This window comes from Dicentrarchus labrax, unplaced genomic scaffold (assembly GCF_905237075.1).
Source record: "Dicentrarchus labrax unplaced genomic scaffold, dlabrax2021, whole genome shotgun sequence".
NCBI classification, from domain to species: Eukaryota; Metazoa; Chordata; class Actinopteri; family Moronidae; genus Dicentrarchus; species Dicentrarchus labrax.
Genome location: NW_026136715.1, coordinates 11,642,831 through 11,765,806, shown reverse-complemented (window position 1 = coordinate 11,765,806; position 122,976 = coordinate 11,642,831). Strand labels below are relative to the sequence as shown.

At 40.2% G+C, this 122,976-nt stretch overlaps 3 protein-coding genes across 6 annotated transcripts; 1 reads left to right on the top strand and 2 right to left on the bottom strand.

The window, feature by feature from the left end:
* Positions 1-9,521: 9,521 nt before the first annotated feature.
* Positions 9,522-20,742, bottom strand: LOC127377500 (dystroglycan 1). 2 transcript variants are annotated; one of them, XM_051425417.1, is made up of 3 exons: positions 20,435-20,742; positions 14,518-15,084; positions 9,522-13,445 (listed from the first exon to the last, which is right to left on the bottom strand). In XM_051425417.1, the coding sequence occupies exons 2-3, from the start codon at positions 14,938-14,940 to the stop codon at positions 11,136-11,138; spliced, it is 2,733 nt and encodes a 910-aa protein (XP_051281377.1). In that variant the 5' UTR covers positions 14,941-15,084; positions 20,435-20,742; the 3' UTR covers positions 9,522-11,135. The 2 variants fall into 2 exon arrangements, with proteins under 2 accessions (XP_051281377.1, XP_051281378.1); XM_051425418.1 differs by lacking the exon at positions 20,435-20,742 and adding an exon at positions 20,308-20,408.
* A 16,047-nt stretch (positions 20,743-36,789) lies between these two features.
* Positions 36,790-70,942, top strand: LOC127377673 (poly(rC)-binding protein 4-like). Of its 2 annotated transcripts, none has more exons than XM_051425778.1 (14): positions 36,790-37,282; positions 50,250-50,434; positions 50,646-50,669; positions 52,017-52,049; positions 53,973-54,089; positions 57,504-57,635; positions 59,530-59,658; positions 60,911-60,985; positions 62,137-62,208; positions 64,177-64,218; positions 64,313-64,388; positions 64,916-64,965; positions 68,185-68,354; positions 69,967-70,942. In XM_051425778.1, exons 2-14 carry the CDS (start codon positions 50,327-50,329, stop codon positions 70,310-70,312), a joined length of 1,374 nt encoding a protein of 457 aa, XP_051281738.1. In that variant the 5' UTR covers positions 36,790-37,282; positions 50,250-50,326; the 3' UTR covers positions 70,313-70,942. The 2 variants fall into 2 exon arrangements, with proteins under 2 accessions (XP_051281738.1, XP_051281737.1); XM_051425777.1 differs by having other exon boundaries at positions 36,791-37,282; positions 50,245-50,434.
* A 2,322-nt stretch (positions 70,943-73,264) lies between these two features.
* On the bottom strand, positions 73,265-122,582 carry LOC127377574 (dedicator of cytokinesis protein 3-like). Of its 2 annotated transcripts, none has more exons than XM_051425596.1 (54): positions 121,733-122,582; positions 115,124-115,207; positions 114,128-114,168; positions 111,746-111,801; positions 107,846-107,942; positions 106,177-106,325; positions 104,293-104,377; positions 102,953-102,994; positions 101,453-101,607; positions 101,166-101,247; positions 101,017-101,077; positions 100,777-100,924; positions 99,624-99,712; positions 98,100-98,225; positions 95,977-96,101; positions 95,651-95,813; positions 95,400-95,506; positions 94,263-94,434; positions 94,080-94,177; positions 93,560-93,643; positions 93,329-93,429; positions 93,165-93,246; positions 92,410-92,580; positions 91,554-91,746; positions 91,291-91,418; positions 90,937-91,083; positions 90,722-90,820; positions 90,539-90,633; positions 90,266-90,341; positions 90,002-90,102; positions 89,843-89,901; positions 89,582-89,730; positions 89,344-89,429; positions 89,213-89,239; positions 89,009-89,104; positions 88,855-88,915; positions 88,653-88,746; positions 86,002-86,150; positions 83,634-83,720; positions 83,270-83,374; positions 82,219-82,360; positions 81,728-81,894; positions 80,871-80,957; positions 80,481-80,660; positions 80,316-80,399; positions 80,091-80,207; positions 79,843-79,964; positions 79,075-79,210; positions 78,689-78,770; positions 78,370-78,485; positions 78,101-78,185; positions 77,898-78,020; positions 77,143-77,225; positions 73,265-76,186 (listed from the first exon to the last, which is right to left on the bottom strand). In XM_051425596.1, the coding sequence occupies exons 1-54, from the start codon at positions 121,767-121,769 to the stop codon at positions 75,578-75,580; spliced, it is 6,240 nt and encodes a 2,079-aa protein (XP_051281556.1). In that variant the 5' UTR covers positions 121,770-122,582; the 3' UTR covers positions 73,265-75,577. The 2 variants fall into 2 exon arrangements, with proteins under 2 accessions (XP_051281556.1, XP_051281555.1); XM_051425595.1 differs by having other exon boundaries at positions 79,843-79,985; positions 121,733-122,472.
* Positions 122,583-122,976: the final 394 nt, after the last annotated feature.

Here is a 122,976-nt window from a genome sequence, read left to right as displayed (position 1 = left end):
TGCTCTCTCTGTCTCATCCGTTGTTTCTCTCTCGCTGTTGCTCCCTTCAAGTCTCACCACCAATCCCCTACATGAATAATATAACATGTCAGATCAATTTGTCCTGCTGATGACCGAGCCTTTACGAGCTAACCGCTCTTTATTCCTGCGCCTGCCTGCAAGCATAATGTTACTATTTTCAATATTGATTATTATATAAAAACATGAATAGGCCACGCATGAGAGACTTCTGTTTCTTCTCCGGTATGCATCTCCCTCTAGGCTGTTAGATAGGCAAATGATATATGACCACGGGATGCTGATTCCTCTTTTGTGTGTGTGTTTGTCTGTGTGTGTGTGTGTGTGTGTGTGTGTGTGTGTGTGTGTGTGTGTGTGTGTGTGTGTGTGACAAAGAGAGAGGGAGGGAAAGAGATGGGATGAGATCCTTACCCACACAGGTTTTCTGTTGTTTCTCTTTCCATTTGTCTGGCATCTCTCTCAGCTCCTGTGGGACCAGATGGTCTTTACTTCTCATACGCACAGTCTGTCATTTTCTGTTGCACACAGCCAAGAAAAATCCCACTTATGCCCAATTAAGACTAGCCTCTCCCCCACTAAATTAATTGCGTGTGTCAGTGTCTGTGTGCAAGTAATCAGTAGGGGCTGAACAGAGTTTAGATTTGAAGCTCAGCAAAAATAAACGCAGTACTAGAACAGCTTAAGCAACAGCATTATGGATCTCAACTTTGTGAGCCTGATCTTTGATATGTAGAAAATATTGAAAAATCTAAACTTGGGGTGCTCAGGAGTGGTTTTAACCCATATAAAATAGTGTGAGGTAAGGTTAACTCCAGCTCCAAACTCTCAAGGCTCCTACATAAGGGCCCACCTGCTCGGTATGCACCTGTTCTGTAGGCAGCAGTTTCAAGTGGGGAAAACATCAAAGGGAGGAAACTAATCACGGTGGACTGTGAGCAAGGCAAGCAGGCACCAGGAGGACTTAAATGTTTCAAACTCTAAGGACCGTCAGTCGCACGTTCTCATGTGTGGAACATTTGAAGTTGAACAATAGATTTTTATAAACTCTTTAACATGTACACAGTATCGGCTTGCCAAGAGTTCTAACTCTTAAGAGCTGTCTATTTACAAAGTTGTCAAAAATTTCTTGAAAATTGTAGAAGAATTCCAAGTTTGCATGACCCAATTTGGATGACAAGGTGACACTGCTGCTATAACGAAATGTACATTTCAGTGTGTGCCTCATGTGACATGAAGAAGTCCCAGCAGCAAAAACACAGGCTTTCTTCTATCTTGAGTTTTCATGTCACTTTGGTCCAGCTCTGCCTTTGAAGAAAGCCTTCCTTATCTTGTCAGAACTCCTGATGCGCTCTTTCACAGACAATTTACTGATGCTGAGTCTAGATTAGCTCTGTTTCATGGCTCCTGGGCCCTGGGCTCTCCTATCTCTCCATAAATGTCCAATTATCCAACTCCAGCCAGAGTGAAACCTTATCTGCTTCCCGTCAGTAACCAACTGAGGCCTGATATAACGTGGGGTGTATAAAGACACTCTTCACAATTCTGATTCTTTCCCCCGCTGCATCTTGTACTCAAAACCTCCTTATGATGCTTTTTGTTTACCAGCATGTTTCTTCTTCCTTTGACTTCCGTTCTCCAGAAATCAGGCCAGCACATAGTGACACAAAGATTTTATAATTAGTGGTACAGTAAGATAGCCATTGGTTAGACATGAATCATAACATCCTCATCTCCTCATAGGCCCTAATTATAATCTACTTTAAAAGAAAGACGACGACTAAATTTTATGAACAGGCTCCGCAGCCGAAATGCTGTGTTTGTTTTACTACGAGCGATCCAAGAAAAAGATACAGTGCCTCTTTTTCTAAGTGAATAAATTAGTTTGGGGTCACTGGGTGCCATTTCATATCTGTGGGTCCAGAGAACCACTCCTTGCCTTGCTTAGGCTGCTGTGTGTGTGTGTGTGTGTGTGTGTGTGTGTGTGTGTGTGTGTGTGTGTGTGCGCGATTGTGTGTGTTTGCCACAGCGTTATTGCATTTTTAATCAGCGGAAGAGACCAGGCATCATTCTCATCACATTAGTGTCTCCTGGTATTTATTCCTCTCTCTCTCTGCCTCTCTCGCTCACCACTTTTGCTCCTGGGGGGAGTTGGGTGGGTGGAGAGAATACATATGAAATTTGCTCATTTGACAGTCGTTAGAGATATGGATTCTGACAGTACACAATTAGCTCAGTCACCTCCTTTATCTTCACTCATCTTTGGCTGGGGGATTTAGTACATGTTGCCTTCACTGTAATAACTGTTATGCCTCTCTTGCTGTCTTCCCCTCCCATCTCTCCAATATCCAAACTTCTAATTCCATCTTTCCCCCAGTTAATGATTATTTGAAAATTACATATCTGACTTCATGGATTTAATTGACTGCTGTGTTATTAAGATGCCTGAGTGAGACGAATGCTCTTCAGAATTTGCAGCTGAGTAGGTTGCACTAATCTGCTGCTTTCCCCCAATTTCCCCTGTCAGAAAAATGCATTCATGGAGAAAAGAAGTACAGAGTGCTGGCATACATCTCGTGAATATGTTGCATATTTGTCATGGTTTCGCTGCATGAAAGATGCAACTCACTTTTAAAGGGCTGTATAAAATAAAGTAGTGCATTTTTTAAACATTGAATCACAGCTCAGGTTCACGGCACAAACAACAGCCAATAGCATTTAAACCAAGGCAGATCATCTGCGGCTTAAACAGGAGTTGACAGAGATAAGTGCTGGCTGGCTGTGAAATTTAACTAGAGAGCTAAGCCCTTGATTTCAAGGAGCATGGCATAAACAATGCATTTCCACATCCCACACAGATCACTGTTATTTCAAAGAAAAGTAAATGCCTAAAGAGAAACAAAATACTGAAATGGAAATGGATAGTTGAGGGTGAGTGATAGAAATCCACATCAAACAAAGATGAAATGAAAAACCCAAAAGGTACAAAGAATAAATCACAAACCACACTCCTTGCTTGTTTGGGAGTAGATTAGTAGAAACAGTTGTATGCTTTTATTTAGTCTTTCTTCTTAAAACTGATCCCAATTCAGGCACATAAATCCTTCACATGAATCCACCTTTCAAAACTTAAAAGCTATGAGTTTTGCTTTGGGCATTGTGCAGGAAAGTGTGCAGTCAAATGATTATAAATCAATTCAAAGTGTGAATTATAGTCTTACCACACAAACTACATCGCTGAGGATTGCGTGTCTCATTTTTCAGTTGGCGGTGGAGTGTGGAGCACTCTCCATTTGATTAAACTCTACCCAAAGGCTGCATCAATTATGTATCTTCACAATGGAGTTAATGGACTGCAATAACAGTTGAAGATGACTTGACTAAATTTCCACATGACATGGCGAGAAAAATCTTACTTTAGTAATGTAACCCTCCTGAACAGCTTGTCTGAAGTGATAAAAGATCAGGTCTGCTTCTAGCTTATTAAATAAAATTACATTTCCTTTGTTAATTTCTCTGTTAATCGGTAAAACATTATTCCCTCTGAAAGATTTCTCCTCCAGGTGAATGTAAAAGATACACACGCGTTATCGTGTGTGCACATACACTCTCCTCCCCACAAGAGGTAAAGCAGTGTATATTCCTCAATATACCTGTGTGTGCACTGAATGCCTATGTGTGTGAATGTCTCAGCTCAGCTTGCAATCCCATCTACCTTGTGATCCGGCTTCTATAATTCTGGTCTCTGGGGTTTTGAGCCCATGAGTGGACCCACACAGTGAACAGAAGGGGCCCGCCAAGGCCCCGACTACACATTCACTGACCCATCTGCTCATCGGGCCAGCAGGGAGCACGCAGGATGCAGAGACCAAAGCTCTGCACAAACATCCTGTGCTAACATGAGACTGGCAGATCACACACAATGCCTGTAAAAGGTAGAAACAGTGTACAGCCACCAGATAATGAGCAACCCTCATGTTTTATCTGAGATGTTGTGTGTTGTTGGCCTGCATATAATGACAGGGGGCAAAGAGTTTCCAGCTAAATGCTTGCCACTGAGAAGAATATGCTGTATGGTGCATAAAGTGCCAGTGATCCTGCTGCTGCGTTGTGTATAATTTAGAGCAAAAACAACATGTTGATTCAGCTGTGATCTTTGTAAGTCAGGCGGAGGTTGATTCAACATGACATTACAGAGCGGGGGGTTTTTAACCTGACCTCCGTGTTGTCGTTTTTTCCTCTACACTCAAATGCACAGTCATGTAAATGTTTCTAATAACCTCTCATATGTCAAGTGTCTGTGCGTTGCCCTCAGCCCCTGCAGCAAGCCGCAGCTTAAAATGCTTCTCACACCATTAACTCCAGTGCAAGGAGCCAGTACAAGGCAGCATCTGTCATGTTTTCTCTCGCTATAGTTGGTTATGAAACCCCTCCCCAACTTTTTAGCTTTGTCACGCCTCTGAAAATCCACAGCATCCACACAAATGGGCTCCTTCCATGACTGAAGACGGGGATTTCCATCCCAGCTCTGGGATGGATCCAATTTATAAGATAAGAAGCAAAATGCAATTAGTCTACACTTTCTAAATCTGTGACTGAATTATGGCGTCTCACAGTTGTTATAACTTATCTCACTTTCAAATAATGAGTGTGACTTAAGAGAGAGCCGACACATTTTATTATCAGGGGGAATTAACTGAGGATCGTTTTTTTGCTGATGCGCTGTTTAATAAATAGCAAACATAAGTGATACACTCACTGATTCACATTCAGCGTTACGCTAACCCTCCTGGAAGGTAATGAATTTAAATAAACTCAAATGTCTTATAATAGTGTCTCGTTGCCTATACACACAGTATCTGATAAATGATAATTGCAGTTTTGTATTTTGTTTACCACAGCTTAAGGCTACTTGTTATTTGTCTACAAAAGATATTATGATCTCATGCAAAGGTTATTAATCAGTACCTTTGCCATGGTGGGATGCTACTGCCATCTACTGATACTGCAGAGATCTCTGTCTTCCTCTCTGTTCCTTCCTGCCTCAGAGCCCTGCATTCTTGCTACCCTGTCTCAAAATACAAGATCTGTACAACCAGTACTGACAGATGACAAAATGTACTTCTGAATAGACTTTTTGTTCTGCGCTCAGGGCAAGCGAGCTCTTTGTGTGAGCATTACAAAGCATTCAAATGAACTTACTTCATTCTTTCACAAGATGGCGCTGCAGCCATTGTAGCTGGGAGGACAAGACCGCAGCCTGGCATCAGGTGAGGAGGACTCCACTTCATCATGATCATTTCCTGTATGCTGCAAGAGAATATAAACACACACAGACAGACATACACACACAGACATACACACACACACACACACACACACACACACACACACACACACACTTGTTTTTGTCACCTAAGAGGACAATGCATTGATTTATGTTAATTCCCTGGATACTAAATCTAAATTCACCCATAAGCACTACATTCCTGACCCTAATTTATCCTAATTACCTAAATTACCTTGTTGGGATCAGCTTTTTAGCCCTGTGTGAAAAGGTTATTGTCCTAACAGTGTGATTAGTATAAGTACAGTAACGCACAGTATGCTAAAGAAAAAAAAAAACCAAGCAACAACCACACCTACCAAACCTCCTGTATAAAACCAGTGTGACGTGATGTGTTATTATTACTTACAATTACTCCACGATGAAATGTGGCACTGGGTTAATTTGCCAAAGGTTTAATCATGGATGTATGGTTTTAATCCATGTCCGTTCTGGGCTACTGTAGGAACATGGCGGTTCAACATGGCGGACTCCATTGGAAGGTGACCCACGGTGTAGATAAAAATGTCTCAGTCTAAGGTCACTAAAACACAACGATTCTTGTATTCAGGTGATTATACACGAAGGAAACAACAATTATAAATGTTATATTCCATTTCTGCCAATTGATCCTCGTAAATGTTACAGAACAGAGCTTTAAGCAGTATTTTGTATTTTAAAATGTGGGTATTTATTCAAATATCTGATATATATAACCTTAATAAGGATTATTACAAAAACATAATAAAATTGATATAGGCACTGTTGCTACATTTCAGGATCATGCAAATGAAACTCTACTATACTAACAGTATGTCTAACATGGGTAAAGTCTGTCTGTCTGTATCGCAAATAAAGTCTCCTCCACGAGCACACTCTGTATGATCTAATATGTACACTATTATGCAAAATATTTTTATGGATTGCTCATAATAAAATATGAAATATATACCCCCTTGCTTTCCTGACAATTATCCTTTATCATTACGATGGGTTTTTTTTTATCATTGTGCTTTCAGCCTAATGGGAAACAGAGTGCCACATTTCTTGGGCTTTGGGCATCTAATGAGGCCTATTACTGAGTTGTCCATATTATGTGGGTCTGCCCACCATCAAAGCCTTTCTGCTATTTCCACAGCTAAGTAGGAGATCACCTTACCGCCTCCTCAAGCACCATGGTGCATACAAAGACTGATTAGTTTTTCTTTTTTTAATCAAAAGAAAAGTTTGTGTCAATAATACTGTGCAGTGGAAATAATTACCCTCCTGTTTGCAATGAGAGCTGGGCCTGGCATGGCTACAGGCCTAATTAGAATTTGTTATGACCCCAGGAATTATAAACACGCTTACAAAACACCCGTTTTGATTAGTGCTCTGCCAGCGTCTGAAATAACAAAGGTAAAGCAGGTGTTCTGTAAACACCAAATGTGGAAATGCAGAAATCTGTGAAGCAATTTTAAACAATTATAAAGCAAATTCATTTGTATTCATCTATATTTTATCTGGTATACTATTATTTCAGAAATGAAAACTTACGAAACGGATCAGACGAGTGGTTTTGTGCGCAGAACTGCAAAGCATCCACGACAGCAGCAGCACATCACACAACTAAAGGTCAGTTCTTCCTATAGGTTTTCATTGGGTTATACATTTTTCATCACATACATTAACTTTCATTCCCAATGCATTATTAATGAGTGCTTAAGGGAGGCTGATGAAGAGAGAGATTGGCAGGGCATAAAATAGCCTCAACTCCACATTTTTGATACAACCTTATTACCTACTACTGGCTGCCATTATCGATTAGCTCAACTCCATTTGTAGATTCAAACCACTCAACTGCTGTTGAAGCAGTTGGATTATCCTTTACGGAAAGTATTATTAGAAAACATATACAAACAGTCAATATGTTTTAGGACACAACAGTAGATTGTGTACTTGAAAGTTGAAAGTCCTATGTAACCTGTCCTGAGACATTAAAACTAGGAAAAAAAAGTATGATTTGGTACATTTTACCAGTTTGAACAATGCTTTAAAACCCCCTTTTTTAAAAACTTATAATAGGTCACTGTCCTTGGTAATATTGGTGCACAGCCTTCTCCCAACCTCAACCTTACAGAGCAGCTGTAGGTTGCCTGAATTTCAGAATCAGCAGATGTGACTCCATCTGTCACTACTGAAATATAATCCTACAACTGCATATTCTGTTTGTGGTCCCCTATGTGCCAGAGGTGACCATTCCTGCAGCTATATTATACTGTATGATCTTTGTAATGACAACTGCCCACGGTAAAGTGGAGCACATTTATTTTAGTGTAAGAACTCAAGCATAATGAATCATACAGTACAGAAAAGTACAGCCGCCTGTTTTAGGGGCTGCAATTAATGATGTTGATTATTGATTTAACTGCTGATTATTGTCTCAATTAACTGATTGTTTGGTCAATAAAACATCAGTTTATAACAGTTTATATATATCAGCTAAAATGTCCATCACAATTTCTAGGAGCCCACCATGACATCATCACTTGAAGAGTTAAATATATTCAATGTACTAGCATGTAATCAAGGAAGGCATTTGTGTTTGAAAATTACAATAATTCAGTGTAATGTTACTGATTACGTATGTCAATCAACTAATCAACTAATTAATTATTGCAGCTCTTTCAAAATTAAATTTGTTTGTACAGCTGGATAGACCAAACGTAAATTGTAAATTAGGGGCCTTCTTGATGCATGTTCTACATCTGTTTGTAATTTATGTCGCACTAGCCAGGTGCCATTATGTTGTCATTATTGCAATGTATTGACTGTACAACACAACACGTAACCATGTCAATAAAAACCTGAAATCATGTTATTTATGCAACAAGAGGTGACATGTCAGCGTTTCAGTCTGTATATTTACAAACAGTATAAGCTGTATTTAATCACAGTCAGTGTACGAAACAGAGTCTTCAAGTCCAGTGTCACATATCTCCTGTAAATGAATCAGTCGCCCACAGTTAGATGGATGTTGGCTAATTGATAAATTATTATTACATTCAATTTGCAATATAAGCCACCTCATAATTACCAATTATGTGTTATAATAACCAAGAATGGGGAGACTGAGCAAATGAGAGCAGGGCAGATAATGTAATTACAGCACTGACATTGAAGAAATGTAGCTTCACAGCCACTTCAATACACATTCTATATACACATACAGCCAGTGCAGACACATGACTGATCTGTATGAAGTAATGGGTAGATGTCAGTGCTAAAAAGAAGAGAGATCTTCCATGGTCTAGAATATAAGTCTAGAGATCATCAGTGATTTAGTATGAGTTTATAGGACAAGTTAACATTAGCACTCTTATGTTTCAGGGTTTAAATGCTAAAAAAGGTACAAAAGGAGGAATATTCAGTAAGCAAGAACAAATGTCTGGTTGCAATTTGTACTAATGATGTACGTTTGTCAATGCAGCATGGGTCTGCAACTTACCACCAACCAATGAAACTGTTTTTGACCTCTCTTGAATAAGCCATCATTACACAAGCTCTATACTAAAATAATTTGAGAGCAGATATTAGTCACAGTTATTGATATTTCTCCAAGAGATGTAGGAGCACAGAGCCAAAAAAAGAAAAACTGCCCACCTAAATGCCATAGAAAGGGAGCACTCCTCTTAAAATATCACACTGTCTCACAGGGGCTGCCTGCTGCGTATTTGGTTTATTACAACAAAGAGTGTGTAGCTCATGTTATAGCCAAAACCAGCCAACCATTGGATTGTACTGTAGCCTGCTTCTATAAACTCTGTCAAGAATGTGACAACATACTGTAAAACATGGCGACAAAAAGGTCACAGGCTAGTATGTACTGCAGAATATGTGTTTGATGGAAAAATAAATCTGGAAATCAAACTGGGGATATTTCAAACTTACTTACTAACCTTAACATATCTCACAGCTTGCACTTAATTCTCCTGCTTGAAATGAAGGCCATTCTCTTTACATTGCTTTTACATCTGCTTATGTAAATACAATATAATGTACTGTATAGTATGGACACAGTGATTTTACTGCATATTGCGTTCCAACTTATCTGGTCAACCGCGCTCATCAGCGCTTTAATACACAGAAAATATAGTTTAATCCGGTTCCATTTTCTCAAATAAAGGGACTATACACCATCTTTGAGGCTTTACAAATAGTATTACATTTTATTAATATATTTTCATAAAACAAGTTTAAGACTGTATCAAAAACTCAGTAAAAACATTAGATTTTTAACCATTTTTTCTTATGGTGATATCAGATATGAAATGTACATAATTCACATGTTGTAGTTTCTTTGTTCCCCATCATATTGAGATAATGCATTACTTTTTGTGATGGGCAGGTAAACGTTCTTTTGTACCCTCACAAACTATAAAGTCATTTTTTTTTTTCATGATTGTGATCATAAATCTAGACATACAATTAAAAAATAAAATTATTTCCCACTCTGGCCCTCCCTTTCCCAACTAGGTTTACTGATAAAACACTAACATTATGGAGTTGTTTAATTTCACAGGCACACAATTATGTACATCCCCTTGTCCCCATGCCTCATCTGAACTGACACCAGGCAGCGCACTAAACACAATAGTGCAACACCTTGAGGCAGAGCAGTGATAATACATTACTCTAAGCCCACCCACCCCTCATACCAACAAAACCAACTGAATATAAGACAGTGGATCCACCTCATTGACTATGTCACCAAGTCTCAGCCTGCTGTGAACCACAGCATTCCATTGGCCCCTTCATTATTGTTGTAGCAACCCCACAAGGTTTGCCTTGTGACCACAGACATCACCTTGGCAACAGCAAAACCAGTCATCTCACAGGCAGGTTCAGTGGCACACACACATTACAAAAAAAAAAAAAAAGTCATTTGTTTTGTAACTTAATGAGGCTACATCTACAACAGGCGTGATCATTGTAATGTCCTTTGTGATCAAATACCAGAGGAATCTCAGTCATGTGGTGAGTTCAAGGATACCAAAAGAAATTGTTTCTCCTTATTGGACTACCACTTACTGCATTCAATTCTGCGCAAGACACATAGTGCAAGGTTTAACAAGAATTTGCATAAGTGCAAGGTTCGCATGTTATTGTCAAGAGGGAGCAAAGCATAGGAGAGAACAGGGAAAGATCAAAGTCTAAGAAACAAACTGATTTTTGTGTAAATAAAGTATTTCATGCTTTCAGTTTGGCTTTTTGTATTTCATTCCCCTCTAGAAATAACAGGTGCAAAATCTTAGTAAACCTAGCTGAAGGACAGATAAGTGATATAGAACTCATAAAGATTAACATTGTGAGGGAGAGCCTCAAGTCTGTTGTCATGGTGACATCTGCTCAAAAGGCCCTGTGGGCTTCAGTCTTTCCTGCTTCTTTATTATTTTCTATACAATAGAAATAGAACATCGTTGAAGATAAAATTGACTCTTCTTGGCAAAAACAGACAAAAGAGAATATGCAAGAAGTCAAAAGCAGATCTGAAGAACAAAACAAAACAAAACAAAAATAAAAAAAAAAAAAAGTGCTGGAATTACAAACTGTTCCCCATCCATTTGCCCTGTGCCAGAAGTAGAATTGTACGATAGTGTCTTATCCATGATGGTCAAATATATGGGTATGGTTGCCTGCTCCTCTACAAAGTCAAAGCCATTTCATTGAACACATGTAAAATTACTCCTGTAGCAGTTTTCAACAAGCATCCCTACATTGCACCTGCTTTCCAAACTGAAAGCTCTAGTGTGCGTTAGGGAGGCACATAGGGAGGTGGTGACCTGTATGAGGTCATGTTCTTGGGACGAGAGCCTTTGCCCTCTATGGGGACAGTAAATGGTGGTGGGGGCTGGTAAGGAGGGGCATTCGGATCATCATCTTGATAAACAGAATACTCTTCCAGCAGATCCTGGTTAAGCAGGGTACTGTGGGGGCCAGCCATGTTGGGGTACTCTGGAGGGGGGAGTGGGGGCTTTTCCTCCTGAAGGATAAGAGGAATGCTGGAGGACGGGGGCGATTTGGAATCATCTAACTCATCTGCAAATATTATAGGGACTCCTTTCTTGATGAAAGTGGCCTGCTCCTCTATGGTCATCTTCCCCTTGCGCTTCTTGCGGTAGCAGACCATAGCAATGATACCGGCTATAAGCAACAGGGCTGCTACCACCACAGCGGGAATGACAGTGTGTAGGTAAACATCATCGCTGCTCCTACGACCTGTCCCTGGTGAAGGTGTGGCTGTGGGTAGAACAGGCATCGGCACCTCTCCTGGTGGGATGAACGTGTAGCTCTGACATTTATTGGTGCCACGAATGGAGATGTTAATGGGTTTGAATTCAGGCTCCATGGCTTTAATGAAGGCCAGTTTAGGTGTCCCTTGGGGATCAGAGATCCTGTTGCTGAGAACTGTTATCTGGTCCTTTGGACAAGAACTCTGCTGGAGACTGTTGTTGGTCCATTCCACCACGATGGAGCCACTAGTGATGTTTCTCAGGGTTACTGTGCTGCTGTTGCGATCCCCGAGGGCATAAGCCAACTTTTTGGTCAAAAGAATCTTTTTATGGACATCATTGCTTAAAGTTTTGGGGTCACCATGGAAACGAGCAGCAAAGACAACTGATGGTTTGTCATTATTAGACCAACGGTTTACTCTAACCTCAAACGCATCCATGATGCTTTTCCCACCTTTATCAGTAGCCAACATGAAGTACTCGTGTTTTCCCTCATGCTGCTCCTCTGGAAGACCATACAAAAGCTGGATAGTGCTGTTGAATTGGATCCAGGATGTTTCAGTCACTGCTTCTTTTGGGGTCTTCTTCAAAGTCAAACGCAGCTTATCGGTAGTACCATCCTCCCTGTCAAAGAATGTATCAGGAGGAATCTTTACCTCAAAGTATGTCCCAACCCATGCATTCACCTGATCAATGGCATTGCGGATCTGTGGGTTTTGATTCAAGTCTGGAGCCAAAGAGAGAGTAGTGGTGCGTCTGGGCGGTTTAGCTGTGGTAGACTTGGGTTCCCGGGGAGCTGGGGTGGAGGTTTTGGGTTTCTTGGGTTTCCTTGTGGCAGAGGGTTTGGGTCTTTTGGTAGTGCTTGGCGGTGTTGGCAAAGCAGTGGCCTCCACAAACGTGGGCCGGGTCATGGTAGGCTGAATAGGGATGGTGCTTGTAGTTCCTAGTACTCTGGTGGGTTGGGGAGGTCCAAAGACAGGTGTGTGGGCTATCTGATCTCGGACCCTCATAGTGGGCTTCACCGGAAGAGGCAAAGGGCCTCGGACAGGGGGAGCAGAGTTGTCTGTTGCTGGGGCAATAGAGGGCGAAGTTGGGGTGGGAATAACACGTACAGGGGGCTCTGGGTGAGTAGTTGGAGGAAGCAGGGAGGGTACTGGAGTAGGAGTATTGTACAACTGCCGTCTGACCCGTTTCACTCCATGGGGCTTTTTGTTGACAATGTGCCAGCCAACCACTGGATATCCCAGCCTGGCTGACATGGTCCCATCCTTTGCTGAGGACTGGACACTGCTAATGTCAGGTATACTGCCTTGGTCAAGGGCGCATCCAAGTTTCCATGACAGTAGGGCCCCATTCTCCACCACCTTCTTGGCATTCCCTGGTCCAGCCATGAAAGCAGACATGTCAAATAAGCGGTTGTTGACAACAGGGACCACCCTCATGTGCTCCATGGGCACATGTGAGAATTTTCTCATAATGGCCAGTAAGTTGACCCTCTGTTCAGCGACCATCTTTGTCAAGTCAGCATCCAAGATGACAGTGAGGACAGTGACAGGCTCCTCAGAGCCACAGGTGAAAGGCTGGATGCCACTGATATCAGACTGTAGAGTGAGCAGGGCTGGCTCAGTGTCTGCCCGTTCTTCTGGGTATACTTCAATAGAGAAGACGGTACTTGGGAACGCTTGGTTGCCTGTCTTCTCAATTATCTCCTCTCCAGACACCAAGATATGATACACACCTTTGTCCTGCTCCAGGGCCAAGCCTTTCAGAATACAACTTTCTTTGTCCCAATATAGCCAGGAGGGTAAAGTCTCCTTTCCCATCTCAGTGAGCTACAGGTGAAAAAAGAGAGAAATAGGTAAGTTTTTTTTTTTTTTTTTTACTATAGGGATACTTCTAAGATGTTAAGTTAACTCTGGAATGGAAAAACTATTTATTTCATTAAGTGATAATTCACCATAACAAATGACCATTAAAAATTTTTTTTAAAAAAGGGTACCAGGACCAAAGAGATTTCCTAACATGACTTACTTAGTTTGGCTTGGGTTTAAATTTTATAATAACACGAAACACAGAAAAGCATGTTAGATTGGCAATTGTGAAGTTCTAAGTAGGAAATGTTGGGTAATGATGGTGAATTATGTAATTATATGTTTGATATTGACCAAGTTGCCAGTGAAACAGGAACTAGGAAAAAACACAAAATAAAGATGAATGCAAATCTTTCAAATATCTGGAGTGAAAGCAGAAAAAAAAGCATTCACCATCTCCCTGAGACCCGCCCCATCCGTGTTCTATTCAGTCTATCAAATCTCGCCAAATATGAACAGGAAGCAGAGTGAGCTTCTATTCATAATAACTATGCGAGTCATCACTATTCATTTTGAGTTATTACTGTGACAGACATCATTTTGCATCACCACTTGGGCCAATAATAATCTAATTTCATTCATAAGTCAGACTGGAGCAAATTGCACCACAGTCGACTTCAATCAGCAGTAATACAGTGATCAAAAATGAAGAGATATTATATATAATGCGTTTCTACAGTGCCAGAAAAAGAAAAAAAAACGTTGGCCTACGTGGCCATTGTTCCATAAGGACAATGGAACAATAAAAACAAGGTAGTAAATGCTCTTAGTTTAGACGACTGCACATATCTTTTATTTTTTGTTTTTCTGAATCTCCCACCACCCCGCCAACACAAATACTGTTCTCACTGATTCCTAATACCAATCTCAGTATATTAATGTTAAATCATTCACATGCAGTTATTTGTAAATACCAACACAGTGACGTTTGTGTTGATTCAATATTACATGCCAAATATTTCCCACATCAAATCAACACTATTTATCTCAATATATAATTTTTTCTGATACGTCTGATCTTCAGTGCACTTACATGGACATTACAGGTTGCATTGGCAGGTCCTGGTGGAACCTTCAACTGGAACGCCTGGCCCACGATTGCAGAGGAGTCAGGGATACCAGTGTGCACTCCCCCGTTCTTTGCAGAGGAATCTTGGATAGCTGTAGGCGGCCCCTCACCAACCGAAGATGCTGCAGCCTGGAGCTCAGAGAGCACAGAGGACTGCATAGAAGCCTCTAGTTCCACAGATATCATCTCCACCAGTGTCTCTTGCTGTTCTGGCACAGCGCCCTGGGCCATGGCCACTAGAAGCCCTATTACCAGAGGGATAGTCCTGCACGAAAGAAGCCTGCTCCTCCCAGCATCCCCACAGCTCATGTCTCTCCGTTTATAGTGCATAGCAATAGGCCTTTGGGCTGCCCAACAGATGTCTGTGAACAACTTGAGAGGCCACATGCACTGAAGTCAGTCTGATGATATGCTTGTGGGTCAGATTCCCTAATTATTGGCTATGCTCACAGATGCAGTGATTTCTCTTTGTTGTCCTCTGTGATCCATGAAGATATCTTTGGCAGCCTGCTAGACAGCCATGTCAGCCAGCTGCATGAGAAAACAAAAAAAACAAACATGAGTGTGACAAAGTGACAAAACTGACAACTGAAAAGAAAACACCAGTGAAAACATACATTGCAATCGAGCAACACTATACCTGCCAGTAATGACACAAAATAACTGTCTCTGAAATCTCTACGTACTGCTCACTATAGAATTAAGCGGCAACACTTCATATGAAAAGGTACACATTCACTATTAACTAGTTGCTTATTAGCATGCATATCAATAGCATATTGGCTCTTTATTGGTCCCCATAAACATGTTTGTATTAATGCCTTATTTTGCATGACAATACTCTTCAACTATTATCTAAGTTTTCTCACTTACTCACTGCTTATTGGGAGTAAGTAAGGAAGCAATCTATTATGCTTTACTGAGTTTGAGCCTCATATGGTGGTAGTATCACAAGAATTCTCAGTCTCCCTTAATAACACTTAATAATTATGGTCAAATCTTGTAACAAAAAATGTCAATAATGTCTATGTATAATAGTGACTATGATTATAACAACATAATTGGGGCAGAAAGATCTTCAACATAATTATCTAAATCTACTGAAATCAAACTTAACCAAAGAGTACAGTTTGTGCAAATAGCATTAAATATATTTATATTAATTTCCTATTTAGACAATACACTTGTAGTTTCAAGGTCATAAACATTATTATAAAAAGGACATGTTGATCTCCTACTGATCTTCACTTCTCTGTTATGGCATTTTCAGGAATAGTGATTCTCACGAGATGCATGAGTGTCGAAGGTTGTTTGTCTTGGTTGTAAGTTTTAATTAGGTGCCCTGGGGGTTGGAATAAGAGTCTCCATTGTGCTGACCCAGCCAACCCCAATCCTGTAGCACTCAGGAACGGACAGAGGAGGGTCATCAAGTTGCCTGGAATCCTAATGCCTGACTGGCACAAGGCTGTGACGTCAACTTGTACACTTCAAAATACTGGCTGTTCCAAATTGTTCCAAAACAGAGGCTCTTAGTAAATACTGGCTAATAAACATTTTGGTCCACATCATGAGATCAGTGTGGTCAATTTGTACAGAAGCCATCCCTCCAAGAATGTTTTATACTTTTAGAACTGACCCCCGCAATCACGAAATATACATGTATTTACCCTAATATAGACCAGAAGCTAAGCCTCATTGGTTTGGGATAAGCTATAAAATTTAATGAACATAATGAGAGGTAGTCATTATTGAAATCAACCGTGCATGCAAATGCATGGTAAACTGTATACCACCAAATGCAGCAGCAATTAAAGACAAGCTCGCTCGCTCACTCACTCTGTCTCTCTCTCATATCAGACAATCGATCATATACATTTTTAAAACCTGAACATTAAAATACCCTCTCCAACAACATTATCCCTGCTGCTCTGTCGACTGATATGCAAACATCTGGTTTGTATCGGTTCCTGTGGGAAATGACATCAACTTTCTAAAAAACTAGGGCAAAATGACATTTTATTCAGCTTTACTTCCCTAGCAGCTGTTTTTTTTTTTTTTTACCTTTACAACCCATTTAATAAGGCTTGTTTGCAATTCATGTATTCTAAAAGGGCGCTTATTAAACAGTTGAGTGACTATTTTCCCTGCCGAATGGGGCAGAAAGATTTTCAATAGAATACATTGTTGCAGGTGGGAGTGATCAGAATTTCTGTGGGAATTGGCAGTAATGGTCGGAAATCCTGCAGATTATGTACAGACCTCAATCTAGTAGCTGAGATTTGTCACAAATTAAACAAAAAAATAGATCAGAACATCCCTTTTAGGGTTTTCAGAGCCTTTAACTATAATACCAAAGCCTCAGTGCAAAGGACAAGACTGAAAGGAAAGGATAACGTTTTGAAAGACTTAATGAGTAGCAAGGAGTTTTTCTTAACATAGCCTTCTGTAAGCATGTGTTGACTGTATAATTTAAGTTATGCCAAAACAAATTGAATGTTTGGTCACTTATTTCTATTTTAACCAAAGATAACCTAGCACTGCCACTATTAAAATATAGACTACGTTATACGTGACAAATCAATATTCACCTGTTAACCTGCCAAATTCGTACCACTAACAGCTACTCTTTCAACTCTGATTTCTGTGGATGTATAGTATAGCACCACTCCTTCACTCCCTTTTACAATGACTGCCCACATTGTTCTGATCTGGTCAGATCTGTAAGGAGCCAGCATCTCTATGGTGGTGTACAGCAAGACAAAACAAATTATATTGTGTAATCTATGTATTCTACCTCCAGTGTAAATGATTAATGTCTACTGCAAGTATATAGTGTGGTGTTTCTGGCACAGAATTGGGCTGTTATTACTAGACTACCAGGTGGGAAAACTATAACATACAATCAGTTCACATCCACAGGGCTCCTATACCCTCCACCATGCTGCAGTTTGAAAAGCTGGATGGACATATCAAAGAAATAACATTTCAAATATGACCCAAGATATATATGCAGAAAGAAAAAATGAAAAAATTCTGAAAAAGTTGCGACACACCAGTAATCTGTTTTGCTAATTTCACATTTTGCCACCTACTTACAAATACAGGGAGAGTACCGAGTCACCAAACCCATTAACCAGGTCCTGACATGCACCTTATCTGGCATCTTAATCTACTGAGTTAGTTCAGTGGGATTTATATCACATGCCCTTCTCCCCATGTGCAATCCTCTTGTGGAGATCCTAGAAAGACGAAAAACAAAAAAACACTAAGCAGTCTCTTTAAGACACAAGGTCCTGCAAGAGTAATTAAGGGCTGAATCTTAAATGGCTTACAATGTGCCAGCTGTGTAAAAACAAAACATATTGCTTGATTCATCTATCCATATACATAAAACACAAACATTAACATGAAAATAGGTTTACCCATAAGCTTATTTTAATTCAGAATGAGCCACTACACCTTACCTCAGGCTGTTGCCACACACGTTGGAAAAAAGCAAAATCTGAGCATCAAAGTAAGCTCTCCACAATGTGGCCTAGATTGAATCACGTTCTCATTTCACAGTGTGTGAGTAATTCAGAATCCAATTAAAACAACATCCCATTAAGAAATATGAAACTTTAAATGTGTCGATTTGCAGTGTTTCAACATGCAGTTTAAATGAACAATATTATTATACAAATAACAGAATGTTACGAGATGAGTAAACCTCAAAAGTAATTAGGATATGTCATTTGAGGATAAGGCTGACAGCTAAAACAAGGCTTCACAAAAGAGTAAACATGAAGCCATAGTGCCTATAGAGTGGTATACAAATAGAGCACATGTTCAAGGTCTAATTCTTGAAAAACAAAACAAAATGCAATCCACATTGCCAACAGTGGAGACAACTGTGCCCTTTTTTTATCATTTCATTATTATTATCATGATCATTTCTCTACGATGGCACCGGGGCTGAGCTATATGGCACTCTTGCTAAAATATTTAAGAAATGTAGTTTCAAAAAACCCAAGTGCTAAGACAAAGGCTAACATAAAAGTGTAATTTTACATATTTATTTGGGAGTTGAGTATAATACAACTTCTATCATTTTCAACTGAGCAGTTATTAAAACCCCTCTATTTCTTTACTCTTTTTTTTAATGTATGGTAAATAGTACAACGATACAGGCTTTAGTGAGGGTGATTTCTGCCCAATTCACACTGAGGCCTGCACTGCTGCAGGGACGAAACCGTTTACAACCATGGTATCCATGCCGTCTGCAGTTCAACAGTAGTTAAAACTTGAAAAACATCAAAAATAATTAGGGCTCCGATGCACAGTGGCACTCAGGGCCAATTGAATTGACGTACCACATCCAGCAGCCTCTAGATAGTGCATGAGCTGAATAACAAACATATCCACAAGACAAGCTTGCTTTGCAATTGGATGTTTCCCTTGTGTTGCCCTCTACACTCTTCGACAAAGTAATGAAATATGTGGGGAGAAAACACAAAATCGGCCTTGGCTGAGTCAAAGTCTAACCCGGCATGTCGACCTGAGAGCAAGTCGTTTAACGCTACTGGAGAACTACTGTATGCTGTCAAAACCCAGTGTTACAAGTCAACCATTCAACTACTGTGTATTTTGATAAATTCGTGGAGGTATCCAAAGCATGAAGCAAGAGTAAAGTTTCGAGTGTAAAACAAAAGCAACGCTAAACCACTGCTCTGTAAAGCTCACCAACAAGTGACATTTTCTGAACTCGTGTAATCTTCATTTAGTTACAGGTTCAACTGCTAATGATTGTGAGGTTACTAATTTAGCTACAAATATTCGTTATATTATACAGACAACACAACATTAAAGCAAAGCTAACGTTAGTGGATCTGCTGTAACGTTGAACACGTTGAAGGGGGAAGAAAAAGAAAAAAAAAAAAAAAACCGCTAACACAATAGTAAGTTAAAGCTAAAACCAGCCCTTCCCAAATGTAACATCATCCACGACAATAGACCCTGTGGTTCCTGACAACAGATGTATAGTTTATAATGTGCGGTTAAACAAAACACTGCTATCATAAGTCAAATGTTTTTAGGATTTGCCGGCAGTTAGTGTCTCAGTAGTCAGTTGGTAGTCAGTTGCTGTCACACAGCTAACGGTAGCTAACGGTAGCTAACTAACTAAAACGTTAGCTACCGGGCCCGTTTCAACTGCCCCCGTTTCTACTGGAGTCGGCAGACGAGGCCTTTGTAAATGATAACGCCACCTTCGCCGTTCAACCTTGATAAATCATTTAAGAACCCACACTGAGTAAACTGTGTCTTTATGAAAATATGAATCCCTAAAAATGCTACCCCCCCCAAAACAATGACAAACTGTTAATCCAGAACCAGCGTTAACTATAAGTGCTATCCTACATCTGGCCATCGCTAGCGCAGGGATGCACCTGTTTTATTCTAGGCGGACACAAGCGGCGAGCTGCTGCTGCTGGGTACATCCACCACACTAATGCATTAGCCCTCTTTTAATAAAACATCCAGCTAACATTTGCTCTGTCAAGGCTGCACTGTCGATGCAGTTCCTAACAAAACGCTCGCTCCTTGACAATAACCTCCATTAGGCGATGTTAACGTGAGCCATCACTTTCAAAAACGTCGAGCACCAAAGTCGAATGAGAGCGAACGGACTGAGGCGATGATAGCCACCGAGTGAGGCTAACCAACAAGCTAACCGACAAGAGTGTATGACAAAAAAAAATAAATAGCCGGTTATACCTGCACTGACAGCCGACAGGAGTCCCAGCTAATTATGTACATGAGCCGAGTTAGCGTGGATGACGACGGTGGCATTTTAAACGATGCCAGTGCTGAAAAAGAGACACAACCCAAAATTCAAACTGACCTTGTTGGCGAGCTAACGTTAGCTAACTCGCGCCGTAATGTCTCCTCTTCTACCCGGAGAGCGCCGCGGAGACTTCCAAAATGCCATTAAACATGCGCTTTCCCCTCAACGCCGCAGACAGATATCTAGCATCTGGTAAGTAAGGGTTTCAGAGCACAGTCGAGGGAAGATATATCTCTCTGTTTTTTTTTTTTTTGGTGGTTTGTCTACAGATAGTTCACTGCTCTATATTGTAATTATGTCGGCAGCAACCCCTCCCTTGCTGCCTCTGTCCTCTTCGCAGACAGGTCTACAGGTTGAGGCCAATCGAGTGTACCAGCATGACTCCGCCTCCCTTTTATTTGGAGACATGCAGGTGAAAAGAGATCAACGAGGGGATAGGTGGTATGGTTGTGGTGAATGGTTTGAGTGTGCCTCTCTTTGTCTTTACTCTGGAGTTAACCACGGACTGAATAAAACTTTTTGATGTTGGGGAGAAGAAGTGGGGGGTAGGGCAAGAAGGAAGATAATGGCGGATCAGAGAGTGTTGGATCTGAAGAGGGGTGGGGGGTTGTGTCATTGAATGAAGTTGTGAGGCTTGAAGGAGGAGGAGGAGTTTGAAAAAGTTGACAAAAATGACCATTAGCCAGGTGGGGGAAGTATGCTTTAGCAGGGTGCAAACATGCTAATAGGGTGTAAGAGTGAGGCTGAGGTTGAAAAAGCATTGAAGATGAACAAGGTTGACAAAATCAAAGTAACTAAAGTAGTGAAAGTTGGGGGGGAGGGAGGACAACAGGGTGTAAGAAGGTGATCTGTGGAAATCCTCTCAAAGTAAAGTATGAAGGAGCTAAGTGAAAACCTAAGGATCTGTTGTGACTTAAGTTAAGATGAGCACAGGGGTATAACAGGCTGTAGTTTAATATGTACCAAAGGCAGTGAGGTGTTTCAAATGTCAAATTTGCGCATGTGATGTCTAAGACCAGAGGGAAAGGAAGCATGCAAGGTGCATTGGGGGAGTCACGAGTATGGTAATTGTGCAGAGGGGGTGAAACCAAAGTGCTGTAGTTGAAGTGAAGTAATGAAACATGAGGTTAAACTCCAACACGTGATAATAGTGAAAGAGAAGGTCTCGTATGGAGAGGCAGTAAAGAGGGCTTGTCCAAGCGAGCAGGTGAGTGAAGGGAGAGTCAGGAGGGAGCAAGATGCAATGGAGATAACAAAGGAAAAGTATATACGGAAAGAAGATAAACCAGGTTACTTTTATAATAGAGAATGCAAGAGCTGAAGTGAAATCCAAAACAGAAAAGAATCAAATCATTGTAAAAGAAGCAGTGCACTACTTAGACATGATGTGTCTGAAAGTGGAAGAAATATAAGATTGTTTCAGTAGCCAAAAGTTGTCAGGTGTGGGATAATACTACTGATAATGCTAATCCTTTAAAGAAGTTTGCGATGGGCACCACTTCATAGACAGTATCCAGGAAAATTGGTTTGCGCCACTTAGGAACACTATTATTGTAGAGGTGTGGTTTGTGATTAAGGTGCTAGTGGTGATAAACTATTACAATCAATGGGAACAATTAGAGTTAAGTATACTAGAGAAATCAGATGGCCAGAACAGAACTAATGTTATTTGGTGTGGAGACTTTAATGTACACAACACACATAATGGGGCAGTGGAAAGTCAGACAACAATGGGCAAGTAGTGGAGGAGGTATTAAATGGAGGTAATCAGGTGTGTTTGAGTGGGAAGATTTTAGAGCAAGAAATTAGTCTGTGTTGGACCTTACACTTTATATAAATTCTTGGGCTTTTTATGCTTTCATTTGATGGAACAGGTGAAGATTTACAAGAAAGGGGGCAGAGAGAGAGGGGACAACCTGCAGCAATGCGCCACAGGCTGTAATTGAACCAGGACCACTGTGATAGAGACCCAAACTACATGGGGTATGCGTTCTACCAGGTCAGCTACTGTGTGTCCCCTTGTTTCTAATAGCATTGTCCCAAAGTGCAGAGGTATATGAAGGGGTTCCCATAACATGTGACCATCAACCTGATATGCAAAATAATGTTAATACAATTCTGGTCAACGACAACAGAAGTTTACATTGGGTTTTTAAAAAGGAAATTTAATGAAGAAAATGAGAGCCATGTAGGACACATTTAGGAGGAGACAAACTTGAAAATGAAATGACAGAAGGTATTAGAAGAGCAGTGTTAATTGCCATAACAAAAACTAAAGGTAGATCTGTGCAAAGAGGTGGTGAAGAATAGGAAACAGAGCATTCAGAATGATAAAGATAACTCATACAAGCACATTAATAAGCTCACAAGCAAGCTCAGATCAAACGGCATTCTTGGATGAAAAGGTTGAGAACAAGAGTGGAGAATGCTGAGGCCTTACAGAGGAAAGATAACACAAAGGATGAGTATTATGTCCCATTTACCCTGGAGCTCTGACAGAATGAAAGAACTCAGCCCCAAGTAAGGATAAAATATATGTTGTATATATGTGTGTGTATGTGTATATATATATATATATATATATATGTGTGTGTGTGTGTGTGTGTGTGTATAGATTTAGCCTTGCAGTACGTATTTGTAAGTTATTGGAAACCCTAGTAGATTAAAAACTGATGCACCATTTGAAGAAAAAAGTTTAGTTATTTACCAAAGTGGCTTTAGAAAAGGAAAATGTACTAATGATCCAGTACTATGTGTGAAGGGTGAAATAAAGAACGTTAAAAAAGATTCTGTGGTTGCCATATTCTTTGATGTAGGGAAGGCACACAAAATGTTGTGGAGAGTTGTCTTCTAATTAAGTCCTATTTAATGGAAGTCGGAGGAAATATATTTAACTGGGTAATGGATTTTCTGAATGGTAGAAGTATCCAGATTAAAAGAGGATCAGAAATTTCCAGTAAAAGCAAAGTGATGGAGAATGGAACTCCCCAGGGGAGGCAATAAGCCCTATTTTATTCTCAGTCATGATCAATGGTATATTTGTAATCATTCAGCCAGCAATTGGACAGTTGCTCTTTGCGGATGATGGCAGTCTATAGAAAAGAGGGAGAAGTATATTTTATTGTTAAGAAAGTATAACAAGGGTGTGGAGGTAAATGTGACTTTAAATTTTCAATGGAGAAGACAAAGACTATTTTACTCTTTTACTCGAAAGTTGGGGCAGACGTCCAGTTTAAACGATTATGGCAATAATTTGGAGTTAAAGATTTTTGGTTCCTGGGGTTCAATTTGATTCCAGAAGATGGAGGGTGCACATTAAAAAAAGTCAAATGGATGGAGGATTAGAGTGGGGAGCAGACACAACATCACTGAAACATATTTATTTATTTTTCTCTGATCAGAGAAATCAGAATCCAAATCAATGCTGTCTGAGTTGCACAAAGTTCAAGCTGAAGCGCCAGTACTATGGCTGCTAGGGACCCCAAAAGTTAATCTTAAGCTACTCAAAGCCAGAGTGAGGAATAAAAAGGTAAAGTTATATGAATGAATACTATTGCCAAACAAAAAATGGATACAAGGATCATATTCTAATCTACATAGACGGGTTGAAGGATCCAGTAGCAGATGGAACAGGAGCTGCTTTGGTAGTCCTGGGGTTGAATGATGACTGTAGCTGTATGCTATTTTGGTGGCAGTCCAGGATTGAACAGCTTCAAATAAAATACTGGTATGTAGTGACTCATTGTTGGCAATTTACCGTACTGGGTCTGGCTCATCACTGAGTCGGCCTGACCTCGTCCATGAAACCCTGTTAGCACTCAATAGAGTAACACGGAAGGACAGTGAGGTTACTTTCTCATGGGTCCCAGCACATATTGGCTTTCCGAGCAACTAAAAGGTGAACAAATTGCCGAAGGAAGCTGTTAAAAAGAGAGACATAGAGGTAAAGATAAAACTGTGGCAACAGTACTGGGAGCAGGAGACAGCCTTTATTACAGAGAGTACTGCATGTACTTGTATCATGTAAGAGGTATGGGGAAGAAAGAGAAGTGATGTTAACTGAATTGAGAAAAATGGTATTAACAGAAATATCACTCAGAAGTATTCTAGAGTATGCTGGTAAGGGGAGATGAGTAAGATGGCTGACTTCTTGAGAGATAAAAAGATGGTACAGTAAGAGAGTAGTTCCTGGAGTTGAATCACTTTACAGTTATATAGCACCATACTTGATGACGATGATGATCATGCATCAATACACATTTAATATTTTAACCTTAGAGTAAGGAAAGGTAACGGCTGGATAACCATTTGTCTGCACAGCTACTCACTGGTAAACAGTGCATTTGTCTTTGGTGGAAATTCCAGCTTCCTGACTATCTCCCTCCTCTTTAACAGCTTCATGATATTTCTCTGAATTTTAGTATGGGCCCTGTGTAAGTTTAAACTTTCAGGGCCTTGGAGTAATTGGTATAACTCATTCATTCATTTTATGGTTGTAAAAATGTAATATAAAACTCCAGACCGTGAGAAAGATTTATTTTGTTTCATGTAGGGCACAGTGTTCATTCATTCATTTTAAAAGGACAAGACAAGCTGTATGATTCTGAAACACAGCAAGATGAGCAAATATAGAAATCAGCAAATGGAATGGCTACAGGATGACCCCAATGAAGAGCAGAATTCAAAACAAAACTACCTCAATAGAAGGCAATACAATACACAGATAAAATCATCGCTTGTCACATTTGACAACTTAAAGCCATTAGATGTTTCTTAAGCACCTGTTTTTCTCAAAGGACGTTTTAATAAAATCCATTGTATCTGATTTAAAAGTCACTCTTTTTATTGAGCCCTTCACAAGTATATCTGAAAAAGCCTTTACAGAGAATGAGCCTACTTTGATCTAAGAAAAAAACCAGCACAGGATAAAATGACGCAGGATAGTATCCAACAAAGGGAATTAAACAAAGCACAAGATACACAATAGCAAGTTTGAAAGACGTAAATTGCCTGTAGATATTCTGTAACCTAACCTCATAGCCGTCCTTGCGATGCAAACGTACAAACTTAGAAAATCACTGAAGACAAGTGTCTGCAGAGCTTGTTCTGTTCGTAGAAAAGTGTGACTCTATAATTATGATTTAAAAACAAGTGGCTGTGGCCCCTGAAGAGATCCCTCTGATGCTGTATCTGTGCTTTATAGTGTCTTCCGTTTTGTTTATTGTAACATACTTAGATTGGCAAAATGTACAAGTTGTGATTGAACAGGTTTCCTAAAGTCAAAAACTAAAATTACACCGTTGAGCTGAGGAGGGCTCATGTTCCAAAGGTTATATTTGTTCAAAGAACTGTGAAAGGATTAACAACAGTGACTCATTTTCTGTTTGTGCAGGTGTAAAATTAGGTCAGTATTATATCTTATCTTCAAATAATTTCTACATCACCCCAAAAAAACTTATTTCTAAATTGTCTTTGTCAATACAAATATTGGTTTATTGATAATGTCAAGGGTGAAAATCCAACTTCAGGAAGGAAACAAGCATCAGCTGGATGAGGGATATTGTAGGACTTTATTGACGAGGTGTAAGGTGTCTTAGCACAGAAGGCTTATCATACAACCATGTTGCACACAGTTTGCAATAATGTGCATTTGCATCAGTGCACATACACTAGACTGCTGAGTGAAGGCAACTGTGATATTAGTCACAAGGTTCAAGCATGTGATTGTTTAAGAGTTCAAACAGTCAAGGATGCAGTGTTGTCCGGTGAAATTATTACAGTTAAACTATACCTACTCTATGTCCAGTCAGTGCTTTAATACCTTTTGTGTCTGTTACCTCAATTAATGTTATAGCAATCCTGAAAATGATAAGATATGAATTATGAAACTTTTAGTTTATTATATGACGTGTGCTACAGATAGTATTGGTTTGTGGATTTGTGTAGCAGACATTAGATCCACTTCCTGCTCTCAGGCAACACTGCAAAAGATTCCTTAAGGTTACTTTTCTTCACCTTGACGACTTCCTACCTTCCCCTTCTAAGGTGGAACAGATACACACAAAGAAGGTGACACTTCTTTGTTGCCATCTCTTTGAGCTTATATGAATGACTGGTTATATTAGCCTGCATTATTATGGTTTTAAATAGGGCATGAGCTCTATTGGGAACAATACTTGAAAGAGGAAGGAAAAGTTTAAAGAAGGGAAAACATCTCGCAGCTTGACAGCCAGCGTTGAAGCAGCACGGAAAAAAATGAAAAAAAATGAAACAGCAATCACAAATGTCATTAAACTGCCAAATAAAACAGTGGAAATGGGCATTCTCATAATTCGCTTTGCCAACGAATGATTAGATGTCTTTCACTCCACAGAAAGTATTTGCGTGAAATATGTGTTGTCATTTATGTGATGGCATCATCATACATTATCATAACCTATAAACTGTGAATATTGTGGGGCACAAATTGACTCAATGTTCATGGCAACAAAAAAGGGCCATCATATTCTAATAAAACCCTTGGCAAGCATGATTAGGATTTTAAGATAGAGAAACAGAGCCTGTCTGTAATAGTTCACAGACCTGTCAATCATCTGAATCCCACTGACTCCTGGTTCACCCCTGTAAGGCAACAGTATGAAAAAAGAGCTTGCATTTGGACTTGAGAGAATAGATTGGAAACCAAGTTTCTAAATTAATGTGAACATGCACAGGTGAAGAAATCCCATTTAAAATGCGTTTCCAAATACATGTAAAGAATTTATTATCTCATAGATTGGATGGATTCTATTATAATCCCAGATTGCATTCTCACATTACGTAACACATTATGTGCAATGATAATCTTTTCTGTAATTGTGTTATGCCTCTCAATTGTCTCCAAATCTAATGAATGCACCATCAGCACAGGCCTAATATGTAAATTTTGTCAATGTCAGCTGGGCAGGATACATGCATTTCCTAGCACTTGCTGTTCTCTCATGCTGTTGTTTACACTTGAGACATATTATGGATGAGGGATTTCCATTGCAAATGCATCACCCAGCTCTCATTTTGCCAAAACACACATACACAAAAACACCTGCAGGTCTACTAGACCATGATCGCCCCACCGCAGAGGGGCTTTCATGTGATTGCACATATCAATCTGATTCTTGATGTGTGAGCATAGACCGAGAAAGAGAGCGGATTACGAATCAGCTGACTCCCCACATTTTCTTCCAAGTGACTTATTAGAAGGGTTATTCTGAGAGGACTGTTGGACTGCTGAGGGGGGTTGGCTGAGTAGTGAGACCCTCAATGGAGCCAATCTCCCCTCTCTCACAATGGTAGATTACTTTAGACAGCCCTTCTCGGCTTCACTCAATAACAAACGGAAAGACCCTTTTTTTTATATGTTGTGCTCACACACTCAATTCTTCTGCCCTACACTATTTTTCTGGTTCTCACATGAAAAGGCACAGGGCTACAGTCATTTGAAACACTTTAAAGAATGTTTCAGGAACACATAATTTACCTGTTAGAAGTTTTGTTTTTCGCCTGCAGTGGGTGTCTGATTACTCCATCACTTGTTATGTTGAGCTGATAATAGAACAAGAACAAGGAGGATTTCCTTTCAGCACAGCGCCTAGACCAGAGTACTATTCCTGTTTATGCCTGCCCCCTGTTATCTGTTCTCGCTGCTCCGCACAAATACAGTTTTCCATGAGGTACCATCATCACTTGTGCATGTTTACACCTAAACTGATTATTAGCGAGCTACTGCTCTGTGAAAACGTCCTCTTTGTGTAAAAAAAATATATATATAATTATTTACCAAATACTTAAGCAAATTGGGCCTTGTAGTTTCATCTTGTCATATTTACATGTGTCTCAGTTTTGCTGAGGCAAGTTAACTGATAATTTGCAAATTACACTGCATAATTAATCCGCCATCAGAGACCCCAAAGGCAATTACAGGGGATTGGTCATTAGCAGTTCTGTACGTTCGACCAGTGGCAGATCAGGCCACTCTATTACAGGGTAAACACACTGCTCTTCAGAAGACCTCATGCTAAATGGAAGTCTGCGGAAAGGCCCTTAATGGCCTCTGTGACTTGGGTAATAGTTATCAGAGACAAACAGGCGTAATGATTCTGAAACACATCAAGACGACATCAGCAAATATAGAAATCAGCAAATGGAGTGGCCACAGGATGACCCCAATGAAGAGCAGGAATCAAATCAAAACTCCCTCAATATCACCTAAATGTGTACTGCAGCTCTTTAGCAGTTGCTCGAAATACCCTAAACCCAATCCATCAGTGCAGTAATGTGATTACACAGCAGTAAGTTTTACTCCCTTTAAACCCTTTGCAAATTTTGGCAATGACACCATATTTGCCTGGCACATTAATTCAGCTTGTACAATTATTGGATTGATTGTCATAAAACCTTTGGATGAACTGTAATGATTTTGATGATCCATTAACATTAAAAATGTAACCTTATCTAATATGTTGGTTTAGGATTAAGCACTTGCCAAACTAATGTAATTCCCATTAGCTAATGTTAGTATGCTAATATGCAATAATAAGACAGTGGACATGGTAAACATTATACTGAACTTGTAAAGTTAGTATTGTCATTATGGGCATGTTAGCATTTAGCTCTAAGCACTACTGTGCAGAACAAACTCACATAGACAGAGCTGCAAGCATGGCTGTAGTCTTCCAGGTAACCTTATGACGAACTTACCCTCAGTATGTGGCCTACATATCAGGGAAAGTCAAGTCCCTGCGCAGAGTGACAAGCCTCTTCAGTGTAACCTGACTCTGTGTCCTCTCCTGTTACCTCTCTGGTCGAGATAATCATCACCTTCCTGTGTTTTTTTTGTCCTCGGTGGGCTAAGAGATTTATTAACTAGCAAGCAACATGTAAGGTCTCAGGAATGCGCTCCAGTTTTGTCCATTGGACCTGACGGTGACTGGCACCCACGCCTAACGTGGCAGGCAGCTCTGTCTCAGTAAGTCTGCATGGGCTGCCACAGAGTAGCGCTCCTGCTTAATGTCTGGCTGACGCTCTGGGCTTAGGGACGATGGAAATGGGGAGAAAGCTCAGAGGCCCAGTTTTGGGTCCCAGGTGTACACTTAACGCTACCTATCAATTCTGGCCCAGGGTGAGGGAGACTACAAGCCATATCAAATCATGAGTCAGAGCTACAGGATGCATTTCAGCCTGCCTTATTGCCTGGATAGTCACATGGCAACAGCACAGACTGAGATGGAATGAGTCAACGACTACGGGAATCACAACCACACATCCATCCAGGTGATGTGTGGGAGAGTGTGAATTGAATCTAGATTCTCGGGTGTGTCACTCACAATCCCATGTTACCGTCATATCTATGATAAGAGACGACTAGGACCAAAAAAAATCATCAGCTGCATTCAAGGAGATGGAATGGCAGCATCTGAAGCTGCCTATTATGTGGCTCTCTATATCCACCTACTGCTTGGTCCAAGGCTGTCTGTGCTGCTTAGCTCTGGCACAGGGACTCTCTGTGATACAGCAGAGCTTTCAGTGCAGGGAGCCTGGTGCTGATGCCAAAGTCCTGTTATCCAAATCCGTCGGCACTGTCTCATTTAACAGATAAGAGGCTAATCTACAGGGTGGGCAGGAGATAGACCTACAAACACAAGGCCTCTCTTGTCGCTCGCTCGCCATTCTCCACATTCCTGGAATGTGTATAGGCATGTGCAGACAAACAAAACCTTGAGGCTCTTTTTTCTTTTGTCCCTTCAGGCTCAGATGTGTGTTATAGAATATGAATCACAATGTATTTGTTCTATTTATCTGCCTGAATTGTTTTTATTCTTACGGATGTAAATTACAGTTGTTGCTTGCTTTTTTAAAGTCTGAAATATAATACTATGAAAAGAATGATAGTTCCAAGCAGTGCGGCAATGCTGTTGCAAAGGCTTTTGTGTTTGTATAGATAATCAGCATCCAACACAAAAATATTTGTCTTTACAATATGGGTGGATGAATACTGCAAGGACTTCTGATGGAAAATGGAAAATAATCTATGCATCTCGGCTGGTGTCCTAAACATCAGCTCAGTGGGGCTTGTGAGAAGGGGGTCATCAATCAATCTTTCCTCCATTATCAACACAGTCAATTGATAAATGGGTATGGATATTGTTTGAAAAGTTTTGATACTTGTGCCAGTGCAATACCAGAGTTTCAGTGCCAATGCCAAACAATAACAAAAAGAAATAATAACTAACCCTTTTTTTGAAGCCCCAAAGAAGTTAAAAAATGTTAAACGCTGGCAGACAAACAAGAATGTTAGATAAAATTGTCTAAAAATTCAGATTTATATCATGGACTATCTGATCAAAGAACAACAACCACCTGACTGTACTTGTAAATTTTCTATACTCACTGCTACTGAGACATTTCAGTTGTTACCAAAAAGAATGTTGAGGTTTATACCAAACCATAATCTGCAGTTCAGCTGTTCAGTAGAATATTGTTATCTTCTACTTGAATGCATGTAAGTGAATGTGTGCTCAGCAAACTATTTCCTGGTTCAAGAAAGGGTTAAAAACCGATGAATAAACAATGGTTTCAATAATTAAAGCCTAGGGCACAGAAACAGTCTACCAGAAACAAACTGGCACGCTAACCAGCTCTCTAACGGAGTGTTTCTTGGTAATTATTTTTGTCCTTTTGTTGGCTGCATAGTTACAAACATTCAGCCTTTATCCTTTATGTCAGACCTTTTTTCACTGCAAATCATCTGCACTGATGAAGGCCTGACATGGGACAAAATGTTTGTCCTTTGCTCTCAATAAATATGACACAAACATGTCCTTTCAAATATTTCCTTTCAATGTTCTTTTCAATGCCAATGTCAGCAAATACAGGCTCTCCGTTGGTTCAGCTGCTAACTTTCAGGACTTGCCAAAGATGGTGTTGCCACACTATTGCGGTATTGTGTAAAAGTAGAATATTGTGCTCCAGCACAGATCTCATTACCTGTTTCCCCACCTCAGTGCACTTTCAAGATCAAATGCTGTTTGAAGGTACTCATCATACCTGATACATGAGACTCAACAGATAGCCCTGTCTCTGAAGTTCCAGTCAAGAGCTTTGATGGGTTCCTGGGATAGGAAGTTATTAGTATGTGAAAAAAAGAAAAAAAAAAATCACACTTTTCTTGATGCAAATGCAAAGTGAATATTTAAGAGTTACAATATTAAATCTGCTCCATATTTTGCGATATTTAGCGATCAAACAAAGAGGGACTTTAATAATGCCTCATGTTCTGTTTCCATTTCTATTTATGTAGTTTTAATTTCTTGTTCCTTCTTTTGTACATCTTTGCAATGAATGCCAGAACTTCCCACACTTTACACCATGCTTATCAGATCAAGTTCCTGCCCACAGGCTGTTTCCAACCACAACACTAGAAACCATACCGTCATAATGTTGCCTGTATTGCATATTTGTGCACCTGCGGATGACACAGTATCCTTTGGCCTGTTCGAGACATAGCCTGGAGGAGCACTTTACTCTCACATCTGCCATGATCTCATTCTTAGCTTTTTTTCTTCTTTTTTTTTTACAGACACTAAATTAAGTCATCTACGACCCAGGGCCATGGCTGTGGCCTTGTTATTGAGACATTAAACAGTTACACGTTCGTTTTTGCTGCATGATCATAAAAATGGAGGAGTGGACCTGCATGAAATCTCATTTTTTAAGTGGTTCAATTAAATCTGGAACACGGTTTTGAACAAAGCTTCATTTATCTGAGTGCAGGAGGAGACTTTTTATTATTAAACGAAAGAGAAATGCAGAAATGATCTGTCTCTTCTATAAAACTATATGGAGGAGCCTTACAGGAAGTCTTGCATCCACAAGGCTCTAAAACAGTGCTTTTAAATCCCTCTCTTTAGGTTTAAATAAAGGATTTTTTATTTTTTTTGGAACAGAGTGGGGTCAGAGTGAGAGGTTCAGTTCAGATTCCTGTTTTAAATCTGAGGGTAAGGATGTCTTCGTGGGTGCATAAAACAATGTCATCTAGATCTGGAGACACAGTTTTTAATTAATTAAGATATAATTGTATGGCGCTGTGACATATCACACTAAAAACGTCACATTTACCATAGTAAAGGTGTACTGGTATGTAACTTTCTGCACGTTTACCATGGTAAATGTGGCGTATGAAATTTTTATTTGTCAGGTCACACCTCTTTTGTTGCAGGCGCCATCTAGCTTTGTAATTTTAGTAAATAATATGTTTACTGTGCACACAGTTATAGATACACCATTAAGCTGTGTTCATGCAATGTTGAGCAAGCAAGCTTTGTTCAAGGACACATCGATGACAGCTGAGAGGAGAGAACATTCATAATTCACTTTCTTACACACATTTTACTGGCAATTGCAAAAATTTGACCTTTGCATCTGTAACTAGCAGGCCATCACTGCTCCATAATATAAGGACTTAAGTAGAGCACAGTGACTTATTGATATATTCAATCTTCTGATATTTTTTATCATGTCAGATACCATTAAATTACTTGTTTTTGGCCACCAATTTTGGACATGGAGATATTTAGTAAGGAAGTGAATATATTTTTGGCAAATAGTTGTCACTTCTGTCAAATTCCTTAGGAATACAACATTAGTGTTTTTTTGCCACTTGAGGACAGAAGAAACAAGTTGTGTCAGCAAACAGTTGCCAGTTTAGCCCACACACACAGCATTTACCCAGCAACATTATCATTCACTCTCTTTTAGCTCTGTTTTTGTTCTCTACCAACTCCTGAGGGAAATATCTGGCTCTTTAGCTGCTAGATGCTCCACTATCTTCACCAGCCAGTTGCTAATTGTGTCTGTCTGCTGGTTGTTTCTGAGCAGTGGATTTCTTTTTAGAGAGCTTCTCTCTCTAAAAACAGCTATGGGAGCGATGAGAGTGAACCAAAGCAGTAAAGTTGCAGCCAGACAGCTAAACAATGAGCTGAAACTCACTATACAAAGCCCTGTAAAGCTGAAAGGAGATATAGGTTTGGGTGATTATTCTTTCGAGGCTTATTACTACCAGTGACCCCTTTCACATTGTCGATAGTGATCTTAGCTTTGATACAAATATCAAATATACTACTAAAAGTGCCTTTAATCGCCTGGAATAGCCCCCCCACTGTGGATCTAAGGGAAGCTCATCAGTAGACTTCTTTCAAAGCTGCTCTGTATCTGCTTTAACATGTCATTTTCTCTCATTTCATATTTGTTCTTCACTTTGTTGCTTTTTTTTCTCTGTCTCTACAGTAAATGTATCATTTTACTGTATTTGTATGTAATGCATTAATGAAGGGTCTTCGATTGAAAAAGAAGCTATGAATGAAATGTGATTATGTCACACTTCATGACATTTATAGAAAATAAATGGAAATATGGTATCACATGGTAGTGTGTTGCCCTCAGTGCCTGTTCTGCATGAGATTTTTCCTTTAATTACATACAAAACAGAAAAACACTCGCAGAGCATGGCAAACATAATCTTTGTTCTGTAAGCTATTTAATACTAAATCTCTTATTAGTATTCCAACTCCAGTCTTTTCCGTCCAATGTCTCAGTCGCCTCCATTGTTCAAAATAATGTATTCGCTTCAAAGCAAAGCCATTTATACATCTTCAAAGAAAGATATATGGAAATGTGGTTTCTAATATAAATCAACATACTGCATCTAAATGCACAGTGGTAAACACTGTGTGTGTCCTTGTATACATTTTATTTGTATGTCTTTTTTATTCTTTTAGCAGGTACAGTGGACATCACAACACCTGTAGCTTCTGTAGCATTACCATGTAAATTATAAAATGACTTACTGTTTAAAAGAAATCACTTTCATGTTTGATAAGTAAACATCAAAAAAACAAATGTCAAACCACTGATCCTTGCTTGAGAGGGAATCAAAGACGACTGCCGCTTTCTGGAAGAACAAGCTACTGCAGAAGTTACTTTAATGAAAGGCAAATCTATTGTGTGCTCTGGCATGTGGAAGTAGACAAAAGCAGAATATGTCTTCAATCACCATTTGTCAGGACCAAGTTAAAAAATGCTGTGAAATTAAATGCAGAGGATGTCAAGCCATGTTTGTTTGTGCATGAGAGGATCGGAGAAGGGAAGAGAGACGTTCCACGGCTGAGTAATTGTAGTTGTTGCCCTTGTGTCATCTCTTGTTGTTTCAGTGCCATTTAGTATGAGAGGTATTTGTTAAGCTTGAATGCTCGCAGACAAGCAGGAATGATATACATTGTGTTTGCCAAAGCAAATGGGGGTCTGTATACCATAACTGATTTCAGTGCATGCAAGGCTTTTGTGAATTTGACATCACTGTATAATTTTCAGCTCAGTTTGAGTTTAGAAATTATGATGTTACGATGAAAGCACATGCAAGCAGTTCAGGCTTAATCAAACTAAATTATAAATTATCCAAATGTTGTTTTAGTCACTAAAAAGTGAATCCAAACCATAAAATTAAACCCAAAATTAACATGGAATTCTCTCTTTTCTTCCATCACACCTTACACTCTGGCAGAAATAATACACACATACGCACGCATAACAGGAAGGAAATCTGAATAAATGCCACACCTAGTGCGGCTCTCTCAGCTTGTTCAACCGTGATTCAGCGCATTAATTATACGTGGCAAGTGTATTATTGCAATCACAATTCCTTCTCCCAGTTGATGGCTGTGTCATATCCGACAGTGCACCTTAGCTGTTTTAAAGCCACATCACCATGACTGATGTTCTGGCAGTGGTCTGACCCACACACCCCTAGTGGTAGTTGCATTTTTCCTTTTTCTTTTTTCTCTTTAACAAAGCTGTCTCTGCAAGATGGATTTGAAATCACACAGCACCTCCTACTGTTTGAAAAAACAATGTCACTGAATCCACAGCAAGTTATTCAGTAAAGCTTTTCTATGGCTAAGTGCTTGATTCATGGAGCGCTATTATGTAGAAACTCCCATAAAATTGCCTTTGCATGGGTGGCAGAGTAAAACAATAATAGGCCATATTATTCTTCTATAGCTCGCTTTAGAGTTATGTGTCCCTGTCACAAGATTAAAGACTGTAATGTGTCTTCCCTCAAGGTTGGGGACTAATATGGCTTTATCCACTCACTGCCACTGTACTCTACTCTTTCTTTCGTCTCAATAAGTGACCCTGTAAGTGCTTAAAATGTGCTGGAACGCAGCGGCTGCTTAAGTCATAATTCTCGTCATACATTTGGGAAATAAACGGCTAATAACAATAACAAACTGTGTGACTATATCTGCAATAAATATCTACTCATTTGCCCACCCCTGGTTTTATTTACTTTATGTAGCCTCTCTTTGACTCCCAGCCAAGAGAAAATGCCACCACCAGACAGACAAAACAACAAAATGCAGCAGCCTACAGAGACAGCAGTAAAAATGTCAAGCAGTGATGAATAAAGGTCTTTTATTTAGAAACATAAATATGAGTTTACATCCATCCTCTTCTCATTTCTTTTGCCGTGAATGAGAGGCACCTGAGAGACAAGTGAAATAATTTGTGAAATAGATGGAGATGTCATGCTCAAATTACCCAGACGTTCCCTCCATCACAAAGGAGCAGTGGGAGCTGTCATGCTACAGTGTCTTTAAATTAATGAGCCGTTTGTCAAGTGAATATTTATTATCATGGACGCGTTTTACTGATTCATGTCATTCACTCCTTTTAATGTTGTTTGTTTTACAGCAAAGAATGTCAGCCACTTGGACTTTATATTATTACTGTATAATTTACAAGAATATTACAATCCAGACCCTGTGCGGAATAAGAAGGGGGACAAACTGAGGATGAATAAAACACCCCCCTTACAGTACTGTAATGTGTTTTGATGGAACAGTTGCAATATCAAGAGAATCACACTAGATGGCGCTGTGCGAGAGAAAGTTGCAGATCTCATAGGCACCACAAACTTCAAAAGAAAATGCCAAGAGCTTCAATTTTACATTTGCGCCACCAACTTTGATTAAGCCAATTAATTTTGTCTTGTATATTTTTTACATTTGGCTTAAGATTTTAAATACACCTGAGTGAAGCCCGCGACAATTTCTCAAAGCCGTAGACTATTTGACTTGTAATTAACTGGAGTTTATGTATATAGAGTAAATTAAGTGTGGAGTAAAAGCAGCATGGTGTTTTGTAATAGACTCTTCGGTAGGGCCTTGTCAATTTCTCCACTAGAACACTCGCTATAATTGAGACAAGGTTCAGCCGCACATTTCTTAACAGTTTTGATTGATTCAGCAAATGTAATTTCCTCGGCCTTGCTATGATTTCACACCGCACAGAGTCTCAGTGATCCTGCGTGCGTCCCTATCTGCGGTGCGGCGCGCAGGGAGAAGCGCGCTGCGCTCCCAGTAGAGGTCCTGGGGGGACAGGATCACACCGCACCGGCCGAGGCGGGGATAAAAACACACTGGTGCTCGACGGCAACTGAGCCAAAGGACTTTTACCCAGAGAGCACTCGTCTCCCTCTCTCTCTCTCTCTCTCTCTCTCTCTCTCTCTCTCTCACGGGCTGCCTCGGTTAATTGCGATCAGGGTGAGCGGGGTGGTCGTCGCCTGCATCTTTCTCTCTGTCTGTGTGTGCGTGTGAGTGTGTGAGTGAGTGCGTGTGTGTGCGTGCGTGTGTGTGTGTCTCCCTTCCTCAGCGCACAGGCGCCCTGCAATCCAGTCTGCTGACACACCGGGAGGACAGTCCGCACTACACGTCCGTGTCATTGGACTCTATGTGGATACAAAACCCGGTCAACACAGATCCATGGGGATACTTTAGTGGGAACTGCAGCCTGCGACCTTTTACATGAAAACAGGTAAGCGACTTCTATTTATAAAAGGCACATTTTTGGACAGCATGTTCCCAATTATCCAACTTGAAACAGCTCTCATCCAAACGGTGACATTTATAGTCGCTGTTCACTGTCAGATTTGGCGTCTTATTCCTCAAATTGGCCCAAACAGAGAGACAGGGATTTTTAATTTAGGCTACAAACTCTTCTAAATTGGCTATCAGCAAATAATCAAATTTGTCCTTCTAAATTACAACAGTGTCCTGTTGTTTTTCTAGGGCGCACTCATGTAAACTGAAATCCTATAAGCCATAAACTGGCTGGGCTGTTAAATCCAGCATATGGCACAAAGTGGCCAGATGAGCAGGGGGGCACAGTAAGACCGAGGAGACAATTGGTCTCTTCTTGTGTGTGGACGGTTTTATGATAATGAAAGTGGACCTCGTTGGCCTGGCCAGTCCTGAACACAAAGATCATTCTCAACAAGTCTGGTACTGTGGGCGCCTGCCTGGTGCTGAGGCAGCGAGTGTGTGTGACAGCACCATTATTCACGAAGATGCCTAATTGCATTAGTCTTACACTGGATAGAAAAACTGTCCTGATAAGCTGACCCAAATGAAAACCAAAACTCGGTGCAGATGCTATTTGGCTGCACATGTTTTACCCAATTCTAGCATTAAATTTCAGAATTTTCGAGTCACATTTGGCAAACTAAAAGTGCTGTTTACTTGTGGTATAAATACTATTTAACACTCCTGTTTTTTGTCTACACAGTTTCCGGATATTTCCAGTGTTTTGTTTGCTAGACACAATCCACATCCTGTACATATGATTCACTTTTAAGGATAACTTTAATTTAGCATTGAGGGTACAAACAGGCTTGTCAGCATCTTAATTAACCTTGAATAGAAGTTTGTTCTGTTTCCACTTCCAGTGTTTTTTGCATATTTTGCCCCACATTTATCCACAACAGACCCTTGTGAAATACAAAAGACTGGTTGTCTTTAAACTCTTCAGTACAATAGAATCAATAAAACAGTATCTAATTGTGGACCAGCTGATTGATTCAGGAAATCATGGTCCTGGCTGCCCGGAGATGCTCATGAATCTTGCATGTGCACCTCCTCCAGTGTGTTTACGCTCAGACAAAAGTGGAGAGAAATAGGACACAATTGGAGAATTGCACATCACTTAGGGTGTAAGCTGTTTGTGGAGGAATTCATTTGGATGTAATGCATTGTATGACTATTTTACTGGAAGAAGTAGGAGAACATGATTCAGATTTATCCTCCCAAGCACATAACGGAGATCAATAAAGAATAAAATGTTCCTCTGTGAGTGTGTGGTAAAGGGGTCGTCTGCTTGAGTGCAAATACACTATTTATTTCTTGCAGGGGAAAAGGGAACAGGACATACAATTTGGCTGGTCTGAGAGGTGCACATATCTTTTAGAGAGGGACTCCAGGGGGCACAAAGACAGACCATCCTGTGTTGCTGACTCTCTGTCCAAATGCAATTCCTTAATGCACTCTGAGAGTCAGAGATCTAATAAGAAGTGGAAGAGCATCTTCAATAATGAAACCCCACCTGCATCTCTGCTGCAGAGAGAGTGAGGGCTGGGGCCGAGAGGCTTCATAAATAACAGAAACCAGACCTGACACGTGCTGCTCCAACGTCTGGGAACTGCCAATAATCCCTCTCATCTACTAAGATGCTGTTCTTGCAAACTGAATGGGGGGAGGAAAGAAACAAACACAATGCTTAGTTTGAGATTGCAGTCATCAAGTAAATGCAGCCCAGTGCAGAAGCTTTACTCTATTAAACAGTCCTGCAGAGAGAGATCATGGATATCCAGTCACCTTTTACAAGAAAAGCTTCCCTGGATGATTTAGCCATCAACATCACAGGGGAGCAGAACTGTTTCCATTTACAAAACATATTGAATTATTTGGAAAGTTTTTATTATATTCTCTTGATTTTTTAAGTAGACTTAAACTGTTTCCACGTAGCCTGATCACCTGTTATAACTTCTAGTGCTTTTGGATGTTATGAAGCGAATCAGTATCATCAACTTCACTCAGGCATTAATTTAGTTGCTGTTGTCACAGGAGCGTTGTTGTGATACAAATTAATTTCCTCTCCAATATTTGAGATAAATCCCCTGTAGCAATTAACCTGCATTTTAGCAATTAACCTGTGCTTGTCGCTACCTAATAACTACAGACTCTTGAGGCTCAGCTCCCTGTTATCCGGCTTTTAATGGTTGAAACAGATTTCTGCTACGAGTTCATTATCCTTATGTTTTACCATGAAGTCGGCTATGTTACACAAGGAAAGCATAAAACAAAAATCACATGAATACTTATTTGTGATCTGGCAGCTTCCATGCAAATAAACAGTGTAGATCTCTTTGTTTTAGAGCTTCTTGTTCAGCAATGAAGAGAGCCTTTCTTCTGAAACAGAATGTGACCCTCGCTGCTGTTCTTAAGACTGACCCTGTGGCTGACAGAGCCACAGGCTGTCCCTGCTATGAAAAGATAGCACTGTGTTGAGCTCCAAAGATTGACCCAGCAGGCCCCATGACTCTCCTGTCGTGTCTCTCAAAGAGTCTCATGAGCGTGATTTATTTAGTTCAGAAGTCACCCTCAAAGAGCAGCTTTCATGCTGTCTATACTGTACAGAAAGTGATTCAAGAAATAGGTGTATGCTAAGTAAGTACCCAACTCCAGTGAGTAAGTGCTGTATATCAAGTGAATGAGCTAAAAGACTGCCTTCGTGACAGTAATCCGCTTTGCTCTACAGTACACTAAATGGAGGTTTTCTTTCAATTGGCCATCTGCATCAGTGTGTGTGTGTGTGTGTGTGTGTGTGTGTGTGTGTGTGTGTGTGTGTGTGTGTGTGTGTGTGTGTGTGTGTTTTTGTATTGCAACCAAGAAGGAGAGAAGCTTTTTATCCCCCCCTTCAGCTGCCGAGTGCCTGAAATATTTAACAGGGACTGCACTATTTTTGGGTTTGTGCTCAGTTTGTTGAGGGGCTTATGTAATATGTAGTTTCAGTTCAGCGTGCATGATACTGTTGTGTACCAGCTAGTCGGCTAACTTAAGTACTGTAAACAATATGATCTTGCAGCCATGCCGTATGGCAGTATGAAGATACTGTACAGCAGAGCAGAGAAAGGACTCCGGCACCATCTGTGCTTTGATGAATTTAATTGCCATTTTTAAGACAGTGTCTTGTACGTCAGGGGAGCAGGGCCGGGCCACATCTTCTCATGTTTCTCTGAGATATTGATCAACTCGTCTTTCTCCTTCCAACTGTCCCCATCTCTCCCTCTCTTTCCTTCTCGATTTGTCTCCTTTCCCTCTCTACTGGTCTCCTCCCTCTCCTCTCTCCTCTGAGGTGTCAGATTCTCTGACTCATGCCCTGGTGTGGAGGATGGGAGGAAAGCAGGGATGAAAGAGAAGAGAGGAAAGTCATTTTGCAGATAGAGAGAGTGACCTTCATCCAGTAAGAGGGATGGGATAAAAGCTAGAGTTAATACCCTGCCAAAGTGTATTCTCCAGCATGCCAAAGAACCATTCAGAATGATATACGGCTCTAATAGAAGCTCTCTAATAATAAGAACCGTGCCATTGTAAGTCAAGGGAAGGCAAATGAACTGAAAATTTCAGTGTTGAATCCAGAGGGATAAACACTCTGGAGAAGTCAAACTTTAAAATTGAATGAAAACAGCACTGACATACAAAGCTAGTTTTTCCAATGTTTACTGTGAAAGCTCTATAACAGTGGCTCCCAAACTGGGGGTCGGAACCCCCAGTGGGGGTCTCCAAAGCTTCACAAGGAGGGCGCAAGGCCTTCTTAATTTTAAGCTGTGTAAGAAAAACTTTAAAAATATACACAGTAGGCTGTGTCATTTCATTTATTTCTGTGAAGAAAACTAAATGAAATTGTTATTTTTAAAGTTTAGATGATTATTTAATATTTAAACTTTTGAAGAGCTGAATAAAAGCTATATTCACAGGACTTTCACTCTGATAAACAGCATCGTCCTGCATTCGAAAACAATCAAACAACCAAAGAGCTAATAGAACAATGAGAAGAAAACACTGAATCTGTCAAAAAAAGAAGTATGTGTATAAGTATGTATGATTGTTAAAAAATATTTTTTAAAAATACCTAATACAGACAGAGAATTTTATTAAAAAATTATCAGGAAAACCCATCTCTGATCAATATTCACACAAAATAATTTGCTCAAAATTCATCCAAATCTCTCATTTTACACTTCTTGCAGTTATTGTGTTCAATGACAAAAACAGGTCCCTTCAGGAAAATCTTAATCTCTCTGGTTTTAGTTTATTCAATTTGATGATTTGCTGCTTATCTTTGTCATATATGACATTATTTTAATATCTTTGGTTTTTGGACTGATTCTTAAATAAAACAAGGAATTTGAAGATGTCACCTGCTTTAAGATTTAAATATGTTATTTATATATATAATACATTTGATATATATAAAGTTTTTTTTTTACAGACAAAACGATAAATTCAAACAATAATCAGCAGATTACAGATATTATTTGCAGTCCTAAACTGATATAAGGAAAGCTAAATGACAAGTGTACAGTATATGAGCTTGGGCCACACTGCCCCCATGCTAACTAAAGCCAGTGTAAATACAGGCTCAGACAGTGTCACTGTGTGTCTGGAACCAGCAGCCGCTTGGGAGATAACAATTGACAGCCCAGAAGCACGGCCCTGTACGGTTCATTATCTGCATGTTTGTGTTGTTTTATCCCTCCTGGCAATAATGAGAAAGAGAAAGGAACTCGGGTTTGCCTAATGAGGAGACGGAATCCTTTGTGAAAATAACTGCATCAACATTTGATCAATATATGTTTCTCGCCGAGTGGCCATGTTCTTTCAGGGGTATACGCTTATTAATAACCATTGAGCCAGAACTAACTAAATACTCCTCCAGCCTGACAGTCACAGAAACTGATGGCTTAGGATAGACGGCAATAATGGAGTGTCAATTATGCTGCTGTTCATTAGCTTTTGGATTCACTCGTAATTATGCAGATACTGCAGCCAGATTGACATGATTGTAAGTTGCAATGACAAGAAGAAGCCCTGAAAGTATTGATTCACGCCACTTTGAGATATGACAGACTTTTGCAAATGCAACCGTTAATAACGTGTATATACTGGAGCTCCTGAGCTGTCATCTCATTGCTGAACGTGGAATGACTGTTGGTATAATGGTGAGAAATAATCTTCTTTTGCATTTGATGAGAGACCTTTAGTTCTAATATAGTCAAAAATATGTTTGGGGCATGAGAGAGATATTACAGTTCGTTATAAATTAGGACCTCATTTAATAACCATCTTGATAGTGCTGCAAATTCGTTATGTCAGCCGGATGCTTATAAATTCCTATATCGGTAATTTTCAGCAAATTAGAAGCTTTCATTGTGACTTTTCAGCAGATTTGTTAATACAAACTGGAGAAAATTTTGTAGTTTTATTCCCCCTCTAAAACACTACAGATTGTGGATTACAAACATACTGCTTTAGGGTAATCTTATCAGTGTCCGCCCACATTTAGGTGTAGTGGCTGCAGTGAAGGTGGCTGTTGGCCTCGTCTCTGCTGCAGGGAAGCCGATCCGGCTCCAAGAGCAGCAGGCAGCCCAGGGGTCTGATAACCCTCTCTGGGGTCTTGTGGTTGACAGGCGGCTCAAACTGCAGGCTGACACAGTTATGCTTTAACACCAGATGATGCCTGGGGCTGATAGGAGAGGACAGTCCCCTCTGTGCCGAGGGCTGACCCCTCCCATTATATGTGACAGAGCTGAGACAGACACGCTGAGAGATGAAACACTGCTCTTTAATTTCAAGCCTCTCCTGTTTCACAACTAAAGCCCTCTCCTCCTGTCTCTTATTTTTTTTCTTTTCCTCTCATCACAGTGGAGAGATTGTGGAAGGGCGACCATGGTGGCGAAACCTTTTCATACTTACATAAAGTGCTTTTGTGAGCTTTCCCTGTCAAAGTGTCACATAATATAGCTATAGGATGCATGTATATTGAACTTAAAGGCTCGGAAATCAATGTTTTCTCTATCAACTTCTTACTATTAGCAACTGGGTCCTTCATAAAAATACATTTTCTGCCAAAGTTGGACCAGTTTTGGTTATTTTACCCTAAGAGATGTATGTATGTATATAGTGGGCGGGTTTCTCTTGTCTGTGGATTAAATCAAATGAACCCTGTCGTTTTGGAAATCAGAAGCAGAATTTGGCAGTATCTGAATGAAAATGAACTTGATCAACTCTCTGAATGAAAAACAGTCATGGGGTTGTTTGCTTAAGTTGCAAGCACTCACATTAACTTTATGAGTTTTTGAGTATTAAACACAAAGGATTTTTTAAACTTCATTTGATGTAATGGAACTTGGAACCCAGGCTTTCAGCCTAGTTTACTGTAGCTACAGCTGATAGAGCACAAGATATGATTTCTGAAAGTCTGAAAGGGGATTTAAAGTATGCTTCATTTGTACAAGACATTTAGGATGCATATACAGTCTTCTCTTAGTGGCATTAAAATCACTCTATGGCTCGGCTCATAAAGCAATATCACTGATGAAACCCAGCATAACGCGGGTGGCTATGATGTGGTTAAGGCTAATCCAAACATGCAGTCCTCTGAATATTTCATTTATATGGAATTTAGTTCATTTAATCAAGAAGCCTCTGCATGAAGTCATATTTTTTTTTTCTTAATGTGCAGTCATTAGCCATGTTAGTCCAATACCATCCACACTGTCTAGAGCTTTACACATACTCTTGAGTACAGTATTCATAGACAGAAAGTCTAAATGGTTTGTTTACATGTGTTTGTGTGTTTTTGTGTGGATGTGTGCAGACATGTTTCTTCCCTGAGGATCTCATTTAACTATCTGGCTGACCACTGGTGAAAAGGAGCCTTAAGAGGACTCTGTTTCTTTCCCCTCTTGCCCTCTTGTACTATATGTGATTTTTTTTCCTCCGTAATAATCGCCTCAGGAGATGACGCTCCCATTGTGTCATCCCATGTACTCAATCATGGCAGCACTTTGAGTTTGTTTATGACAGATAGCTGCAGAAAGTCTTCTTGTGGAACTTCTCAGCAGATCAAAGCCTGTCCACTCTTGTGTTTCAACACAACTTTATGTGTGTGTGTGTGTGTGTGTGTGTGTGTGTGTGTGTGTGTGTGTGTGTGTGTGTGTGTGTGTGTGTGTGTGTGTGAATTGTTGGCTCCTTTCATCCCAGCAGCTGTATGTTGGTATACAGACCTGTGATCATGGCTGTCTCCATGTGTGTTTGGGGGTTTGTGCAAGCACGAGTGTGAATGGTCTCTCACCTCTTGCCCTTACTGTGCGCGTGTGCACACGTTGACACCCTCTCACTTACTGCTCTATATGTGCCCACTCTGGGGACACCCTATCCTCTCTGCCTCTGTTTGTTTGTCGAGCAGACACTGAATACCCACGACCCCCTGTATATCTATATGCATATCTATATGCTGATGGAAACCTTGTTTCTATCTTTCACCATGGAGACCAGGCATGTCCTCATTCCTATTTCATTTCCTCTAAGCCAGCCCAGAGCCGTCTGTTTGCTGGGTGTGTGAGGGACATGGTTGCCTCAGAACAGGTGTCCAGTCCTCTAGACAAGTTGTACAACATCCTTTTCATCTCGACAGTCTCTCTGGCACGGATGCTCCTGAAAACATTGCAAGGGAAAAAAAAACAATTGCTGGCGGCTGTCAAGGGATGTATGCTGGTTGCTTTTATCCGTGACTTCTTTGATGTATGCTTCATGGAAGTAAAAAAAATAAAAATACACCTCTCAATATCTTAAAGGGATAATTTCAGTATATAGCATCTTTTGATATTAAATTGGGTCTTATTTTTGTAGTTTTTGCCATCTGTAATTATAACATTATAGGAGCCTGTAAAGAATATATTTATGTCTGGCAAATTTTTCATGTCATCACATTTTATATACATCAATATCTTCTGGTATCAGTGAGGTTCATACAATAGTTTGATGTATATTTGAACAGTGTATCACAGGTGGACTATACTTATGATAGTATTAGGTATTACTACTTTCTAGGGCTGCAACTAATGATTATTTACATCATCTAATCTTATCTAATCTAATCAATTAATCATTAAAGCTAGTTGAAAAACACATATCCCAGTTTCCGAGAATCCATGAGAATGTCTTCAGATGTCTTATATGTCTAACAGCCCAAAACCGAAATGTATTTTTATTTTACTTTATATGTGACAAAAGCAATAAATCTTCATGTTTTAGAAGCTGGAACCAGCAAATGTGGGATATGGTAAAACTGCCACTACAGTTCTGGGAACATTAAACACAAATATGTTTTGAAATAGATGTCATTAGTTTGCAGGTATTTGGTCATAAACCAAACTAATGTACAAAATGTTGACCTAAGTAATTACAATTCATCCTGGGGCATGAATGTCTGTACAAAACTTAACTTCAATCCATCGAATAGTTGTTGAGATATTTCACTCTGGACTGTGCTGGTGGACTGACTGATTGATAGAAAAACATTGCCATCCCTAGAGCCTCACTCCCAGCATGGCCAACACACAAAGATAAATTGTAAAATGATTGCCCAAACCTCTCGTTGTAAATATCCATTACAGTTTACAGACCAACTATGTTCAGCTTTGACCTTCTCATGGTTGCTATGTTTTTGTGTTATAGAGTTTTTCAGGGGTCCCTCCAAATAAAGTGGTTTGGATTATTTAGCTTAACCGTTGGCTTGTTTACAACCTATTTTATTGTCTGGCTGCTGGTGTTTCTTGCCACATAAGACTTCAGTGTAGCGACAAATATAAGACAATTTGCAATAAGCTGTAATTCCCCTTTAATATTTAATACTCAATTGCTATTTTGAATTGGTCAACAGTAGACTTAAGACTTGCCTCTTATGGTATTTTGTTTTTGTGTAAGTCATTTGGTTTCACAAGGCTTAATTCAGTGTATACAAAGATGAATACTTGCAGTGACTCATAACAAGGAGCTCCGGCATACTGGATTCAGCCAGGCAGAGCAGAGCCAAGGTTACGCAGTCGGTGACAGAGGAGCAGGACAGTGGATCGGATCTGCCTCTCTCTCCTGGTCTGACTGTATTTTGGCAGGCTGGCGCTGCAGTCTGCACTTTGCTAATTCCCTGTTCTGAGTTACCAGGTCTAATTTAGAACAGAGGAGCTCTGTTCATCCTGGAACGCTGCTGCTTGGGATTCTGGAAATGAGGAGTTCAGAGGCTCACCGCCCTCGCACAGACAGAGCACATGCCTTGTTATCAACCCACAGAGCAGCACATAATGATCCCTCCAACCATTAGCTCCTAATGCAATAAAGTGCTAACATTTTAGCCATGCCCTTCAGTGCCTAAACATAATGAAGTTAGCCCACGGGTTGAACAAATGTGCTCTGTGATAACACATGTGTTCAGGATGCATCGATCAAGCTTAAAATCATGATTACTCTGCCTTATATCCGTAGCTGACAGCAAGCAAAATGTTCCATTTTTTTGTTTATCTCCAGTCAAACCCCAAGGGGTTTTGTTTGATATTTATGGAAATTGTATGGAGATGAGCTTCTAACACATAGTTTTGTAAGTCAATCCAATGAGCATCTCTCAAAAAAGCAGAGGAAGTTTAATTTAGTGCAATCTAATCCAGTAAAATGACACTTTGCTACCCTTACTACCACATTTTGACGGGCTGGCATGTCAGATTGTGCCGTGGCCATGGAGGGAATGTTAAACCCACACAGACAGTCAAGCTCTGTGACATCTTAAGAAGGATGTGTGTGAGCATTTGAACGTGTCTTTGCAAGCATCCAGTGCATAAATAAATCAGCGAAGCAGCGATGGCCTTGCACTAAGCAAATGCAATAAACCTGCCTACAACAAAGTCTCTCAGGAATTGTATCTCATCTAAAATAACACCCATTTATTAAACATGATCTCCTCACATAGCTCACCAAATCTATCGACAGCATGCAGATTTAAAAAACACACACATATGTCAGGCGGTGTCAGTAGGATTGCAGCAGTAGGCTGGTATACAGTGGCACTGTGGGCTGTTTGGAATGCACTTGCCAGACAAAGAAGTGGCCTTGATAAGTGAGAAGGGAGAGGATAGTTTGTTACTGTGTGTACTGAATGTGAGTGCTTGACATAACAATACAGGATTTCTTTTTATATCTAACCCTTTATAAACAGATAAAATAAAAACACAGTTAGGTTTAAAATAATTTAGTTTGGTGCAAAATAGTGGCAGAGACCAGATTTGGGGCCTTCATTTGTTGTTTGGCTGTAAGCAATAAAGATAAAAATTATGATATAGAAATGCATAGAAACTACTGTTAAAATTGTTTCTGTTAATGTAAGCAATGCAAACAGAATATTGCACTTCCCTGTGGTACTTGGCCCTATGAGATGACAACACCAGCCTTGGCCCCAAGCCAATCTGAGTTTTAGACCCCTGTGATAAATTATTTAAGTAATTTTCAGTTACGTTAGCAGGGTGACTCTATAGATGGCAATGTCAGTCAGTTGGTTGGTCCACCTCATTGGTCCAGACTGAAATGTCTCAACATTTACTGGATGGACTGGCACAGAAATGTTGTCCAGCTTTTCATGGTTCCCAGGTGATGCATCTATATTACCAAGTATGTTAGCATGCTGACGTTAGCATTTTTAAGCTCAAAGTCAAGACAAGTCAATTTTATTTATTTACTCCAATATCACAAATCACAAATTTGCCTCAAGGGGCTTTACAGCATACAACATCCTCGATTCAGATAAGGAAAACCTTAAAGCTGTATTTTGGCCTTCAGGGCTGAGTTAAACTTGATCAACTCTTTCAACATACACATTGGAAATATAGTGTTTATAGTAGTTCTGAATGGCTACACTCAAAGGCGGGTTGATAAGCTGGCTGTTATACAGTATTGTTTAAATACGGGGATAATGTCGCACATTTTCAGACATTCGTAGTGTTGCACTCAGACGTTCATGAAAAATGTTAAGAATGACTTTCTCACCTCCACACAGCTGGTCAATGACAGCGTGAAGTGAAGTTAAGTGGCTGTGAATGTTGGATTGTTAAATGTTACAGAAATAGTTGGACACGGCCCCTCCTGATCTGACAGGATCCCTGGGGGGAGCAGGTTTCCCAAGCTATTGACTATCCAAAAAGCTGGGTATACTGGCAGCTTTAGTCTTGTTTAAGCACAAACGTCGAACTCTCGCTGGATCCAGCTTCTCCAGAGTGAGGATTTGCTGCTTTGATTTATGTGACAATAAACTGAACTGAACAGTAAACTCTGGGTTTTGGACCATTGATCCAATCCAATCCAACTTTATTTGTTAAGCACTTTAAAAACAACCAAAGTTGACCAAAGTGCTGTACAGGAGAATAAATAGGACATCATAAATGTAAACAGTGATGGTGATGATGAAGACCACTCTGAGGAATAAGACAGTGATGGCGACAACACTGGAAAGTTCCCGTGGCAGACAACACGGACGAAGTCCGACGGCGATGAGCTTGATGTCCGGGCTGCAGACGCTCTTTCACACAGACGTGCCCGGCATTACACCACCTGTTGTTTATGAGCACAGACAGTCCCCCTCCTTTCTTCATGCCGGTCGCGGTGGTGTCCCTGTCGGCTCGAATGGGATTATGATGATGAGACAAGACAAGGCATTTATTTACTGACATTTAATGGGCCAAGTGATGAATCAATTAATTGAGAAAATAATCAGCTGAAATAATCGTTAGTTACAGCCTTTATAAGCAGTTATCATGTCCTCTGAAAAAGATAAGGAATCCTTTAAGTTCTGCTAATTACACAGCATCTACAGTGTAGCTATATTTATGTACGGCATATTAATTGATCTTCTTCTCCTGTCCATGCTGACAAATGTAAGCAAATATAAATCAAGAGGAAACACAAATGATTCCATGAACTAATTATACACATCATGCTGAAACTGTGAGCCGCCAGGTGACCCACTCATTAATCATCATACTGTATGCCACATAACTGACATGCACGTAGCTGCTGTAGCCACATTGTCATTCTGGGATCAGGTCAGATGCTTCTCATTTGCTGTCTGTGTATAAATTCTGCTCTGGCTCCCCATATCAGTGGTGGGTTTTTTTTGTCTCTCTGAGTGACTGTGATGGAGTAAATAAAACTAGGTTCCCAAAGAAACTCCAAACATTTTCAGTTTTATGAAAACTTTTTGAATTTGCATGAATCTAATGCTTGTCTGAAATTACATTTTTTTTCACTCCGCTCACTGTGAGAGAAACTGGTGGTCAGTTGATGAAAATAATGTATTAGCCATCAGTGGCTATCCACAGTCTGTTGGGACCCCAAAGCTCTGATGAGATGCAACATCGCTGACACTGCTGGTGCTTCTGTTCAATATCCTGCACACACAATGGTCTTCATTATGACTTTGTTGTGAATCACCATCAATATTACATTGAGCTAATGAAGAAGTTCCTCACAGAGAAATTTCAGTGTGCTTTCAAAGGCCTTCAGTGGTATAAATGTGTTTGATTTCAGCTTTGATTTGTCCTCTGTTCATGTGAATGTCTTTGATCTCTGCAAATTATCATTCAGTCAACATTGTAGTTAGATACACAAGCACGCATTTCTGAGAAAAGAACTAGAACATGGCCATTAGTTTCAATAGTGGCACATAATGTTCAGTGAATAATTACACTAAATTAGTCTACATCCTGTGCAAACAATGGTGTGTATGCATGAGCATGAATCCATATGTTCATGACCTGATTCATACATTTTTTTAGTTCAATAGATGTGCGAATTCTTTAAAAAAACAAAACAATTTATTTTAACTTTTTTTCCCCTCAGAGCAGCACTGAAGGATCACAGAGAGCCAGAGAGCGAGTGCTGGCCTTCGTTTGACTGTGTGACCAGCGAATGAGCCTTGTTCATGCGTCTCCCTGCGTGCCACTCCCACATCACTATGAACTGTGAGCAGGACTTTGGAGACGGGGGCTTGGGAGTGACCCTCACACTACGACTGCTCATGCACGGAAAGGTACAAGCCTCCCACTCACATTGTTTATGAATGAATGAATGCAGCACTCTGGGCTCTCTTAAGCTTAAGATTTGCCACAGTCTTGTAAATAATATACCGTAAATTCAAAGAGTTAATAAGTAATGAAATGTTACTTTAAAGATTATAAATGTTTTTGCTGTAGTAAATTGTATTTAGTGTTTGTAATTACCTTTATCTCCTTGTATTTTAGGAGGTCGGCAGCATCATAGGAAAGGTGAGAATTCAGATTTTTATTCTACTACAGATAATACTGCATTTATATAAACATATTAGTCATAACAAACAAAATGAAATTCCTTGATTAGATGAGGTCAATGTATTGAAATGCCACATCTGTGTCTAATCTTATGTAAATATATAGTTATTATCCATTGTTCTAAGCCTTTTATGTGGATTCATAAGACGCTTTTATCGAATAATTTTCCTCAAAGCCCCCTAACAAAGAATTGTTGTTTTGAATATCCCCATCCTAAATGTAATTGCCTTGAACCAACCCTCCTAAGACCTTGCTACCACCCCCACCACCCATAATGCAACACAGTAATCCATCAAACAAAAACATTAGTGCATTGACTGCAAGCCTCCTGTTGAAACTGAGCTCCTAAGACATATTACTGTGGGCCCCTTGTGGGCACTTTAAGTGTCTGTTAGGAAGGGCCTGGCTGCTCTATGTTGCTTCAGTAGCTCCCGCAATCGCGCCTTGTAATACAACACCTACAAAAGACATCAATAGGAGAAGGAACAGGGGGAAAAAATAAGCGAATGTCGAAAATAAAGAATGCTGGAAAGAAAGATGTCACAATGGATGCCGCAATGTGTTTCGGAAATCAAAATATCTAACAGAAGATAAAGAATGAAAAGAAAAGGAGAGAAACTGAGAGATGAGCTTGGCACATGCTGTGCAGCTCGACAGAGAGAGGCACTTGATCTGCAGTACTTGGGCTAATAACTTGCCACTCCACCCTCCAAGCCTTTTTTCCCTTCCTATCTCTTTGGCATACCTCTCATCTCTCTGTTATCAATAGACGACCGACCCCGGAGTCACAAAGGACCACATATTCTAGTTTTCCTAGAATATAACATAAATTAGCCCAGTGTGTGAGATGGTACTGTTTTTGAAAGGAAGTGGATGCATTACGGTGTGAAAAGAGGTGTGACAGCTTGGATGGACTTAAGCCAGAAGGAAATGGGGGACAGGAGAAGAAGCAATCTAAAAACCAGCAGAGGATGTCCTGCAGTGTGACAGTCTGACAAAATGTTCTTGCATGGCAGGAGGTCTTCACACACACTCTGCATATACAGCCATTACAGCAGGTGTACGTCCCCTTCAGACGCACAGATGTATTTGATGTCTTTTTGAGACAGCAGTGCAGAGACATCACTGCAATACCTTGCACACTGAAACTCTAGCGGAAATTTGTTCTGCTAAATTCCAGTCAGACTGCTGTGGTTTGAAATGACAGGTTTCACTTAGAGGTCGGGGACACTGAGATGTAAGTATTTTTCAAAACGACGCACATTTGATTCTGTTTAAAGCTTTCCTTCATCTTCTCTTTTCCAGAAAGGAGAGACGGTGAAACGAATACGAGAAGAGGTACAGTGTTCATGATTTAGAGCTTTTCCTCATTTCCTCATCTGCATTGATGTAGCGAGTTATGTTACTTGCTGTTGATTTCGTGTGTTTTAAGTGACTAGCTGAGTGCGTGTCAGCATGTCATACATCCGGAATAAGCGCATTTTGTTCCCTGTTTCTTCTACTAAGACGTGAACCGACCACGTCTCTTTTATTTTTCGCCTTCTCTGTCTTTGACCACGTACCAAGTCCAGTGGGTTCCTCTCGAACGAAAACATAATTTAATCTCAGAAGTCCTCTAATACTGGGCCGGCTTTCTGTCAGGTGTATGTATTAAAAATAAAGATCAGTTCTCTTTGCCTGTTTGGGAGCTTTGAGTCTGGAAAGCATACAGAACAGGTACATTGTCCAAATTGCCTTTTGGGCAATAACAGCACCTTTTCAATTTAAATACTCCCTCTCCATCATTCACCACCCCTCCTCTAGCTGCTCTCTCACCAAATTCCCTTTCTCTTTATTTTCCTGCTTAAAAAACGTCCCTTTTCTCTTCCTGCCCCTCCATTCTCTCTTTATGAATCTCAAGGGTGCGACCAACTAATGCCGCTTGGTTAACTCTGTGTATTAAAAAGTAATTAGGCTGACACTGTGGTGGTACATTTGATTCTTTCACTGGCTGCTAAGGTTTTATGTTGTACTTTATGAGGCAGAAGGATAAACAGAGGAATAGTGAGGTCAGGGGACAATGCAGTCCTGCAGAGCTGCTGGATAAACCAGTCACCCATGGTAGTCATCCATCCATGCATCCAGCCAGCCAGTTATGGCTTTTGTTACCACCCAATTCTAAGAGCCTCATCCTGTCAGTCACCCTCCAGGCCTTACAGTTACAGTGGGAGCATGACTCACTGGAGTGACTGGAGAAAATGTCCCAGGGGTCACAGCACTGTCCTCCTGTCTCTTCTCATGTGACTTTAAATTAGAAATGCAACATGGAAGGAGAGGAGGGCAGGAGGTTGATGGTCTGAGGGCAATGCCCCGAGGAGAAACTCTATTAGATTGTCAGTCTGCGATACAGAAATGTCCTGTGTAGCTTTTAGTCTTACCTCCTTTAAATCATGGCACTTGACTTTGCTACCTGTGTGTGTGCTCTATTATAGAGCAGGTCTTCACCAAGTTTAACTATGCTGACAAACCTAACCACAAGATAATTCAAGGTCCAGGTTTACTGGCACACATGGAATATAATATGCATAGCGTTTTAATTAGTATGTGATCACCTGAATGTTGGAATTGTTGTGTTTTTGTTATCTTAGAATAAGCTACCAATGCTTCAGATCATCTTCCATAGAGTCCACTATGTTGATTTGCCATCTTTCTACAGTAGCTGGTCCATTTATAGATTTTGGATTTTTATAAAGGAGAAGGAGTAGATATTAACAAGAGAATTGACCATTTTTTTGTGAAAAGAGCTTTTCAGATACAAATTGTTTTTAATAGCAATTTAAACTAACAAACAATATAAATGTGTTAATAAGTGAGCTTTAAAGGTGCTATCTGGTGGATCTCTGGACAGAGCAAGGCTAGCTGTTTGTCTCTGTTTATTTTCATTTGATTAGTCCTTTTTCTTGTAATTCAAGAAATTGGCATGAGACGGGGTTAGCTTAGCTTAGCATAAAACCTGGAAACATTAATAGTAACACAGTCAGCCTACCAGCAACACTTAAGTTCACTAACTAATTTGTTATATCTCATTTGTTTCATGTTTCAACTAGCCAGACTAGCTGTTTCTAACTGTTAAATTAACCAAAGTTAACCAGCTGCTGGCTGTACAGTAGCGTCATATTTAACATAACCAACAGCTAACTCTCGACAAGAAAGCAAATATTAATGTCAAACTATTCAATTAATGTTGACCATTAACTGACCTAATGACTTCTGTACCCACAGAGCAGCGCTCGGGTCAACATCTCAGAGGGCTCCTGTCCAGAGAGGATCATCACCATCACCGGCTCCACAGACTGCGTCTTCAGAGCTTTCACCATGATCACATACAAACTGGAGGAGGTAAATGTAACTGTAATGCATGCCACTGATTGCAAGGGAAATAAGGTCATGTCATCATCTCCCATAAAAAAGCATCACAATCTTCACAATTTTTCATTATGTAAACCAAGATAGGAGGACTCCCAAGGTCTTTTTACAGAGGTAACCAATCAGAGTGTAATCAGAAAGTTGTCAAAGTTTTGCTGCAGCGAAAATGACTTGCGAAAGGTGGAAAAGTCAATCATTTCCTGAGCTTTATCTCGACATTACCACTAATGTGCTTTTATCACTATCGATTATTCTCTTCACTGAAGTTATGGAAGGAAAAAAATTTAGCTTTGTTTCATAGAACTTGATGTGCTTTCAGATGAGATTACACTGCAGAAGAAAATTTGGGATAAGTGGATTCATCTGCTGTTGTAAAACAATTTTGACTATTGTGAGCGGAATGACTTCATGTGTGTCGTACAGCAACCTGTTAGCCATTTGTTGGGCCATTTCACATAAACACGTTTATTCTTTTACTAGGCAACACGTGTTCATTCAGTCTGCTCACAAAAAGGGTAATTTGTATCTGTTAATGAGAAGGATTTGTATATCTTCTCATCGTCTACTAATGAGATATAGATGACAGGTTCTTCATGTCATTAATGCCCATGGTGACTGTCCATCACTGCGCTAATTAATATGGTGGAATGAGAGCCGTTTGATTTAGCATCACAGCAGACACTGGCAAGGAAACAGGTGCTCCCTGCTCAGGTCGACAGCCTTCAGTAAACACACGCTGGCTGGGAGCACAGTGCAGTATTCATTAAAGATCTTTCACACTCACCTCTTTTCAACCCTGAAACTCTTGTGTTTCCATGGCAACATGTTCGCTGACCCACTGCGCGCTCCTTCCACCATAGTTGAGTTATTGTATGTGTGACACCTTTAATTAAAAACAAAGGGGAATAATCTGCTTTTTGGCCACTGAGTATTAGACTTGGCATTTGTTCCTGTCTCAGTAGTTTATGATTACACAAGAGCACAGGATCACTCAGTCCTTTCATTTGGTGGTTGATCACTTGTGTGAGTTGTGTGTGTTTCTGTTTTCTGTTTTATGAGTGAAATCTTTCCACAACTGCTGCCACATGAGTGCAAAAACACACATTTATGCAAATTAGATCATCTGATAATCTGAAAAACATGTTCAAATAGCACAATAAATGCGCTAGTATCATACATGTATTTTGTTCCCAGGTGTCGAGGCAGTACGTGCATGAAAGCCACCTAAGCTTTCTGTATATGAGTCCTTATCCCACCAGCCATATAATATGCGTTAGGGATTTAAGCTCAGCAATTCTTTGTGTGAGCATTGCTTGTGTAACCCCCCAGTCTTATTTCCGACAATTTGCTTTGAAAGTCTTTTTTTTTTTGTTAGGATGGCACAGGGAAGTATGGGAATGCTGTTAAGATGCGGTTTATATTTTTAGATCAAATCTAGAAAATGACGCCCAGAGTCTTGTGATTGTACAGACGAGCTGTGTGCTCCTCTTCTAATGAGACGAGACGTCAGAGAGCCTGATCCGCCTCTCTAAATATAGACACGGAGCACAGAGACACAAGAGCCACATCAGAAAATGCTTTTCAAACTTTAAAGTTCACAGTTATTGGAAACATTATGCTGTTTCCCTCATAAGTAAAATCCCTTGAGGTTACACATCCACACTGTCCCTTCTTAACTCTGCCGATTTTATTGCAAAGACAAACCATTCAGAAACATGCAGCATGCTTTGCATTCTGTCACACATTTGTTGTGGGTTGAACTGTGATGGGAAGAGAGACAGCGCTGCATATTTACATTTCAAAGCTTCACAGAGACACACTGTTTATTAATTAAAAGCTCAATCTCCACCCACAGCACAGCAGACACAGGATGTTTGCTACCTGCACTGTAAAAACAGTCATTAATTCAGTGAGATTCTAGAGCCAAATACTTAATGTGTCTAAACCGGCAAATACATACAATACATATAGATAACAATGACATATTCTGCACCCATTCTTTCTTGAGGTTTTTTTTTATCATTAGACATTGTTAGCAGCATATCTACATTTTAATTGTATCCACAGACTGTTCAATAAGTCAGTCGTATCATTAAATTTCATTTCCTTGAAGTTGGATACCTTTATAATGATGTATAATTGGATTGGATTTCACTCTCATATCTCTGAATTTAAATACAAGGCTGGATTAGCTAAGTTTAGCATAAAGACCCATAAAACTGCATTTTAGTTTTTTGTGCATATATACTATCTTAATTAGTGAGCTTTAGAGGTAGGCTCTTCTAGCATTGGACAGAGCCATGCAAATTGTTTCCAGTCTTTATGCTAAGCTAAGCTAACTGGCTAGTGGCTGCAGCTTCATATTTACCTCATCAATATTCTCATCTAACTCTCAGCAAGAAAACACACAAGCATATGTCCCAAAATATCAAAACTATTCCTTGTAATGAAACCTATCATAATGACTAAGCAAATGAAAATAATGGTAAACTAATCTGTATGTGTATATGTATTTATATTACATGGATCTGACTCTAACATAAGTCCACCAATATAAAATGACATCTTTTACATAAATCCACTCATTCGGTTGTTTTCAAAAGCTCGCTAGAAAGAAATCCCAAAGTGATCAGGATGAAGCATGAAGGACGTGGACAATGTATTCTTGCTCAGTTTTATGCAGTGAAAAGCTCAAAAGCACCAATTGCTCACCACCAGTGCTGCAATTAATGTTTCCCCTTTCATGGAGAATTCAGCAGTTCATATGAATGATTGAACAGCCTTTTCAGAGCCCACACTGGACTGGACTACATACATACTGAAACATACAGATACAGAGGTTAATTATGCTGGATTGCTCTTTGCTCTCTCTGCCTCCCACCCAAAGCTCCACCTGTCACTTCCTGTGTGGATCCCCATCTTTTTCTGTCGTTCAGTTTGTTCGGATGCAGTAGAAATTGAGCATAGCTGCGTTGTAATCGGTTCAGCCCAAACCATGAGTATAGCGCCTGCTTTGGTCTTTATAGTATTGGATTTTGGGATAATGCTAATGAGCAGTGATATGTTGACTTGGCTCATCATGGCATGGCGTAATTGGGGAGATTTCAATTTCACACGTTTTACTGTTTGATTTCCAGTATTTAAAACCTTCAGCCAAGTTAATTAATGTGTAAGAACCTGATAAAACTGAAACTGAATGTCTGGTTAGATTAAGATAAAATTAGCTAAATTCAAATTCAGCGCCTGTTCAGTCCTAATTGTTGGAGTTATTTCCACTTTTTCTACCTTGACCCCTGCTGCCTGATCATGTTCTCTGGGACTCTCTCTCCTCTTTCTTTCCCGTCGACTCTCACCACATTTTTTTCCTATGCACATATCTTCTTCCAGGACCTGACTGCGCTGGTGGCCAACGGCACCATCAGCTCCAAGCCACCAGTCACCCTGCGGCTGGTCATCCCTGCCAGCCAGTGTGGCTCTCTCATTGGGAAGGGAGGGGCCAAAATAAAGGAGATCAGAGAGGTGAGCAGCCAGAACACAAATCTACTCCATCCTCGCTGCATAGGATGGTCAAACACTGAGATATGAAGAGAAAAAATCTGTTTCTGGAGATGAGGGAAAAAACCTCAGCTGGAAGGCAGAGATATTTCATTTTTCATATAGCCCTGCTGTGTTTTTTTTGTCCTATTAGTGTAAGTCCTCCTGCTGGGACTAACACATTTTAGGTACATATTAGATGCACTTATTCAGAATCACTGCAATTACAGAAGGACTGCAACTAATGATTATTTTCATTGTCAATTAATCTGACGACTATTTTCTCAATTAATTGGTTAGTTAATATGGTGAAAAATGTCAAACATTGTTTCCCAAAGCCTAAAGTAATGTCTTGTTTTGTCCACAACCCAAAGATATTCAGTTTACTGTCATAGTGGAGTAAATAAACCAGAAAATATTCACATTTAAGAAGCTGGAATCAGAGAATGTTTAATGTTTTACTTAAAAATTACCCAAATTAATCGATGATCAAAATTGTTTAATAGTTAATAGTTGTTCATATGATCATATTTATCTACAGTAACAAAATGGTATGAAATAAGGGATTTATGAATAGTTTGTCATTCATTCATAACATGCTAATTGAATTAGAGTTCAAGACGAGTAACAAGAAGCAGATTTTACATAAAACATAAAAACTACAAAGATGCAGTAGCAGTATTAATAGGTAGTGAATAACAACTTTAAGAGTCTGCATCCCTGCCAACGACTCTGTGAAGCTTTACAGCAGTGCTTTGAGCTAAAAGCTAGCACCAGGATGCTAACATACTCACAGTGACAATGTTAATATGCTGATGTTAACAGGTATAATGTTTTCTATGTTTACCTCATAGTTTAGCTGGTTAACATGCTAAAATGGACTAATTAGCAGGTACAGCTGAGGCTGATCGGGACATCAATAGTTTGGCAGGCACTGGATCAAAAAACCAAAGTAAAAAAAAAATGGAGCTTGATGAAATGTCAGGGGATCACCAAAGTCATTAGGGTCCATCTTCTGGGCAACATGAAATTCTGTATAGAATTTAATGTCAATCCATCCAATAGTTGTTGAGATGTTTCCGTGTGGACCAAAGTGGTGGTATCTGCACTTAGGCTGACGCCAGACTAAAATTAGATTTAGAATATTAAGGCAGGAAATTAGTGAGACAATGCAGTCCAGATAGATCACTTAACACAAAACACAGTATGACTAAGCAGTGGCAACTTTGAAAGGGAAAAACTCCTGACTACATTTAGGCCCAGTTGAAACATTAGGATTAAATTTATCAGATCTGTTGCCAGAGATGTCCGACATTGTAACTTTAGCTCTGTACCGATCCACAAATAGAGGCTCCCTCATTTTAGCTTTTACCTTCACCGGCAGTGGCATTCAGTCGATTTTCTGCGGTTAGACGGATTTTCTCGTCTTGTTCATACCCCAAATGTGTTTCAGTTACAGATTTGTTTTGTTTGTTTGGTTGCCACAGGACACATGCTCACTTACAGAAGCATTTTGTGTTGTGTGTGGTTCAACAATGGCCTCCAAAAACCCTGCAGTCTGTCAGACATCAGCCAATGTAGATAAATCATAAAAAGCACTCCTTCTTGCCTGCAGACATGCTATATTAGGAATATATCGGCTAAAATGGGGAGAATTACATCTACTGACCATGGGTGACTTTTCATTTGTCTCTAAATTGACAGGACTTGATGTTAGGCATACTACAGCACAGTTGGTCTCTGTCAGTGTAGGTGGTGTAATATAAGGTCAACAAAGCCAGCAGGAAGGCACGGAAAGGAGCCATGGCAGTGTAATCACGACTTGTCTTATCTCCAGAATCAAACTTAATCTTTTTTTTAAAACCCCTATCATTTGCAGAGCACCGGAGCTCAGATACAGGTGGCAGGGGATTTGCTGCCCAACTCTACTGAGCGAGGGGTGACGATATCTGGGAATCAGGACTCTGTAATCCAGTGTGTCAAGCTCATCTGCACAGTAATCCTGGAGGTAGGAAGCGTACCATTCCTCTCTTTACTCCACACACCTAGATGACATTTTGTCAGAGCTCTGCTGCTGCAGCTACGTAAAGGAAATAATTGCTGTTGACATGCATGTTTTTATTTCACCAGCATGCAGTCATTCTCTATTCCACTGCAGCAGAAGTCAATGCATTTTTAGTAGGCCATGTTAGTCTTCTTTGTTACGTAATGCTAAACCCATGACAGTGTTGCATAGAAGTCCACTAGATTCAGAGTGTTGCAGAACACAGATTCTGAAGCATTATCATCACCTAACACAGGGAATATCAAGAAAGCACACACTTCCTTTATTTTTGGGACCTTCTGTGTCTTAATCTGCTGGGCAAGACATCGGATGGAGTCAAAAGGTGCAGCTCTCAGGTCAGAGCTCAGTATTGTTGGAGAGGACACTAAGCTGCTAACAGAAAACAAACTGGCCTGCAGCAAAATCTGTCCACCTTTAGACAACAGCTCTCTTGAGAAAATCGAGGAGGAGATGAGAGAAAAACAACCCCAAGCACAGTTTCTCCCTGTGTGTTCATGGAAGTGCACAAGTCCTTTTTGTTTTAGCACTGCAGCTGGACCTGACTGACTAATTGCTAGTTTGATCCAGTTTTCCAGGGCTTTCTTCAAAGGCTTGCAAGTTTCATTAGGATTCTGTACCAGCGGCTTCTTGCTTTTGGCTCCAAGATTTAAATTATGCAAAGTTATACAAAGAAATTGCTGTGACTGCTCCCACAGAAAAGATGCTCTACATTTGAAATCCAAAAACAGTATCACCAACATTGCAGTTACTCGATAAGATATACAGTGTTGTGTCATGTACACTGTATAATCTCCTTTTCCTATTGGTGTTTGAAGAATTTTATCTTCAAATGTCTCCTTGTCAGTGGATGCTTGATTTATCCAGAGGGCAAACCACTGCAAAGCCTGCAGCTCCGATGCAAAATAAAGCTCAGCGCTATTATCCACAAAGAACTCTCACTACACTGCTTAAATTATTCAAGGAATGACTAATATTATCATGAGAAAAACAAGGAAGGGAATAATGTCAATGTCATTAGCAGTTTAGTTCATCATTAATTGTTATTGTGTCTTAATGTACCAAGGAGTTCAACATCATTTGCACTTAGTGCCGCACTCTCAGGAGTGCTGACGTAATTTCAGGGTGGACGTGTAGAGTTTATCCATGGCTCTGAGATTTATGATAAATATTTATTGTCCTGTTTTTGACTCCTTAGTCTCCCCCGAAGGGTGCCACCATCCCCTATCGGCCGAGCCCCTCACCAGCAACAGTCCTCATCGCAGGGAACCAGGTGAGAGAGATTTTACCACATTAGTTTCTTACCTATAGCATGATACATTAGCACAAAATCAAAAACACAACAATTCCTATATTCAGGTGATTATGCACCTATAACTAGATTACACACTGGATTTTTAATAGCATTCCGTAGTTGAACTGAAGAGTCAGGGGATCAACAATATTTCATGGAAATCCAGTTGCTGTAGAGATATTTTAGTGTGGACCAAATTAATGGACCGACCGACAGACCGATATTGTCATCCCTAGAGCCATACTGTAAGCTGGGCTAAAAATTTTGAGAACATTGGATTAGCATTTGGACACACCGTCAACTTCCTAACTTACATGAAACTGGAAATGGTCATTGGAGAATGTTTGAGAAGGTATTACCATTGATCAAATCTTTCATTAAAGTCCTTGGCTCACTCTTGTGGTGAAACAGGACTCATGTAGGTGCTCCTTGGTGGGGGATCGGATGTTTTTTTTGTGTGTGTGAGGGTGGGGTTGAGTGGTATGGATGCCGCTGTTTGAGAAGGGACAGATATCCACCCTCCCATGGAGCAAGTCACAAGATTAGCGAGTGAGACTGGAGACCTGCCGTCTCCTCTGGCTACAGCAGCAGCCAGATATTCTGCATAGCTGTCAGCAGTTCTGACACTGTTTGTGCTGCCTCAGACTCTGGTCAATTTATGGAATGGCTTTGTGTTTTTGATATTCCCCATAATAAGCTATCAAATTAAACTCTGGGCGAGGTCCTGGTCAGTGGGAGATGGCTGTAATGAACGCTGCACAGTGATAAGGGATGTTTGTATAATTTGTCAGAGGAGAAAATGAAGTGGAATGGGAAAGGGTCTGCGGATGAGTCATGGCCTATAAGCCTGTTAGGTGTGTGTTAAAGTGTCAGAAATGCAGCCTCCAGAGCCCATCTCAGACCAAATTTGATCTGCAGCAAAAGCCCAGAAAAAAAAATTAAATTGGATGTTTTTATTCATTATTTTTACATCAAATTTACCATGGAGGGTTCCACATGGTAAGCACATATTTACTCTCACTAATCATCACACATAGCAAATATAATGACTGTCTGGACTTCATAAACCAAAAAATATTTTAGTAATGAGTTACATATTTTTCTTTTGTGTTTCTTTTGTGTGTTTGTAGGTGTTTGAGGCATCAGAATTTGCACCCCACCCTCTGTACTCAGTCACCCAGGGTGGCCTGGACCTCCAGCAGGTAACTGGACAATCGTTAATGTGAAGTCTGTGAATAATCACTGGTCCCCTGAATATAAAAATCTCTCCAGAAATCAGCTTGCATTTCTCAAATGTTGTTAAACTTGATTGCGGAGCACAGGAATGAGTTTCAGGACAGTGTGGATCTGAGTGGTGAGTGAGAGCAGGGGTTGTGTGGCATGTCCAAATTTACACAGTCCATCATCTGGCTTGAGGCATTAAAAACAACAGCTGAGCGTAAGCTGCCACTATTGTTCTACCCTGTCATAAGAGCTATAACCCCTCCTGAAACACGATGCCATCACCCACCACCAACACAGCTCTGCCGTCTTTTTTAGTCCTGCCTAGCTCTGCACCAGAAACATTTCGGCTTTAGGAATATTCCTCCCATGACAGCAATAGCAGATACTGTCATAATATCAGAATGGGAACAGCAGCCTCCCACAAATCAGCCCTAGATTGAAAAAAGTAATTGTGGGTAATGACATATAAATGTTCACGATTTAGATCACTCATGCTGTAAATGGCTGGATTATTGTTATTATTGTTGGTAATTTGTGGTGTTCCCATAGAAATACAGATAGATAGATAGATAGATAGATAGATAGATAGATAGATAGATAGATAGATAGATAGATAGATAGATAGATAGATGAAGTTAAAGGAAGGTGTTCAGTGAGTATCAATGGATGGAGAATGAGAAAAAGAGGTTAACATATGTGAGTCTGCATTATTTAAGATAATTGGGGGATGGGAGATGCTGCAGGTAGAGTTAAAGACGATGTGAAAAATTAGAGTGAGCAAGAGAGAAATGAAGCAAAAGATTGAGCACTGCACATGTCAAATATTAAAGATTATATTTTAGTATTTAACATTAATAAAGCATAAACCGAGAGATAACAAAGAAGACAGTTTGCCAAGATTGGCAGCTTCTACGCTGAATTTTACATAACATGCAGCCAACAGGCAGGGTTGTAAGATTAATCTGTTACAGCATGAAACAGGGACTATTTGCAAGTAATTTATGCTTTTAGTAAATCCTTTAAAGGTCAGTTCACCCATTACAGAAAATGCTTTTTCACATACCTCTAGTGGTATCTAACCATGCAGATAGTTTTAGCTTTATTTTTTCCCTGTTTTTTTATATTTACAGTATAGTGTTTATATTTACTTACTTACAGTAAGTGTCTGTTACCACCCAATACAACGATGGTGAGGCGAAGTTTGTTTGTGCTGCTCACAGCATTAAAAAATCCTAATGTCCTGTAATTTGCATTTGTGATTTATTAAAATTTGCTTAGTATATGCAAGAATTCATGAACATAACCTAACCAAGACAGTTTTTGTGCCTAAAATTGACCACACCTTAACCACAGTGGTGTATGCAATGTTAACAAATACTCTATAAACCATCTGTAGGCGGACTATCCAAATAAAATGCAACCAGAAATTCAACATCCATGTATATTTTACAAAATATCGTCCACCAACACTTTCCACAGGATGCTTAATCGTCCATATAACAGCTGGTCACAGTGAGGTCTGTGCATTATCCAGACAGAGTACCAGGGACACTTTGTCTGGAAAGAGATGTCCCTGTCGAATCTTTTATATGTCATTATAAATGCTGCGAGAACCACAAGCTAACTTCCATTCACCTCCATTGTACTGGTGTGGAGACAAACATCTCAGAGATCGATACTTCAAAACCTGGAAAAATAAAACCAAAACTATGGTATCCACATTGGTAGGGACCACTAGAAGTACATAAGAATGTCAGCCAGGGTCAGAGGTTCAACACCTCTCTTCTGTATAAGTTCAGGGCTGAACTATAAACACTAATTTCTCTTACTCTGAAAAACAGGCATGTATTGACAGTGAAGCACTTCCATTAAGAGGCTGCAGATTTACCACCTGTGTGTGATGTTTTATTGCTGTAATTTACCTAATGCATGGTGCTCTCTTTCAGGCCTACACTTTGCAAAACCAATATGGCATTCCACACTCAGAGGTATGAGCATTTGTGGAAATATTATAATTTAATATAACATGAGTAGCTTATGGTTAAGTGTACACTGCATTAAGTTCTGCTTTCTGTTTTACAGCTGGCCAAGCTACATCAGCTGTCAATGCAGCAAGGCCTGAGTCCAATTGCCCAGCCTGCATCGACTATCATGCCTGGTATGTATAGCAGTAATTATAGTCAGTATTTGGATAGTGGATTATATCCAACTGCTCTGGCAGTAGAACAAACGGTTAAATTAAACAATTTCTCTTAAATGAGATAAGCAGCTTGCAGAATTTTCCCTTTGCATCTATAACTTGTCATACCTGCCTTCAGCCATGAGAAGTAACTTGTCAACGTGCCTTTAGTCATGAGAAGTAAAAGCTTGCTGTCATTAGCCGTACTGATTATAAGCTCGTGTCAGTGAGGAAGGAGGAGAAAAGGCTTTATAGCTCTCTCATAGAAACTATTATGTGAAATGATACGTTCCGCAGAGTCGGAGAACTGGGAGAAAGAAAAGAATGAGAGCTGTGTTAAACATCAGTCCATTAAAATGGAAATTAACTGCTTTACTATATCTAGCAGTTCTCCGCTCAAAGGGCTTTTCCAGCATCTCAATGGTGGTTTGTGTGGAGCTGAATGAATATTAAAATGTCTGGTATGTCAATTTTATTCAGTCAACGCTTGTATTTTCTCTCATTAGGGATGGACTCCAACTCTCAGACATCTCAGGAGCTGCTTATTCCCAATGATGTAAGGAGAAGCAACACAAAACTTTAGAGTTTGAATTCTTCGTGTTGTTAGCATTTTCCCAGCTGAACAACAAGAAACAGAAAAACAGGAAATCAGTGCTCATCTCACATGTATGCAGCACAGGAGCAGGTGACTTCTGATGTGGTAGCTGCAACTGCAAACACGTCTGGTGTGACTTCAAAAGAGACGGGAGACATGTTGGCAACTTACTAATTATCCTCATTATTCTAACCCCAGACTAACCCAAGGTTAAAGGGATTCTGAGCTGATATGGATCCTTTCGCATTATTGTCTGGGCTGCAGTTGCAGTGTCTTAGAGTGACTCCCATGAGTGCTCAGTAAATCCTCTCATGTTCCCTGACCTACTTAGAGGCTGTCTGCTGTCAAAACAGCCAATAAGAAAACAGACAAAAATCCTTTTCCTCTTCACTTAGTCTCCACCAGGGTTTGATAAAATGTGTCTCCAATCTCAGAGTAGAAATCACGATTCATAGATTCACTTAAAAATAAAGCCAAGCTACATTTCCCTTCAGGTCACTGGTCACTTTAGTTTTAGTTTGGACAGAGAGCATCTGGTTATTAATTGTAGTAATTTGCTTCCTATTGGATTTCAATTGGAAGAATGAGAGAGAAAGAAAGCTCTCTTCTGAAGCAAAATTTATAATGAAGCCATTTATAATTTATGATTTAATTTGCAGTGTTTATATCCAGTATAAAAACAGCAAAGCATCCATAAGAACAAAATGTTGTTCAGAACACTAAAGGATAAGGCTGGCATTTGTTTCTGTATTTTTCTTACTGTCAACAAATCAAAAAAGACCAAAACAACATGTTAGTCCATCTTTCAGTACTTTCTGACTTCCTCAAGCTCATTACTTCCTGATGAAGGACTGAAGTTTTCAAAAACAGCTCACAAATATATAGTTTCATCCTTTTAAAAGGGTTAAGGAGTGTTTTAAAACAGCTGGGAACTGCGTTTCTCAAACAGTAAATTGAGAATTTGCTGGGGTCTATTTTCATACGCGGATTTATACGCAGTAGTGAGTATTTACAGCAGCAGGACTGTGTACAGTATGTCAGACTGACCCAAAATAAACTGCGGTGCCCAACTTCATGGTAATGAAGAAACATGTCACCCAGTGCAACAGTATGGGTCACTGATGTGTTTTTAATCGTGTGTTTTTGGTGTTTTCTTCAGTCTTTTCATGAGGTTTTAAGAAGAGAAAAATCTATCTAATCTAGAATATTGCCAGTCTTATTCTTTTACCTCTAATAAAATCCTGAAATGGTCTTTACTATAAAATTTGCTGTCCAAAATACTTCTTCAATTACGAGTATCTCAAAGAAAAAAACAGCAGTTTAAAGGCAATAACACCAATTTCACTTCACTGTCTTTTATTGTGAAACAACACAATAAAAAGAAGAGAAACAAGAATTGGATTGATTAGGTTTCTCTGTACTGTATGGAATATAGCCACAACCCTTCAACAACATTTCTAAAATGCCTGAAGGCTTTTTTTTCCCTAAGTAAACCCCCACACGCCGAGTGGCACAATGCATCAGAGGAATGAGGGAGTCCAGTGCTATACGTGACAGGGACAGCTGTAAGCTCCAGCCATTGTTCCAGAAGAGAGGACTTATAGCCATGACTGAGCCTCCTCAGCCCTCCGTCCCCCCTCAGGCCGGCCACACTCTGACCACACAATCCCGCTCTGTGCACTGAACACTGAAGGAGACTCATGCACACACACAGATGCATTGAGAAACTGCTTACACCCAGTCAGCAGTATATACTGTACTTCTGCCCAAGGAAGATTTAGCCAGAAGAAAAATGGCTGCTCCCTCACCATCCCATCCCTCTTCCTGTGTGCTTTCAAATGACTGCCTCAGCAGGAACTCAACAATATATAGGCCACTTATAGTTGAAGACCAGGAGCAATGTGCAGCATTAATGTTATTTGTATGCTCAGGAAAAATAATCACTACTGCAAGCGTACCTGCGGTGTCTCCTGTGTCATTTATTTAGCTCTGGTTCTGTCTTTTTTAGGGTTGTTCATACAGGAATGCTGTTGTCTGAGGTCATACACACCAAAGTGGGTGAGCTGCTGACAGCTGGCATCTATTGACAGCTGGTTTAAAAGCCCAGAGTCCAGTGGAGATTCTTGGTCTCAGTGGGGGAGAGACGTTATCTGTGATTTGAGGTCTGTAGTGGCCATTGTCTCTGGAATTGCTCTGAAGGCTGGTTGCCCTCCCCTTGAATAAACAACTGAGCCAATAATAGCCAGGCAGACCAACCAGGTCGCTGTGTGACGAATCAGACATTGTGGAACAGGCTGCTTACTTCTCAGGAAAGGAATGTGAAATGCAGGGACAAGCACAGCACCAACACTGTTTATGTGTGTGTGTATTTCTACCTATGCTTCACTTAAGCTGCCAGCACACACACATACTACAAGTACTTCATCACTGTCCCCCTCACTACATATCTGGCAGCATAACCCTGTCGTTGAGCCCTGACACTCTGCACTTGAGCTGATACGCAGCCCCGAGCTCTGGCTCTGTTAAATATCTATTGCCGCTAATAGGCAGGGGTCCAGGTTGGGTAATGAAAGCAGAACAAAAGTGATAATGTATTTTGGAATGCAATAAAACTTGTGTCATTGTCTAATCTACTCTCAGCAGAGGGAACGCTCAAGCCGATGGGACTGTATATTATATATTTGAGTTATTTTCCCATTATGTTTTCCATTAGTGCGGAGATGCATCTAGCTGGCATGTGTTTGGGAAGTGATTTGTTTGGGAAGTCATCACCACTCTGAGGAATCAATAACCTTTTAGCCACTCAGATTAATGAGAGGCAAATGTGCCTTCTCTCGTCTCTTTTACCGGTGCACACGCAGTTGCAATTAAGGGAGACTGGGGGGGGGTGAGTGCTTTTGACATGCATGATGGATGACCAATCCACTGAAGACAATGTAATTGCAATATTTGAAGTGGTCTGCATTAAGTCAGCTCAACAGTTCTAGTGTTTTGCTTCTGCCCCTTTTCGTCAGAAATGCTTTCACTTCCATCACCAACCAACATAAGAAAAAAAAGTTGCATTCAGTCAAATTATTTATTTAACTCTTTACTAAAGCATGTACACTGTTATCTTCAGTGTACAATGATTAATTTTTCCATCAAGAGTGACCTTTCTGTCTCGCCACTGTTTTTCCGCAGCTGATCGGCTCGATCATCGGCCGTCAGGGCACTAAGATCAACGAGATCAGGCAGGTGTCAGGAGCTCAGATCAAGATCGGCAGCCAGCTGGACGGGACAAGTGACCGCCATGTTACTATCACAGGAACACCGGTCAGCATCAACTTGGCCCAGTACCTCATTACCTCTTGGTAAGACCCAGTGTATAACTATCTAATGAATCACAGCAAGAGCAGGCCTGAGATAAATGCATTGGTTTAAAAGGGTCAAAGGTTATGCTATAGAGTGATAAGTGATAATGAGGTATGTCCTTGTGCTGTGGGTAATTGGCCTCGAGGGAATGAGTAAAAGCCTGGTTGTACTGTACGTCATAGCAGCAATGTCTTGTTGGTATTCAGTATTTGCAGTACAGCTCTGGCTTCTTTTTTTAATGAACTTTTGCTGAGATCATAACAAAAGACAAAATGTTATAGTAAATTATTGAAGACTGAGAAACAGAACAAATCGGGCCACATATAAGTAGTTAAAACAAATAAGATGATACAAAATAATTGTATTAATAAAAGAATAAAAAGAAAAAGCTTAAATAAAATACAATATAAATACAAAAGAAATGAGACATTTTCCCCAACAAAGACTTTGAATATGTATTCCCTATAACTAAAATGTCAGACCAAACTTCTATTTGTCAGTCTTTGCTATTAGAAATTCGAAAGAAGCAATGTCTGTGGTTAATATGAACAATACAGCAAACTATAATTCTTGTTTGTAGCCTGTAGTAGGAGAGACCCGTCTCTTAATAAACACAGTGTGGCAGTGATTTATGCAACCACTCTCCAATATTACTACTATACTTGTTTCCAAAAAGGAGAAACAAAAGAACAATCGCACTTTCACCCTCTGGGTTTTGTTGTGATTGGCTTTACTTCATCTGTGTTTGGTGTTCAACAGACTACACTGCTCTATGTGTACAAATAAAAATGTATTTATTAAAATCTAATACATAGAAAAGTATTGAATCTCCTATTTGCCTCAAACGGGGGTTGCAAAAAAGTGACAAAATAAGGAAGGATGTCCATGAATCATTGTTATTACACCAAATAAGGATGTTTTATATGTTGTACGGACTATACAGGAACCACTGTATGTTCTTTATATATATATATATATATATATATATATATATATATATATTGCTTTTCTTTTTGAGATTTTTAACTTTTTAATTAGCAAAATTTACTTATTTGAGGTTTGGTTTGTAGTGTTGTGTATAGAGTAGTCAGATATCACAGATGCATAGAGACAATTTTTTTTTTTTTTTTTTTAAACAGCAAAGCCAGATATATTGTCTGTTGTCTTTTTGTTATGCTAGAAATGAGGCGTGGGTTACAGAAGTCTTTCTAACTCCACACCCCCAGGTTTTTGATGCCCTGACCTACAAATCACATTTGTTTGGTACAGACCCCCAGCAAATGTTATATCATATTGATATAATAAATGATTTTAATATTTTTTTTCAGTGGAAATGAAAATGATGATGCAAAAATTACCATTCCCACTAATTGTGAATCACATTGCAATCATAATATCTGTTAAAATAATTACAATATGATTTATTTTTTTACCATATCGTGCAGCCCTATCTGTAAACAGACTGATGTGTAAAATCGGTGAAGTTCCCCTTTAATGATTTTCAAGAAACCCAGTTACATTGCCCAGTGTTGCAGCAACAGTATAATCCTCTAATCTTCCTTCTCTGTCCTCCTCTCCCTATCCTCCCTCCTCCTATCTCTGCCCTCATAGTTTAGAGACAGCCAAATCCACGGCCCAGGCAGCCACCATGGCAGCTCCAGTCGACCTCAACATGGCCTTCACCCAGCCAGCCTCCCCAGCTGCTTCCCCCGCACCCACCCTGGCCGCCATGGGCGCCCTGACTCCGGCTCATATGCTGGGCACCCCGTACGGTGCCATGCCCCTCTCCAGCCTGCTTGGGGTGAAGTCCGTCCCCTTTCTGACTCTATCCAGCCCTGCCCCCACCGTGGCCGTCACTGCAGCACCCTCCCACAGCTCCCTGGCTGCCTACACCGCCAAAATCTCCTCAGCCAACTGCATCAAAAAGCCAGAGAGACAGAAGTTTGCTCCTTACTGATGTAGATCCTGAGCACCGTGTCTGGAGAGTCAGATGAAGGACAGCTGCAGTGTTCTTCCACAAAACGCCTGATGTAGCCATATCCGCTGGCAGAGATGCTCTTGACTTTTTATTCTATGATGCACCAACAGAGAAGAGACCAATGGAGATGTGGATAAAGCTATTAAAAGTTATTTACGGTTATAGATAATTTGTGAGTTTGCCATGAATTGATGGACTGCTTTCATCGTCACCTCATCACTGTTATTGATCACTAAAAGAAGGGCTGGAACCTCACCTGAGAAACACATGTTTAAATATCAGTTTTACATGTGTATCTCAAGTTAGAGATCAGCTATAAGTATTTATCCTTCAATAAATTTGTAAATTATACTCAGATGAGAAATGCTCTACTGTATGATGCTTTTATACAATGTCTATGTTTGCCTCTTGAAGTTTTTAAGAAAATTTGTAAATGTCTGAGGGTGGGTGGGGTGGGGATTTAGTTTGTTTTTTAATAATCTGTGCTATGGTACTGTACTTTACTGTTCAGTGTTATGTTCATTTTGTTGGATTTTATTTTGAATGTGCAACTTCTTTAATCTTTATTTATTAGTATTGTTTCATTTATTAAAAGTCTTTGTTTCCTGATGTATTTGTCTCCCAGTTTTTTATCTCTCTTTTTTAAACTTTTATTTGAAGCACGCTGGCGCACAAAACACTGCCAGTATGTTCATTTGCTTCCCAGGCACTCAAACAGCAGACACGCATTTGAACCAAATCAATGTCAAAGTAATATGGCAGGGGGGAAATGGTGTACACAGAGAGATGCACTGCCAGATCCAGGTTATTTTTGTTTGTTTTTTCAAACACAGGCTGGATGGCAGCTTGTCATTCCAGTTGCCAATGAGAGATGCTTTCACATCATTGTGGTCTTGTGCCCCAAACAATAACAGTAGAATGAGACAGAGCAAACCCCAGAGGAGACAAGAGTTCTGCCTGCATGCCAAGCAATGCACTGACATACATGCAAGTGTGCACAAACAAACAAACAGACACAGAATCACATACTGAATTCACTCACTGTAAGTCCCTTTAGACAAAATACAGTGAGGCTTTAACACAGACGAGTTGTGAGGAGGATAGAAAAGGACACACAGAGAGAAAGAGAAGAGCCACAGTGATGCTGTAAAAAAAAAAAAAAAAAAAATGAAATTCAGTATGTGCATCAGCATGCACCACAGCATCATCATCCTCTGGAGAGACAGCTAGGATCCTTTCATCCTAACTCTTGTCTTTTTTTTCTGTGACTGCATCATGGATATGCAAGACATTGAGAGTGCACAGTCCTCGTTGTTACCAAAGACATTCGCTTTCAGAGGCAAACAGACACGCCTACAACTTCAGTGTTATTCAGCTGACGTCTAATGAGCGGCAAGTAAGACACAGACTATCTATCTATCTATCTATCTATCTATCTATCTATCTATCTATCTATCTATCTATCTATCTATCTATCTATCCTTTGCATCTATTGAATTCAACAATTTATTTTTAGAAAAGAAAAAGAAACAGATTTATAGGTGAAGTATTCTACTTTGATGTTTTTTTAATGCGTCCTAAATTGTATTTATAAACGGATTGGATGATTATTTCTAACTATCCGACAGAAAATCTTAATGGTTAACTTGTGCCACCTGTAGGCCACACATCATTGCTCATTACTGAGACTGAAGCAGATCCATGTTCATGACATTCACAGAAATATAACCTTGCATTTATTTATACACAGGCCATGTTTTTCTTCTTTCATGTGAACAAATAAAATATCACTTTAACAGCAGCTGCAGTAACATACATCAAACAAAAAGATATGTTTCATTTGAATATCAAAGTAAGATGCTAGTGACAGTGTGAAGCTTGAGCTGGTGAGAGCAGGGACCTCAGCTGTCAGTTTGTCTTTTTTTTCCTTCTGTGGTGGACCCAGGGGTTGTGTGACATGCTGTTAACACACGCACACACACACACACACACACACACACACACACACACACACACACACACACACACACACACACACACACACACACACACACACACACACACACACACACACTTCAAGCAGATCAGTGGTGTAGATACATTTACTCAAGTACTGTATTTAAGAACAGTTTAGAGGTACTTGTGCTTAACTTGAGTATTGATTTTACTGCTATAGTTACTTTTACATATAATTACAATGCCTAACAAACAGTTATACTTTTGATTAAATGCATTTTGCTGCCAGTACTTCTGTATTTTAACTTTTTGAATGCAGAACCTTTTTACTACTTTTAGTTGTGTATGTTCACTCATCACCTTTTAAGTTGCTATGGCGATCAATATTTGCATGTCCAGCAGTTAAGGAGCAACATTATTATTCATTTGGAGTTCAATATTCACTCTCTTTTAGCTCTGTTTTTTAGCCTATTCTCCTGAGAGAAATATGTCTCTTCAGTTGCTGAATGTGCCTCTGTGTTTACCAGCTAGTTGCTAATTGTGTCTGTCAGTGCTGAGCAGATAGTATACAGTGGACTTTTAGAGCTTATTCCCTGAAAATGACAGTCAACAATAAAGTTGTGGCCAGACAGCAAAAACGGTGAGCAGGAAATCACTATAAAGCTCAACAAAGCCAAGGAGAGCTGCTGATAAATGTATAGGTTCATCACTAGTGACCTCTTTCACATTGTTTTCACATTGTCATTTGATTCATAGTAATCTTTATATCGACTATAGCCGCTTTAAAGTAAAAGATCTCCATACTTATTCCTCTACTAAAGCGACACACAAATCAGTGCAAGCGCAACAAAAACTGGCCTCATTCTCACCACCTTGGTGTCTGATTTGTGTGTTTTCATAACAAACACCGCCCTCTAGTGTCAACTTGACATACTACTCCACCAATCACAGCACAGCAAAGGTAAGGAGGAAGAGTTAGAGCTGATAAAAGATTGTCTTTAATGTTTGGCATCGTTAATGAATTCCATACCACAGCAGTTATGGGAGTAGGAAAACCACTTTTACAACCAAACACTGTTCGATCATGCTAACACCATATGTACAGGAAAGCACATTGAAAAGTGTATAAAGTATTTATATGAGAAGACTCAAATTCAAGAACGGTGGAGACAGCCACAGTCTAATGGATTTGTCCTTTTTCAAACACTGATTATAGATATTTATCAATTACATTGATCTCTGGAGTACATGTATATACACAAAACAACAATAAACCTTTTTGGGGCGTCTGCAATAATTCTCAAAAATATTTCACAATACTGCTGTATGTACAATAACAGAATTTACATTGAAAAATTCTATACCTTGTACCTATATTTTGAGCATCACTTCAGTCACCAGTTATCCTCAATGCTATCAGGCTCACAAGAGATACTCACATACTGTATATATCTATCTTCAGGTTCATCTCCATACAAAGTACAGCAGCTTATGCGGTACCTGGGCCTCCTGTTTCGGTACGATTTCTGAAATATGTTCACACAACTGATGATCTTACATACAAAAATAGATGTTGTCTAGTCAGCTGACAACTTGATGTACAGTAACACAAAGCATCCACCTGCAAAAAAACAACCAGGAAAACAAGTAATTGTTAAAATATTAGCTATATCCTTCCAACCCACTACATTGCAATAAACAGCGCTGTTCTTCTGCTCCACAAAAAGTAAACCTCTCTCTCAGTCCAGGCTTCAGCGTTCTTCTAAAACACATCATCAGTTTTCACACAACAGAAGGTGATTGAGAAAGAGCCGCAGGCAGAATAAGAAATATTAGCGCTACAAACCAAACAACAACCTGAAACCAAAGCGGGACGAAACCATACAAAAACATCACTAAGTAGATATCTTTTTTTTTCCTTCAGGGAGCGTATAGTGAACAGAATGAAAAGGAGAGCGGCTGTCGCTAAATGAGCTTCTCACAGTCCGGATGAGAGGTCAAACTGCATTTGAGTGCACTTAAGGCAGGTAGGCGATTCCAACGCTGTCTGAGTGGGCTCCTCGACTAGCCACTCAGCAGACAGGGGCCTAGACAGTATCATTAGACGCAACGCAATGCCACTGCAGCTGTCCAGGGTTCAGCCCTCACTGCTTAATATGGTCTGACAACCATACAGAGAAGGAAAAAGATGGAGGGAGAAAGAGAGAGAGAATGATGTTTTCAATGTCCAGCAGGTGGTTGAGGTGTGGAGAGTTCTCGTTCCATCCCTTCTTCATTCACCATGAACATGAAACATGACAGGTGTGGGACCTGTCTGTCATTGTCCTCAGTTTCCCCTCAGTCTTCTTCTCAAGATATCTTTGTCACACAAAAGAGACAAATAGACTTCTTCAACATAGACTGAACTTAAAGCACTTAAACAAAAACCAGCATTGCAGCTTGGGCAATACAAATAGAACATCTCATCTGAATACATTCACATAGGTTTTCCATACGCAGGGTACGGACGGGAAATCGTCAGTGACTGAAGTTTATGTCCCTTGAGATGCCAGTCCAAGAGGAGAGCTGCGAGTCCAACCTTAGAGACCTGCCATTAATGACAGCCCGGCAGCAACACGGATTAGAGTGCGCCATTTGATATGATTCACTATTAAGGAGCACTTAACAGTGTTTTGAAAAACATAATGGACATAAGCCTTTGAAAACACTATAATGTATTTGTATTATGCATTTATTTATCAAAATAAGAATTCATATATATGAAGCATTTAAAGCAGAGAAGTCACTTCACTGTGAATAATAACCTTTCTGTTGTTGCCTCGTGTTGTGAAAATGACATGAAAAGCAAAATTAGGTGAGTTCAGAGCTTATACTGCACCTGGGATCATGTTGGTTATGATCACGGTTGTCATGTTTCACAAAACTGTTGTTGTATTATTCTCAAATGAAAAAACATGCTCACAGACAAGTTGTACAAGTGTGTACAATCAATATCAATTTCTGAACAAAGTTGATCCGTCTTCCTGTTCAACAGATACATTTCTTTTAATTATATCTAAGAGGCCACGTGGAGCAGTGACGGCAGTTGTGCCTGTAGTTTCTGTAGATTCATCGAGGTTCAGTCCTTCTATTCTTTCCTTTAAGTGCACTGAAATTAAAGGTCAACTGAACAACTCCAACTGCTTCACATAAGACTCTTTCTATTACTGCTCCTTTAACTCAGTGCAAATGAAGGGAAGAAGACAAGGAGAAGTGATCTCTAACTGAAATGTAGCTGGAGCCTCGTCATCACTGTGTCTCCTCGTGCTCCTCGCTGATGCACTGCTCCCAGGCGTGTTTCCCCTGGTCCTCCCTGTGGCCGTGAGGGGAGTGGAAGATCCTGCGGGGCAGCGGGATGGGCTGAGGTGGCAGCTCCTCCTCGGGGATGCAGCCCTCTCTCAGGTAGGGTTTGGGTGGCACGGCTGGAGGCTGAGGCCTGCGGTAAGGGATGTGGTGAGGGCCGTGAGTGGGAGCGTGGTGGTGAGGCGGCGGCCCGTGGGAGTGGCTGTCCAGCCCGGGGTGGGCATGGGCGTGAGGATGCGGGTGGGTGTGCGGGTGCGAGGCAGGGCTGCGGTAGTGGAATGGGCGGACCTGGTCCACGGAGTCGATCTCTGGTCCGCCGTAGTGGATGTGCAGGTAGGGAGAGGCCAGGTACTCGTCAGGGGGAGACCACAGGTGACTGGGAAGGGGCTCCAAGGCATCGTTCCTGATGGGGCCAGGGTCTGGATACTGGCCCCCGAAGTTACTCTCACTCAGAGAGGAAACCCCACTGCTGGCGCTGCCTGACAGAGTGGAATTACTGCCACCCAAAGCTGACTGAGGACTGGTGGGGGAGCCAGGGATCGGGTGGAGAGGAGACTGGCGAGAGAGAGAGTGAGTCAGAGATAGTGTGGATGTTATGGGTGTCTCGATCTACAGTAAAGAAGAAAGTGTCCACTGCTGTCACAACAACCTGAATTTCAATACTACTCGTGCTGCCTTCACATGCTGTCAGAAATATTGGAAAGACAAGTTACAAATTAGAGAAGATAAGGAGTCAACAACTCCTTCACTCTGACATTGTGTTTCAAACACTGAGGCTTTGTAATTATGACTTGACTGCTGGAGTGAAAGAAATACTGTGTCTACACTCAATCATCAGGCACTGCAACATTATATATTTAATAAAGTGACTTTAAGTGAAAACAATGTGTGGGAGCTGACAACTTGGAGCTTCTGTGAAGGCAGTGTTACCATGACAAAAGACGGAAAATCTCATTTTATAAAATTCTAAATGTGTTTCCAAAGCTATGATTACAATTTCAGCATCATATCTACACAAGGTTTCATGTAAATTTAAGGACAAACAAGGAGAAGAGAAGAATTAAAAGGAAAAAAGCAAAAAGATGAGGAGAAGGAAAAGTGGCTTCAACAATGGACTGCAGCAATATTTAGCGGAGTCAAAGAATTGAGATTTTAATGTACTTGCACTTTTTGTACTTCTACTCCACTAGAAGGAAATAGTTTACTTTTTTACTCTACGCTACATGTATCTGACAGCTATAGTAACTAGATACTTCCCATATTAATGTTTTATGTAACAATTACTTGATGATCTTATAAAATCAACACATTGCTAAAGGTTAAAGAGTGGTTCCAACCTTTTTGGCTTATGACCTCTTACAAAAACACAGTCTAGTTGGGACCACTTGTCATGTGTCAGATGACATTCTGACATTTCGCTACGAAATCAAAAATTAGCTACATAGCCGTTTCCAAAAAGTCCAAATTCTGCTGTTATGACTATACATATGATATTTTTCTGATGGCTGTACCTTTCGAAGTGAACGAACAGGCAGGGCAGGGGGAGGGTCGCTGTTCTGGTGGTGAAACGCATCACAGTGCATAAGAAAGTGTCCTGCAGAGTGAAGTTCATATGAGGAGATAATTCAGTTATACATTGCTCATAAGTTCTTAAAAGTCCAGTGTGTAACATTTAGGAGGATCTGTTGTCAAAAATTGAATATTATATATATAGGTATGTTTTCATTATTGTATAATTATCTAAATATAGTGATTGTTATGTTTTAGTTACCTTAGACTGAGCCATTTTATCCACAGACGCTGTGGGTTTCTACTTTTGACAAAAACTGACTCAAGATAGGGGCGTTCATGTTTTTTTGCATGTTTCATCCACCATAGTTTCTCATTTGTGGTTGGAAAGGGAGGGTGGAATGAGGAAGTTGCAATCTGCAACTGCACTGCTAGATGCCACTAAATACACACTGGACCTTTAAATTGAGATATACATCATACCCTGTGGATGATCATCACTTTTCTTCTTGCCATCAAGTCAAATATTTATTTAAGAGAGAGCTAGAGAGAGTTCAAACCCTGCTTACCTTCTAACCTCCACACAGCTGACCAATCACACTGGATGCCACTATCTTACACACTGGACCTTTAAGTAAAGGTTTTAAATAGCCTCGAAAAGCCAAACTACATCTCACAAGCTCGAGATTTTAACTGGATAACATCACTGACGTAAATTTGAAATGTAAATCTGTTGTCATGTAAAAGGAGAAAGTACCTGGTGGGAAGGACCTTGGTGGAACAGGGGGCATGATTACCCCTCCAGTAGAGGCTGGCATGTAGGACACTTGCTCCCTGTTCTCTCCATCCAGACTCCAGCTGCTGGGAGCGTTAGGAAACACTGGAGGGGGAATACATTAACATGTCAACACACATTGTGATACATCTCATGTAAATAATACTGCACATTTCAACCTTTACCTTTCTCTGGTAGGTTCATGTGAGGATCAGCACACGGCTTACAGGGGCTAACTTGCTGAAGTAAGGCACGCTGCATGTGGTTGTTCTGGAAAAAGCAACAGAGTTTTTAAACGAGTGGTATTATGTCTTGGTCCCTATTATGTCTTGGTCCCTGGATTTTCTGTTGATGATTTTTCTGTACGTGAAAATGTCATGGCACGTTGAGCAAAACCATTCTAAAAATCTCATTAACATTTAATTATTATAAACACAATATGGTGCTTCCCTACCTGTCCATTCTCTGCCATGTTGTAGTACATGGAGTTGTTGGCCCTCTCACGATGAGATGGCAGCAGTATCATCACTTCCCGGTTGTGTTTGGCCTTATCAGGCAAAGATGGAGAGCCTTGACCGACAAAAGACATGGAAACCTTTCTCATTATATGTAACAGAGATGTCTGCCTAAATATGTATGTATTTTATGTCTTGCTACCTTCTATATATAATTCATGAGATAGCTATGAAAGATATTTTCAGATTCTCATGTATCTGATCTGAGATACAAATGATAAAAACATCTAATATGATTTCTGTAGCTGTGTTCCTTACCTCTGGCACTCGAGGGAGCAGAGTTAATTATCTGGGAAGAGTTAGAGCGGATTGAGCTCAGGCTGGAGGAAGAGGGGCTCGGCTGCAAAACAAAATATATTCTAAACATAACAAAAAACATTGTTCTGTAATAGAAAACATCTTTGCTGTATTTGGTTTATATCCAGTTTTTATATTTTATCTAGAAGACAGGAAACTAATGTAGTTTAAGTGTACTGAGACAGAAGCATTCAAATGTTTATAATCATATAAGTAATCATGTAGGTATTATATGTCAGACCCTGAAAAGACCAGATTTATCTGATTTGAATTTTATAATATACAATACAAACTCTTACAACTTCCACTACATTCATGCCAGCTTGTGTTTTAAATTTCAGCCTTACCTGCATGTGTAATGCCTCCTCGGGGTGCTCCCCCATCAGGCCGTCGGTCATTATGACGAGGTTTCCTGCCTCGCTCGATGTGTGAGAGGACAGGGAGGAGGAAGAGTGACGGATTGAACCCTGAAGGTTCAGAGGGCTGCAGGAAAGAAACAATGTTGGAGACTGTAAAAAACATTTATCTGTGTGTTCATGTGAGTGTGTGTCTGTTTGTGTGTTTACCTGCAGAACCTATGCAGCTATATTTCAGGTAAACGTATTCAAACATTTTGGGAAAGAGAGGTAATTTACTGTATACTAATCCTGTGTCATTATAGTGGTTACACTTGGGTCAAGGTTAAGAGTTTATCAGTGGTTACGTAGCTTAGGTTAAATCATTAACCTATGAGAGCTTTAAATTTTAATATATATACTGGTTAAAGTATTAAAACTTCTCTAGGAAATGTTTTAATGTACAATACATCCATCTTGTGAGCCTGAATGACCAGTTGGGGCTATAACTCTAATTGAGACCTGCATATTCTATACATTTGGCCTAAAGAAATTCTAGATTGAAGGCGTTTATATGTCTTACTACTGTGATAGATTGGCAACCACTTTTCCAGTGCATGCTGGGATAGGCTTCAGCCAAAGGTGACCCTGAACAGGATCAGTTTATGGATGGAATTAAAAGACTTTTAAGTTTTAAACTCGGACCACACTTTCATCGTCAGTTTGGGTTGAGATTATAAATGCAGTACAGTTTGGATGGTCTGTGTGTGACTGACTGACCTGTGTCTGTGAATGAGGCGCACACTCTCAGGGCTCATGTGACTGTGGGAGGAGAGGATGCCTCTGGGAGAGTTGACCCCTTGGCATCCTGCAGGGCCAAATCGATCCACACCGGGCACACCCTGCTGGGACCCAACAATATACTGCTCTGAATATTTACACTGCTCACAGTTGCACAGAAGCACATAGCCACACACACAACACTTTTTTTCAGCATGAAAAACTGAGCCACATGTGGTGCTACTCACATGATGTAAACCAGTCCTCATCATGTGGAACTGGTCTACAAGCTTTTTGTGCAGGGGACGCATCTCTGGATGCACCAGCTTCTCGTGAACAGCCAGCCCCACCCCAAGAATGTGCACCTGTTAGAGGGAATGAGAGGCAAAAGCACTGAAGAAGATGCACCATTATCATGTGACTCTGTTTAACCAGCAGTTCCACATACAATACAATTCAGAGCTGTGTCTGACCTGCTCCTGCATCAAATCCTTCAGATGTGTGATCCTCTCTGTATCCTCGGGGTGACTGCTGATGTAGTCTTTATCAAAGAAGGCCTGTTGTCGGAGAGTCAAAAAATGAGTATCTCCCACAACATCAAATTCAATAAATCCACACATTATTTCCTTCCTCTCTACCTCCTGATATCTTGCGATGCCTCCGTTCACTGCAGCATCTATGACCCCATTTAGGCACATGCTTAGTGGGTTGATGTTGCCATGATGCTGTCTGTGTTGATACTGACTGATCAGAGTCCGCAGCTCCTGGGTCTTATTCTCCACCACATAAATGGCATTCTCCAGAGGGCTCACCTCCACCTGGAAATAAATATACACATTCATTCGAATCCACGATAAAAAGGGAGGAAGTATGTCTATATAAACACATTTCATACTCCTTCAGAAGCATGGCTTCTGGGGTGACTCCCCATCTCTTGTAAGAGAGCTTGAGAAAACTGTCTAGCATCCATCAAGTAAAGGAGTACGTGAAGTATAAGATGATAAGGAACGATTGTTTGAGCTCCTCACCACTTCTCTCCTTTCCACCTCCGCCCAGCGGGAGATCCCCGGGAGGGGACGGGAGAGGATCAGGGTCGTTCTCTCAATCCACAGACTCTGTTAAAGATGGAGACAGAGAACAGAGGTTATGCAGTGTGCTATCAACACCATCTGGTTACATTATAAAGGTCTGGTAGAGAACTGACTGTTTGTAATAGATACATAGCTGGGGATAGTGAATATACACAGTGTTTCTTAGTGTAGCATGTAGGTCAGTTGAGTAGAGAGTAAAAGTGAAAAGTCCTGCTGTGGTTTGATTCCAAATGTAGGTAACTGTGTCAAAATAAACTACAGTAGTGCATCATGTCTGGTCCAAGTCTCTAAAGCCCTGCGGGTTCTAGGTTTTCTAGCACTGTTACCTGTACTTTTACTATATACGTAAGCAAAGTAATTACAAAAAGAAAATGTTGCAGTGCAGTCAGTTCTGACAAAAATGATCGACAGATTAATCAATAATGAAAAAAAATTACTTATTAGCTGTAGCCTTAAATATAATTTAGAAAAACTCCTGGAAACTTTTGCCACATTGCATCATTTTGCAGTGTTTATGACTAATACACCTACAGTCCAGGCAGGGGATACTGTGTTAGTCACAATTACAAAGGCTGTTTTTACAAAAGTTTCATTTTTGGGTGAATACCTGATATCACAATCACAATTGTATGTTTTCATCAAACATAAGGCAACTTACAGAGGAAAAAAAATCACTAAATTAACTGAACTGAAATTTTCAGTTTGATCTATTTCATGTTTTTAACCAATGTTACATCTGAATTCAGCATTTCAGGGAGAAATGGACTGAGAGCGGCACTGCTGGATCCCCCTACCCGGAACTCATTCTCGCGGTCCTTGGGTCCTTTGTGGAAAGGCCTGTCATAGTGGAAGCGGCTGACATTGTTTATGCGGTAGAAGCTCTTGATCCTCTCAGGCACACGCTCCAGCTGAGGCACATCAGAGATGTCTGACACTGGAGTCACTGCATAGATCTGCAAGTCTAGAAGCCTAGTGTCAAGGAAGTGACTGACAGACAGACATGCATATTCACAGAGGAAGAGCAGAAGGGATATTCAAAGGAAATGCTTGCAGAGAGCGTTTGCTCTCACCATCTGATCCTGGTAATCAGCCTCAACAGTGTTTCTATTTGATCTGTGAAAATCTCTAACACATACATACATAAGCAGTGCAAGCTGTGATGCTTACTGAACAATTTTTTGTTAATCGACCTAAAAAAAATGTACTTGTCATTTACCATCAAAATGTCAACATTTGGCATTTGGAAATAACTGTTAGTTTTAGCCATATAAACAAAGTAGGATACACTGAGCGTCACTCTGCAGGATGGTATCGTCAGGTTGGTTGGGATGCTGCATGGCGATCGCTTGTGGAAATTCCCCCAACATCCTTTGCTGGAAGTCCTCGAGCCGTTCATAGTCATAACCACGACAGACAAACTCCTTGTTCTGCAGAAAGGGGACAGCTGGATTTGTTCATGACTGACAGTGACATGTTGATGAGAAACTGATGCACATGACTCTGAGGCCTCTAGTAAACTAATGCTCTGGATTTTTCTTATTGTTTCAGTACGAGTAGTACTAGCTGTTTTAGTATTAGTTGTACTACTTTAGTTTTTTAATACTAGTGGATAAAATTGAAAGAAAGGCATGTGATTGGATTCCTGCTAAATAATATAACATCTCCTGCTGCCTTAAACCTGCAATTACAGATTTTTTATGGCCAAACAGGGGCAGCAGAAACAAGCTGTGAACACGATATCAATATATCCTCACATTTTAAGTTGATTCACTCTCTTTTAGCTCTGATTATGGTCTCTACCAACGCAAGGGAAATATCTGCCTATTTAGCTACTTAAAGCTCCAATATGTTTGCCAGCTACTTGCTAACTTTGTCTTTCTGCTGTTTAGTGCAGGGTTAGTTGTGTATACTGGCTCTTTAGTGCTTTTTTGCTGAAAACAGCTGCCTGCTGCAGCTGAAAACAACGCTATGGGAGCAGTGATGGAGAACCAAAACAGCTGCAGGTAATAGAGCTAAACATTAAGCTTAAAAAATAAAGATGAAATATATTTGGCATATTCACATTTTACATTTGGGTTTGTGATTTTTTTTCACACATTCCACTGCTTCTTTCTGCCCACACATACCAATATACCACATACAACCAGAGGCCCTCAACTTACTATACTGTACAAAACATGTCAGTGACTCATTTATTTAGTCTCATTTTTAACAACGGCTTTCTATCTTGCACAAGCTACTGCAGCTGACATTGTTGCCTGCTGAAGCATGAAGCATCAGCAGAATTATAACTGTGTCAGGACAGACAAGATGAAACTAGATTTAGTAAGTCTTACCCTGAGGAAGAAAGGAAACTTCCTGCCATAGAAGCCCATTCGGAAGAACTCTGGTTCAATCCTCTGCTGTTCAATGATGTTGTCATAGTACGCTGCCTCCATTTTCTGTCACAGAATGATAAACATGCAAAAGAGTCATGATGAATAATGATTTAATCACACACATTACTGAATCCTCTGCATTTTCTGATGAGTGTGGGTGAGCTCAGGTAATTAGGACATTGTGTTTGACGCCATACGCACTTCACACCGCATAAGAGGATGACAATGACGAAGGGAGATGAAAATCTCACCCTCCAGCATCACAGAGGATGCTTGTTTGATAATAACAGCCGAAACAGGACACACGCAAGACTTTACTCACCCGTATCCAGCTGAGGCTCTGATAATCATACAATGTCTCGTACTGGAAAGCCAGCTCCCGGCAGAGAGAGATTCCATATTCCCAGCACTGCAAAGTCATATATAAATGAGATACAGAGTGAATGGAAGAACTCATTAAAGCTTAATTTATCCTTTATGATAAAAAGAAATCATCATTACAGTGCCCATGTGAGATTGGGAAACTTTGGAGGAGAAGCATGAAATTGTAATTCCAAATGGAGAAAGTATACAAACAATATAAAGGAATTACATAAACACAAATTTACTACAGGAAGAATCCCCGAGACAACTGCATGACTGCAGCATCCCAAAATTAAGAAGTAAATACCAGAGCCTAAAGAGGAATCATTATTTGAAAAGAGGGGTAAAAAAAAAACTTCATAAGAGTCTATACGAGTCCTGGTGAGCTCTATTTATATTCCAAAGGTTCGAGCTAAAAGCAGGAATATCATATTTGGAATTCTATATAACTTCAAAATGTGTGTGATCACTGCAAAGAGGCCAATCTGATCTTTCTTTTCTTTTTTCTTTTCAGGAATTTGTATGTACATCAACATGCATCTCTGCTTACTGTAAATTCTACAGTAATGTTCAAAAAGACAGATCACGATAAAAAGCAACTTGCAGGTTTCATTTACTGAATACTTACAGTTTTATGGAGATGATTATTAGAGTTAATGTATGATTTTATGTTTAACATGAAATTCAGAGGTATAGGCATTTATTTTATTCAGTTGTGGTGCTGATTTGTTTTGTTTTTCGTTTGTAAAGCACTTTATAATGTAAAGGTTTAAAAGGCATTCCATAAATAAAGTTATTATTATTATTATTATTAAAACTGTCATTGGGATCAATATTTATTATTGTTATATGTTAAACTTGATATTGATTTTTTTCACAAAGCTTTATTTAAGTCAACACACAAACAAACAACAATGACAAGGTGATGACATTACATGTCACATACCGTATAAGGTATTTAAGGTAACTTTATTTAAACTTTTATTTTAAAAAACAAGAGAGAACAAGAAGAAGAAGAAGAAGAAGAAAAGAAAGAAACTGAGATATGTATAATAATTGCACAGGTGATTCTAAATTCTAAGTCTAAATCCTAAATTGGTAAAAACTGTGGGGAGCACATATTTAATGGCTTTTGTCCTGGATGGATTTTCACATTTGTAACAGCGAGGAGGATTCCACAGGTACACAACGGCTACTTATTTTTTGTACAAGAGCAGCAATAAAAACTAGAGATGACACAGAGTTAATGAAGGAGGCTACTTTTATTTCCTTCTCAGCTGCTCCCAAAGTCCACAGGGCATTGTCCTCTCCAAAGCACAGAGACCAGCCAACTGATCTAATTTTGTGGATGAATACCAGCCAGCGAGGACTGATTTAGAGAAGCAAATCACATTTGAGCATACATCTGACCCTCACTGAGCAGCACTGTGATGTGGGAAAAGGCTCCATGTTTGTATTTATATTATATGATATTCACTGTTTGCTTCATTACAAAAAACTCAGTCACAAAAGTTCTTAACATTGTAGGGAAGATGTTGCTTCAGCTATAAAACATGTGGTGGAAAGTAACTAAGTACAATTACCCAAGTGCTCTCTCCACTCAAATATATGTTTTTCTTTTTGTTCCTACAGTTGGATGTTTGAGCCTCACTGTACAGAATGCTGTATGTGCATAGTTTGACACTAGAAGGATGTTTTCACATTCATCTGCTGAAAGTTGAAAGTTTCTCTGAGCTCACTGAGAATCAGATTTAAAGGGGCGGGGCTACGAGCACGGTTTGTGTGTGTCAGTCCTGGTCATTGAAACATGATACACTGTAGTATTGCTACTTTTACTGATATAAAGGATCTCAGTACTTCTCCACCATTGTATAAATCTAGTTCAAAAGGTGCAAGCAAGAGTAATCTATAAAAATAAAAATAACAGAGCCATAAGAATCACTAGGGGCTGGTAAAAAACACTGAGAAAGATTATAAGAAAGACTACAAGATCCTAATGAGGGTTAATGAGGGCAACTTTTAATTATGTTTGGGAACAGCTGCATTGCAGATGAGAATAACATCCACTTGAAAAAAGTTATAAAACTTAACTTTCACTTATCTAAGTTGATTTAGTTTCTGATGTGGCTTGTCCAGCACAAACCTATTAATACTGTTCCACAGCTATAAAGTTAACTTAGCCTTGTCTCTTTATTGTCACATTTTACTGTGTGAACTTCAGTTGCATCACAGCCAAAGGCTGGTGGGGGTCAGAAATTATTCACTTTTAACTGGCTTGAAGTCAATCAAAACAGGAGTAAGAGATACAGCAATAAAAATTCACTTACCTTGCCCTTGTTGAAGTAGTGGAGGATTTTACGACTCAGGTTCTCCTTACGTTGCCACTCGCTCTGACAGGGATAGTGGAGGAAATCCCTCAGGGGCCGGTCCTCCCACTGCAGCAGCTCCCAGTACAGCAGCAGGGTGAATGCTGCCTCTGTTTGCCGAGGGGGATACAGGTCAAAGATCATCAGAATAAAAGTGTATCATCATGATGATTTGCTATCTAATACAGCTACAGATGTTTATGTCTGGCCACAGTGACAAACTGATATCATTCTGGGTGCAGTTTTTGTGAACTTATGGCGTATGACACAAAGTGCAGTCAGTGGCACAGAGCACAAGTTGCCGAGAGCATGGTGAGTATGCTTTGGTATATTGGTAGCCAGACGTGCAAAGTGCACCTGCACAGTTGAAATCATATCAGCTGCTCTCCGTCCCAGTTTTTCTCAGTTTTTTTGGCACAATCCTTAAATGAAAATTATGATTCTGAAAACACTTAGAGAGGGTTGGAGGAGAAATACAGTGTATAATTCTACATTTCTAAATAGTTTCTAATTTGCATTTTTGTTATTTTGTGACATTTGTCTTTATTTTATGAATGTTCTGTGGTGCATTACTGTTACATATAACTCAATGTGCATATTGGACATACCATAGAAGTTAAAATCAATAATAGACTAGTTACTTTTAGTGACTTGCATCATTTTGAAATAGTATCTTAGACATTTGATAAAAAAACTATAGAAAAAAAAAACTATAGAATAAAAACTATAGAAGTAAAAACTATAGAAACAAACAAAATGCACACTCTCCAGCACCAGTATTGAAAGAGTTGAAGGAAAGAGTTGTGAAAACTGATTTTGTTTAGGTGTATTGTCACATGGATTGAATAAACTAGAGCTGAAATAATGAATTAATTAGTGAATTGAAAGAGGAAGCTCAATTAGGAGAATGTGTTTCTTTTATTTGTCTTATGAAGTAATTCATTAAATATATTTGTGTTTTTTAGTGTTACCTTGGGCATTAGAATGTGATTTATTGTGATTTTTCATTATTTTCTCACATTTTCTAGATTGAAAAAGATAATCAGCAAATTCATCCATAATGAAGAGAATCATTAGTTGCAGCCCTAAAATAAACGGTACAACAACATGAATCCATTGAATCCACAGTATAAAACCAAAGACAAATGATGCTCCCTTTCAGAGTTGAATTCACATCTTTGAAGATTTGAAGAAAGTTTTTTTTTTTTTAAGGCAGACAATGATTCACACTATTAAAACATGTGCAATCACAGCCAACTCTGCAGAACACTCAAATGTGTTTTAATTATCTTGCCAGCTGCCTGTTGTTTGTTTTACGTAAGTGATGAATAAGGTTGCATTTAATTAGTCATATTTGGCTACGTTTACATGCACACAATAAAGCCTCTGCTGCCAATAATGTGAGTAAAGCAAGAACACTTAAGCCATTTACAAGATTACATAAACTGCAGCTTCCCCTGATTTCCTGTTTACATGATTGAGAGTGGCATTACTAGACCTGAATACAATTTACTGTGAACCCCTCAAATTACTAATTTAGCCTTTTCTCTGAGATATAAATGTGATATAAATCCTGGAATCAAAAGAAACATATTTCTGATGTTCAGACTAAGTGAAGACTGATGTCTTTATGCTAAACTGCCAGCACATAGCCATTCTGTCTATTTAGCCTGTCAAGAGTGTCTCTATACTCTAGCGTGATGTTTACCGTGCAAGCCTCTGTTTTCATCATACTTTATTTGCCATTGTCGTCCTTATCTCTGGGTGAACAGGGAATCCAGCCCTGAAACTATCACCTTTGAAGGCCTTACACATTCACATGTTTTCAGCTTCTCTCTCTAATTAGACCTCTACTCAGGCGGAAGGTGGTTGGGTGCTATGCTGTGAAATATCGGAGGTCACCTGGCTCCATGTGCTAATAAGAATCATAAAGATTACATTTGTATTGCCCTAACAGGAGCAACAAAAATTAACCGGAGAGTGAGAATCAAGTGCAGTCTGTGCACACCCACACACTCCTGAAGGTGCAGTCAAACTGGATTTCACCAAGCAAAATCTACCTGCAACCAGCATCCACCCTTTTCTGCTTCTCTCTTTATATTATTTTGTCATACAGTTATGAAACAAGTATATAAACGATGAATATCTCCTGAATGAGAAGTCGGGCAGCTGTGTGATTTTACATGTCAAAGTTCAATCAGACCGAACACCACATGTAATTAAGTTTTCCCCGTTGTTGATATAAATGAATGGGAAGTGAAATACTACACGTAGTTAATCAGCTATAATAAGTGAAATTGCCTGTGTGGGTAGGCCAATGGGCATGCAAGGACTTTAACAAAAAGAAATAGAGCTATGATTTTGCTCTACATATCTTTCTTTTTTTTTTACTGCAGCCATAATTGTTTCTCTACTGCATCGACTATATTTTTTCTCCCGGGAACTCTTTTGGTAAAAATCCAATGAAAGGGCATGCAGGGCAAAGGTGAGGCAAAAATCGGTTGCTTCTCAGTGCCAGCCAAAAAATGTAAAAATATCACTTCACCCAGAACAAAACCTCTGCGCTAAACCATTCACCACCAAAAAAAAAAGTGACCCAGTATCGTTGTTACCTGTGAAGTCTTCTGCTTGGAGATGCAGGTCACACAACTTGTGGATATAACGGATGTACATGTCCTCCTTGTTGACCTCTGATTTGTAGAAGTTCTGGGGTTGAATTAAAAAGAAAATGAAGGGTTAAAATCTTATTCCATGTGTGGAAGTATTCGTGAATGTGTTTCTAAAGTCGAGACTAAAATGTCACAAATGCCTCACCATAAGGTTGACGGAACCACCAATTTTCTTGTTCTCCATCTCATCTCCTTTCATGCAGTCCCTGAACATAAAAAAAATATATTTTTTCTCATGGGTCTGCGATTTTATGACGTAAACCATTAGTACTATTATGTGTAGCTCAGTCTCAGCATACCTGTAATCCAGTAATCGCTCAACAAGTCTTGTGACTGATGTGACGAATGAAATCCCTGTCTCTCTCCAGGTCTCCTGCTCTATCTTCTCCAGCAGGCTGCACGGAAAATACAGTGAGATGTTGTTACTAAGGTGAAGAGCAAAGGGAGTAAATAGATATGAATCAAAATGTCTCAGTCTAAGCAGTGAGGGCATAACACCTCACCTTGGATAAGGCCCAAACAGCTGGGTTCTGGGGTGAGACAACATAGAAGTATGTTAGAAGGAAACACTATGAGAGCAGCATTATTCTGAGTATCACTTCACAGGGTCACTAAACTCAGGTTTGATGCTTACAAAAGGCTGAAGAGCTCTCTGTGATTATCATCGCCTTTCCCATCCGACACCATGCTGTCCAGCTTATCCATCAGCTCTGCTTCCACCTACACACACACACACACACACACACAGACACACACACACAAATTCAGCCACACGTTCAGTGGATATGTTATGATTGAAAGAGCTGTCCGTCTTTATCTTCCCCAGCACAGCACTGTAGGCCATAAGATAATAATAATAATGCCATAATGACCTGTTTGAAGTTGCCATTTTTCCTCTGCTCCCAGTCCATCATGTCATGAAAAATTGGGATCATAATATTTCGAACCTCAGTCTGCGGCACCAGGGTGACACCAAGGAAAGGACCCATCATTCCTGGGATGAAGTGGGGCTTGTTGTCACCTGAATTACACAGATTCACACAGATAAGAGTCACTGTTCTTGGTAATTTCATAAAAATCAAAATGCTTTCCACAGTACTGTGTTTGTGTGTGGCGTTGTGTCCTCGACGCACCTAATTTTTGCCACATTCTGAAGAGCTCATAAGCCATCATCACTCTCATATCTCCATACCTAAAAAGAAAAGAGAGGAAAGTGAAGTATAGAAAGTGAGATAGATGATTAACCTGTGTTAAAAAAGAATGCACACAATGAATATATAGTGGTTTCTTACTTATCGAGGACTTTCTTTCTCTTAGCCGGGCCGAGCGCCTCCAGCTGCAGACTGGGCTGGTTGATGTACAGTACGGTGAGGCTGAAAAAGGAGTTCCACACCTAACACACACCACAGACAAAAACAAAAGCAAATAAAAGCTTAGTTGTTCATTCAATCATTAACACAAATTTCAGAAACTGAGTGAAAAAGCATCAGATGTTTTGTGGCTTCATGGTGTGGTGGTTTTCCTAAATGCTAGCACCCCGCTGTTCAGACACACACCTTGAAATCAAAATCTGCCTCTGAGAAGTTCTTGTGCAGCGCCGGAGACAGGAACTGTGTTGTCACTACGATGATACTGCAGAAAGCAAAGCAAACATTACACTGTCAGCTTACAAAACGAGGTAGCAGCCAAAAATAGATGAAGATATTTGCAACACAAGCGTCACCTTCAGAGCCGGATTATCTGAAGAGAGTCTGATCTAATGGTTGGCTGTATTCCCTAACCAACTCCAGGACAAAGACTGCATGACAGAAAAGAAAAAGCAGACTCACTGACTAGTTAGAAGCCTCATGACACTCCAGTCTCGAGGGAAGATAGTCAGTTTCATCAGATTGCGGAACACGCAGAAGATCTTCAACAGGAACTCCTGCCAAGGAATATATTAAGAAAGTGTATGCAGTCAAGGTATGTAGTAAGCAGGATGCAGCGAAATGCTGTAATCATGCTCAACTCACCTTCAGCTCCTCCTTGCTATGGAAGTTGTTGAGTAGATGGTGAAAGTGGATCTCTGTCATCTGTCTGAGCAGAGAGAGCAGACAGGAAACATACTCCCCCTGCAAAAAAAGGAAATGAGAGGTATAGGCAGACACATTTAAAAAGGTCAGTCAACTCAAAATATTCACCTGTTTTTATTTTGCACGTCAAGGAGACACATTGAGTGGAAGCTTACCGTTATCTCGGCAGTGCACTGGGGACAGCGTTGTCCTCTGGATGTCTCCACAGAGTGAGACTTGCTCATGATGGACAGCAGAGTCTGTAGCAGCACATCCAGAAGGCTCTCCACCATCATCTCCACTTCCTCCTGAACAGAAGACTCCTAAGACACAGAGAGCAAGTAGAAGGACGCAGAGTCAGCAACAAAGCTACAAGCTAACAAGCTACAGCTGCATTACCACGACCCAATATATTTTAAAAGGAAATGGGAATTTTATATTGTATTTATCAATTAATTTTTACTTTTCTGAAACCACATGGGATGTTCAGTCATATATGTGTTGCATGTATATGGTACAAAGTACTGTACCATGGAGCTGGTCTTAATAATAGAAAAGATGCTGCTTAGGATCCCAGAACAGATGAGCAGCTCCCTCTGCTGGCGCAGATGTAGGTGGATATGATGCAGAACCACTGGCAGCAGAATACTACGAGACTCTGAGGGAAGATTGAGAGAGGATAAGAAAGGAGTGAGGATGAAACTGAAGTTTGCACATTAGGCTTACATGTATGATTGTTTCAGTATCTTCAGGAAAAGAAAACACTTGGCATAAGCCTTCACATTTGTCTCACCAGGGAAGAAGAAGAGGCGGCTCTCTACTGTACGAGCAATGGACTGCAGTTTGACTACATCCATAGATTGGCCAATGTCCACTGTGCTTGGCATGCTTCCTAGAGTGCCCCTGACATATTCGGCTACCTCTTGAACAGTGAACATCTGTAGCAGCTCATCAAAAATATCAGGGAAACTGTTCAAGAGTGCTGCCTGGGGGTAGAAACAAAGGACACAGAGAGGGAATTTTTAGTGTACATACGGAATAACATGTTTAAAAGAAACTACATTTACATGTATTTAAAAAATACCACTTATAACAAATATTGCTCTTTTCTGGGTGACACACAAAACAAAGTAATTGCACCAAGAATTTATCTCTTTATACAACCATAATATAACCAAGCAAATATCCAAATCTAAAGCAGTGACTGCATAGCAGTTACTTAGAATACATCATCCTTTTTGAGCAGGCTGGGGGACCCACAGCTTATGCTGCATTGAGGAACCAACACAGGGGGGCGCTGTGACTTACGGATATAGACGACAGCCCCAGGGCATGACCACAGAAATGCATGCAGGTGATCACACCCCTAAACTGTCCAAGAGAAAGCCAAGGATGGGGCAGCAGTAGGTGGCGAAGGATTGAAGTATCAGTCAACAGAATGCACAGAATGAAAAAGTGATATAAGTAACAAGAATGAAATGAGAAAAACAAGTTAAGAAAACAAAAAGTATTAATCAATGAATCATGAATGCAAACTAAGAGGATGAATAAAAAAGACAAAATATTAAAATATTTATAACCAAAAATAAAATAAGACATGCTGTGTGTCGACAGCAAAAATGTTTGTCATGAGGTGTGAACTGTCTGACCTGCGTGAACACCAGGTTCTCTGAGCTGCGGCTGTCCAGACTCAGGACGAAGCGGATCGACTGGAAGAGCTCTTGGATGCTCGCTCTGAACTGCTCCTCCTCCATCCCGCAGGTGGCTCTCGAGTACAGGATACGAGACTGGACGATAAACTTGAACAGGTACTCTAGAGCCTAAGGGGTTTGTTGGCAGGATTCAGACGGAGACATACAGTCAGCTAAGGTACACGTCAGTTGCCTAACAATGAATAAGCACTGAGCACTGACTGGGTTTGTGGTTGATCATCCAGAGAAAATCAATTCATAAAAGAAATGTTTCCAATTTTCAGGTCTGACAGAATATCTCTTCACATGATCTCATTGGAAAAAAAAATTCAAAGACCATGTGGAAATCACTCTGCACGTGTCAATATCTGCAAAGATTTTTGTTAACTTCCTTTCTCTAAGGGTGCCCTGGTAGCTCCCCTGTTAGAGCGTGCCCCCTATGTACTAAGGCAGTGGCCCGGGTTTGATTCCAACCTGCAGCCATTTGTTGCATGTCTTCTCCCCTCTCTCCCCCCATTTCCTGTCTCTGTCCATTAAAGGCAAAAAAAAAAAAACTTCCTGTCTCTTAGCGGGGATCCACTTACTGAGGCCTTATATGGTGTCTCATTACTTCTTATCAGCCTTTCTGTTTGACCACTTCCCCATGTCTTACTTATTAATCCCAGTAGAAGGAGCTAGGATAGACCAGTAAGGAAGTGTGTGTGATACTTTACCCTCATGGCTTCCTGGATGTGGTCTTGTCGGACGACCTCAGCCGAGCGGTCCATGTACCACTTCAAACATCGAATCAGTTCTCTACAGGTTTGAAATTATGAGAGTCAGTACCAAGTGTAACTTTTTACGACTGTTCTATTAAATTAAGTAAATGTTTTTGTACTTGTATGCCAAAGCTCCAGCAAAGTGATTTTGGATGTAGGCGTCCATGACAGGTCTGAAGTGGTAGAAACGGCTGTCCCTGAGCAGGTTAATGATGAACACCTAAACACACAAATATATATATATATATATATATACTGTATATAAATAAAGATGTTATACTTATTTCCTGAGTTTACAGGCTAAATAAATCATATAGTAAAATATAGTTGTGCTCCTTTAATTTTCCTACCAGTGACTGGAAAACCAGCGGTCCGTATTTATCAGTGTTGTCATCTAAAAGACAGAAGAGCGTATCCAGGACATCTCGCAAGAACTGTGAGGAGAAAAAGGAACAACACTCAGCACAACTATCACATTAAAGACCTTACTGTAACTAAAATAGAAACAAATGGTAACCCCTTCATCCAAAAACAAAGTGAGTATTAAATATTATTTTTACAGTAACAAATGTTTCACTTCAATTATTTGTGAATACTTAAAAAAAGTCAGCATGCATTGTTAATATAAAATTATGTAAACAATAAAGCCGTAAAAGTTGGATCTAATTAATCAATATATAAGAATAATATCACCTATAATCAATAAAGTCAAAGTTTTTACACAATTTTTATTTGAAACTGAACATTTTCATTGCTGTTGAAGCTTAGATATTTTGTGTCAAGGAAGCCCACTACACCATACAACTACACAGAAGCTAACTATCATCCATTAATAGATCATCAATAGATAAATAAAATGATGACAGTGACCTTGACAATCTCCTCTCCACTAATCTGGCGTAATCGACCGAGGATGTCCAACACCCGTTCTGGATGGGCCTTCCAGTTTAGAAGAGCCAGAAGGTCCACTGAAAACAGGATACAATCAAATTGAGCTGAATTGAACCAGAAGTGAAAATATATAAAGAAGAAGCACGTAAGGCATTAGATTACCATTTTGTGTGAGTTTGGTGGAGCAGAGTATCGTGGAGACCCAGAAGGTTTCTTTGGGGCTTCTCTGGAAGGGCAGGTTGGCCGGCAGGTTGGGGCAGCTGTTGAAGTCCTCTTTACAGCAGGGCAAACTCAGGTACAGGCCCTGGTTACTGAAGGTGGCATTTTCATCACACTAGAGGAAGAATATTATATATAGAAAGAGGATTTATTAAGATTTGGAGACATCTGAAAGGCTCTTCTATCTGGCAGCATGCAAAAATGTTATTTGGTGATTCTTTCATTCAGCTCAATTGTATTTGTATAGCGCCAATTCACAACAGAAGTTATCTCAAGACACTTTTTATCTAGAGCATGGTAACAAGCAAGTTACAGGGATATACTACAGTATATGGCTAAAAGAATGGGGTCACAGGAGGTTTCTAAGATTGATATATTGATGCTAGTTAAATAATCAGGCTTCAAATGCAATACATTATCATTGCCATCTTATCTAGAAGTGCTAAGTCAAAGGCAACTGGACTTGCAGACTGAAAGTCTTCACAGGCATATTATTTACATCATTTTGAAGCTCCGTCGTAAATTATGTCAGACTTAAAATATTTTTTTATGGGGCAACTCTCTAAATGCTGTCCTCATTCTTAAATTTTAGGGTCTAAAAATGGGGTTCACAGGCCAGAAAAGGCTGACAATAATGTGATAAAGTCTATGGACAAAAAAAATTTAATGGTACAGTTGGCTCAGTCATTCAGGGCTGCACAATTATCCCAGAGTAGCTACTGTTCATTTTTGGTTAAGATAAGCAGACAAAATGGATGGTGTTATTTATTATGTGTTGTCAGAGCAGACCATGACCCATAGTTCGCTGCTGAGAAAATACAATAAAAATATACAGAGAGCTACCACCACCCAACTACTAGCACAGGACGCCCCACCAACACAGAAACATCCACCACAGTTGGCCCACTTTAACGCACTCAACTTTTAAATTAAAAGCTAAAGACACAAAGGTCAAAGTTAAACACAGTGTCTTTCGCTTCACTTTCATTTTATATAACAATAATTAATACATTATGCACTGGTTCTTACTGTTGATACAGAAGACCATACATCTAAAATGTGTGTTAAACTTGCACATACCTTGTACACATACAGCTCATGGCTTTCATCTGACAGCGTGGTCCCATCTTCTCTCATCAGAGGAGTGAAGGCAAAACCAAAGAGTTTTTTCTCTCCTTTGTCTTTAGCTAAAGGAAGCACATCACAATATCATGCATCATCATACTGTATCTACACAACAGAAACCATACTTGTATAACTCATGATCCACTCCGTCCTAATAAATTCATGTGCTGAGGGATGACTGCCACTGGGCTGCATTATTGACTCACTGGAGCAGTGTCTGAACTCAAAGCGTAGGTGCGACCCCCTGAAACGATCTATGGGAATTGGCAGCTTGACCATCTCACTCCAGCGAGGGCCGTTGTTGTGGTACAGGACAAAAGAGCGATATTCACTGGTGTTGGGCTCCCCGCTGCCCAAACTAATGCAATCCTGAGAAGAAAAGAAGCATGGTAGATGAGTTTTAATGACATATACAGTTCAAATCATGTATAAACTTAGTGTGTGGATGTATGGGAGGAAGGTTACACTCATCATGACTTGACAATATATTAATGACATGGTACATAATAACTCATGTACATATGTGTCATACTTTGAGTGTGTCCCCGTCGGCATAGAGTACATAGAGCGTGACTTCGATGTTCTTCTGGACGCTCTTGCCACCCCTCTCAAACTCCCCCCGCTCCAGGGTCAGATATAGGTCATTGCGTGTGTCACCTAGGACAATTACACAAGAGAAACCTTAATTAAAGGGGAAATCCACAGATTTTACGTATGAAAGTCTGTTTGGAAGTCTTGGGGAGTACTACTGCATAAGAAAGGTGTATAAATCTTTTTGCGGCTCCTGCCAACTGATCAGTTGGGGACAACAAGTTTGAAAAGGAAAAAAACCTTGGGGTTTGGAGTAATACGTCCAGCATTATAAGAACTGGAATACTGGATACTGGAATCGCACGTTCACATAACTGGAGAAAATGTTGCTTTGCAATACCAGAATTGACCACTGGGACAAATTGGCAGCAAGCCCCCAGGTGAGTTGGGCCCCGTATCAAGGTCTCTTAATACATCCATGGTGTGGAAAAATAAGTAAGGGAACCACCTCCTCATCATCTCAGCTTGAAGCCAGCAATTTGAGGCCAAAGAATGGGTAAAATAAGGCAATATCTGGTTCTGCTGCATTCATTTAGATTTTTCTGTTTGTTTTCCTATAACAATGTTATAGGATTTCAGTGCTAAATTGGCAGAGCTCCCATTTGAGCTTGACACACTGGCTAGGACATCATGAGCAAAATCATTACAGCACCCTAGAGCACAGTCTCAGCCTCTCTAGCTGGAGGTTCAATGTTACCCACAACAACAGGACAAAGACATGTCACAAATTCCCAGACTGATAACAAACATGTCTCCTGCCTAGGTGATGTTAATAAGTTATAATGCTACACGTCAGCCCCTGCTTCCACAGACACACTCCGAGTGGTCAACATAAATTAAAATGCTGTGCAGACTAAGATGTGCACCACACGTCATTGTTCTTGTCAATGAGAAATGACCCCGCTGAGTTGTAATACACTGTAGCTCATGACTGCCTCAGCACCTTTTGTGAGGTCAGTGTTTAATGGAATAAATATCAGTGGCAACAGTGCAGGGAGATATTGCAGTTATTTATAAAATCAGATTATAGTTATTTATATCCAAGTCATTTCCTTGGGGACAGATGAGTCACAAGGGTTGATATTGGAAGGTATTTCATGCTAGCTGGAGAGGAGAGGAGAGGATCATACATTCTTAGTAGACACAAAGCAGAGCAATGTTATCTGATGAAATATACGGAAATAAACACACACCTCTCGCTTTCCCTTTCTCTTTAAGTTATCTTTGAAGACCTCTTCTCTTCATAATTTGCTCAGCACCTGACCTAAATGCCAATCTCACACAAATAGGCAGTGACTCTCCAAAATACCAAGGAAGTGGAAGAAGTACTGAGATAAGTAAGAGTAAAAATACAACAATTAAGGAATACTCAATTACAAGTAAAAAGTACTACCAGCTAAAATTGCTCTTGTGACTGATATATTGTTATTACAGGATCAGATTCTTAATACCGATGCATCAATGTGGAAGTGGCATTTGTACTTTATATAAAGTACAAATGCCACTTCCACATTGATGCATCGTAGTTCGAGCCCCCTCAAAGGGTCACAAAAAACATCTAGGGGGTAATGAGATGATTAATGGCGTAGGAAAGAAGAACAAGACAGTTCTTCTACACCAGTGATTACTTTTAAATATAGATAATTTACCTCTTGTTTTGAGGGGGGGTGGCTTATATTGTGCACTATTTGTCACTAGTATTGTACAAATTCTGCACAATTATTGTATTTTATAAGCCTTTTCAATGTTTTTAATGTAAAATCCTAATCTGAGTAACTATCACTGATAAATGTGTGTAGGGTGTAGTACTTTTTACCACTGCAAACATTTACTCTTCACCACAGCCCACTCTGCTCTCTCCTGCATCTTTCTAATGCTTTAACCCCCATCCTCGCTTTTGCTACATCCTTGTTGTCCAATCCCTCACCTCCTCCATCTGCATCCTCTGTACCCTGATCCGTGACCTTCTTCTCTTTTCATTCCTCCAAGCCATCTGGCCTCTGGTGTCCACCTCCTCCCTGAACCTCTGTCCCCATTACTGCCTACTGCTCTTTGCCTCCTTACCTGGCAGAATGACATCTGGGAAACCCAGTTTGCGTGTGAGTGCCAGGGCTCTGTTGAACACAGCCTGGTTCTCCCGCCTGATCTGCTCCAGCTCACCCCGCAGCAGCTGCAGGGAAATGATGAGGCCTGGGGGCAGGGGAGGGGTTGGGCATATGTGTGTGTGTAAATGGGGGGGAAAGGGCAAATGAAGAGGTGTGGGATTGTGGGAGGAAAGTGGAATTGAAGGGAAAGAAAGCGAAGGGACAAAGAAGAAGGGAGATGAGAGAAGGGAGGGACAGAGAGGGTATTTAAAGGACATTAGTCAGAATGTGGGGGAGGAGAAGACAGACAGAAGAGTGGATGGAGAGACGTGATCAGAGCCAGGGAGAACAGAGGGAGGTTGGAGAAATGGTGTTGTGGAATTACGCAAAGAACCACAAAAAATATGGGTACTGCACAAATCTAGTGACAGATTTTTGTGGGGAATGAGTCATATATCAAACTGTGAGATGCTCACAAAAAGAGAAATAGTGAATGAGGAGAGTTCACGCTTACGATGAAGCCATTTTAGAAACTTCCACACAGTAAGACTGTTTAATACCATGTGGGAGATACGCTGTACAATCTTCTGTAATGGTAAATGTCAGGGTATACTAGTGTACTTTGCTTAACTTCAATTTTAAAACCATTCATAGATTAAATAACTTTGTCTGTTTTGAAGGACATGTTGGGGAAAAATGTATTCGCTTTTAGAGCAGAAACTACTAGTTGAATAATCTGTTAGTCTGTCAACAATCAATTAATAGTCATTTCACAGTGATTTTTAAGCAAAGATAAGATAATAAAATACACTGTTTCCAGCCTCTCAATGAATAGCTGGCTAATTTTCAAAGTCTTTTATGATGTAAAACTGAATATCTTTGGGTTTTGACAGTCTGTCAGTGAACTAGGGCTATGGCAACTATTTTCTGACATTATAAATACTCGGCAGCTTTATTTGCTTTCTTGCCGAGAGTTAGATGAGAATATTGATGCCACTCTTTTATTTGTCCTTTAAATGTGAAGCTACAGCCAGAAGTCAGTTAGCTTAGCTTACAATTTCTCTCTCTTGTCCAGAAGCAGAGGTCACAGCTCCTGGCCAAGAAATAGTTTAATATAACCCCCCATAAAACCACAGTGTCTTTTTCCACTGTTTTTGTTGGGAAATAGGAGACAACATCTCGTCTCTCTCCAAATCTGGGCAAAATACAACCAAAACTGTCTGTATGTTAGATACTAAAACATAATTTCATATATTAACATATTAAATCTTGAGCCAATATATATCTCTCAGCAGTCATGACCTGTTGGCAATTGTCCTTAAGCAAGACCAGGATCTCCTACCTGCTTACTCACTGTGAGCTGCTTTGGATAAAAACATTAGCAACAAATGTTGACTGCCTTTGACTTTTTTCTCTTTAAATTCTAACCAAAAAGAAAACAAGGTGTGAATCTAACCCCGGGGAGACCAAACAGGTAACAGATCTGTAGAGACAACATATTTACCATAGTTGGTGCTGGGAGCTGAGTACTTGGTGTTGGACTTGCGGATGATGTTCTCGTGTATCTGGTACCACTCGTTCTCATTGTTACATCTGGAGAGAAACACAGTTGGTTAGGGCTGTTAACATCGCACCCATTAGTGGGTCCAGATGGAGGGATCAGGACTGTGCGCATGGGGACTACATGAACAGCATGTGTCCCAGAGACGATTTCCTCCTGGAGAAAAGGTAGCAGCAGGGGGAGGTGCTATCAAGCAGCACATTAGCCCAAATGCACAGCTCACTAAGCAAACCTGACAGCCAGCTCTCTACCAGCCTTTTTCATTACTGTGGGCCCGTAGGCCCCTGGGATGGCATGGGGAAATGCACAGACTGGAGCATTATAGGAGCCGACAGTTTGGAGGCAGCTCAGCACTGAATCACTGCTTGCTTTTTAAAGGGAAGAACTCTTTGCCTCAGCAGAGAAATCCAATAAAAAGACAGATTTCTATTCCAGAAATCTTTATTTCACACTGAGATGTATAGTTATCCTGAAATTACTACACAAGAAAAATATCATACAACAGGACGGCAAAGTGTATGAATGACCTCTGACCCGGAGCGGACGCTGTGGGAGACATTCTAGCTGTTGACTTGACAAGAAAAAATGCTGAGCTTGGTGTTATTTTTCTTTGTCCTCTAACTTTGCTCAATTATATAAGTGTCATCTCTCTCGGTCTCTTCCCTTCTCCTTCTCTGTGTCTCCTCTTCTCCTCCTTTGCTGGCTTGGCCGATGTTCAGGAGTGGCTCTCTGTGGCAAAGCCTAACAGAAGCAGCCAGATTCACAACACGCCAAGTGCCCTATCGCAGGCCTGGGGTGAGCAGCTATTGATTTTCCAGAGGACACTTCATTATCATTCTGGTCAAAACACACCAGGCATCAACACTGAAGCACTAGGTTGTCATGCAAGACATTTGTAGAACATTTACACATTCCCACCTGATTGCATAGACTCTATTACTAAAAGTACAGAAGCCTAGTTGCAATTACACTGAAAATGAAGACCATTTTTATGATAATATTCTGTTTCACACTTTAAAATGCCAGAGGAATTATCTTTTGTGCTACTGAATTTATAATCAAGAAGAGGAAAAAAACGCTTCACATGTACACTCACGTATAAACTTTGAGCACAAAGTCCTTCTCCTCTTTGAGGTCTGTGATGGTATGGAAAACATCACTCATGGCAAGAACAGCGCAGCCATAAGGTCGTCTGTACTGCACATGAGGTGGGCCTTTCTTTGAGTCGTTCAGCAGCATACGACCTGGAAACAAAAAAAGAGAGGGACACGCTAAGAAGAAACACAGATAAATCAAAGATTTCTGTTATTAAACATGAAAGCTATACTTTATTTACCAGTTCTTATGACATGTGCAACAATGTAAAGGTCTCTCTTCAAGTCTTTACTGCTCAGGTCCTGAAGAGAAATGGGATGAAATATGTTAGCGGAATCCTATGAGAGTTAAATTACGCAATATTTATGTCTAAAAGGGAAAATATGTTACCGTGAAGAGAGCACACAGGCGATCAACCTTCTCCGGATTCTTTGGTCCTCCATTTTTGTTCAGTTTCACCATGAACTTCTCACTGCAAAAGAAGCCAGTTCACAGTTTCAGAGTGTTTGTCAACCACAGAATGCCTCAGTCAATCTGTTAGACAGAGATAGTGTGTAGACGTGTAAGAGAGAGAGAGAGTGTGTGTGTGTGTGTGTGTGTGTGTGTGTCTGCCCTTGCATGCATACAGTATTCATCGTAGGATTATTAGGGGCTGTAATGTGTGCACCTCTGCGTACCTGATCTGTTTGGCCTCGCGAGTGTCGTACAGAAAAAAGAAGACGTCTGCATCCTCGCTGATGCTGTTGTAAGTAAAGCTCTTCAGATTGATGAAGAGGTGGTGCGACACGGGGACACGGCAACCGTCACCATGGCGCTGTCTCGTGCTGTCACCCTGGGAACGAAGGAGAAAATGACCGCTAACAAGACAGGTCCTTACTACAAGCCAGGCCAAGTACCTGCCACTCTGTATATGGACATGCGCATTTAACAAATCAATAAAGGGTGCTGTAAGAGGTGACTAATTCATTAATATATGCATATACAGTAGACTCATAGACATACAGGTGGCCATCTAAATAAAGAAATCATGAATGAATGATGGGAAACTGCAGCTCTGGTGGGTGTGTATTTGTTATTAGGGGCTGCAGGGAGGGTGCATTCCTTGATGTATGAACAGTAATTATGTCTTAGTGCATTTTTGTCTCAGTTGCAAAGGAGTGTGCCAGGGTTCTTACTAAGGAGAAAAGTTAGATATTTTTGGGAAATACGTTTATACACTTTCTTGCTTTGAGTTAGGTGAGAAGATTTGTCTGTTAAATATGAAGCTAACCCCAGAAGCTGGTTAGCTTAGCTTATCAGAAAGACTGAAAACAGGACAAAGCAGCTTGCTTTGCAAAAATAAGCTTTCCAAAGTTAACAAAATCCATGTGCCTGCACCTCCAAAACTCACTAATTAACTCTTTATGTTGTTGATTTAATGTGTACAAATTGCATGTTGTGGTTTTACAGGGGGCTAATTTGTAAGCTTCAGAGGTACTTGTAGGCATTCCTTCAAACAGAACCAGGCTAGCTGTTCCCCCTGTTCCCTCTTTGTGCTAAGCTAAGCTTGCTGGCTGCCAGTGATAGCTTCATATTTAATGGACAGATATGAGAGCAGTGATGTCAATTTTCTCATCTAACTAAAGCTTTTTTCTCAAAATGTCCAACTATTCCTTTAAGGCCTTTTTTGGTAAAAAGTTGAGCCTTTATGGGAGATCTACTAGGGTCTAGGTGAAAAAATAAGCCAGAAATTAAATATTAAAAATACTGCATCTCCTAATGGAGTCAGAATGTAATAAGTCTTCAAACTGGTGTTTCCACACATATGAAATTCAGTGGACACAACTATCTAAAGTGCCCTACAGTACCATTTGTGAATACAGCTTGGGACATATGTGGGCCCAGTGGGAGTCGACCCACTCTGGCAGTGTTGGTGTGAAGTTCTTATCGAGCATGACGGTGACACCTTGTAATTTAAATTTTATATAAAGGGCTTTTAACCCTACAAGGGCTTATTCTCAGTGCAACTAGAGACATTCCTGGATCACCTGAATTACAGGCAACCAATAGGGAAGAGTCTAAGGGTGAAAGCCCCAGTGTCACAGCCAGAGCGCCCTCATGTTGTTGTGTTAGGAAAAGAAACATAAAATGAGAGGTTCTGGTGGTTTTGTAAACGAACAGCTTTGAAAGGACTATACCTGGTTTGTGCTTTGCTGACCACAGTGTCTGCTGGATACATGCTAAAAAAGAGCGAAGTTCAAAGGAAAAATGTCAGATCAGTCAGTCCATTCTTTACTCTTCCCACACAGCATTGAACTTATTTACCTTATAGCAGCTTCAGACACACACTACCTGAGCAATGCCTCAGTCGATGCTTCAAATCTGACAAAAATCTCACCTACGTACGTTACAGAGTGGCTATACTACTGCTCCTGTAGCGCTATTAGAAGCCCACATGAGGCAAAACGTGAGTGTGTGGGAGAGAAGAGGACAAAGCCAGCATCGCCCACACACACCTCTCTGCTCAGCAGCCTAAAAGAACTCCTCTACTCCCCTACCTGAAGAGGTGCCAAGGCCTTGTGCCCTGCCAAAAACAAGCTCACTTTCATCGACAGAGTCAGGAGGATTTTTGGCAAGGAAGAGCTACGCTGTTGTTTCTGGACAGAGCATTTAGTGCACAAACATTCTGCGTGCAAAGCTGAGAAACATGGCAATGGGATAATGGGAGGCTGCGGGGCAGTTGGAGAGGGTTTTGATCAGCATATGGAGCTTCAACTACTGACCAGAAAGGATCTCCCTCCTAGATAACAGTCTCCAGCGCTAAATTTCATAACATCTGTGCTGTAATCGCATATTTCTAAAATTGGATCTGCTTCCAAGTCTCCTCTCTCTCCCTGTGTTTAGGTTTGAAAGTCCCATATCACTAAAATACATTTGAGGCATTATTTATTTATGGAAATATGTCTCCAGTCTAGTCCCGTTGGTGGTTTAAAGCCACCAAGGCTGAAACATGTAATTTATTTTAAAGCATACAAATGAAATATTCATTTGGATGTATTCTCCCATAGCCTCACCTGGGCCTGTCTCTCTGCATTATGTCTGCGTTGCTTGCTAGCAATCATGCTTGTGAGAGTCACGTGCATGCAAAGAAACGGACACACTCAATATGGCGGTAAGATAAGCATAAAGAACAGGTCACATGAGGCAGCTCCAACAGCTGAATCGTGCTCTCTCTTGTGAGTCACCTTCTTATGGATGATTTGATAATCGGTATATTCACACATCCCTACACATCCAACAACACATTCTTATATGCAAATCCAAGCTGTGCAATGGGGAAAAAAAGGCACATGGCGAGTAAAAAAAGCTCATAGTGTGTAAAGACAGCATTATTTAAGTCACTGAAACAGATACATACAAAGATAAATTAAATGCTATCAACATATACTTTAAATGCAATGCATTTATTGTATTTAATAAATCATAGAGTGCATATGTACAGCATGCACTGGTTCAAGAATAATCCCACTCTACATACCAGTTTGTATAGCTCTGATATGCTGATCTGATCTGGATCCACCATTTCAAACTCTTTTCTGGGAACAAGGTCTAAGCCAAGGTGCCTGGTGAAAGAGGGATTAGAGATGTATGACAAAGAAGACAAAAGACAGCAGTGAATAACTGAATCGGAGCTTTTTAAAATATAATCTTGGTGTTCTTTTTCACTTGGAGTAAATAAGAATTGTCCAAACATGTCTTATTCAACTGCTGTACTTACCTATAATAACAGTATTTCTGTTGCATACTACTTTATCATTTATACAGCAACATTTCAGAGGAAGATAATGGGTTTTTTATTCCACTAACTATATTTATCTGACATCCGTTAGATAAGACATCTGTTACTAGTTTGCATATTAAAGCAATAGTTAGACATTTTGTGAAACATCCTTATCCAATTTCTGGTAAATAATTAGACGAGAAGACTGATACCGGTCTCATGTCTGTATGACAAATATGAAGCTACAGATGGTTAGCTTAGCTTAGCAAAAAAAAGTGTAAACAGCTAGCCTTCTGTTTGGAGGTAACAAAATCTACACCTATAAAGCTCACTAGTTCACACATTGTATCTTGTTTGTTAAATCTGCACAAAAACACAAAGTGTAAAAACAACAGTTTGCTGTTTTATTGGGGGCGGCTATGTGCCAGACTATCTCTTGGCTAAGCACAGTAGTTTCCTGGAGTCTACGCTGGTTGCCTGGTAACTGCTCAGGGCTAAGAAATAGTGGAAGTTAATGGTGGCGTATTTTCCCAAAATGTCGAACTTTTGCTTTAAGATTTTACAAACAAAACACAGGATTGCTTACAAATAACATGACTTGTTATAGGTTTAATAACCATCTAACGATATTTAAAGTTGCTAAATGTAGCTCCACCTCAACCAGCTACAACATTAAAATGCTGCTTATGCGTTAATGATCATTTCAATAATCAATGATGATCTAATATACTTACTTTTCACAGTTGTTATTAAGAGTGTTAATTAACTCCAGTGCATTATGTTATTCCAACATCTCTGTAAGACATTTTTGGCATCTTTGGAAACATTGGGATCTTGTAGTAACTCAACCAGTACGTGAGTTTGTATTAAAGATAAACCCACCAAAGAGCCTATGTTATTAAAGAGGAACAGTACAGTACAGTACTAAAGTTTACTGCCATACACCTCTGGTTCATACTGTAACCCTTCACTTAAAAACAACTGGGCAGCCTCCAATCGTGGAGTACTATCAGTGCTGCTGGGATCTTTTGACCATTAAATTAAATCACTACAGTTCTCAGGTCAGTGTGCACTTCAGAGCACTGACCTCAACACGCATGGGGAACAAAGTACAGTGTATTTCAGGCTCCACTTCTGAGTGTATTTTACATTAACACATACTGTTTAGGCATGACATACACTAACGTTCAATGTAAATCCAGTGATGTAGTTCAAAGTGAATATCTGTGTACTTTCATGTGCTATTGTGCAGTGAATCTTATATTAAACTGACAGATGGCCGCTCCACATAAAGCTCTTCCTTAGCCGAGCTGGAGCCCTCACATCTTTATCTGTGTTATGGATGCCTGTCACAGCTCAGTTGGATGGAGTTTGAAACTGGCAACAGTAAGACTATGGCTTTACAGTTCCTCCAGGGGGCTGTGCATTGACTTTAAGCCGCTTGAGATTCACTCATCTGCTAAATGACCATGAAATTACATCATAGAGGAAGCTATTACGCACCCACTCATCCAGTGTTGTAGAACTTTCCAGTGCCAAAGAAATATGGCATTCTTTGGTAGCCAACACTTAAAAACAAAGGTTTGTTGTCAAGCATGCCCACTCTCTGGATACAGTGCACTCAGTAGAAGAGTAACTCACTCATTGCCCCAGTCGAGTCGTACGGTGATGTGCCGCTTGATCTCACGAGTCTGGTCCTGGGCGAGGTGACCCTGGATCAGCTGCCGACGCAGGTCGATGAGCTCATTCATCACATGACGCAACTTATGGAAAAGATCCACCTTGTGTTTCTATTGAAGCAGCCAAGAGAGACTTAGTTAGGATATGTGATCTTCTACAAGATCTTCAAAGACACAAACAACATGTAGGTGGTTCTCTGATATCAGAATCTGGTGTTTTATCTTACATTAAGTTAAAGCAGTGGTTTTTAAACTGGGGTCAAGGGACCAACGGGGGTCCTAGTCCGAGTTAAACTATGATCAAAACAAAAATCACCAGCTAACAACACTCTAACCTCTTATGTGTTGCTACTGAGATTTAAAGCCCATTAGTTTTATTAATAAAACACAAAAGTCTGCTATGCCCTCCTCACACTAATGAATTTCATCACCATTTCTCATAGATCAAGAACAACACTTAAATTGGGCGTTTTCTGCTCTCCCTAATGGTATGACAAGTCCACATTACCACCCAGGTTTATTTACATAAACGCAAAGATTAAGCAGCGCCACAATGCACATGTAAATTTAATGAGGATAAACACTGCATGTTCTCAAAAGCTGGAAGCTGCTGAAAAACAAAGATTTTTGTCAGGGTTGATGAGCCCTTTCACACATCTATTCTGTGGGGCTAATTACATACATTATAAGAGATACACAGTTATACATAGGCCATTGCTCCCTGAAGTAATACCATGAATTGTAATTGGCAACAATAAGGTGAAATGTATCAACATCTAGCCAATGCTACATCCTATTATTATGGATGCAACTGTGGCAACATGGCCCATATCACACAGGGGGTGAGCACCAAAACGAGCACTGTTAAATCAGCGCTTCACATTAGTTGAGCTTCAGAGGAAGTTACATCACCACACCAATGCCTCTGGCTCCTTAGTCGCTCAGAGCATGAGCAGTCCTCAGTGAGAGGTTATGTAAAACTCGCTGCCAGCTCTGCAACGTATCCACTCAGCTCCAAACTCAAAACCCTACCAACCACTTCTGCCTGCCCCCTCGACATGTAGCAGGATTAAGGACGCTTTACGTTTCCAGTAATCACTTTTGCCCGGCAAGTAAAGGCTGACTGAAGGTGGTGAGCAGTGCTGGATCTTAAGATGATGCAGAAACTACGAGAGGCAGGCCAAGATCAATAAATGGCTGAATGACACAGCATGTAATTGCATACGACAGGTCTGAAGGCCATTATCTATGTCCAACCAACATTTCTGTTCCTACATAGATAGTATATGAAAATGTAGGGTGACAGTCAGAACGACATGTTATGGGTCTATATCTAAAGGAGCTGTCACTGTATGTTTGGGCTACATCTCAGGCTATTCACTCCTCTTGCTGGCGGACCTAGTTATACCAGGTGTTGAATTAGAAGCAGGGAAGAAAAACATACTGGAAACGCTTATTCCATCAAACCCCCTTAGGAGGATGCAAATAAAACAAAATTTCTTTTTGCAAAAGCTGTTTTTCTCCCAACTCCCTTGGAAGTGTTAGATGTTATGTTAGATGCAATCTCACATTTATTGCTCAGTGTTTTGTTTTGATATGAGCGAGATGTACTGTAATATAGTGTTACTGACCACATAGAGCTGCTTCCACAAGACACCCCATTCCTGCAGTGTGGAGGTGGTCTCTGTGATAATAGGGTCCTCGAGGGGCACCACCGTCTCGCACAGCCTAGAGGAAAAAACATGTACATGAATGTGAGGGCACACAAGAACACACACACACACACACACACACACACACACACACACACAAATATCAGCGTTGAGCAGTGATGCGCTACTTTGTAATGCAGTTACTGTGTTGTACAAATGGTGGTAGATATTGTAATTCAGTCTTTAAAACGATTGAAAGAACAGTACTTGACCTTTTTAATGAAATAGTAGGGTAAACAGGTGTTACCAATGATACTAATTATGGTTCCATTCCATCCAGGTCAGGGTCAGTGCATGTTGGCTCACTGGAAAGGCTCTGCTTCACTAAATGGAACTGAACCTTAATTAGTGTCATTGGTAACACCTGTGTTTACCCTACTATTTCATGTCAAAATGGCCTCTATTGACCCTTGATAGATTTGTGCTGGTGTTATTCAGTCTTTAGAGAAGATGAGAGAAATGCACCAAGTACTTGATCAGTTTTGGATGCTGCATTTTTTTTTTCAGGTACAGGTCAACAGAGGAAGTCAAAATGTCTGACACAGGTCATCAGAAACTGTGACCTTTCTGTGCCTGGAAGTTTAACATCTAAATATTGTCAGGGACTTATTAGATGCACATAAAAGACTTAATAACGTTAATAGCAACAACCACTTGTACAAAGCAACATCCATACAACAGAGCCCAATGTGGATGCACTTTGCAGTGGTCACAGAATGTGACGTAACACCAGTAGTTGGCTTCATGCTAGCTTGGTGCAGGGGTTGAAGGTGTGGGGACACGGTTAGCCACCACCAAAAAAGGAAAATTGCACGTCCCAGTAAGTCCAAAGTTGTCTTATTGATACAGAATGTTGTGTCTTTTTCACTGGCTTGCTAACGTTATCCTCTGGTAACACTACATTCAGAAAAAAACCTGGTTTTGCTCACAGTTGGAGGCAGAGAGACAGGTCCTCATCCAGTCCCTGAGGGCTTAAGATAGCTGTTAAAGGTCATTAAATACTTCCAAATCATTGGCTGCCTAAACCACATCTTATTTTCTGTTTCTACATATGTTAAAGCACGAGCTTGTAGGATTTAGTGGCTTTGCAGATTACAACTCCCTCGCTCCCTAGCACAAAGGAGAAATTACAGTGGCCACATAACGCACAAAAAACGCAGATGGCAGTGTTTGGTTTGTCGGTTCTGGGCTCCTGTAGAAACATGGTGGTTCAACGCTATTACATAAGATGGCAGCCTCCAAAAAAGGTGACCCGCAGTGTCCGTAGATATAAACGCCTTCCTAGGTAACAAAAACATGAAGTTTTTTATTTTCAGGTGATTATACACTAATGATTGAACACTAATTGTTCCCTAATCCTGTACTCCTGCTCATCCAATGTATTTCTGTGTTTTGTGCCCTGATATTGAAGGTTTCCTTTTATTCATGTTTTATAGAATTATTGACTATTGGTACAATGTGTTTTTTCTGTATTATTTGTCTTTTTAGTTATTCACTGTACAGCACTTTAGTCAGTTTAAATGTGCTTTATGAATTAAATTTACTTACTTACTTACTTACTAATGAAAACATAGTTATGCATATTATATTCCATTTCTGCCAGCAGATCGTCCTAAATGTTACACACCAGATCTTTAAATACAGAAGATGTAACGTGGGTGTGGAGGCTTTGGAGTTGTTTAAAAGGCACCTTTGATTAAACTGGGCTGAGTAACAAAAGTAAAGTAACAAGTAATGTGACTTACTTTTGCTCTAAAGTAATGTCATGTTTTAATGAATAATAATAATAATGTATTGAGTCAATGATTACATTTTCATGTAACTTGCCCAACACTGACAAACATACATGTATGTCACTGCCTCAAACTAGCTGTTAAAGATGTAACAGCTATGACATGACAAACAGTAATATCATGAAAGATATTGAGATTTTCTCAGGCTGCAGTCAGGAGTGGTGGAGGAAGAGGGTGAAGCACTCCAGTAAAAAACACAACACACATCCTTCCTGTGTGACCATTCATTGAGAAACATTAAACCAAAGGATAGATCTGACATTTTGCATTTTGCTCGCTAAGCTGTGGCCTATGCTTTAAAGAATTATCTTTAATAGTGTATTATAGCTTTTGCAACAAGGGAAGCATCTTCATCCATTACACAGTTAGTCAGGGTGATTGTGGCTGAGATGCGTTGGGAGAACTACAGACATGCAGTAGGTCTGTCACCTCATTAACTCCATGAGACAGCGAAGCAGATTTCCCAAAGTGCAACTCCTGGAGCGAGGAAGAATAATAATGTAAATTTCCACGTCTGCACTTTTAATTGTTAGAGTGCTAACGAGAGTCCCCTCGCTATGTGGTAGCTCAACTGTAGGGTGATGATATAACAGCAAATTCCCAGTCCACAGTGAACCGCAGATCCCAGCCTACAGATTTAACATCCATGAGTTCGGGCTGATAAAGAGCTCTGCTGCCTGTTTTTGTCTTTGCCTTTATTCTGGCCTCTACAACCATGACCAGCTATTGTGATGGGAACTGAAGATGACCGCTGTGTGTACATGTGTGTGTAGAGAGTTTGCACATGCATGTCAGCAGCTGTCAGATGGTAATTGTCTTGAAAAATGGATCATCAGAAATCGTCATGCTCTGATCAGTTGATGAATCTGTATCACACTCCCTGTGTAATGAGTGATGGATAACCTCTGACCAGTAAAGAATTGTTTGTTTATCATCATTGCTCATATAATCCTCCAATATGTCTCAATAAAAAGTCTGGTAGCGATGGATGTGTAGAGAGAAACCACAGCTGATGTTGTATACAACAGGTCTTCAGTATTTTGAGCTGCAATCCCCTCCTACATAAAATGCTATGTGCTGCAATAAATTTAACTGGCTTTTTTTTCACTATATGTGCCTACTTCATAATAAACACGTTTAAAGTCAATGACGCAGATGATGTAAGATTTCCTATAATGTACAAGGTGTTCCTTCCCTCCAATCTTAGCGCAGCTGTTGTGTTTGACTGACACTGATTGTAGGGGTGGGCAATATAGATAAAATCTTCTGTCACGCTGTTTATACATTTATATTGTGATATTTAAGTATATCGTAATATATTAGGTGGTAAAAAGGGTAGTACAAAAGGAAGTCTTTGTAGGCTATAATTGAGAGCATAAAACTGTTTTTGGCAGAATGAAATCCCTGAGAAATGAATGTATTTCGCCACACTGATGTAAATCCTGTAACTCTAATTTAAAGGTCCAGTGTGTTACATTTAAGAGGATCTATTGGCAGAAATGGAATATAATATTTATAGGTGTGTTTTTATCAGTGTATAATCACCTGACAATAGGAATCATTATGTTTTTGTTTTCTTAAAATGGGCCATTTATGAGTCCACCATGTTGAGCCATATTCTAGAGTAGCCCAGATTGGACAAATCAAACACTGGATCTAAACAGGGCCTTCCGTGTGTTTTGTGAGTTTTGCGGCCACCATAGTTTCTCTTGCATGCTTGGAAGGGGAGGGTGAGGCAAGTTGGTTGCAATCTGTAACTTCACTGCTAGATGCAACTAAATCCTGCAAACATGCTTGGAGAATTTCAGCCTGTATGGACATTTCCATTACAGTGGATGTGGACACTGGAGATACAGAATATCTGGCTATGCATAGACAATTATTTGCCACCATTTGGTGGTTGGTGGATGTACTGGGTTGGGATTGGGTTAAATACTTGTTAAAAATATAAATAAAATGAAAAAGTTGGGTTCCTTATTGTGATGCTGCACAAGCTCAAATAAAAACACTTTATCATACAACTTACCCTCTGTTGGTCACTGTGGATTTCTTCAAGTGGACATAGCTGACTGGGAAAATACCCTGTGGACAGAGGAAGGAACATGTTGATGTTACAGAGTGTGACAGGATTAAGTTCTTAATTCTCCTGCAACACGAAACCAAAATGTACAGTAGTGTGTTATGCTTGTATTATTAAGAAGAATAACTGTGTAGAGTGCTACAAGTGTAAAAAAAGAGATTTTACAATTCTGCTTGCGACACGTTATATGTTAAAGGAAATGCAAGATCACACTTCCTTTATATGTATTTTGAAAATTTGTGATTTGCTATGTGCTAACATTTTCTGCCATGCAAAGAAAAAAAAGATGTGAAGCCCCTACTGTTTGCGCACAGCACAGAAACGAGAGGCAGAGCAACGTGCATAAGCCCTATTGTGGCTTGGTTTAACAGGGGAAGTGCATGAGAGACTGAGTGGTGCCAACTGCCACCCTTGCAGTTCATCTTTCTTATTCTAATCTGCCAGATGTGGAGAATTGGCCACAGTGAGCACAACTAATTCTTTCAGCACAGAGAGAGTATGGGGGCGAATGAATGTGGGCAGCGGAGTACATAACAAAATGGAGGGGTGTTAGTAAGAACTGTAAATAGCTGATGAGAGTAGAGAAGGACAGCATGTAGCCACTAACACCTACATTTACCAGGACTGGACAGCTTTTGTGCTTTCTTTAAAACATCCCAGCAGCATCACGTAACATTTCAGTTTAAAGCAGAGGGGACACACGAAAAAGCAAATATTACCTGCTGCTCAAATGTTTCTAATAAGATATCTGGAATTTGTGTTTCCGATGATACTGTTTGCGTTGTGGATACGCAAACTTTACATACATGTTTTCTAAGTTTGTATAATGACTCTCCAGCTCTGCTACAGGTTATCAAAGATGGAGTCCCTCATAAAGATCCTTTACTGAACAATCAACCATATGGGAAGCAGATGTGTCAGTCATATATCATAACCACTTACTGCAGTGCAGAGTATTGACCTCTGTCAGCAGTGATGGTGTTGTATTGTACTGCACCTATGGTCTCTCCTTACAGAGCATTGTGCAGAGGATTTATCATAATGATGCTGCATAAACAGACTGAGAACTGTTTCACTCTATCCTGTTTTTTCACGTTAACTTCCTTTCTGCTTCGATCAAAGATATAACGCCACAACAAGTGTGTGCTGCATCCATCCTGCAGAACTCCCTGCAGAAAACCAGTTCTTTGGTATTATTGATTATAACATTTCTTTTAAAATAGCTTGTTTTGGTAAAATGACTTTTAGATTACTAATTGCACCATCTGCTGGCTGAAAGGAAAAAAAGCTGTGGATTTTCCAAAGAATTCTGCACAAGAGAGGAATAATACAGCATGAACTCAGAGTGGTGGGTCCAGGATGTTCTGATAATCAGTGAAGTATACATAATACAATTTAAAAGACATTATAGGGCTGGCATGTGCCTCACACCAGTGTGCATTATACACATGTGATGCACTTACAATGCATCTCTTTTATTATATTTTATCTTTATCTTTTCCACATTATGTGCTGAAGACAGAACAAGTTGGTTAAAACGGTGTCGTTATCAAAGCACCTCTGGAAATACAGGTCAGGAGATTTCTATTTTTGTCAAATCAAAGCTCTATTCAATAAGTTAATCAGTCATTAAAGTCTTTGTTGTCTAGACAAAGTTATTTCTGGGGTGCACATCTCTCACATCACATTATCATTCACAAAAATGCACGGGTCTTTGATAAAACCTTCATGTCGAGACTACTTTGTATTAAAAGGCAACCAGTTTTACAGATGTTTTGGTGACTTTATTATTTGTTTGATTAATGATAAATGTAACATTTAGGAGGCTCTATTGGAAGAAATTGAATATAATATCCACATGTATGTTTTCATTACCGTATAATCACCTTAAAATAAGAATCTGTGTTTTCTCGTTACCTCAGAATGAACCATTTTTATCTACAGAAGGAACATGTCTGCCATGTTGAACCACCATGTTTCTACAGTAGCCCAGAATGGACAAACTAAACACTGGCTCTAGATAGGGCCTTTCATGTTTACCGCAAGTTTCACGGCCACCATAGTTTCTCCTACACGCTGCAATCTGTAACTTGTCCAACCATTTAATAGGTTAACAGTCGGAAAAAAAGCTCCACTTAATGTGCAAAAACACATTTATAAATTGGCTAGGGCTTTTATTTACAATCAGAATCGTTTTTTATCTTTTTGCCTTGTGATTCACATTCTAGTGATGAGTCTTATTCACTCTCAGTTAATTTAAATGGAGAATATTGTATGTGGCCTGCAGGAATCAACAAACCAGTCATTTGTGTATGCTGTTATAATTACCTTGATAGAAGGCTTCTTGGTGGAAAAGCCTCTGTACCAACCTGAAGGAAGAGCAAAGTGCACATCACAAAACCTTACTACCTCACAATGAAACACATTATTGTAGCCACACAGTATGTGCTATTACACCATATTGCTGTGGTACTTTTGAATAGTTAACAATGTCATTTTTACACAGACCTACCGTGTATAGTTTGCTAACTATTTGTCAAACGTGTGTCAGCTTAGACTAGCCTAGCCTAGCTAATCATTGCTGACAGCAGGTCCGTCTGTAGGAGAGTATCAGTAGGATTTAAACAAATGATTAAGATATTACTATTATACTGCCTTCTTAACAATGAAAAGCAAAAGCAAAATATGTCATTTTAACTGATGCTGTGGATACTTCATAGTAATACTTCATAATTATTGGCTATGAAATAACAAATGTAAACAGATCTGAGGCAGCAGTTATGTTAACCGGGGTTTGATTAGCTAGAAATAATGGGGACGTGAGTCCCCCCCAGACACTACACCCCTGACACCAAAAAGAAAGTCCATATAGTCAAATATTTTAATTATTTGGATTTTCATATTTTATTCATTGAGTTAACTTCAGTGATATTAGGTTTTAGTTGAATGGCACAGTTGTTTCAACATTCCTCTGGAAATGCTTATAAACTCAACTCAGTACACTCAAAACTAAAAAGTGTTTTTAGGACATTACCTTATATAATTATGTGTTATTAGCACAAGCATACAAGAATCATCCACCGTACTTATGGTCTTGTAAAATTAAGTGTTTATTTCTCAACATAAAGGCAGGCTTTCTGTTTCAAAGCCATCTCTGCGAGAAATAAAGTAACCAACATTATTATTTATTAATTTATTTATTTAGGTATATAAATACTGAGTCAACTGAGTTTTACAGTATAGTGTCTTCATTCTGTACCTAAAATCTTTCTGCAGTACCAAACTGTTCTTTACAAACACAACAATTGTGACTCTGATTTTTACCTTCACTCTTCTCCAGAATCTGTACAGTTTCCCCAATCTCCAGGACCAGGGCCTGACATATTGGTGACCGGAAGTTGCAGATCACTATGCAGAAAAAGAGAAAAAAAATGATGAGACAATAGTACTGAGAAGATATTTGACCTTGTAGTACTTTTAGCGCTGACTGTCAAGGGAAATTACATTGCGGATAAACATCTATGCTTGGTTTCATCTTTGTGACCTCTGATTAAGCAAGGTGCATCCCTCACACTCCACACAGCATGTGTTTTGGGCTTGTAGCAGGGCTTTTAATAAGATGTTTAATGCAAACATCTAAACACAGTGTCACACAGGAACAACTGCTTAGCAAACTGTAAACAAGCTCCCACCCTGAAGTGGGTAGTCATTTTAATAGGCAATTAATTCTTAAGCGGCCTGATTTTTGTGCAATGTTAAGTTAATTGAACTGTATCCCAAAATAGAGCCCACACAAACTGCTAAGTAGTGTGGCTAAACGCTGCTTCATCATAAGTCGGTATTAGCATAAATCTGCCATGCTGCCCACTTTTGTAGCATCATGCAGACTTTGACCATATAGAAAAACATCTTATCATCTGAAGCCTGTTTTTTTTTTATCTGTGCAGCACTGCCACATCAGCCACGTAACATACAAGCCTTAGTAAAGGCAAACTTGTTTAATAATGACAGGGCTCCACTGACGATTTTTAAAACCTACAAATGGTGGCCCTTCAAGGAGAGTTTGGTGTGAATCATTATGCTAATGAACTAGCCAGGGGACCCAGTGAGGGGGAGGAAGAGAAGAAGGGGCCTGGGCTCAGCTCAGTTGCCTGTTTGAGGGTAACAAGTGCTCAGTTCCTGTGCTCGGGTAACTATGGCAACAGATCATCTACAAACTGGAGGGCTTTCTTTCTTCACTGTAACTGCTGCGGGGATCTGGGCATTTTAAAATGGCAAGCTTATGGATGCTGCATGGCACTGGAGTTCAAGTCAAGCGTATTGGGCATATATATTAGAGGGAGAGAGATAGATTTAAAGAGCCTCCTTGTCACCTTTTCCAGTCTGCCTCAGGCACTTTTCCAGCCAGGGCTAAGTATTTCCTATTTGAGAGTCCTATTCTTTAATGGCCTCTATTTCATTTGAATTGCAAAACCTGCACTCACACCATTTGAAAACTCTTTAGCAGGGGCCATGTCAGAACAAGATGAGATTGTCATGTTCGAGAGAGAGATGGGCGCATCACACAGGCTCATATTTTCATAGTCCTCCCTCACAAAACCTCCAAGCTGTGTAAACACTCTTTCATTGTGCCTGAAAGCTGTACAGCATTAGCATATCCTCAAAGCACAACCAACAAAATTCATCTTTAGACTTCAACATGTTGAACGTAGGATGTTGGAAGGACTGACGGGACAGGCAGTAGAAAATGTTGGCAATAGCAAACATTTCTACTCAGCAACAGTATATCAGTCCAGACTGTCCCTCTATTTAGTTGCATTCATAGTCCACATGGCATATTATGACCACTATTGTATAACCAGTATTTCACTGATGGGAATTATGGGTCTTGAGCACAGGAGGAGACTCCTGCTGTCCTAAACTTTCCTGTCAACTTCCAACGGTCCATGTACGGCAAATATGCAGTATATGTCTCCTCACCCACAACATAACTCAATCATCTGCATTCATTTACTAATTGACTATCAAACACGTATGTGATTTAAATGTAGGGTTTGTGGTGCTTTTAAATGGTAGTCATGTACTTTTCCCACTCATTCACTGAGGGAAATTTTGCCTGCACAGAAAAAAAGGCCATATTTTAATCTTCCGGCTGGTCTTAGATATGTTGTTATTAAATATCCAATTTTTAAGAATGTTTGGGGTTTTGTGGGTTTAATCAAATCCTTGTTTCACAACATTTCAGTATGAAGTGCAAGTGAAAACTAAATATGAAGGCCAAAAAACACACTTTGGTCCAGACTCCATAGGGGGTAGCACTACAGTGTACAAGATTTGAAATCATCAAAGGTATGAAAGGCTGTAGCTCTTACACTAGAGATAATAAGTTCCCCAAAGTGGAAACTTTATAACAACATGTTGGGGACTGGATTCTTTTGAGCAATCTGGTCGTGACTTTCAGTTGCAGTTAAAGCAAAGTGAAAATATTGATGGCAGCAAAGAGATGATCATCAACATTAGCAAATGAATAAAGGCCATGCAAATAGATGAATCATTCTTCAAAAAAACTACAGAAACAGTGATTATCCAAAATAGATATTTAATTTATTTTTTACTTTTAACAACCTTCTGTGCATGTGTGTGCCTTGATGCACACATCAAAACACACACAAAGACTGATATTACTCATCACGCTTTCAATCATTTGGTCTGTGCACATTTTGACTCCACACACTTGTTATAAACATTTGCTTTAATGTAGTATGTACACTGAGAAACAGTAAATGTTTCAGTTTAATACCTGATGGGTTAATAAACAATGTGTTGGTATATTCCCTTGAATCCACCTTACTTATGATTTGTATTACTCCCCTTCTTTATTACACATAGTGGATTTATATTAGTTGCATATGTATTGCTTCTACACAGAGTAAGTGCAACATTTAAAGTGTCTTTTAATCCAACCACGTCAACCAAGCAGAACTACAACCTATAGCCAGGCAGGGTTCAGTATAAAGTAAAAAGTGTGGTTACTTTAAATGCCTTAGATCTAGTTACAGAGTAGACATTTACTATGTTTTGTTGACCAGCAAAGTTCAGAACCACTCTCTATTTCTAAGAAATCTACCAGAACTTTTTATTGCCTGAAAACAATCTCTTATGAATCCAGTTTTCTGTGTTGGCGTGAAGTGAGAACAGAAGCTGGAATTGATTTTCCATAACAGCACCTAATAACCCAAAAAAGAAATGCAGAGCTCTCTGCATTGTTGAAAGAGAGAGTAGCACCAAAAAAACTGTGTCTATGTTAAGAGGTTTGTATGACAGTAAACTGTGCTAGTTTGAATGTGTCAAATCACATTACCATGTCTTTGACATCTGCAATATTTCCTCCACTTACACCAAAACTACTGATAAAATGTGCAAATATGTCCACACAGAATGATCTCACTGTACTCAACAGGAAGCCAGGCTGAGGTACTTAAGACACAGTGTGTTTGACGGTGACCTTTGACCTACTTCCCTTGGCTATCCTTCACTTTTTATTTTTATGGTCAAGCTGGGCTAAAATTCGTTTTAAAGAAATATATTGTTCTACAATAGATGAAGTGAGGCGTCTAGTGTAAACACTATTACATGCTGCCATGTCTTGAGAAATGTTTTCCCTCTATATGTAATATAGAGAAGGTTAAAACACAGCCTGCATGGCCTGGTGACCTTGCTTTAGAGCCGGTGAGAGACACATACAGTACCTAACTGTACAACAGTCCAAAGGCACAGGGGAGAAATATTATGCAGAGAAAGCAGAGATGTTATCAAAAACCTCCCGGTACAACAATAAACACTATTATGGCTTATAAATTATCTGCTATTTTAACAACTGAGTGCTAATGGCATCACCGTACGAAGAACCAATTTATTTAAAAGGGACACTGTGCGCATCTAAAGTGCTTTCTCGGATTTCCTTTTAGTTCCAGTCTCAATCATGACTACTACAACTGAAGCTGAACTGCTTAAACTATTGCAGTAATGCAACGTGAGCATGCAGACCATGAAGGTCCTGCTTTCCTGGCTTGAGCAGTCCTGTCCCAGATCTAGCTAAAGTTAAAAATTACACAACGCTCTCTGGGCTTCGCCCACTGAGTCATGTTGTTCAGCACGACTTGAATGCACACTCACTTACTCAGAGACATTACTGTGCTCAAGACTTGCTAACCCAGGGATTTCTGCCATGGAGACAGAGGAGCATTTTACCATATCTGCTCCCGAATCAGTGTCACAAAAATCTAGGCATGCCATCCAGCTGCAGGGGTCTGTGTAGCTGCCAGATGATGATTTATCACAAAGCACTTTTAAATGAGCACATGCCTACAACAATATGTATATTTATTGTGCATGCAAGTACAGGAAACTACAATACTGATGAACTTTGTGATCCAGTGCCTCTGATGAGTCCAAGAAGTGCTCACCAGAATGAAGGTGAGCAACTTTCCACTGTGGATGAGATTAAGGGTTAAAAGCACGGCTAAAAACCACGAAGAAATGCTACTTTTGGCTACATTAATCTGTTTTATCCCACTCTCAGTTTAACATTAGCTCTATCTCTAGTTCTGTCATGAGCATGTTTGATCCTAGAGCTGTCCATTTCAGATAATGGTGGCCTAGTCTGCTTGATTATTTCATGTACTGCTACAGTAGTTTGTGTCTGAGGCTCATCCATGTGGCCACAGATACAGCCAGCTGATTCATTTCACTCTCTCTCTCTCTCTCTCTCTCTCTCTCTCTCTCTCTCTCTCTCTCTATCTCTCATGTGGGCAGGTACAGTCAGAGCTCTTTCCAATAAAAGTGTAAAGAAATGATCTCAATATTGCTGTTTATTTAAAAGAACACCATCAGTGACTCAACTGCAAATAAGAGAATGAAAAAGAAAGTTCAATTTACAGAACCATTAAAGAAGAATGGACTGAGGGTTTTAATGGTTATAATTTCATTTATCTATTCTATAATCTATAATAAATTTTAAATATTTACAACTTACAGCACACAAATTGCTGTTTTTATTGCATTATTTACTTTTTAGAAAAAAATAAGCACTTTAAGATTAATTGGTGATTAAAATAATCACCCAGAGTGGAAGGAGCTGAGCAGCACCGCAGTACATTCGATACAGGCCTTCGCTGTCACTCTACAAGTGATTTACAAACTAATTGTAATGCCTGCTTAAAAACAAGCAAGAACAAAATAATGAATAGGCGGCGATTCTAAGAAAGGCATTAACGTTTCATGAGGTGGTCTCCAACTGGTTCCTGTTCAGACGGATCCCATTAAGATAACACAGGAGAAAAGAAAGGCCTGCTCGGTTTCAAATCGGTGTATGGTAATACTGGTGAGAGGCAAAATAAGCAAAGAAGACAGAAAAATATGCAAAATGGTGCCACTAATACCTCAGTTGTAGCTGTAGAAGGGAGTCTAGTATGGGGCTGTACTGCCAGTTAACGGAGCAGGCCAGCAGCGTGGGCATCATCCACAAGAATGTTGGAGAAATATTGAACCCCGCATGTCAACACGTTATGTGAGGCAGAGCGGGGGGGGGGGGATTTGGGCTGCATGTACTAAGTACAGTATGTACAGCGCCTCTACTTCCCCGCATTTCAGCACCGTGGACAGCGTCATCGGCACATTTCAGCACCGTGGACAGCGCCAGGTCACTCCGCACCGACTGACGCGGAGGCTGCGCCGAACTGTTGCTTCCCCACACAAAACTACCACCCCCCCCCCCCCCAAATAATTGCCTGTTTGGGCTTGAAAAACACCTGCAGTGGTTTTATGATGGATAAACGGATGGCTGGATGGACATGAACGATTAAATGCGATACGATTAAGTGTAAAGCCACTAGAAGTGCTGATATAATGGTGGATTGCCCACCGGGGCTCTCATCCTGCAGTCTTTATGACACGATCATGACAAATGTAAAGCCTCGACAAAAAAGTGTATATGTGTGGGTGTGTATATGTGAGGGTATCATGTGCGAGCCAGCATGAGTAGCCCTGCAATAACAAGCTGTAGAGCATCTGGACATGACTCATTCCCCCTAATGAAAACCTCTATAGTATAATCATACGCTATAGACACTTTAGCCGTGGCTGTGGGGTTCAGGACCCACTTTATAATGGCCGTATGGTACCTTATGGCGTTATCTTTCCATTTACTAATCTTTTTGGTTGCATACAGCTCTCTTTGACATTTCCTTTTTTTTCCCATCAAAGGCTCTGCTGATCTTGCATTGGACACTTCCTGAGGGTCAAAGTGCACACACATGCAAGGGAGGAAATGTACAGTGTGGTACAGTGCAGTCCCTGTCTTTGCAGCAGCAGCAGCAGCAGCAGCAGCAGTTATCTGTCTACAGGTAGACTCCAGCTTCACTCCAACCTACACCTGTTGGAGGGACGCAGTCACGATGCCCCCTCGTGGTTTCAACACGAATCGCCTTTTTTTCCCCCTCTCCCCCCTCCAGATATGCTCATAAGAAGAAAAGGCTAAAATGCTACATTGACGCATTTTTTTTTATTTTACAACACTAAGAGTATAGGAGGCTGATTTAAAGCACCGCCTGCGGTTGTGTACAGACTGCGATAGCATCTTTAAGGTGGTGGGTTGTAGGCTGTATCATCCCACGCAATTTCCCTTTCTATGCAGTCACTGGCCTTGTATATCAGCCATTATAACTGTATGTGTTTTTCATTGGGTGTAATGGGCATAACAGCAAGAAAAATGGACAGGATAGCCTATGCGGGGTGTCGATGGACAGAACTGGGTGTTTCTCATGCAAAAAAAAAAAAAAAAAACTACCCTCACAACGCTGTGTGATTAAAGTCAATTAAAAAAATCTAGGAACCAAACGTCCTAAATGAACAATAAAGGCGCAATTGACTCACCAACTCCGATTTTCTCCTCTTCTGTAGGTATCCACATAATTGGTTATTTTCCCTCCGGTAGAGCAAGCCACATTATGTCGATATCGTGAGATGATGCTGCTAAAAAAAACAAAAAAAAAAACCCCACAGAGCTGAAGGCTAAACGATCCTGGCTGCTCATACATGGGACTACATGTCTCGACCGGAATCAGTATCCTGACGTTTGTGTGAGTGCAAAGGGGGGAGGAAGGACCATCAAAGCCTCAATATCTCCGCTCTATTATTTCCCGGCGTGTGTCTCCAGTCTGATGCAGTCTCCGTGTCCACCTAATGTAAGGCACACACACACACACACACACGCGCGTTCCGGTAGGCACGCACGCACGCACACGTTGAGCGGGTTTTCTGCTCTCCACAAAAGGTGTTACTGCAGCCGCATTTCAACTGGAACGGAGAGGTTTCTTTTCCTCGAAGCTTATTTATTTAATTTCTTTGTTTTTCCTCCTCTTTTCCCTTTTTTTACCCCCCCTCCTCCTCCTTTAAGCCAATCGCGCTCAAGTCCAGCTGATCCACAATAGGCTGCTCAGTCCGCGTGAACTGGCTGAATCGGTCGGTAATTAGTTAGGTAATAAGGTCGCGATATTGTTCGGCGGTCCGAACTGTCGAGCTGGTGCAAGAAAACACAGGAGAAAAAAAAACTGCAATATACCATAAGCTGCGCCATCTTCATGGTCGTCACATGACTCGTTTTGTCAACACTGATGTGTCAAGCATTTGCAAATATATGCGCTCTCTCTCTGCATGGCAGTTGCATCCATCACAAACACAAACTGCATTTTCTCCTGCTAGGGTGCTGGATGCTGGCTGGCAGTCTGCCTTTTTTGATTGAATGTGTCGCTTTGGGGGCTGTTGGCCATAAAGCAGCTCCCTGTGTTACAGATCAGGCCAGAACCCATGTGGGGAAGCACCTCCTGGTTGAGTCATTTCAAAGAAACAGTCCCACTAACCGGCGATGCTTTGTCATAGTGCAGTCATGCTCCCACACAGATGAGATGCAGCTAATTCCTAACGGCCAATTTCCCCCTTTTGAATTTGATTGATAGGTTTGGCAAACTGTGGGTTTCCCCATTAGACCTACATCACACAACCCACTAGCTGATTTATAGATGACTTCTCATGAAATAAATGATGGGATCTGAAGTTTAATTGGTGTTATTTATTCACCTGTGACTTCATGTTGTAGATTAATGTAAACCAGAGGCGTG

Coding starts and splice junctions, on each gene's coding strand:
- LOC127377500 (XM_051425417.1), bottom strand. CDS start 14,940: ATGTGGCCTCTCAAGTTGTTCACAGACATCTGTTGGGCAGCCCAAAGG. Junction 13,446..14,517: donor ATGCAACCTGTAATGTCCAT/GTAAGTGCACTG, acceptor TTTCACCTGTAG/CTCACTGAGATGGGAAAGGA.
- LOC127377673 (XM_051425778.1), top strand. CDS start 50,327: ATGCGTCTCCCTGCGTGCCACTCCCACATCACTATGAACTGTGAGCAG. Junction 64,219..64,312: donor ATGGCATTCCACACTCAGAG/GTATGAGCATTT, acceptor TCTGTTTTACAG/CTGGCCAAGCTACATCAGCT. Junction 64,389..64,915: donor TGCATCGACTATCATGCCTG/GTATGTATAGCA, acceptor TTCTCTCATTAG/GGATGGACTCCAACTCTCAG.
- LOC127377574 (XM_051425595.1), bottom strand. CDS start 121,769: ATGTGGATACCTACAGAAGAGGAGAAAATCGGAGTTG. Junction 94,435..95,399: donor ATGAGCTGTATGTGTACAAG/GTATGTGCAAGT, acceptor TTCTTCCTCTAG/TGTGATGAAAATGCCACCTT. Junction 78,486..78,688: donor TGCTCCCTCGAGTGCCAGAG/GTAAGGAACACA, acceptor TTGTCGGTCAAG/GCTCTCCATCTTTGCCTGAT.